This window comes from Spermophilus citellus (assembly GCF_964194105.1).
Source record: "Spermophilus citellus genome assembly, chromosome: 17".
NCBI classification, from domain to species: domain Eukaryota; kingdom Metazoa; phylum Chordata; class Mammalia; order Rodentia; family Sciuridae; genus Spermophilus; species Spermophilus citellus.
This window is the reverse complement of record NC_138199.1, coordinates 42,230,497-42,371,917: the sequence shown is the minus strand read 5'-3', so window position 1 is coordinate 42,371,917 and position 141,421 is coordinate 42,230,497. Positions and strand designations below refer to the sequence as shown.

The following is a 141,421-nucleotide window of genomic DNA, read 5'->3' as shown; positions in this document are numbered from 1 at the left end:
TCCATAGGTTCCTGACTTTGTTTTGGCTCATGTCAGGGAAGAAAATCCATGTCTACCCTTGATCAGGAGCCTGAAGAAGAAAGGGACCTCCAGGGGACAATATGGCAGTAGCTGTGGCTGACCCAATAGGAGCCATGAGTGAGAACAGAGGGAGCTGGGATATTGAGCATTGGCTCCTGCCACCTCCGGTGCTGCCCAGGGACTGGGAGCCCAAGATCACCACCCCTTGCTCACCACGGCTCCCAGAGAGACGCACAAGGCTGTGGCTGGAAAGTGAATCTTTATATTGTGTTTTGTCTTGTGGGATCGAACCCAGGCCTCAAACTCACGTTCCTCCTGCCTCAGTTTCTAGAGTGGTTGGGCCATCAGGCCAGCTTCTTTCTTGGCATTTTTGAGTCTTCCACATTTTAATGTCCCAGGCAAGAGATTGTTTCACTTAAGTGGGTGTCTGAATCCTGACAGCCTCCAGGCATCCATTCTTCCTGGGTGTATTGGGATTAGCCTACAAGACCAGGTCACTGCGGGCCCCTTCCCCCTTCTTTTCTTCTTCTTTTTCTCTTCTCTCTCTCTCTTTTTTTAATACTGCAGATTAAGCCTAGGGGCATTTTACATGAGATATATCTCCAGTCCTTATTTTTATTTTGAGGGTCCCTACTAAATTGCCCACATTGGCCTCAAACTTGCAATCCTCCTACCTTGGCCTCCCCAATCATTGGAATTATAGGCATGCAGTACCACACATGCCTCTGTGGGCTCTTTCTTGTAGAGAGACTGTGTTATGTTTTTATTTACAGCGTGAGGCCATGGGGGACTGAAGGAGGATGCTGCCCTCCTTCTCAGACTCCCACCAGCCCCTGCTTCAGAGTGGCTTCTATCCCCGGAGCTGGGGCAGTCAGCCCACAGGAGCCCTGCAGAGGGTTGGGGGTCAGCACAACGGGAACAGCACATGGCTTGCCAGACCCCCTCAAGCACAGGGGGCTCCAGGCCCCCACTCTACACGCTCTGCCTGCTCAGGCTCAGGCATCCTGCCCGCCACCGGAGGGGCTTCTTTCCATCAGGTCATATCTGTGCCCTTAGGAGCTTGGCTTGTAAGTCAGACCCCTACTGAGGGCCCTTTCCTGGGCACCATGATGCATTATTTTTTCTTTATTTCAACATTAAAAACGAAGTCCCAGGGCTGGGGTTGTGGCTCAGTGGTAGAGCGCTCGCCTAGCACTTGTGAGGCCCTGGGCCGACATACAGCAAGGACAAGAAATCACGCACATCTGCTGCAGCCATTCCTGCTGGATTCCAGCGCTGCCAGGGCTCCAATTACTACAAATGGCAGTGCCCTACGAGTCATATGGCCCTTTGAGCCTTCTCACTCATGACGTCATGAATCGACGCAGGATCTCTCTTGTCTGCAAGGCCACAATTCCCCTACTGTACCCCAGTCTCTGCTCCTGGGAATCCCCAGTCTGATGGAGGAGGTGGGGTAACAAGCTCTCACAGAAGGCCAAGGCAGGCAGGAGGAGAGAAGAGAGGGGCGCTTGCCTTGGCTGACTCCCCAGTCCAGACCTATGACCTCTCATGTTTTGACCCTTCTGCCTCCTGAACCTTCCTGCCCTTTGGCGAATTGATTAGCAGATCAGAGAGGTCAAGCTCTTTCTCAAGAGGCAGGATGGTGCTGGACCGCCAGGTAGCTCTCCAAAGCCTGTTTCCTCCAGGCTTGCTAAAGGCAGAGACTCAGAACTGCCTCCCTAAAGGGGTCAGTCCTCAGCTCTGGAACACAAATATATACAAATTCACATACATGTGCACAAACTCTTGGTCCATCCTAGACTCGGCCTAAAGTGGAGCCTTGGAAGTTTGAGCCAGGCCCTTTCCCGCTGTGCAGGTCAGTATTCTCCTCATTAGAATAAAGCCAAAGACCCCACCACCAGAACCCCTGAAAACGGGAGCAGAGGCAGGTCTACCAGGCCTCAAGCCCTGCTCAGACCCCGCTGTCTGGATGGGGCGGTTGGAGCAGAGCAGATAAAGAGATCAAATCAGGCCTGTGGCCAGAAGCTCCCCTGTGGCTTGTGGACGGTTCTTGTGAAAGTGATTGCAGAAACTTGAGGTTATCAGCTGGCCAGGGGAAGCTGGGCGGGAAGGTTCAAGTGTACTGAAGCGGAAAGGTGCCCTGGAGGGAGACCTCCTTCATGGTCCAAGGTCTGGATGTGATTCTAGCAGGGCCAGGCCTGCCACCAACTGCATCCCCTGACCCAAGGCTGGCATGGCCCAGAGAAAGCAATGCCCCTGGTCCTGGCAGATGTCCAGGCACAAATCCATCCCCCAACCTCAGAACCATGACAGGCAAGGTCACAGGACATCGTCCATTCCACAAATCAGCATCTGGCTCCTTGCCAGGCACTATGTTAAGTGTTGGGGCTACTGAGCCATAAAACAGGTGCACAGCTATTCTGTGTGGACACCCACAGACCTGCAGGGAGCTGGAGTTTAACCAAATCCAACCACAGAGACACGAGTATAATTACAATGATGTGAACTTTGAGGAAAGGAGTTGGAAGCCTAGGGAGAGGAAGACCCCACCAACTGCATCATGTCTGGGGAGTGGACCAGGAAAGGGTCCCTGTGAATGATACCTGGACACTCAGAAGGAGTCACCAGCAGAGGGGGAAGAGCCCTCGTGGTTGAGACCTGGAGGAGGAGGGGGTAGGCCTGTTCAGGAGCCGAAAGCCAGTGGGTGTAGGGGGAGATGGGATTCGGGGTGGGAGCCAGATTGTGACCCCCTTAGATTCCTTTCCTAGGAAAAGCTGTTCAGAGGGACAGGAGAAGCCAGCAGAGGGGACTGGATGCTTGTAGAGCCAAGTCCCTCAGAGCCTCACACTCCCACAACCCTGAAAGGAAGGGGGAACCGTCAAGGGGCTGTCTCTAGCCACAGCCTCTAGTCCCTGAGGACACCGCCCAGCTTCCTCTGGCCCTCTTATCCCCAGTCTCCAGGCAGACTCGCCACCTCCTGGCATCCCAAAAGTGGCCTTTTTCATGGGTCTGTGTAGGTGTCCTTGGCTTTTTACTTCACCCTTTTCCCTTTTGGAGGAAGAGCTCACCTCTGAGACTCCCCAACTTCTGAGGTTCCCATGGCCCAGCAGTGGGTTCTGGATACCACTTGCTGAGGGAAAAGCTCACACAGGCTCCCAAACACCAAACCCCGTGGGGTGCCCCACCCGCCCTGTCCGCAGCATGTGGCCTCCATGCTCAGTGGGTTCTTCATGCTCACAGCCCTTGAGCAGCACCCACTCCAATCACCCAGAGCTCGGGCTCCTGTCTCTTAACGTGCCCTGGGGGACCACCTAGTGCCCACCCTAAAGCCCTCCCATCTCTACATCACCTCCATTATGGCTCCCACCCCCTTCCTCACCCCATCCCCCTGGCCTATTGGGGTCAAGACCCTGGGCGTGGTCCCACTGTCCCCTGGAGGTTTGGGAAATCCCAGTGGCTGTATAAGGTGACTTTTCTTCCCTTCCAGGTGGAAAGCATATGTGAACTCCTGGAGTTAAGTACACTCTCCTGTTCATCCTACAACATTCCTGAGCACCGGCCCTGGGCCTAGCCTTGTGCTGGGTGCTAGATATACAACTGCCGGCAAGATCAGGCCTGAGGTCCCCAAGGTGCTTGGCACACGTCCAGGGATGGACCAGGTGACAGCGTTCCTTCCGTGCAGCACAATATGGGTTGAGGAGGCATCAGTGTGGGATGCCCTGCAGCTGAGACCGAATTTGGGGTCTGAATAGGAAAGGGCTAAGGAAGGCTTCCTGGAGGAGGTGACAACCCAACCCAGGCGAGAAGATGAGTAGAAGTTAGTCTGACAAGGGGACATGTACAAGGACCCAGAGGTGAGGGGAAGACAGTGTATCAGAAAACTTTAGGGAGATCAAGCTGGAGCGTGGAGGCTGGTAAGAAGTGGGTGGAGGCTGGAGAGGTCCTGCAGGCCTGGGAAACCATGGAAGGATCTGGGGATCCCTGGCAGCTGCTAAAGAGATATTGTGCGATCCCACAGAGTGACCCAGCCCGGCGGATTCCAGTACAGCATGAGCGGCCTGTTCTCCCTCCAGGTGCTCAGAGTCCAGTGCTCCCTTCCTCCCTCTCCCCAGGGACCCAAAGTGTGTGTGTGTGTGTGGGGGGGCTTGAGGGGATAGAAGGACTTAAAAGCCTCCTGACTTGTCATTTAGTGAAGGTAAAAGAAAGGGGCAAGGTCCGGTGTCGTGGCTCAGTGGTAGAGCACTTGCCTAGCATGCGTGAGGCACTGGGTTCAATCCCCAGCACCACATAAAGACAAACAAATAAAATAAATGTATTGTTTCCATCTACAACTTAAAGAATATTAAGCAATATTTTTTTAGAAAACAAGGTGTGTGTTGTCTGTAGGGAATTTTCTCACCACACAACACAGACGGAAGGACAGACTGCTTACTACGATCACCATGGGGTGGCAATTCTAAATAATTTTAGTAATAAAAATTCTCCTCCTCAACGAGAGCTTGGGTTGATCTATAGTCCCCCAAACTGCTGCAATTGGTAAACCACGCAAGCTTCAAGTTAGTGCATTTTTATTGCATATCCTTAATAAGCACTGCCCTCTATATAGAAGTTAATTCAGATGATTCCCAATAATTCAGTGGCTTCCACAGCTACGTGTATTTGCTTTGAGAATAACTGCTAATTGTCCAAAAACAGGCAGGCAGGCTTCAGCCACAGGTCCCAGGTCCCGCCAACAGCACTGTGTATTCTGTTTAAACAGCTGATTTGATATAAACAACGACGACACAGAGGGTGTAATGAACACTGTGGTTTTAAATTGTATTTAAAACAGTGAATGAGTGCAAACTGTGGAGTATTTTTAAGCGTCAATCTTATTTCACTCATGAAATGTTTACTGAGTTTTTTTTTATAACTCTTATTTATTTATTTTTTTATGTGGTGCTGAGGATCGAACCGAGGGCCTTGCACGTGCGAGAAAAACCATAACCCCAGACCCCTGAATTTTAATCATATCTCAAAGATTGAATTTATTCTCCTCTTTATAATTGTTCATTTAAAAACTAAAAAAAATCAAGAAAATAGAAACTGTAATTATAGACTTAAGTATTAAAACTACCACTATGTAGGTGTTTTTCTTTTATTTAAAACTATTTATATAATTAAAGTGTTACTTCAATATTTTTTAAAATATAGTTTTTAGATGTTGATGAACCTTTATTTTATTCATTTATTTATATATGGTGCTGAGAATTGAATCCGGTGCCTCATACATGCTAGGCAAGCACTCTACCACTGAGCCACAACCCCAGCCCTATTATTCTTTTTTTAATAGTGTAATATCTTTAGTTGTATTTTTTATTGGCATGATTATATAAACGAAGTCCAATAAAAGAAAATTCACACATTTATTTTCTGGCCATTATTATTACTTTTTAAAAAGTATGTTTTTTTTTTTTTAGTTGTAGATGGGCAACTATTGTTCTCAAGGAACAATACTTTTCTTTTATTTATTTATTTTTATGTGGTGCTGAGGATGGAACCCAGCACCTCGCACGTGCTAGGCAAGTGCTCTACCACTGAGTCACAACCCCAGCCCCAACTATAACTTATTTCATTTAATAAATATTACTAATAATGATTTTGGTATATAGAGGAGAGAGAGATCAAAAGATAATACACCTCCAGAGTCATACTCTTGGTTGCCACTGGGCAAAGCTAATCCTGGAGGGAAAACTTTCACTGAGGTCCCAGTTAGCATGAGAAAAAGCCCATGGGGAAGGGCAGAGGGACTATGGCCCCTCTTTTGGTCCCTGCATGTGACTGGCCCTGAAAAAGCACATGTCAAAGCAGACCACAGCGAAGACCTTGCTCCCTGGTGAAGGCCACACAGTGGGTGCCAAGGCTAGAGGGCGGCCTCCATCACTGTCCTTGTGCTCAATTTCCAGTGCCCTACTTCAGAGAGACAGGGACCAACAACCCTTGCTTTGGAGGCCTCCCTTCCAGGTGACCAGCCCTGAAGGGTCTGCAAAGCCCTAGCACTCACTGCACCTACCCACTTTCAAGCTGATGGCAATTCCTGCCCTTGAGCAACAACCTCAAATGAGCTCAATCAAGGAAACAACAAAGCTTATTCAGCAACCCTGTTGAGCACCTGCTTCAGACCAGGCACCACTGGTGTCAGCAATTCACACTGATTCTCCTAAGGACTCTACCAGGTAGACCACAGAAAGACCTCCATCTGGCAGTATGGAGGTGGCCTCAGGCTTGCTTCAGGTGTTGACAGCGTAGTCATCTCTCTATACTGACCTCATTAGGCTCCTGGGTGCTGAGTACTGCAGCTCAGGTATCTGGCCTAGTCAGTACCCTGCCCATATTAGAAATCAGAGAAATCTTATTAAAAGAAAACATGAGGGCTGGGGATATAGCTCACCTGGTAGAGTGTTTGCCTTGCATGCACAAGGCCCTGGGTTCAATCCCCAGCACCATTAAAAAAAAAAAAAAAGGAAATGTGAATTTAATTGCAGTTTGCCCAAAACTGGGAAAGCAGCTACCCTGCCTCTGCCTGTCCTACAGGAATGTTACAATTTATAGCCCAGAAATATACATATGCAGATTCAGCCAGGCTGTGTTAGATAGAGGTCTGTTACAATTCTGGTCTTTCTTTCTTTCTGTACTGAGAATTGAGCCCACTGATGCTTAACCACTGAAACACACCCCTAGCCCTTTTTTCTATTTTATTTAGAGACAGGGTCTCACTGAGTTGCTAAGTGCCTCACTAAGTTGCTGAAGCTGGCTTTGAACTCACAATCCTCCTGCCTCAGTTTCCCAAGCTGCTGGGATTATAGGCATGCACCACTGAGCCCAGGACAATTCTGGTTTTTCAAACTTTGCTGGTGTCTGCTCAGGCTTTGGGGCCAGTTCCTCAGTTTTCATGCTCAGCATGAGGAGACTGACTCATTTGCTGAAAAACAATTTTACAAGAAATTGGGGAGTTGAGGCTTTTAATTTCAAAGGGGGCTCTGTTACAAAAAAGGTGAATTTTGTAGATAGAAGGTCAAGATGGTCAGCACCTAGGATCAGGGTCCTGTGAGAGGGCAGCAGTTGGATGAAGGATCCTTCAATCAGGCCAGGAGGCCTGATTTTCCTTTAGCCTTGCTGTCTGCACCTTTGCCTGACAGTCCTGATGCGAGGGCCCAGCCCCAGCAGCACCCCAGAACCTGCCTCCATTGTCTGCCTGTGCAGGGCTCCTCAGTGGGCCCTTTCCTTCTGCTTGCCTCTCATCACCACCATAAGCAATCCACAGGTCAAAATTCCCAAGACATTGGCCAACATGGTAGGTAGGGCTGCGTCTAGGACCCAGGGTTCTGACTTGGGCTCATAGCTGTGGCCAAACCCTTGCACAACTCAATATTGCTGAATAAGTAGAAAATCAGAGCTCACTCTGAGTGCAGAGACCCTGGGAAGAGGGTGACCTGGGCCTCAGATACCCCACCTGGCTCCAACCCAAGGCATCTGGTCTCCTGAGGACAAGGGAGGTGACCCACAGTTGAGAACCATGCTACAATCTTAAAGAGCTCTCTCCTACATTAGGATCACTGTTCTGTCTCACAAATTTGGAAACTGAGGTCCAGTGTGTGTAAGGGGTGGTGATTTACCCAAAGTCACCCAGTGGGTCAGCAAGGAACCCACTGCACTTTCAGCACCTACACAATGACTTTCCATGCAGGCCCTTTGTCATAGGTCAGGGGCTTCTGCTGAAAGCAGGAGATAAGATCGGGGGGGGCCTGGGCCATCAACTGTGAAAGGAGTTGCCAAAGCAAGTGGCTGTGTCAAGAGCAACTGCTGAGGCTGGTGTCGTTGCTGTGGGAGGAGGGGGCAGGGAGGGCACTGGGCAGGCTGAGGTGGAACGGGGAGGGCGGGAGGAGACAAAGGATGATGGGAACCCTTGTGGGGTTCTGGAGCAAGTCCAAGGTCCACATTGAGTAAGGAATGGACATGTCCACCCAAAGAAGGGCCAAAGGCAAGGCAGGCAAAGACAGAGGTATGAGAGGAATGGGCCCTCAGGGACAGACTGCCTGGGGTACATGTACATTTAAGCTTTGGAAGTGGGGGGTTCCCCCAAAGCCACACTGCTAGTGATGGAGCCAGACTGAAACTCAGGACAGTCTGAGCCACAGCAACAAGCTACCTCTAGCAACAAGCTACCTCTAGTCCAGCCCAGAGGAAGCCAGAGTCTAACCTCCTTCTAAGAATAACCCAGAACTGCTGTGTGCAGAGGAAACACCTGGAGAAGCCTAAAGCCCTGCAGGTCCTCAGCTCCCTCACCCAGTATTTTACCTGTGACATTTTACTGGGACCCCAAATAGCCCCAAGAGGTATTTCAAGCTTTGCCTCAGCCATCACTGCCCCTCTCCCAGGCACCTTGGAAGGACCTGATAGGGCTGGAAAGGTGAGGGGAGGAGTCAAATCATTGGTCACACATCATTCATTCACTCAACAAACATTCACTTCTGAGCACCTACTGAATACCAGGACTTGTGCTGTGTTGGGAGGGGGATACAACAGTAAGGTAGACCCCAGGTGGGGAGGAGAGGAGCCCTTCCAACCATCTAGCCCAACTCCCATTTTAGGATGCAGAAATAGAGACCTGCAGAGTGAAAGTGACTCGCCCAAAGCCCCTCAGCTAGTGAGTGACGGGGCCAAGTCCAGTCCCCTTCTGAGGCACACTCCTCCTCAGTCATCCTGCAGATATGGATTGGCAAGACCTGTGTCCCAGGCACTGCTCCTGGCCCTGGGAGAAATGCATCCCTTGACTCTTTAGGAGAGGTGGAGGTGGAGCAAGTGGGTAGGAGGGAGGATGTCACCAAGCTGAAAAGGGTCAGGTGGGGTGGGGTGTTCCAATGACCCCCCCTGGAAACCAGAGGGCTCAGAGCTCCACCCAAGGGGCGGGGCTCCCGTGGCCCAGAGCTGTCCTCCCCACCCCAAGATGGAATATAAAAGCCCCTTCCCAGCTACTTCTGGAGAAGAGCAGGAGTCAGTGAGAGGTCACCTGGGGGTCCTCCGGGCAGGAAGGGATCAAGGGACACCACTCCCACCCTGTTGAGGCTGAGGGTGTCTCTCACCCAGCTGTGGCTGGAGGTCTCACCATGGAGATGCAGCTGCTCCTGGGCCTGGCTGGGGTCCTAGCCACACTCATCCTCCCTCACTCTGGTGACGGCACTGTCTCAGGTAACAGCCCCTTGGACAGCCAAGGAAGAGGGACAATCTGAGGGGAGGGGAATGGCAGAGAAGCATGTGGATCTGGGGGGTCTTCTGGCTCCTTAGACCTTCAGTCCCCATCCCTTTGAACAGCCACCCCCAGGGCGGTGGAGAACTCGCTCCTTCAGGACTGCATAGCAGAGGCCAAGTTGCTGGTGGATGCTGCCTACAATAGGACCCAGAAGAGGTGGACCTGGGTCTGGGGGCTGCCTGGGCCTGGGAGGTTCAGTGGGGCAGGGTCGTTCCAGCCATTCATCTCACCCAACACCCACCCCTGGGTGCCATGGGACTGCCACGGTTGGTAGAGAACCTCCCTCCCTTTGTCCTGGTCTGTCTGCTCTGTCCTGATGACTCACCCTCTGGGCTGGGGCTCTACTGGGTGGCTCTGCACCTTCTTCCAGCCCTCCCTCCTCATTTCCTGGGCAGCATCAAGCAGCGCCTTCGCAGCGGCTCTGCCAGCCCCATGGACCTCCTGTCCTACTTCAAGCAACCCATAGCAGCCACCAGGACAGTTGTTCGAGCAGCTGATTATATGCATGTGGCCTTAGGGCTACTGGAAGAGAAGTTACAACCCTGGACATCCAGACCCTTCAATGTCACTGGTACTCTGTTCCCCATTGAACCCCCAGGGCCTGCACTGGGCTGGAGGTGGAAGGAAGCCAGGATTAGAGGCGGGTGCACAGCCCTGGGGAGGAGGGATGGTAAAGGGATGGAGCAGGCCAGCTCAGAAAGGAGCTAGGACTCCAGACTCAAGACTCCTCCCACTTGTCCTCCAGATGTGCTAACGGAACATCAGCTGCACCTGCTGTCCCGGGCCACTGGCTGTGCTCCTCAGGACCAGGCTGAGAAGTGCAGCAATAAGTACCGCACCATCACTGGGAGATGTAACAACAAGTGGGTGCCAGGGGCCACCTTCCCCGCTGCCTTCCTCCATGTCCCTGAACCCCACTAATCCCACCCATTCACGGCTACAGGAAGAGACCCTGGCTGGGGGCCTCCAACCAGGCCCTGGCCCGCTGGCTGCCAGCTGAGTATGAGGACAGACTGTCACTCCCCTTTGGCTGGACCCCTGGCAAGAAGCGCAATGGTTTCCTCCTCCCTCTTGTGAGTCAGGGTGGAGGGTCTGGAGGTTGCTTCATCTCTTTTAAATACAGGGAGTAAAACAGCCCAGAGTGAGGCAGACAGGAATCAAACTCAGAGTTTCCTGCTCACCACATGGGGGGCTTTGGACAAAAAAGATCACTTCCTGTGTTTCAGTTTCCTCATCTATAATATGGCAGAAAATGCTGCCTCAGAGAGTTAGCACAAATATTAAATAAAGTCATATAAAGACATGTCTCTTAATCTTAGTCATAACAATATTAATTGTTTCTTTTCAGAGAGACTGAGTGGCAAAGTATCTTGCTAAGCATAAAGCACTATACACCTTAATCTGGTTGAATCTATAAGTTTCATGTTTATCAATTTTCCCTTCATATGTCAATATGACAGTCTGTCATCTACCCCCCTATCAATATCTTTGTAAATTTTTCTTCTATTGATCCTTACATCTATCTAGCCAGTTCTCTCTTTTTTATTTACCCCCTTAAAACAAGTCCACACATATGTGAGTCAGTTCTATCATCTACGGGTCTATACATCAATCTAACAATTTACTCTATTTACCACTGTGTAAGAGTTGGTGAATCTGAGTCACTGACCCGGCCCCTCTCCTTCTCTTTACTGCTGGGCTTCTCAGGATTTAGGCCAGAGACCAGAGTTCTAGGAATGATGGCCACAACAGGGAGGGCTACATCTCCTGGGACACAGGAGGACAGGAGAGTTCAGGGCAGAAGAGGAGGAAAGGCTGCATCAGCTCCAGCAGGGGGCGCTACTGCCCTCACCTGAGTCTTGGGTTGGCTCCAGCACCTTGTAGATCAGCTGTCCAAGCCCCTTGCTGACCTTATTTCCCCACAGGTCCGGGCTGTCTCCAACCAGATCGTCCGCTTCCCCAATGAGAGGCTGGCCTCTGACCGGGGCCGGGCCCTCATGTTCATGCAGTGGGGCCAGTTCATTGATCATGACCTGGACTTCTCTCCTGAGTCTCCAGCCAGAATATCCTTCACTGCAGGCGTTGACTGTGAGAAGACCTGTGCCCAGCTGCCCCCATGCTTTCCCATCAAGGTATCCAGGCCCCTGTGGAGGCCTCCAACTCAGGCAGTGGACTGCAGGTGGGGATCTGAGAGGCTGAAACCCCATCCTGAAGGAACTGGGGTGTAATCCAGACCCCAAGAAACACAGCTGGGCATAGACCAAGGTGGCAGTGGGCAATCTGCCAGAAGGTCAGAGCTCTATGGAGTGACTGATTGGAGATAGGCCTCAGCCATGGGGCTGATTCCAATAGCAGAAACCTCTACTTTTGGAAGCTCTTAGGGTCTCTTGGCTCCTGTCCTTCTCTCCTCTGGGTGGTCCAAGGGCCCTGCAGCCCTGGGCACCTCCTGAGTGGGCTGGGAGCAGGGTTCTACCCTTCAAGCCAGAAGGCAAGGAAGATGTGGGGCATAGGCACGAAAGAAAGAAAGAAAGAAAGAAAGAAAGAAAGAAAGAAAGAAAGAAAGAAAGAAGAAAAAAAAGAAAGAGAAGAATCTAGAATCCAGGGAGCAGACAGAGTCTCTGCTGGAGTGGAGGGGGACACAGTACTTCCTGCTGTCACCTCACTCCTTCCTTAAGCCCTGGTGCAGGTACCTCCTCTGCAGAGCTTTCTCAGGTCTATATCAAGCATAGCAAATGCCCCTCAGTTTGGTTACTTAGCTGTGCGTGTTTGCACTGCACTGTCAGTTTCCTGCCTCCCGCACTAGGATTTTTGTTTATTTTGGTACCAGAGTTTGAACCCAAAGGCACTTAACTATGGAGATGCATCCCAAGCCCCTTTTATTTTTATTTTTTTTATTTTGAGACAGGGTCTTGCTAAGTTGCTTAGGGCTTCACTAAATTGCTGCGGCTGGCCTTGAACTCGTGATCTTCCTGCCTCCGCCTCTCCAGTGGCTGGGATTACAGGCATGTGCCACTGTGCCAGGCCTGTACTGAGTTTTTAGACCTTCATCGTCTCCAAAGCACCTGAAAAGAAAGGAGCTTAGGAAGTGTCTGTCCAGCTGCTGGGTATTAAAGGAGCACAGGCTGAACTGTCAGAACTAAATTCTAATCCCATCTCTCCTGCCAAATGGTTGTCACATCCCCCCTCAGAGAAGCTCAGTTTCCCCACCTGCAAGAGGAGGCTCTAAATAATTTCAAAAGCCTCATGCATTCCTAATCTTTTGTGACTGTGATAAAAATTTTGCTAAGGACACTCCAACTGAAGCAGCGGGAGTCTGAGGGAGTCAGAGGGAGTCAAGAAGGGCTTCCTGGAGGGAGGAGTTTCGAGCAAGTTTCCAGGGAGGTGGTGACCAAGAGGAGCGAGCCGGTGTGACTGACTTCTCTTCCATCTCAGATCCCACCCAATGATCCCCGCATCAAGAACCAGCGTGACTGCATCCCCTTCTTCCGCTCGGCACCCTCATGCCCCCAAAACAGGAACAAAGTTCGCAACCAGATCAATGCGCTCACCTCCTTTGTGGACGCCAGCATGGTGTATGGCAGCGAGGTCTCCCTGGCCCTTCGGCTCCGCAACCGGACCAACTACTTAGGGCTGCTGGCGGTCAACCAGCGCTTCCAAGACAATGGCAGGGCCCTGCTGCCCTTCGACAACCTGCACGACGACCCCTGTCTCCTTACCAATCGCTCTGCACGCATCCCTTGCTTCCTGGCAGGTTGGACTTGGGGGAAGATGATGTCTTGGGAAGTCGTGGTGGGAAGTGGGTTAGGGGACTTGGATGGGGACCTCAGTGTTCACACCATAGGCATATATCTGAGCATGGTCATCAGTTAGTCAATCAGTTGGAAGGAGTCCCTTAGCCAATCCCTGTGTGTATCCAGAGCTCCCTGATCGACTTTCCAGAGATGAAGGACTCACTCTGTATACGCATCACAACCTATTCCCAGGCAGCTCCACTGGCTCTAAGAAGGGTTCCCCTTATTTTGATCCAATATCTAGACCTGTTGCTCTTTGTCTTGCTTCTGGAACCTCAGAGAAGAGCCCCTTTACTTACCTGAAAGGACGTGTTACTTACACATAGATACTTTTCTTTTCTAGGCTAAATTTTCTTAGTTCCCCACCCACCAACACACTTATTAGACACTGTGGCCTGGTCCTTCCTCTGGATGCATACTTTGAACTCTCCTCCAAGTCTTTGCCCCCATGTGTGTGGTTGTAATGATCATGGAATTGTTTCCAGTTATTCAAGATATTCCAGTGGGCCATCACTAAACCTCACAGCAGCTCTGAAACACAGAAATTATCACCCTCATATTACAGATGAGAAGCTGAGAGTTAGGGAGGAGAAGCAAAGAGTTTCCAATGGCAGCGCCCCCACGGGTAAAGCCAGTATAGTTCCCATGTCTCCGATGTCTCCTCTGGCCCACTGCTTGCCTCAAGGCCAGTGGCTCCAGCTCACCTTGTAAGAATTGTACATTTGTTTCCTCTGAGAAGCAGTGTGTACATTCATGAGAAGTCTTTGTTACTCTAACAAGACTTTTGCTACAAGGCTTTGTTTGAAGGTAGCAGATGACTGAATTTACTTGCTCTGGTCTGGGTAGGGCTCTGCTCAACTCTCCCTTTCTTTCTCTTTCCCTCTGACCTCCTGGGGAGAGCAACATGTAACCAAGTCCAAAGATGGGAAAAGATACAGCCCTTCGTAGAGCATATGCAGATATCTGCAGATAGACAGGCATGCAGTCCTAAAGTCAAGGTTCCCAGAGGCCTCCAGGTCTCCCACCATAGCTGTCCTGGGCTATGAATCTGGTCAGTTTGTACATAGAATCATTAGGCAAAGGTCTCTCCATTTGAGAATAAGTAGCTGCCTTGTGCTCCTCACCTGGCCCTAACCTCTCCAGCCACTTAGGGACCCAAGACCCCACTCTGCTCCCCCTCCTGGGCTGTAGTATTGGGAGGAGGGTGGTGGTCAGTGAGGAGCCTCATGGCAAATCAAGGAAGATGGAGTGAGGGCAGAGCTAGGCTCACTCCATCTCCCCAGACCCCAGACCTCCATCTACCCTTGCACAAAGACTCTCTCTGGGCAGGGCTTTGGCAACTCTGAACTTGGGTTTTTCAAGGTGATTCTCGATCAACTGAAACCCCCAAACTGGCGTCCATGCACACCCTCTTCGTGCGAGAGCACAACCGGCTGGCCACCGAACTGAGACGCCTCAATCCTCGCTGGAGTGGAGACAAGCTGTATAATGAGGCTCGGAAGATTGTGGGGGCCATGGTCCAGGTAGGGGACCCTGAGTCCCAGCATCCCCCAGAAAACAACCTGGCCTGAGGCGCAATCTGAGGGAGTGGCTTCCACCTTTCTCAGCACATGCTTGGGGATGTGCCTTGATGGGGGTAGGGGGTGGGGGTGGGGGGTGGGGAGGGTGGGTCTGAGTGACTGGGGTTGGGAGGTACCTCTACCATGGGTTCTGCTGCTAATTAGTTATGACCTTGTCCATGACACTCAACCTCTCTGACCTTCAGTATCTCACCTATCAATGGGAAATTAACATTGCCAAATTTGACATGATAATCATAATGACTTGCTATGTCTGAGCAACCCTTTGAAGGCATGAGTCCATCTGAAGGCCAGATGTAGACTGGGCAGCCACTCAGGACACATTCTTTGTATGTCTTCTCTGCCAGATCATCACCTACAGGGATTTTCTGCCCTTAGTTCTGGGAAAGGCCCGGGCCAGAAGAACCCTGGGGTCCTACAGAGGGTATTGCTCCAACGTGGACCCACGCGTGGCCAATGTCTTCACCTTGGCCTTCCGCTTTGGCCACACCATGCTGCAGCCCTTCATGTTCCGCTTGGACAGCCAATACCGGGCCTCAGCACCCAACTCCCGTGTTCCACTGAGCTCCGCATTCTTTGCCAGCTGGAGAATTGTGCACGAGGGTGAGGCTTTCCTAGGGCAAAGCAAGAGAGGGTGGGAAGCACTCCCTCCCCCAGGTGGGTCCAGCTGACTGCCAGGAGGCCAGGCTGCGTTGAAGGCTGCTGCTAGTGTCTCCCCAGGACTGTGGAGAAAAGGCAGGGCCAGCAAGACCCTCAAGCATGGACCTCCCAGGCCCTGAGGGATGAGGGGATTGAGACCTATGTTAGCCTGGCACGTTGTGGACCTGCAAGAAGCTCACCATCCCTCTTTTAAGAAGTGGGTTAATCCCTCCCAGCTCCAGCTCCCTCATGTCCACCCACAGAGGTTCTAACAAACATTAGAAAATATGCAACTGGCTTGTGCAGCTCTAGCTAGCTTGGCATCAGGGGCTTCTCAGAGGTTGGTCCAGTCAGTGCTGCTCTCACTCCCCGCCACCAGGTGGCATTGACCCCATTCTCCGAGGCCTCATGGCTACTCCAGCAAAGCTGAACCGTCAAGATTCTATGCTGGTGGATGAGCTCCGGGACCGACTGTTTAGGCAAGTGAGAAGGATTGGGCTGGACCTGGCGGCTCTCAACATGCAACGCAGCCGAGACCACGGCCTTCCAGGTAAGGGAATGCCTGTCTCTCCTCGCAGGCTTCACCCCGGTGTGGGCTGCTCAGGGGGTTCAGAGAAGACCTGGGAGCCTCTTTCTGACAGGAACTGTCTACAGGATGTGCAGGGGTGCAGAGCACCCAAGGCTGAGGCTGATGTACCAAAGCACCCCTGGGAGCCTTTGAAAGCCATCCTGCCAAGTCCTCCCCATATGCTGTAGGGCCTCCAGCTTTAGGTTCACCACAGGACAAGGATTTGAGTGCAGGAGCTGGAAAAAAGGAGATAAGGACTTTCCAAGTAGAGAAAAGTGGTAGATATAAAAGGCAGAGGACTGCTTCAATCGCCACCTCTCTGGAAAGTTCCAAGGAGAAAGGCTACAATTCTAAGGCTATGGAAACTGGCTCCTTGCTCCGGTGGGGTAAAAGTCAAAGAGCCTAGAGGCAAGGAACAAATGGAGTAAAATTAAAGCCACATTAGTTGTTTGATAAAAGACTATACCAGGAAAAAAGAAAGAATAAGCACTTTCTTATATAACTTATTTAGTCCCCCTAATGACCTTGACAAGCAGCTATAACTGCCACATTATAGAGGAGAAAATAAGCTCAGAGACAGCTAGGTATTTGTCCAAGGTAATACAAGTAAGAAGTAATAAAAATTTGAAATTAAATTTCAAATATCCCCCCTTCTTCCCACTGTCAACCCCATTCAACTCCTTTGGGGAGGCCTTCAGCCACTGCCTTGCCCCTCCCTCCTTCCCTGTCTCCTACCTCCTGTATAGATAGAACCTGAAGCCCCATCACCCCAGCAGATCTTTCATTATGCTAAAGGAGTCAGGGAACTTGCTACTGTCTACTGCACTCACCACAGCAGGCACTCAGTATTTCTTACCTCCTTAAACTTGGGTGTTCCTGACAACTAAGGAGCTGTGGGCGCCCCCTGCTGGAGGCCTGAGATTGCTAGCCACATAAATTGTCTCAGTGACTTTCTGTTCCCCTCTGATACTGGTTCCTTCCATGACATCTCAGAAATATTACCTAGATGGCAGCTCTTGCAGTCTCCTCCCAAGTCCAACACCAAATTTGGAATTGAATGATCTTGATAGTGAAGGGACTTTGGACAGGTCATGATTGCTTGATTTTAAATGACTGGATATAATTAACACACCATAAAAGCACCTCACAGTTTTGGGGGCTCCCAAGAAATATTCAAGCAACAGTGCTGAGTAATGATAAACACTGTACAGTTGTCCTTTGTTTGGCTGGGGAACAGTGTTTGTGAGTTGCAGTTCAACTGATGATATGGAGCTGGTGTTTCTTCAGGTCATGGCAAAGTTACCTCTCAACTTGATTGTCCACAACAATGGCTTGATCCTGGTGTAGGATCCTGATAGCTGAGAAATCATGTCACTAGTTTCTGGAAGGTTCTTACATAAAACCCTTTTTAAGAATCGATTGAGATATAATTAACACACCATAAAATTCACCCATATAAGGTACATAATTCAGTGATTTTTAGTATGTTGAGTTACCACCATGATCTAACATCATGACATTTTTATCACCCTCAAAACGCACTTTGTAATAATGGCTACTCAGTGTGAGGTCCTTTTCATTTGTTGGTTTGTTCACTCATTTATTTGCTCATTCATTCATTCATTCTACAAACATGAGTTTTTTTATGTTTTGGGTACTGTACCTAACTAATGTACATCCACCCAATAATATCATTAAATGTCAGATTTGCGGTTGTTTTTGATTACAACAGCTCTTTACATTTAGACACATCCCTCAGTCTGATGCTTACAAAGCCCTGCTGTCCACTTGCATTTTAAATTAAAGACAGTGATCTGGTGTTTGAACCACCATGGATCTTCTTGTTTGGCCCAATATTGACTGACCATAGCTGTCTCTGGAGAACTCGTGGGGGAAAAGGTTAATGGGGGAAAAAGGTTAAACACAGCTGAGGCCGATTCTCTCCTCTCCCACACAGGTTACAATGCTTGGAGGCGCTTCTGTGGGCTCTCCCAGCCCCGGAACGTGGCACAGTTAGGCCGGGTGCTGAAAAACCATGATTTGGCAAGGAAATTTCTAAATTTGTACGGGACGCCAGACAACATTGACATCTGGATCGGGGCCATTGCAGAGCCTCTTTTGCCGGGGGCCCGAGTGGGGCCTCTTCTGGCTTGTCTTTTTGAGAACCAATTCAGAAGAGCCCGAGATGGAGACAGGTAAGTGATGCACACTACAAGACATCAGCACCAGAGGCAGAGCAGAAAAACATTAGAATTCCATGACTAAACAACAGAGGAAAGGGGCTTCTTTTTAGCTGCATTTCACTCAAGTTCACGAGATCTAAGACTATGAGGCTCCTCCCTACAAAGCTGGGTCCAAGGAACAGAGACCCTGACCTAGCAAGGCTGACATTGCCTAAGTCTCTCCTTAATCCTAGGAGAGACTTGTCAGCCTCACTGTCCTGGGTAGCAGATCCCAGAGACTTAGTGGAAAGGAGCAAAATCTGGTTTCCTTGCAATAAGCTATGGCTTAATAGCCAACTCCATATTTGGATGTGGCATCTGCCCGGGTTCATATCCGGCCCTGGCCACATAAGTCACTGTGAACTTAATACTGGGTAATTTATTTAATCATTGAGTATGTTTCTTCATTTATAAAACTTGCAGAAAGTTGTGAGAAGTGCAGGAAATGCTGTATATAAAATACCCAGCACAGACAGGTGCTCATTCTCCCATATCTCTTGACCTCCTGGTAGGTTCTGGTGGCAGAAATGGGGTGTTTTCACCAAGAGACAGCGCAGGGCCCTGAGCCGGATTTCCTTATCTCGAATTATATGTGACAACACCGGTATCACCACCGTTTCGAGGGACATCTTCAGGGCCAACATCTACCCCAAGGGCTTTGTGAGCTGCAGACAAATCCCCAAGTTGAACCTCTCAGCCTGGCGAGGCAAATGAGGCTTCTGCAGGTAAGGGGAGGTCTGGGAAGGGTGAGGCCCTCATGTCCATCCCTGGATGGATAGCTGAGTTCTTTCAGGCCTTTAAGCAGAGATAACAAAACTTGTCATTGGGACAGGGGACTTTTTCCTAGTGGCTTCCCAATGTGCTAGTTTCTGCACTGATGGTCAATCTCAGAGCCTAGGACTTTGGGGGTTAATTATGAAGTGTCCTCAGCTTGGTCACTAATGCCCTAAAATAGCACATTCCTGGATGCCCAGAAAATTCCTCACTTATCCAATTCTGCTGTTTCCACAGGAGTTTATGACAAGCCCCCAAACCTCGGAGACAAGGGGAAGGGGACAATCATGATTCTTTCCACCCTGGAGCAACTATTTCCTGATGGTGCTTTTGATGGCTACAGCTCAGAGCTGGCTTCATTGGCTGGGAGTGAGTTGGTGTTCTTAGTGGTAATGCACCGACTCACCTTGGGAGCCTCTTAAGTATTATGAATCAGTGCCACAAGCTAGGACTTGTGGTTCAAGCCAGGAGGCCCTGAGGTCCTGGCAAGAGTCAGCTGGAGGGTTCCAGAGTTTTCTTCTGTTTTCCCCACCACTACCACCATGGCTTGGAGACCACACAGTCGCAGCATCTAGCCACCCCACAATCCCCTGTATGCTACAGGCTCTTCTCTGCTTCAACCAATAAAACTGCTGAGGGCAGGGGCTGCTGTCTCTGTGTTGGGCTGGGGAGGGTGAGGACTCAGTCCTAAGCTTTGCCCAGATGTTGAAGAGGAGCACTTCTAAGATGCAAGCTGGCACTCATCTTGAAGTCACTCCTAGAGGCTGAATTAAGAGAGCTGAAAGAAACACTATGGATCAGGGAAAGAAGGGAAAGGGGAAGGGTGGAGGCATTAGGGCCCCGACATTACAAATAGCTCAATCAGGCTGGCAACCTGAGCAGAGAAATAGCCACAGAACTTCAGTCAATATAAATAGTTTTTATGTGCAAAAACCATAATAATAGATACCACCCATCTAGTAGAAAGGATTAGGAACTGCCTTCAGCCTTCATTTATTCCATAAATAAGTCACATCCTAAACTCAGCAAGCCCCAAGCAGTAGAATGAAGCTGCCCTGAAACTCAGCAGCCAGGGATTTGAGATCTCTCTTACCTTCCTCCTTTATGGAAAGAAAGAAGCCTTCATTTTTAAAGGCTGTGAAACCAGAGATCTCTGCAACCCTCTGCTAGTAAGACTATGTGACAAGCCAGAAAAGAGGCTGTGTCAAGGACAGGTTATGGGGTCAGTCCAAACCAGTTTCTGACCAAAAAGCCTGCCTTGTGGTGATGTCCATTTATAGGAGCTAAAATATAAAGAGGGGGCCACATAGGGCTCCTGCTTTCTTTCCACATGGCAGGAAGAGGACCCTGCTGAAGACTAGGCAGAGGGGCCAGCCTGGGAATTTCCAGGCTCTTCCAGTTCTTGGCAGGCCAATGTGGTCTCTTTTAAGAAAGATGAAGAGACAGGAGAATGCCAGCCTCCGATATCCCTTGTCTTGTCCTCTTGCGCCAGAGGCCACAGCAGCAGTGAGCTAGGTGACCAAGGTTTCTGAAGGGCTCACAAGGTCCTGGGGGAGGCTTTCTCGGGCCTCCTGCATGCGGCGCCGGGCTCGATGGAAGGCCTCTGCAAGGAAAGGAGATGTTGCATATAGTGAGGTGTGGGAAGGAACAGGGCCCCGCTGACTCTAGGTGGCAGCTGGGGAGGGAGGAACCTACCCAACACATTGTGAATGGAACTTTGCTGGCTGAATCCTTCCAGACGGTCCAACACACTCCGCATTCTTTTCCTGAGGGAGCTCGACTCCATGAAGGCCCTGCAGGGAAGCCCATCATATGGCCACATTGCTCTCCAGCCTTCAGGGATGAGGTGCCCGAGGCAGAGGTCCAGGGTCACTTACCTGGACTGCTGCAGACAGTGCAAGCGGAAGGTAACAGTGCCTGTGGTCTCTGTGCGGAGTCCAAAGCGGCTCAGGCGCTCCCCCTTGGGCACACAGTGGAGACAGCATCAGTTTCAGTAGACTGTAGACCCTGAGAGCCTTGCTAACCTCACTGCCATTCTTATCCCCATTCTTGGGGAGAGCAGCTGTTGGGAAACCTCATTGCATCATTCAGACCCCCCTCCCATATTCACATACTGCAAGGCTAGCACCATGCTCCCAAAGGTAACTCAGGGAGTGTTACAACCTTGTTGAGAATAGCAGGTTACATGTCTCTTTTGACTCCTTATCACATCTGATCACTGAGTCCTTCAGTAATAGGAGGAAGAAGGGGCCAGGTCTTCCAACAGGGACCAGAGGAAATCTCTAAGTACACTATTTCTCAGAGACCTGCTAGGACAGCAGTGTACATATCTGTACTTCATTCAAAATGTGGCCATGATTTCCAGTTTAAGCCATGGGAAGAAGGGTCAAAATAATACTGAAGTGATGAACAACTAAGAGAGAGACCTTAATCCAGACCCCACCTTCTACAGAATAGAAATAGGAACAGAACTTCCCAACATAAAGTCTCCCTGAGGCAAGTCACCTTGAAGGTTCCTGGTATCCGCACATAGGACAGGTCTTCTAGCTCCAGAGAACCACCGATGAAGAATCTCCTCAGCTCAGCCACAGGGCCAAGGTCCATAGGCCTCCAAGTGGAGACTCTCAGGGTGTGAGAGCCTGGGCAAGGGAAGAGAATGGGGCCAGGTCTGTGAAGGGCATGTGGCCTTTCAATGGCTCCCCAGCAATGACATAGGCCTTGATGCTGCTCTCACACCTGGTCAATGACAACCTGACCTTCGATGTAGAATATCACAGTGGTTAACAGCATGTACTTAGAAACAAATCAGACAGAAATTCAAATCTCAGCTCTGTCGGTGCTCACCTGTGTGGCCCGGACAAGTTTTTTAACCTTCCTGAGCCTTTTCTCCTCTTTCAGTATAATGGAAATAATGTCAACACCTACACCTTACTGAGTGGTTGGGAGAATGAGAAGCATTTAGCATGATGTCTGGCACTCATTAACCATGGTTTTTATTTGAAAACAAATGCTGAGTCATTGGCTAAACAAACGCCAAGAGCCCACCTACCACACAGCTTCTCCCTAGAGGCTGTAAATCCAACCAGAGGAGCCCAGAGCACATAACAGAGTCCACCAGATTGCTTGGTCTCAGGAAAGCTAGTTCTAATTTCACTTAGCTGTCTCTAATGGAAGGGGAAGAAATTCCTCAAAGGAACAAGGACTCTTTCAGGTTAGATGCTTCTGATTCCTAATTATTCTTACTTCTCACCAGTAGCATTTAAACTGTTCGGGAATGTTAGACTTGTTCCCAGGACCTGGGGCATATGGGCCATCTGAAGGGCAGGGACAAGAGGTTACCTGGGGTGGCAGGCAGCATCGCAGCCCCATAGCCTTCCACACGATACCGCTGCCAGAAGTCCAGTGAGAGGACCTCACAGTAGAGCACAGGCCACTCTGGGAGTGCATCTGGGAACAAGCAAGGGAAGTGTCCAGGTCATAGGCCCTCACCAAGAGAGCACAGGCCTAGAGAACCAAGGCCCAGGACCAACTGCTGAGCTACTCACCAGCAGATTCATCCTCATGGAGGAAGAGGGCTTCAAATGTGAACGGGTAGGAGAAGTAAGCCACCTTGTCCTAAAAAAGAGTGTCATAGGGTATGAAGGCCTCACTTGGAATATGTTCTCCCTGTGGCTAATGACAAGGTTAATTTTGTATAGGAAAAAGAAAAATTATCACCCCAGTGGGAAATAAGAGGCTAAGAGGCAAAGGGATAGCCAAACAAAGCCTCTGCCATTTTTAAAAAGACCAAGAGAGGCCAGACAGCCCCTGCACAGCCCACATAGAAGGGCGAGGCCTAACTTCAGACTTCCCCTCAGTGTTGTTGGCTTGAAATAACTTCAAACGTCACCTCAGAAGCAAACTGTTTTTCCCTTCCATATACCCTCCTTCATCCTCCATACCAATCCCAGGGACTTGGTGGCACAGGTCTGTGTGACTCCTGAGAGCTGCTGGATTGCTGGGCTTGACCAGTCTGAAAGCCAAAGACCAGACACAGTAAGCTCACCTAGGAGGAGAGCAAGCCCTTCAGAAAAAAAGAAAGTAGCTGCTTTACTCATTCACTTATTCAATCACCCATTACTATTTGCTGAGTGCCTGCTATGTGCTAATGTATCCTGGGACTGACCTGCTGACCAGATAGAAAAGAGCCCTCTCTCTCATGAAGCAACACTCCAGTGTGCATGTGGGGGGAGAGCAGACCAGACATAACAGACTATCAGGTGGTGATGAGCACTACACTACAAATAAAAGGCACAGGGTGACTTGGAGGCCTATTTAGAGTGGGGGTGAGAAAAGGCCTCAGAAGAGACAGGATGAGACTTAAACTCTAGAGAAACCATCCAAGCGAAGACATGGCCCAAAGTTTCAAAGGAAATGGTCCTAAGAAGGCCTAAGGTGGAATGAGGTTGGCAATGTTTAAGAAAAAGAACAATAACTGGACTGTTATAGGGGAGAGATAAGCAGGAACCAGCTCTTTCAGGGTATGAGGACTGAGTTTATGCTGAGTGAGTGAGGAAGCTGCTTGGTTTTTCCCACTCAAATGAGACACAGGTTGTTTGCATTTTTAAAAGCTCAGTGTGGCCACGGTGTATGTGGCAAAGGAACTGCAAAGGGGAGCAAGAGAGGAAGCAAGAGTATAAGTCAGGAAGGATGCATTGACTAGGCGAGAGATGGCAGTGTGTGTGTGAAGAGTGTTACAGCCAGCCTCAGCAACTTAGGGAGGCCTTCAACAACATAGCAAGACTGTCTCAAAATAAAAAAGAGCCAAGGATGTAGCTTAATAGTAAAGCACTCCTGGGTGCAAACCCTAGTACCAAAGAAAGAAAAGTGAGTGTCAAATTCTTCAGGGAGGTTAAGTAAGGGGAAAGTCACCACTGGATTTGGCAATATAGAAGTGATCTATGAACTTGAATGAGGAGTGGAGAAAGAAGCCTGATCGAATGCCTCTAGAACTGTCAGACTGGGTACAGAAGGAGAACTTATGAACATCACTTACTAGTAGTTGGCAATTCCACAAAGAAGTGCACGTAGAGATTGTCATACTCGTAGCCTTGGGCAGAAACTAAGAGAGAAAAGAGGAAATTGTTTCAGCTTATTGTGCTACCACCCTCAGCCCTCAGCACTCAGAGGCCTGTAAGTTCTGAAAGCAGACCTTCAGAGGGCCAGGAACCCTCTTTATGTCCAGGAAAGACCCATCAAGTTTCCCAAGTACTGCAGACATCATAAGGTATGGGGTAGCCCAGGGTGGCACAGATAACCCACCCCTTCAATGGACTCTTGCCCAAGCATCAAAAGATCTCACTTACCCACCTCTCCATTTACAAAAAGCCGGAGGGCACCTGGGGCGGTCTAAGGTGGAGAAAAGAGGGAAAAGATCAGGAGGGGTGGAGGGAACTGGCACTTCTCCAGCCCTGTCCCCAAATCTGCAAAAAACCAGACACTAGATGTACTACTGCACTTTCTACTGCACTTTCTCCCTGACATTTCTCCACAGAAATGTTTTCTTCATTTCTAAAACTCATAGGAGAAAGGTACGTAATTTAAATGGCAGGGAGGGCAATGTAGTATGGGAAGTTACCAAGATAAGCAATAGTAGCAATAGGAAGCAGAAACCCTTTAGATGGCTGAGGTCAAGAAATTGAGTTTTCTTTTTCAATTAGTAGTGTATCTGTCTTGTTGAACTTTCTTTAACAGTACTCAAGGGTGCTCTACCATTGAGCTACAACCCAGCACTCCCTGTTTATTTGATGGTTATTTCTTTTCTTTTTTTTTCTTTCTTTCTTTTTCTTTTTCTTTTTTTTTTTTTTTTTTGAGCCAGGGTCTTGCTTAGTTGCCCAGGCTGGCCTCAAACTTGCCATGCTCCTGCCCTAAATCATTGGGATTATAGGCATGCACCACTACAATCAGCTCTGTCTTGCCTAACTCTTTAACAAGGATATCTGTTGCTTGCACAATATGAAATAATAAAAGTAACTTTTTATGGGGGTGGGGAGAGAACAGTGAATAGTTCTCCTTGTTTCCAAATCTAGTAGTAGAACCCCTGGGATGGAGCAACACTACAGTGTGCATGTGGGGGGACAGCAGTGTTGCTCCTGGGATGAGGAAGGCATACAAGGACTCTAGAATAACCTCTCCAAGCTGTTTTGCTTTTGTTTTTTAAGAGCCAAAATATTTGAAACCCCTTTTCTATGAGGAAGTTTGGAAAAATATCACATGAAGAGTGAAAAAGACATTTTTCATATTAATATTTATTTTTAAAATTAGCTATAAATAATACATGAATGTGTTACCACTGATAAAAACCCCGAACACCTGAATTTGTAGAATTAAAAAGCAACAATCCCTGACATATTCTTCTCACCACCCAATACCCATCTGCCACCTCCCAACCTCATCTCATCCCAGAGAAAGTCACCCTCAGCACATGTGCACCCCTTCAGACCTTATTAAAAAGGTATTAACGGTTCTGTGTCAATGTTTTCAAACACATAATAAGGACTACACCCACTCTGCTGCTCTTTTGGCCTTCTTTTATAATGCATAGCATATTTTTGAGACCTTCAAGAGAGGTACTATTACTATCCACAGTCAGACAGTCCTTACAAAATTGCAGGAAGCCATGCTACCCACCATCTCAAAGTCAGTGCCCACGAGGCTGCTGAGATATTCCTTGTGTCGGCCATAAAGCTGAGGAAAAAAACCAAACCACACACTTCAAGATGCAGCTCAAAGCAAACCAGGGTTCCCTTCTGAATGGAAGGGAGAAAAGAAACAATAATGGGCAAGGCAGCGAGAGTCGCAGGGCCAAGCATCCCAATCACTGACACTTTTTAAAGTGAAGCACAGAGGCTCTGGGGTCAGCCGGTCTGGGGCTGCATCCTGGCTCTCACACCTAAAAGCTCTAAGTCAACTTAGCTCTTCAACCTCAGCTTCCCCATTTCTAAAATGGTAATAATAAGGGGGCTGGGGATGTGGCTCAAGCGGTAGCGTGCTCGCCTGGCATGCGTGCGGCCCGGGTTCGATCCTCACCACCACATACCAACAAAGATGTTGTGTCCGCCGAGAACTAAAAAATAAATATTAAAAAAATTCTCTCTCTCTCTCTCTCTCTCTCTCTCTCTCTCTCTCCTCTATCACTCTCTCTTTAAAAAAAAAATAATAATAATAAAAGTATTCACCTGTTCATCTCAAAGGGCTGTGGTAAGGCCTAACTGATGCATGTGAAGTGCCTGGCACAGGGCATGATAAATACTCAAATAAATGGCCACTGTTATTCTTACTACATTATGATAAGATCAAAAGTTCTGTCTGATATGTCCGCTTCCAGGTCAGAAGAGGGCTGTGAAGGGCAAGGCTCTTCCCAAACAACTGCTGACATCCCCTCAGAGGCAACCTTATCTCCCAGACACAGGGGCTTGGAATGAACTGGCTCTTACGTCCTTGAACACGCGCTGTTCCCGCTCCTCCTCCTCCGGCTGTGCCAGGGAGGACACGTTGTGGATCGTATAGTTCCATAACTCCTGCTTCTCCCCATCTGTCTCGATTCTGTAAGGTCAAGGCCACAAAAGGACCCCCTCTGATGATAGAGATAAGGTGCCCTCCAGATCCAGCCCAGGGATGAGCTGTCACAGGCCATACACCTCATGTCAATTCATGATGATGAAAGTGGCCTTAGTGATGACCAGGAGAGGGGTACAAGGTGGCAGAGCAGAAAGGGCCTCACACTAGACTAGAGAGCTTCTGAGCCTATTTCCATCTCAAAGTCACAGTGAAATCCTAAAGCACAACATCATTGGCACCCAGTCCTCTCACTTAGAAAACAGACAGGTTGGCCCAGGTAGTTTATAACTTATGGTTCTGTTACATCAGCTAGAGATGAGCAAATTCAGCCCAGCCTGACTGAGTTTATGCCTCCATGTTCTGGTTGGTCTGTTTATATTCAGCAGTAGGGAGAATCATTTTCAGGTAACTGCATTAATGAAAAGATCCCTTTCAAGCTAGTTGCACATTTTCTACTATTTCTTAATGGCCTATTACCCACAATAAAATGTGAACCATTGGGAATTTGAAAGTTGGAACATATGTAGGACTTTTCTCCTCAACTCGGGGCAAGAAGGGAAGCCAGGGAAGGCATGTCAGACTTCACAACCCCTTCCTCCCTCCCCTCACCTGTAGGGTCCTTTGAGGCCAGTGAAGTCAGGTTTTACTGTGATCACACCATTGCTGTCCACTTTCAGGGTACAGAGCACATGCTCATAGGTCTTATAGCCAAGCCTAGAAACCAGGAAATCAACATCAAGGTTCAGGATCACAGGGCCACCTCCAGGGAAAGAAGAGAAGAAATGAGCCCTCTGCAGGGGAGAGGACAGAGGATATAATGAGGAGTAGTTATATACTCAGACTTTCTTCTGAGTACACACACATACAAAAAGATCCTCCCTCCCATATACACCAGGTGACCGTTACAGGAAAGGATGGTTAGTGATAGAAGAGGGCAGGGACCTGAGCTGGCAGTGAGAACTTGACTTACTTTCCATAGGGTCCCAGATCCGCCATGATGTACATTGTTTGAAGAGGGGTGTTAATGACATGGTTGTTCTTGATGAACTCTTCTGAGGGTTCCCAGGTGACCATGCGTGACTTGAGGATGCCACCTTCCCTGGGAGGGACCACAGAAAGGGTCACTTCCATGGCACCCCCCTGAAAAGCCTGAAGGGGAACCTAGGGGTGTATACCCCAGTTGGAGGTCCATAGCAGAATGGGAAGCTCGAGTGGATGGAAATACTGAGAACATTGGCACAGGAGGACAGCGAGGAGCCCTGCAGCCACCCCCCAACACACAAACTCGCACTCACATCCCTCGCCTGTCCTGCCGTCGCCGCCTGACATTTGCCATTCGCTCAACCAAAAATGATGGCACCTCGCTGGCTGCAGTGGTCATTTTCTGACAGTGCTAGGAAAAGAGAGTAGCCCTGTGAAAGCCATCTCATCAGGGCCACATGGGGCCAGGCACCTGAAGGGAAGTCTTTCTTCTAAAACCTCTTCCAGGACCTGAACTAACAGGCACAGCCACCTCAGTTATACACAATAATGAACGGGAGAGAGGCACGGACAATTCAAAGAAGACTCCTATCATGTCTTCGTTTGCCCTCGAATTTTACAAATGAGTTATTTATGCTAATATTAAAATTGGTCTGCATTCTCTGAGCACACACCAATAAAAAGTTGGATTAGTTTCTATGGTATACACTGAAGTTAACTAGGTGGCTGGGAAAATACCAAATGGGATACAAATGTTTTGTGGAAAATCCTCTCATGGGTAACTGAGTACCAATCATATTTTTATTCGCTTTTCCAAAACAGACAACCCAAATTTTATGTGCTCCCAACCCACAGAATTCCTGAAAAAAGCATGTCAATCTTTCAAAAACTTTATTTAACACCTACTCCTTATAGATAAAGGGTCATAGATTAAAAAAAGGAAAGAAATCAGAAAATAGAGGATCTAGTTTCAATGATTTTAAAATCTCCCTGAAAAGACAGAACAGAACATATACAATGAAGAAAATGTAAAACAGCTCTACAGGGTATGTTGGAACAGGCAAAATGATGACAAGCCATTCCCTATGGCATATTGAATTCCTCTTCAAATGCATACCCTCAGAGTTTGGGCTGAATTTCATCTAGACATTTCTAGACCTCACAGACTGTCTTATTAGTTTGCACACTGTCTGATTCCCCAGGCCCTGCAGCAGGTAGAGAGGGGAACAGCAGCCACATAGCAGCCTCATAACTTGCAGTCTGTGCTCATTCCAGTTCAGCCTGGCTTCCAGAAGCTCATAGAAGTTGCTAGACAGGCTACTGGATTTTCCCTTACTTACCAGGCTTCTGCTTTAATAAACAGAACTGGTCACGCAAGGAAGTTATGACACCTGAATAAAGAACAATACCTCCTCCAAGTTGGTGTATCTGTCAGAGTCAGTGTAGGTAAAAATTCGTTGGTTCTTCCTGCCACCAGAATTCTCCAGCTTCAGAATTTCTTGACGGTACTGATAATCCAAAGGACTCTGACAAGCTGCTTCATTTTGGTACAGATCCACTTCAAACTGAGGTCACCATAAGGAAACAGATCTGCTGAGAATACTTCAAACTTTTGTCCCTATAACTGTTTCATCAAATCATTATTACAGAGTTGATACTATTTGACATACCATAATCAACTCTTATTTATTTAAATGATGGAGGGCAGGGAATACAAGAATGTTAGAAGCTAGGAGCTATAGTGATGGTCTAATCCAACTCTGCTGTTAGAGATGGCATACAGCTCAGAGGTAAGAAGTGCCTTACCCAGGATCATAAATCTGAGTAGTGGTAGTCAGTACAGTCAGTCAACATAAACACAACAGGGGAAAGTATAAATCATTACAGTTTTTCTGGAAATCAGATGGCAATATGTGTCACCAGCCAGATAGATATAGAATGAGCAGATGAATGACACTAGCTCACCTGGCTGAAGAGCTTCTCCTGCCATCCAATCACAATCTCTTCTTCTTCATCTTCATCAGGGCGGTGTCCACCTCCAAAGACAACAGAGTTAAATGTTTGAGCCAAACCAGCACTGCTTGCTCTTGAAGTTGATTATAACCAAAGTCCCTATTCTTGTATTTGCTACAAAACCAGTTGGAGTTCAGTAATTTGTAAAGCATTTGATCTAAACAAAGGCTAGAGAGGCTGTGGATGGACTCCAAAGAGTATGAGTAGAAGCCAAGATTAGAATCTGAAGTCTTAATTACTCTAATCTGAATAAAAGGTCTTGTTTTATAGAAAATACTTTATCTAATTCAGTGTCAGGAAATGAAATTTAGATATATGCCGAAGAGCCAGTCCTTCCTTAGTCCTAACTGTGTGCATTTGCTAGATAAGAACCCTACCCTTTTCCTGAAGCCATATCTAGAATCACACTGTCATTTAGGAGACAAGCATCAGGAGAGGACAGGGAAGGCAAGCAAATGATTTTTTTAAAGAACCAAATCTAATACACTCCTGGATGAGTTTGCCTTTTTCAGAGACACATGTTTCACAACACATCAGTTTTTACTTCTTCTCAGGAACACTTCTAAATAGAAACAACAAAAGCAGAAAGACTAGTGACCTCATGTAAGCACTCTGCCCTCTCTTCCTCACTCTTTTGGCTTCCTGGGTAAGGAAAATCAAAAGAACATTTCAAACAGGTCACCACAAGGAAACAGATCTACTGAGAATATTTAATCTTTTGTTCCTGTAGCTGATAATCAAATCACTTCTATAGTGCTGATATTATTTGACATGTTTTCATAACCAAGTCTCAGGGAATCCAAGAATGCTAAAGCTAGAAGGAGCTGGACATTCAAATGCATGTTTTTCAAGTAGTCTTCAATTTTAAAATTGTTCTTAAAAGTGCTTATGTGTATATTTAGAATTTGAAGCACAGTTTCTCTTAGACAAAAAAAAAAAGTCACAATGGTATTCAGGTTGCCAGAGAAATTTACAACATATCCAAAGTATAGTGTTTGTGATTTCACTACATTTGACCACAATTTGGATCAGTATCTTGATGAGAGGAATCATATCTTATTCAATTTTCATACACAATACAACAAAGTCATTAAGATTGCCTGGGTTTGTTTTAAGAGGTAATTCTACTGCCCCAGACACTTTCACTGACCCCCAAAAGGTAGCATCACCACCATAACACCCACTGGCAGTTGGATGAGGCCTAAAAGTGCCTAAGTCTATGATGTCCTTCCCAGACTGGGTAGCAGGCTGGTAATGAAGAAAGTTGCTTGATGTGATTCTTTGCAGATGAACTCTGTCAAGGAAAAAGAAGCCCAATATTTGTATTACAAGACATTCAACCAGAAGATGAACACAGCGAGGATCAGGAAACAAAACTGAGGAGGTGGAGTTGCAAAGGCGTGCAGATTGCAGACAACTCAGAGGGTGGGGAGCGGGGCACTACCGGGAAGTTAGGATGAGAGGAGTTTGGGGACAGGAACCCTGAGGGCTTTGGGGACGACAAAGATTTGTAAGGACTTGTGAAGGCTGTGAGTGGAGAAGGGTCCGGGTAGTGCGAGTTGTGCAAAGATCGAGAAGCAACTGATTAGGACTGTAGGCAGAAGTGGGCCTCAGAACAAGGAAAAGTCTAGGCTCGAATTATTTGAAGGCCTAAAAGCATGCAACCCCGGGGCTAGGTTGTATCTACCGGAGGCGCAAGTTGCACACGGGGTCCCGGGAGCGGTACACTGCCTCCCCAGTGTCGGTATTCCAGACGGCCTCCGCCATGACCGCCGCAACGATGCCGGAAAGCGCGCCTGGTCCAGTTCTCCTAGCAACGGAGACGCTGGGTCGGAGGTGGAGGAGCTGCGCGCGCAACCCGCTGCTCCCGCCGCTGCACTGCTCCTGGCGCTGCAGCCCAGGCGGAGCGTTCTGCCGCGTTCTAGAGCGCTTATTCCCGGGGTTCTGCGGCCCAAGACAGGACTTGAGGCGCTGTTCAGATGAGGACATAGGCACCACCACCAGCCCGCTTCATATATATGGGGAAATGGTGATGGGGACCAGACCCGGGAGATCTTCGCGGTCCTCTTTTCCCACTATACCACACTGCCTTCCACTGAATGCATAAAAACTTTGGCCTGAAAATCGGTGGACGTGACTGAAAGAATGGACTTATTCTTCTTAAAGGAGTCAGAAGGTTAGGTCACTTACGTAGACACGAAAATATATTTTTTGGAAGAAAAAAATGTGTCAGATTTATTAGTCATTGTGTTGGTACTCACTGAACCAAGGAAGTTGATGGTAAAAAAAAAGAAAAAGAAAAAAAAAAAGAAAGAAAGAAAACCAGCAGTAATGAAGGAAAAGGTGTTTCTATGAACTGGTTCTTCTCCTGGGTGTATTTGTTCTGGGCTATTAAGCCAATTTAGATACTACACTGGCCCCCTGAAATACCAACAAAGTGCTATTTAGAAGTCATGGTTTGTTGGTGTATCAATCAAATACAACATAAGTCTGGCTCCCCAGCATTGTGGGGATGTCAACAGCTGTAAACCTTTGACATCTGTTACTCCCTAACAGAGTAAGCAATTGTCCCCTAAATTCAGGAATCTCATGCTGAAAGACTCCAGCCCCATAACCTGAGGCCTTGTTGCGAAAGTAAAAGTATGCAATAAACAGGCACAAGTACCGGATAACCGGTTGAGAAAGAGCACTGCACCCATATCTCAGGACATGCTTGAGCTAACAGGAACAGATAAGCAGGAACAGAAAGAATGGAATGTAACCCTGTAGGTTTTCCGAGAACTAGTGAAAAGCAAGTTTACCCTAATGCTGGATTCAAAAGAACCAATGAGATACCTGTTAGTGTGCTAGTCGGGAAACAGCTCCCCTCTCCCTATAAAAGAACTGTACCCCAAAGCCGGGTTTGCCAGTTCACCAAAGCTTCGGCTGAGGTTTTGCTGTGCACCCGCAGGCGCCTGTGTATTAATAAACTTGCCTCCTGCTTTTGCAGCCAGTGTGAGGCGTAGTTCTCTTTTGGACGGGGGATTTGAGGGTCTTTGAATGCCAGTTTGATTATATGGCTTTAGAAGCCCTGAGTGCCTCAATATTTTTATTTTAATTTATTTTAATTTTTATTTTTTTTTAATTATACATGGACACAATGTCTTTATTCTGTTTATTTATTTCTATGTGGTGCTGAGGATGGAACCTAGTGCCTCACACATTCAAGGCAAACACTCTGTCACTGAAACACAGCCACAGCCCCCTTGGGATTTTTATGCTTTCTCTTTGCTTACTGATTCTATAAATTGGGATTCTTAAAATTGAGGTCCATGAGTGGGATTTTTTCTAGCATTCTGTATGGGACATTTTCTGGAAAAAAGTTCATTGTTTTTATCAGATTCTAGAAAGAGTTTATACCCTGATATCAAGAATGGCCTGATTCTCCACTAGTCTCATTTCCAACATCTCATTGAAAGGCATAGTTTTAGATCACACAGCATAATGGCCAAACTTTCTGTGACATCAGTGGTAGCCCTTCTACCCCTCTTCCTAACCAGGATGGTTCAGAGTTGACATTTATTGTATTCTCTCTAAAATAACACATTATTTGGAGAAATTTTTTAGTTTAAGAAACACTTGCATAAACCACCCTAAAGGCTAAATATTATTATCTCCATTTCACATCTGTTGGGGTTTTGATATGAGGTATGTCTCAATCTCTCAAAAGCTCCAGTATTAATGCAATTGTGTTCAGATGTGAAATGATTAGATTATAAGATGATTAGATTGTGACCTAAGCAGTGGATTAATCCATTTCATAGAATAATAATTTGAAAGGACCACTGCACTGGGTTGTACCTGTAGGCAGGTGGAGCATGACTGGATGGAGGTCACTGGAGGCCTATCTTAGTGTTGATCTATCTTGTCTCTAGCTCCTCCTGCTGTCAGTCTGCTTCCCAGCTGCCATGAACTGAGTGGCTTTGCTCCCCTGTGCCCTTTCGCCATGATGTTCTGCCTCTTTTGGGGTCCAGAGCAATGGAATCAGCTCAACATGGACTGAACCCTCTGAAACTATAAGCCCCAAATAAACTTTTCCTCCTCTAAGTTGTTCTTGTTGGGTATTTTGATCACAATGCCAAAAAAAAAAAGAAAGAAAAGAAAACTGACTTGCACAACATATTTGTAAATCAAGACACCAATTGAATTGCTTATGGTCAAATGACTAGGAAGCATAGAGCCTGAATTTATATTCCAAATGTTTTGATAATAGAGTGCTCCTGAGGAATGGGCTAATTGTAAGAAAAGAACCAAATGAAGGAAACAGAGAGGAGCTTAATAGTAACACCGGTTTATTTGGTACAAACCTTCAGAGGGAGGCCTAGCAGAGACTGAGACCCCCCTTCCACTTACAGCTTGGGGAAGTCACAGGGGAGTGAAGGAGTGGGGGAAGTTTTGTGGTTAGGCCGTTGCTAGGAGGTTGTCAGGGAAGGGTTCGTGTGGTTGTCACCTCCATTCTTTGAGGTGGTCACTGATCCATGTCGAACCAGGTATTTTCAGGATTCCAGTCCCAGACAACAATTTCCTTTCTTTGTATGATGATGGAGTATTGTCTGGAGTTTAGGTCAGGCAGAGTCACAGTGACCATGAGGTGGCTCTTATTTTAAGATGGAGGATATGTTTCAAAAGGGCATTACCTGGATCAAGTTCTTTCTGACTGTAATGGTACACTTAACAACAAGAATTAATCTTAAAATAATTATGCTGAATGGAACAAGACAAATGGGTACATATATGATTTTATTGACCTGAAATTCTAGAAAACACAAGCAAAGCTATAGTGACAGAAAGCAGACTAGTGTTGTTGCCTGGGGTCCGGTAGGCGATGGAGGGTGGGAGTCAGCAGGAAGAAATTCCAAAGGAAAACAGGGGAACTTTATGGGATGATGGATTTGTTCATTTTCTTGACTGTGTGCAGTTTTCACCAAAGCATACCTGTGTCAAAACCTATCTGCACTATCCACACATACTTAGCCACGTGCAATGTCAATGACTCCTCGATAAGCTGTGTTTAAAGTTTAAAAAAACATGGTCTGACTCAAACATATGAATCCTTTAAACTGTGCTGCCTCCTTATCTCTGTGCCCATCCCCAGCTCCTCTGCCGATTTTTCTTTCCTAAATTGGGCCCATCTGAGCAACATCTGAACAGCCCTCCAGTCTCTCTTCTCCCTCCCTACTTGGTACCTGAAAAACAGACTAAATTTGGGGACTACCCACCCTCCCCCAAAAAAACAGGAACACATTTCTCTTGCTGAGAGAAGGCAGCTAAAGGGCTGCAATCCCCAACCCTGACAGGCACCAAAGAAGGTGGGAGGAGAGATTGCCCACTCAGGCTTATCTAACACAAGATAAATCTGCACATGGGTTCCCTACCCTTTGCCACTTTCTTGTCTTTTCCTTAAAAGTTCTGCTAATTTTCAGGGATTTCAGAGATGAAGCTTTTGAAACAATTAAATTTCTTCTATCTTCCTTCAAAAATGAAAAAAAACACCTATTTTCCTATCAAATTGAATTTTTATATTTCTAGAGCAGTGAGTACTCCGACCTAACCTCTTTTCTCTCCAGGTGGGCAGGATCTTATACTGCCTGATAACACCTGGGCTATGCTGATTATAAGAACTTATGAGAGCAGAAGATAAGACTCACTCTATTGGGTCCCAGAATGTCCATATTTTTGCCTAATCATGATCCCTGGTACTCACCTTGGCCTTAGGAACAGATGTTTTTAAATGAAACAATCTTACAAGGAATAACAGATCTGATTCATGCTTTTCTCTCTATCCCACTTTGAAGATGGAAGAAGGGGCTATATGAATTATAAACATTCCAATTATAAAGCAGAGATTATCAGACTGAATGAGAAAGTAAGACTCAACCATATGCTGTCTACTAGCATAAAGACCTCACTTTAAATATGAAGAAACAGATTGCTTGAAAGTTAAAGGATGGGAAAAGATATACCATACAAATACTAATCAAAAGAAGACTGAAATTGCAATATTAATAGCAGACAAAATAAATTTCAGAACACAGAGTACTGCAGGGCTAAAGAAGTATATTTTTAAATAATAAAAGCATCAATTCACCAAGAGGACATAAGAAACTTGAATGTTTATTTACTTACTAATAGAACTTCAAAATATGTGAAGCAAAAATTGATGGACATAAAGGAGAAGTAGACAAATCCACAATTATTGTTGAATATATCCATACTTTTCCCTCAAGTTAATGAAAAACATGTAGATATAAAATCAGTAAGTGTATGAAAGACTTGAACAACATCATCAACCAATCTGAATTCAACCATTCTGAATTAATTGACATTTGTAGAACGCACCGCCCGACAACAGAATGCACAGTCTTTTCAAGTGCATGTAGGACAATGACTGAACTAGACCACTTCTGGAATATGAAACAAGTTCTAATGATTAGCACCGGCAGAAGACAGAATCAGCACACTTTAAGATCAGTCAATTGAGACAATCTATTCTGAGGAACAGAGAAAAAAAAAGACTGAATAAAAAGGAACAGCACCTTATAAGCCTGTAGGACACCATCAAGCATACTAACATATGAATAATGAAAATTCAAGAAAGAAAGGGGCAGAAAGAATAGTGTAAGAAGGAGTCACAAAGCTGAATGGCTGAAAATTCTCCCAATCTGATTAAAAACATTTATCTCTATAGGCAAGAGTTCAACACATCATAAGTAGGGTTAAACTCAAAGAATACATATCGAGGCGCATTGTAATCGAAATGGCAAATGATAAGAGGAGAATCTGGAAAACAGCAAGAAAGAAGCAGTTCCTCGTGTTTAATGGATCTTTCATGAGATTGCTCATGTGATCTAGCACTCCCACTCATAAGGATTTACTCAAGAGAAATGACAGTGTAGGTGAGTGTGCTCAGCAACATTATTCATTATAGTAAAAATGGGAAAAGCTCTAATACCCATCAACATGTAAATGCTTAAACAGATTGTATTGTTCCTATATAATGGAATACTACTTCATAATTTAAAAAAACAAAGTACTGATACATAAAACCACATGAATGAATCTCAAAATCATAAGCTAAATGAAAGAAACCAGACACAAAAGACTTTCTACCGTGAAAATGCCAAGAAATGGAGGAGAATGGGAGGTGAATTTTAGAGTTCCTATAATTAAAAAAAAAATTGACACCTTAGGGTTGAGGATGCAACTCAGTGGTAAGGTGCTTACCTAGCATGTGTGAGTCTCTGGATTTGATCCCTATTACTACAAAAAAAAATTATACCTCTATTCAGAGTGGAGCGTACAGGAATCAATATCATTAAAGAGATCTACTATTTAGATCTACCTACTATTTAGAACACTCCTATTTAGATCTACCTACTATTTAGAACATTCCTATTAGAACACTCTTGACATGTCACTGGAGACTTGGGCTAACCTGTGGGGACACTCTATAGGGAAAAATGGGACTGCCCAAGATAAAAGTAATCAATTATCAGAAGTAAAAAACCATAAAGATGGAAAATAGATCAGTGTTGTCAGGGATTGGATTTGAGGATAGGGATTGACTATAAAGGGGTAGTGTGAAGGAATTTGGGGGATAATGGGACTGTTTTATATGGATCAATGGTGGTGGTACACAGATCATGGCATCTGTAAAAACCTATAGAAATATGTACCACGATGAGTGAATTTTACTGTATGTGAATTTTAAACTTTTTACCAGTGGAAAGAGGTACTTAAATGGAATGCAAACTATGACAAATGAATCTAATTGTGTCACAAATGAATCATAACCACACTGAAGGGGTGAGGAAGAAAGGAGCCAACCTAAGTAACTTTCGAAAACAGTGTTCTGACAGGAAACTGAAGACTAAAGACAGAGCAAATTGTCCAAACACTACTCCACTTAGTAAATTTCTTTCTCAGTGGGGCTGGGTTAACAATTCTGAAACTGTTATATATGTATATTGAATAAATAAGTAAATATATTGTAGATAATGAGAACCATTCCTCTAAGAAAGAAATTACAGAAAGCAAAGGCAAGAGTATACCTAGTGATGTTGGATCCAAGTTGGAGTTAGGAATAAAAACTCAGAGATGTTTTCTAAAACATGTACAAATGGTCAGAAAGAAGTATGGCTGTGTATATTTGTATGCATGAATGAGTAAATGTATGCATGAATGAGTATCCATACCTATAGTTCCTAGCTCTGTCCACTGCAGGGCATAGAAGCAGTCACACCTCAGTAGAAATGAGCACACCTAAAACCCAGACCTTAGTTTTTCTAGATACCATTCTCCATTATAAAAGAATCAGGGTTTCTTGGAGAAATGATTGATTGCCAGGGAAGAAGCAAAATGGAACCTCATAAGTACCTCTTGGCTCAGTGGTTCCCATCAACCAAGACAATCCTGATTATGGTGTGAACCATTAATAGTCAACATGCTCAGAGCTGGGAAAGGGGACCTGAGAGGGCACCAACAGTTTCTGCTACAAGTACTTTTGGAGGAGGTGATCCCAGGAAGCTGTATGAGAGTGGGGCTAAACCCAGGTCAACCTGCTAATGCACCAAGAGAGTGAGCACCCCACCTTTCCCAGTTTCCTTCCAGACAGTGTGCCTACAGGACAGATGAGACTACAGGGATATTAGCACTGACAGCATCAAAGTCTCTGGGTGAATAAAATAGCTCAGCAATACCCAGAAGCTCAGCCTCTGAAGCAGTTTGCTGTGAATTTTAAACTAGCCCTAGCCAGATCTCAAATGCCTTTTCCCAAGAAACATACTAAGCTTCTGATAATCGATTGCTTTTATCTTGGGCAGTCACATTTTTCCCTACAAAGTGTCCCCACAGATTAGCCCAGGTCTCCAGTGATATGTCAAGACTCGGAGAAATAGGAGTGTTCTAAATAGTAGGTAGACCTAAATAGTAGATATCTTTAATGATATTGGTTCCTGTACACTCCACTCTGAAAAGAGGTGGAATTTTTTTTTATAGTAATAGGGATCAAATCCAGAGACTCACGCATGCTAGGTAACCACCTTACCATTGAGTTGCATCCCCAACCCTAAAGTGTCAATTTTTTAAATTTAAATTTTTAATTTTTATTTAAATTTTATTTAAATTTTTAAAAATTCACCTCCCATTTTCCTCCATTTCTTGGTATTTTCCTGGAGATCACAAAGAAATTAATCTCTTCAACAAATTCTAGTAAGTCAGCTTTCTCCTTTTTTTTTTTATTTCCGGAATTTTCTGCCAAGTACAGGGTTCTTTTTTTTTTCAAGTTCAGTCTCATTATAACCCTCTGACTTTATGCAAAGCCTAAATTATCTTTTGAAACGTACCCTTCAGTGGATACATTTATATCCACACCATAATTTTGAGTCAAAGTGTCGTATTGCTGGCGCCTAAAACATTCAGGGTCACTCCAGGGAAACTGAGCTGCACAACATAATCATATAAGAGACAAAGATACCTTTTTCTTTGGGGGTCCTGTGACGGCTCCTCTGACCTTAAGGATCCACAGAAAAAGAGCGAGCGTGTGCTGACCCCTTTTATTGAGGAGAAGCCATTCAAATGAGGCAAGGGGGCAGGTTTCAGGGGGCTGAATCTATCTTCATGATGTCCACTGTCAGCAGGTTGACTGACAACTAGGAAGGCCACACCCAAGGGCAGAGTAAGAGAAGGGGACACACAAAGGGCATTTCCATGGAACATTTTATCCCAAACAGGGCAAGGGGTTAATATCACAAAGGAACAGGTGAGCTTAGCTCGACCCATGGGGCTGCAGGAAGGCATGCCTACGCATGAAGACACATTTGGTTGCATTATTTCTACCCTTAAGATCGAGGCTACCATCTTCAGCAACTTAAGAGTAGCCAGATCATCAGGGGGATGACGGACAGTGCCTCCACTGATCAGGAGAGGAAAAATGCTGGTCACATGACATGATGGCCTCCCACATACAAAGTTTTGCCTTTTGGGTCAAAAGAATATTTGGTTGCAACTATTAGAGTTGAAATTTGGTAGTGATGCAAATTGCTTTGACCGAGGATTCTCAGCAATCCTATCTGAGACTGTAAGATGTGGTGGTTAAGAGTTTGTCCCACAATTCATAAATTAGTTGATTCAACAACTACTTATTAATTGATGGTCTGGGGCTATGTAGTACACTAAACAATCTCTATCTCATGGAATTTACATTATGGCTGGAGTAGATAAACAAAGACGTAAAACAGTAAAATATATGGCAGTCAGTCCCATAAAGAAAAATAAAACAAGGAAAGATATTAAGAATTGCTGGAGAAGAGTTTGAAAGTTTTAAAAAGGGAAATCAGGAAACACTCATTAAGACTGTGCTCTTTAAGCAAATACCTAAAGATGGCAAGGGAGCCAGCCCTGTGTCCACCTGGAGGCCTCAAGTCTGTGACTGAGTGGGCTGCTCTCTGCTCACAGGTTTAACTTCTTCATGACCAACTTGCCCCCGACCCTGTGACCAGAGTCATTAGGGTCCAGTGTTAGATATACATGTGCCACTCTGGTCCTGCTCCATGAGCAGAAGCTGCCTGTTTCTTGGTTCTGATCTCCAGGGTAACCAGCAATCCTTGCCATCGCTGCAGGCATAGGAAATGCCCAGCTCTCCTCTCATTCTCCTCCTGCCTTCCTGCAGTGCCTCAGTAGAGCTCACTATTATTTGTTATTGCTGCTGGTGGTGGTGGTGGTGGTGGTTAATCAGTTGGTTAAGTTGTTTATTGTTCATTTGCCTGTTTTATTTTGTTTTGCTTTTTTCAAAACAGTGGTTTGTTATAATTTCCCAGGAGGCAAGGAAAAACTCAGCTTCACCCAGGACACAAAACTTAAATTGCTTTCTTGAGTGGGACTAGGGGGAAAAGCATTTCTATTTTTTCAACAGAAGAAGAAAATGGAGTTAAAAAATCTCAATCATGCTGGATGCAGTGGCGCATGCCTGTAAGCCCAGCAGCTTGGGAGGCTGAGGCGGAAGGATTGTGAGTTCAAAGCCAGCCTCAGCAAAAGCAAGGTGCCAGGCAACTCGGTGAGACCCTTTCTGTAAATAAAGAATAAAATAGGCTGGGGATGTGGCTTAGCCATCAAGTGCCCTGAGTTCAATTCCTGGTACAAAAAAAAAAAACAAAAAAAACAACACCTCGATTACATGAGCATCTCAGGGAGCCCTGCCAGCCCTCCATCTCCAAAACCACCAAACAATTTTTTTGTTCCAGGCTACATTAATTCTTGCCTAGATGCTGCAGCAGGTTTCTGACTGACCTCTCTTTTTGTAGTCTTATTTTCTCCAGCTCTTCCTGGGCCAAAGCCAAAGTGATCTATAATTTGATGGCCCTTAAAATCTCTTTGCCAATTAAGGAACAGGAACATGATCAAGTTCATACCAGTGAGATGTGAGAAAAAGCTTGCCAAGATCTTTGGAAAATCAATTCTTTCTTTTTGGGATTGGATTTCCCCTGGATGTAGTTGTCTGCCATCTTGGCCCCAAAGGAAGGATGGAGTTGACGCATGGAGGAGGAAAAGCCAGGAGAACTGTAGGGTATCAAGTTAACACTGAAGTCTTCCCTACTTGCAGATTCTTGTAAGAGTTGTTTTGTTTTGTTTTGTTTTGTTTCAGAGGAACTATGAAACATTGTTGTGGTTGCACAACAATGTGATATATTTAATATGAAACACACATTTTAAAATTGGTTAAGATGGTAAATTTTAGAGAAAGAAACCATTATAAGAACGACAAAAATATGGAACACCACATATGTATTCAACATTGAACTTGATTTTTTTTTCCTTATTAGATAAACCAATTTGAGCAGGTTTTTTTTTAAGTTGGACCCAGCTAATAAATGCTAAGTGTAATTAGTGTAAAATATGATTCCAGGAAGAAGGAACACCATAATTAACACATCTTAAATTGATGGACTTGGCTAAGCTAAGAAGATAGGGCTTGATCCTGAGCTACAAAATTAGCAATCATAATTGAATGATTGTGAAACAGGTAGTTTGTCTGCCTCTTGAAGTTAGTGTGTAAAAAAAAGAATCACCTGGGGATCTTGTTCAAATGCAGATTCTGATTCAGTAGGTCTAGGGTGGGACTGGAGATTCTGTATTTCTAACAAGCTCCCAGGTGATGCCAATGTTTCTGAACCATGGGCCACACTTTGGGTAGCAAGGGGTTAAACTGGCATACTGTGAAATTGGGATCATCGCATTAGGAGGATGGTAAGAGAAATTCAGGATGTTGGATTGTTAACAGCTTCAGTAAGGCACTAATAGAAAGAGACATGGTTATCTGTGTAAAAACAAAGAACAAAATGTATCTCTATAAAGAGAGGTATACTATTTCTAAAGAAAAGGGGGGCAGTAAAACATCATGTCCTTGAGTGCCCTCTTTCTGTTCCCAAAAACCCAGCCATGTTAAAAGAAAAAGGAGAGCAAGCCTGTGTTGGAACGTCCAGATACGTGTTATCTGGACACTGGCTTTCTTTTAAGTGCATTGAGAACTAGGGCAAGTTAGCGTTATCTGTAGCGAGTTGCTTTTTGCACACAGTCTAGGACAGTTGCTTCTTGGGTGGCTGGTCATGCAAGCAAACAAAGCTAACCAAGCAAGCTAATGTGGATGATGTCAACGCCTCTGCAGCCCAACATGTAAAACTCCTCTCTCAATGGTGACTGACACAGAACTGAGGCACTTTGGAAAGGATAGGAGCCATTTGTTCATCCAGTTGTCACTGGATAAAACACCACAAGGGAGAGGAAGTACTGCTTGGTGAAGCACAGTGAGGGACAGAGGTGCTGTCTTTTTAGCATCCCACCAATGAAGCGTTCCTGGAGCAGTCACTGACCTCTTGTACGCCTTCCCCAGTAAACCTTATGACTTGCATGCTGTTTCCAGGCTCTTTATTTGGCCTTTTAGCAACCTACCCCACTGCCCTGGTGCAACTGGGCTGTGGACATGACAGAGGTTCTCTCGGCCTGTGAACTGCAATTAAAAAAAATGGCTGAGGGGTTGGGGATATAGTCAGTTGATAGAGTGCTTGCCTCACATGCCAAGGCCCTGGGTTTGAGCCCCAGCAACACACACACACTCACACAGATACACACACACACACACACACACACACACACACACACACCCAAAGGCTGAATTGTGATAATGGGATTCTTCCCATCTTGGTCAACTTTCTAAAGTCTACCCATATTTGTAGAGTGAATGCATAAATGGGTGAGTGAGTAAATTATAAGAAAGAGCTTGAGCCGGGCATGGTGGCAAATGTCTGTAATCCCAATGACTCTGGAAGCTGAGGCAAGAGGATCAAAAGTTCAAAGCCACCCTCAGCAAAAGCAAGATGCTAAGCAACTCAGTGAGACCCTGCCTCTAAATAAAATACAAAATGGGGCTGGAGATGAGACTCAGTGGTTGAGTGCCCCTGACTTCAGTCCACAGTATCCCCTCCCCCAAAAAGAAAGAGCTCAATAATTAGAGCCACCCAGACATGAAGCAAGTTGTTACATAATGAACTTCCCAACCCAGGAATGTTCAAGCAGTGTCTCAGTGACCTTCTGATAAGTTAAATGTGAATAGATACTACCTGGGGATCTTATGAAGATGCAGATTCTTGATTCAGTAGGTCTAGGATGGGACTTGGGATTCTGAATTTCTACATAGCTTCCAGAAGATTCTTTTCCTGCAGGTCCTTGGACACACTTTGAATAGTAAGGATGTAATAGAAAATTCTCCAATAGGTCGAAAGTTCAGTTAGGTTCGTAATCTTCAAACCTGCCTGCATGTCAGACTCACCCGAGTATTTATTGAAAATCAAGGTTCTTTAGCTCCAATGCTAGAGATTTTAATTCCATAGATTAAGAGCAGGGTCTGAACACATATTTTAAACAAACTTTCTACAAATTCAGACATAGCATTTGAGAACCACTGAGCTCCAGGCTTCCTGAATTTATTATAAACTCTAGGCTTCCTTTTCTTAAGAATTTGACAAATATCAATCAGGACGGGGCAAAGTCAGGCTGACTAAATTTCTCCTGCTATATTACATGAATAGGATCATGGTCAAAACACGTCCCTATTATTTATGACTCCTAGACCCTTTAGAGAATCGGCATTTTCTATCCTTTTGAAGATCAGATTTACATTGTACTCTCAAAATAACCAAATTAATGATTTTTCAAGCTCTATCAGCCCTTGGTGATTCAATATAATTGTGTTTAAAAAAGGAACTTTCACACTGGGTTTCTTGAAGATTTTTTTTTTCACAGGAAAAAAATAGCAAGGAAATCTAGGGTTTTGTGACACATTGAAAACATCTTACAAACAGGAATCATCCAAAGTGAGCCTGTAGGAGTCATGGTCTCTAGCTCCTGTGCAGCTGTGAGCAGAGAATTCAGATCTGTAGAGTTTTAATGCGGCAGAATCACAGACAGGTTTGAGAAATTTCTTTTTTGTTTTGTTTCTTTATCTACTCATCATCATTGTTCTCTATAAAGTAGCCACACATGGAAGGGTTCATGGAGGCAAGCGGGGGCCAGATTCCAGAACTTGAAACTGGACTTCTGTTCTGCAGTGGGAGTTAGGAGAAGAGCCATTTGAATAAGTAAGATGTGAAATCCAGTGAGGACCATGTTGGAATTCAAGTGGTAGCCTGGAAAGAAGCAAACATACAGGAAAGCCCAGAAGATGTGCCCTGGGAGGTGTCCTGGCCCTTAGGCACAGGCTGAAGGGACGAAAGTAGGTGTGTAGGCAGACTACATCTGAGCCATCTGACCACACTCAAACCAGTCCAGGTAGGGGATCATCCAGGGGCCTCCCATCACTCAGGGCATTTCCATCACAGTGCAAGCACCCCGTGTCTCTCCTGCCTATTGTTCTTCCTTCCCTCTGACTCTCCCACTTAAGCCTACATTTCTTTCTTACCTCAAATGCCCCTTGTCCAGGGCCGTCTCCCCACCTCTGGCTGTTAGGCCCCTTGTTATATGTCCTCGGATTTTAGGTACCCTGATTTCCCAGCATACTTACAGTTTATAGTTACACAATGTACATATTTATTTTTAATTACTGTCAACTCTAAGCTCCATGAAGACAGAAATCCTGTCTATCTTCAGTCCTAAGTCATCCCCAGAACTTAAATTCCCAGCATGTGGAGGCATATGTCTAATAACTAAACAATTGTCTTTTTTGTCTTTCTGCTCCACTAACCAGTGAGCTTTCTAAGAGGAAGAACCAGGCTCAATCTATCTTTGTATCCTCAGGTTACCCAAACAATTACTCAATGCATAATTATTTGAATGGGTACTGAACTCAATTAAATTATCAGTAGCAGGAGTGCCCCAGGCTGGGACTCAGGAAAAAATTCCAAGGTTTAGACAGGAGAAGTTAATAGTGAGGGCTTTAACTCTGGGTCCTTAGATTAAGATAAATTCATAAAGTCTGCATCACAAAGAGAAAAAAAATGGGTCCCTATAAGCAGGGAGGGCTGGTGATCAGATGTAAGGCTGAGATGTCTAGGCTTTATTCGCAGGTCGGGTATCACCAATGATGCAGCAACCAGATCCACGGGGACTTCTGAGAAGTGCAAGCAACTAGCATGGGCTCCTGAGCTCAAGAGCAGAAATCCTGGCTGGGCCAGCTGCTGTGCTGAGACTGGCAATGGTGTACTTCACACCCACATGCCCAGAACAGAGGAAACCTAGATCTGGCTCCTCCGGGGCAGGGGGTGATCCTCATCAGCCAGCAAGCAGACCATAGGGAAGCCACAAGTCATCAGGACAGACAGGAAATCCAGCAGCAGAAGACAGAAAACAAACCTTTCATTTCTGACTCCCTGTCTGTGACATGCAACCTAGCAATGAGGATGTGAGGTTGCAGCCATTTCCTTTCTTAGTTTCAGCTTCCGGCCCTCATCAGGATGCTAAGTGGAGAGTCAGATGAGGCTGAGAGAGCAACAAGGTGACATCTCAAGGACCAGTTCACACTGAAGTAGCTGCTCACTTCCCAAGACTCAGAAATCATCTTGATAAAAATCTCTCACGTTTGAATCACACTTTACATGTCTGCATATGTATCTCAGCCTATCCTCACAGCACCCTGGGATGCAGGCTGCTGTTATTCCTGCTCACCAAGGAGGATGCCGAGGCTCAGAGATGGAGTGACTCTCCTGGGCTTCCATAGCATTGGAGCAGGGTTGACAGGGACCTGTGAGACCTTTTCCTGAACCCACTCTGAGCTCAGTGACTCCTGCTGTCCACACTGGTTAGAAACTCCCTCGGGGGACTGCAGCTGTGGCCCAGAGAACACAAAGCATGGGCTAAACACTTCATATTTCCCAAACATCTATTTTAGCTCTGTGTAAAGAAAATTTAAGGGCTGGGGATGTGGCTCGAGAGGTAGCGCACTCACCTGGCATGCGTGTAGCCTGGGTTCGATCCTCAGCACCACATACCAACAAAGATGTTGTGTCCCCTGAGAACTAAAAAATAATAAATATTAAAAGAATTTCAAAAAAAAAAGAAAATTTAAAAATTTTATATAAAACCAAACAGATAAGTTCTTGAGTGGAACACAATACATGAATTTTTTAAAGTTAAAATGTGAAATATTGGGCTGGGGTTGTGGCTCAGCGGCTAAGCACTGGGTTTGATCCTCAGGACCCCTTAAAAAATAAATAAGTGAAATAAAGTATTGTGTCCAACTACAACCAAAAAATAAAATATTTTAAATAATGTGAAATATTGACTTTTTGGTGAATAATGTAGCAATATTGGTTCATGAATTGTGACAGATATACCATATTAATGTATGATGTTAATGATAATGGAAACTGGATGTGGGGTATATGGGAACTATGTGCTTTTTAATAATATTGTAAATCTAAAACTGTACTAAAATAAATTCTTTTTTCTTTCAAAAATATGATATATTAAAGAAATGTAAAATGACAGCTTTCTCCAAAGGAACATGGTTACTGTCCTCTTTTGTTCATGGCGCAGCAGGGGCCATATTTGAAAATCACTGTCCCCACCTGGTTGCTTCCGAGTAGGAGGACCTTCCTCAGTGCATGCTTATAGTATTCATGAAGCAAAAGACAAAAGAGCAAGACAGTAAAGTTTCTACCCTTCCCTTCCCCTGGTTTCTGCCTACCTCTTAGCACTGTGAGAAAAATGACAGACAAATAATCCCTTACCCCTCCCCAGGTTCTCACAGAGTAGAAGGAATGCCACCACAGCATCTGTCCCAGCACTTGATCCTTTTTTAGCCTCCACCCCATTCTTCTACAGCATCTTTTACCCTGGTGCCCTCTACGTCACCCCATGAGCTCCAGGAAAGGAGAGAGAACTCAGCCTTTTATTGTACCTACAGTAAGGTGTGTGTAAGCACACACCCTAGTGTCACCATCGTGGGTTACTCAGCAGGGAAGAACGAAGCCTTCTTTGGAATGTCCATTCAGGACTCCAGCCTCCATCTGACACAGAGATCTAAGAACGCAACTGTACAAGACTGGGGGCACATGGGTTGTATTACTTCTGGAAGATTCTTTGGGCATCTGGGGAACAGGCATTAAAGATCCTCTTAAGGTTGAAAAAATGGGGCTTTAGATACAATTTTCTCTCAACTGTAAGAGAACCAATATTCAGATGTTCTTCGTGATCACTTGGCTTTCTCTGATTCTGACCAGTTTGATGGGCCAGGGGGACTCTAAGTCAGGGAAAAAGGAAGAGAGAAGAGAAATAAGTAGAGATTATACTTTCTAGCTATACTTCAAATAGCTGCAGTGTCTCAATCAAGCTAGAACATGGTTTCTGGGACAAACTTTAGAACTGACAGTCAAGGTTTGAAAAACTGGGTTACACCAGTGTTATCATCTTAATTATCAAAATAAGTATTATTGATGGCCCAACACAATTTAGAGCTCCTGGGGAGTTTCTGATCTAATTTGGGCAAGAGGAAAGACACGAGGAAATAAAGAAGAAAAGCAAAGGGGAGAGAAAGAGAAGCAATATATAAAACTATCTGGAGTTCGGCAAACAGGATTCATGGAAAAGAACACTTGAGCTAGATATTAGACTTGAACAAGAAGGAAGAGAACAATTCATGCATGGGGGCTGGCAGAGGGAAAGACACAGATGTAGGATAGCATGTGGCATGTCATGGCAAATGGACAGGCTGGTTTGGCTGAAATGAAGAAGAGTGACATGTGACCGGCTAGAGAGATAACAGCTTAGGCAGTGTAGAAGCCTCTGAGATTTGTTCTGTGGGTAGTAGAAGGCTGTATAGCAAAAACTTTAGTGTAACCGGTGGGGATGGGTGGAAATGAAGCCTGGCAGGGAGACCAGTGAGAAGGGGATGGGATTTGGAGTGAGATAGAGATGATTCTGGGCAGAACCCAAATGACAGGAAGGTAAAGCAACTGAGGCAAGAGATTTATGCAGGAAAAGCAGGCAGCACTCCGTGGCTGGGGAGATAAGAGAAAGAAGAAAGGGAAAAGAAGAGTGAATAGCCCAGGATCATTCCCAGGTTTCCAACTTCAGTCACTCAGAGGATGACCACACATGAATTTTTTCTTCCTCTTTCTCAACAAGATTTCTCCTGTTGTTCTGTTTCTGGCTGCCCTTGGAATTAAGGAGAATGGTCTTTGGGAAAATGGTCCTCTTACCACATCCTAGCCGATCCAAGCAGTAATAACAGGATTCTGATCCCTCTTGTATAAAGGCAACCTGAGGATGTGTGACATGTACAAGATGGTACAATGGAACAAAGGCAGACTGGAGCTAGGACCTCACAGATCTAGTTGATGGTTCATGAAAGAATTCTATCCACTAGGGCCCAAGAGAACCACCACTATTATTGAGTGGACCCACATCTCTTCATAGATAAGGAGATTGAGGCCTTTGAATGAAGGGTGACTTCCCACCAGTGATCAGCAAGCTAGGGTTAGAACCTGGCTCGTGGAGCTTTAATACTTCAGTGTTCCGTGCATTTCTACTAGTTGCTCATTGTCATATCTCAGGGAGGGGGTGTGCACACATGTGCTTGCTTGAGAAACCTGGCATTTTATTGAGGTGACATTTTCTCTATGATTTTACCATGAAGCCTGCTTCCTCAGACTCCTAGAGAATAGCAATAATAATTCGAGATTGGTTTTGGTTTAAAATCCTAAGTTTATTTGTGACTTATTTGATTAGTTCGTTTATCACCCCATCTCCAGCCCAGCCATTTCAGGATTTATTTTGGGCCGAGTTGTCTTGGATGAGCTCTGAGATCTGTCACTTTTCCCAGCCATATCTCTGTATTACCCTGCCAAGACAAGGAACAGATCTGACACCTTTTTCGTTTGAAGCAAACTTATTAAAATTCATAATTTTCAAGCTAATTGGGAAGAAAGAGGAATGAAAGTAAGAAAAAAATAAGAAGTACATAATATTGAGTGCTTAATGAATATTTAAGGGAAAGAGGAAAAGAGGAAGAAAGGAGAAACAGATCACTGATGGGAAGTGGGAGAATGGCCTTGACTAGAAAAAGACATTTTCCGTTAATGAAGAGCAGAGAGGAACAGCATTCTACCCACCCACCAGGGAGGTTCTTGGGAATTCGCCCTCCTCCCCACTAGGCTGGTTCCCAGGGAGTACCTATATGAGACAAGCTCTTCAGGCCCAATATGCTATGGCTAATTGAACACTAGGTTTGCCCTCAAAACCCTTATGCTATGCCAAGCTCAGAAGCCACTAGATACCAGATCAATCCTCCCAGTAAAAAAAAAAAAAAAAATACTTAGCAAAATAGCAGAGCCTCTTCCTGTGTCCCAAAGGAAACACCATCTACCCCAGGCATTAATTTTTCTTATCCATGAATCTTTTCTCACTCTGAAGGAGGCTGCCTGGAAGTGTCCCCAGCCCTCTCCAGAGCCTGTACTGCTCAGAGCTGTCATTCAGAGACACTTTGTCATCTGCATACCACTCCAGAGGCCAGGGATGGCATAAGCCATGACATCTGGGTTTCTCCACTCTCTGGGGTAGGTTGAACAAGTAGATGATTTCCAAAGAGGTTACATTGGCATATGGAGCAGTACTCAGGACAAGAAGTCTTTTTGTTGGGTATTCTTGGAAATCAATAAGAGGAAATGTATTTTAGCTCAGAAAGAAAAAATAACCTGCCCAGTGATGAATAACTGCCCAACAGGCAGCTAAGGAAGAGACTGGCTGGGCTTCCAGGGGAGATGGTACCTGTGGTGGTGGGGATGGCTGGGAGGCCATGAGCCTATGTGAATGCTACGATCACCTCAAGCAAAGAGACGGGTCACTCTATCACTGACCCTGAGTGTCCCTTGATCAGCCAGAGGTGTATGTACAGCATGCCACATTCTAATTCTGAAAGGCAACAGAGGTAAACCAACCATGTCGGAATTTCTGGAAAGTGTGTGTGTGTGTGTGTGTGTGTGTGTGTGTGTGTGCACAGTCTTGGATGTATGTTTTGTGTGTGCACATTACCTTCACTGGGCACTCTCCATTGACACCACTGCTGCTATTGCTAAAATATCTTGGAATCTCTGTGTTGCCTTATGAGAAGTTGCTGACTTTTTTAGTTTTGCTCCTGGATGTTCTGTCTCCCAATCTCCATTACCAGACTAATTTGACATTACCTACTGGGAGGACATCTAATAGCTGTGCTGAGCAGATTTAACTAGACTAAGAGAAGCCCACAAAAATATGTCATCCATGTTGTGTCAGCACATTTATGAAAATACAAATAAACTGTAAGATGGCAACATGTCCACTAGTATACTTCATGCCAAGATCATAGGATGAACCATACTAGGCTGCAGCTGACCTGCTCCTTCTCTAGCATTATGTAAAAGTCCAAGCTAGGACATACCACATGATGTCATAACATAACAAAGACCCAGAGACAGTAAGACCCTCATTTTGCTGATACCCTAACTCTGGTAGCTCATAGTATATTGCCCACAGGAAGTTGTATTATGGGATCTTCTAGAAGGAAGTTCCGTCTTGAAATAATCCAGACTCAATGAGATCAAAATCCCTCTATAGGGGCAGGGGATATAACTCAGTGGTAGAGCATTTGCCTAACATGTGTCAGGCTCTGGGTGAGATTCCAAGCACCACCAAAACCAAACAGCCAAACAAACAAACCTTAACATCTAAATCTAAAGATATTGATTCCTGGACCCTAAGTATGAAACCCAGAAGCAGATTCCAACATTCAGGGAATGATTAGATAAACAGTGCTTTCCCAAGGAACTGAAACATATTTCAAAGAAGAGCCTGAAGTCTCACTCACCTTCCCTGGATAGCTGCCTTCTGAGATGCCCACCTCATTTGCCTGGCTTCATAGCAAGAGAAACTGTCTTTAGATACAGCCCATCTACTGGAAAAGGGACATCAGTTTTTTTTTTTAAGGTAAGCCAAAGGGTCTGGGTTCAGCTAGACAAGTTTATGAATGTCTAAATGCCCAGAGTATTTCCAGTTCAAAGTATCATTTCAAAAAGAGGCTTATGTTTTAAAATGTGTGTATGTAAAATACACTTTCATGACTTTTTTTTTACTCTTCCTGTTTTCATTTGGTGTGGATCTAATGAATTTGAATTTTTAAAGCCATGGAGGTAGAAGACATATAACATTACTACCCAGGCATTAGATCGTTAATTTCTAGGATGCTGGTATTTTTTAATGGGGCAACCTGTAGAAGGCATAAAGTCATAGAATCATAATCATAATAAAAATCTAAACCATCCATTGATTTTACTACTAGAAAATTGAAGACATCAAAAGGTGAAGTGATTTGTTCAGAGGCACATGGTGACAGAGGCAGGGACTGAAACCCATCAGCCTGATGACAACCCTAGGGCTCTTCTTAACTTGACAGACAGTGGCTTCCTCTAAAATGTCACCTGTCTACCATTTTGACCAACAAAAGTTAATGTTTTTTAATCATTTTAAATCCCCAAAACTAAATCTATTGATTATACAATATATTGGATGAAAGGCAAAGGAGGAATCAAAAAGCAATTAAAAAATGAATGGGAAAAGAGTGCCATTTAATTATTTGCAATTTAAAGAATTATTCAGAACCTTAGGGGTTAAGAGACGAGCATGCTCCGTCTTGGAGTTTTGCCTTCCACGACTATACCAGGTATATTTAAACTGGAAAATAGGAAGAAGAGGAGTTGCTTCACTCAGAGTCAACAATATTGCACCAGCCAATCCTTACCATTTCTGCAGTTTCCTCGTGCACCTGCCTGGAGTCACAAGGGTGTTTCCTGTCCAACTTGAGCGTCTCCTTCAAGCCACTTCAGCCCCTCAAAATCTTTCCTTCTGGGCCTTTCCCAGAAATAAATTCCTGCAATAAAGTATAAAAGACCAGCTCCTCAGAGCACAGCAACTCTCCTGGCTGCCACAGGAGGCCAAGGCACTGGCAGGTAAGACCTGTTCACAATAATCTTTCCTGGTTTCTGCAAAGCTGCTGGTGAAATTTCCTAAAGACTTTTCAGAAAGCTTAGTGCAGAATGTAGATCTGTCTTCCTGGGGGTTTTGTGGGTGTGCGCCAGATTTGGCTATCGTCCCTGTTTGGTGTGAGAGAAAATGTGTCTAAATCTACTACAGAGCAAGGAAGTTTTTCGGCTCCTGAAAACTAAGTCATAGAATCATAAACTCTCAGGGCTAGAAGGTACCGTATACCTCCTAGAACCCATCCTGCTTAGGAACTGAGGCTTAAGACTGGTATGCAGGATCACCCAGAAAGTTGGGGGGATAGTAACAGAATGGTGGTCCGTGTGGTGTTCTTGAGATGAGTATAAAATAGTATGACCCTTCACTATAGTGGAAATTCCGCAATGTTTTAAGGGGCTCCCTTAACCAAGGCTTGCAGACCTTCATCTCATCTACAGCATCGCTTGCCTGCAATATGTAGCAGATCTGAACATCTAATTAGCCCTGAATAGTCCCTAGTGCCTTAAATGACCTTAAATGATCAGGTGCAGGACCTGTGACAGTGCTAGTTGGGATTCACTTTTGGAGACTGGATAATTAAGCCATATTGTTTCTTATGCAATCAGATGCATTCTGCATGTAACCAACACTTTCAGCAGAAGTAGAAGATTATTTCTGCTCTACAGGGCTTGATGAGAGCCATTGATCTATAGAAGGAAAACAAATTTAAACTCAAATTCAGTTTCTTTTACTATATTCTGACATGTTTCTGGCACCAGGTGTGTGTGAGTTTTCTCCACTGACCAAGCAGGCAGTGCTTTAGTAGTGGACATCAGCTGTATACCTTTTGATCCCATTCATATCTGACACTGTATACCTGGAGATAGCATCAGATCTCACAGGTTGAAAGCTCAGCCCCAGGACCGCACCCCTAGCTGCTCCATGTGCCAACCACAAGCCTATAAATCAGTTCCCACAGCACCTTCTCCAGGTTTGATTAATTTGCTAAAATTGTTCACAAAACTCAGGGAAACAATCATTTATGTTTAACCAATTTATAATAAAAGATATTGGACAGGATACAGATGAAGAGGTGCAATAGGGCAAGATATAAGGAAAGAAACACGGAATTTCCATGCCCTCTCAGGGCAAACCACCTTCCAGAAACCTCCATAGGTTCAACTACTAGAAACTTTCTGAGTTCTGTCCTTTTGGTTTTTTTTTTTATGGATATTTATTAGATAAGCATAACAGAAGCCCAGACAACCATATAGATCTAATGCTGATAGGCTGAGTGGGTAAACCCAGCAAGCCTGTCCAGATTCTTCTTGACCTCTCTGGGCAGCATTCCACCCTCCCAAACATGGGGCAGGACCCCTTCTGACATGGGACTGTTATCTGTCAGACAAAGCAGGTTGGAGAATTTTATTATCACTAGCTCTAAGACAAAAAAGGCAGGGGATCAGAGCTTCTGTGACTTGTCTTGGGGGAAAAAAAAAGTTCTAGTATGTTCTCATATGTTCTAATAAGTTCTAGTATGGCCTAACCTAGGGAGGGCATTTTGAGCCAGGTACTATGGATGAAAACCAAAAAGCATGCATCATATCACAGCTATCTCCTCTTCAGCCTCCTCTTGATTCTGGAGCTGCTCAAAAGATCAAATAGAGTGTTTTGCGGGGAAAGGGCACATTGATATTTTTTGGCTTTCCTATTGCTCATTTACCACCTTCAACAGAGTTCTTACCATTCATGAAAAAGAATCCCACCAGTTCCTTCCCTTCTCAGGCCTTCCTCCAGTCTCTTTGGTGAGTGCTCAGTAGTGTGGGAGCCAAACTCTCAAAAGGCATGATTCTCAGAGGAGGTTCTACAGACCAGCAGCTTCCCCTGGGAGCTTGCAGACGTGCATTTACCAAGATCCCCAGGTGATTCTGAGGTACACTAGGGTGTGATAAGCCTGCTAAGAGAACACACCACTGTCTCCCTTGGTAATGTCCAGATGGAAGACTTCTCTGCTCTGTCATTCATTCAGCACCAATCTGGCCCCTATTATGTACCCACACTATGCTTAGGCACTGGCAAAGGAAACACACATGATATTGCCCTAAGGAGCTATGGGCTGATAGGGACACAGCCACGAAAACAGTAGTGTAAGAGAAAGTACCAGGAGGTGCGGAAACAAGTATGACCTAACTTTGGAGAATCTGGTAAACTTCACAGAGGCATTTGGTGTGGGTTTTAAAGAATTACCAGAGTTTATGAGGCATGGAGGACATTGCATAAGTAAAGTTATGGGATTGTGGACCAACTTGGTGTTTGAGGGGCAGAGACTGGGGCACTGGAAAGGCTGCAGGCTTTGGCAAAAACCCAGGGACTTGAGAAAAGCTTTTTGCCTTGATCGTGAGGATAAGAATGTGGGTAAACATCCAAACATCACAGACGCCTCTTGTTGGCCTTGTATACTCTGAAACCCGTGGCCCCTGCCCTTTGCCCTGCTTGGTTTTGGCTGCTGACAGTGTCTTTCCATAATTTTTCTGCATACCCATCTTTCAGTGGCACAATCCCAAGTTGCCTGGTTCTGCTTTCTGTTCCACACCCTTCCTTCATACCAATCAGGAACATGGCCAAAACACAGAAAATTATTCAGCTTTGACCTTGAATTCCTCCCTCCCTAATTTTCCAGTGAGGAAAGCATGAAAAATGTCTCAAAGAAAAGGAGTGGAGAAACAAGTATCTCAATTTTGTTTCCTGCTCAGATTTCTCAAATTTCATCTTTCAGTTGTGATATTTTTTTCCTTCCTCAGTCTCTGATGAGGCCATTTTTCATAGTTTGATCTTTTAATCATAATTCGTGTCCTTTAGTCACTCAAAGAGTAATATAACGAATGCTCACGTGACCATCAGTCCTTGTTCAGGGATATGGTGGTTGCCAGAGACTGGAGTGGGGACAGAATGGGTAGTTTCAATGAGTAGAGTTTCAGTTTTGCAGAATGAAAAAGTTCTAGCCATGTGCAAGGATGCACACCTGTAATCCCAGCTACTCTGGATGCTGAGACAGGAGGATTGCAAGTTCAAGGTTAGCCAGGACAACTTAGCAAAACTGTCTCAAATTAAAATTAGGCTGGGATGAAGCTCAGTGGTAGAACACTTACCTAGCAAGCATGAGGCATCGGGTTCAATCCAATACCACAATAAGTAAGTAAGTAAGTAAATAAATAAATAAATAAATAAATATTCTAGAGCTCTGAACTGTCCTGAGTGGGTAAGATAGTAAATTTTATGCTATGTGCTTCTTTTTAAATAATTTAAAGTCGGAGATTTTTTTTTAATTTAGTTGTAGGACTGGAGTTGTGGCTCAGTGGTAGAACATTTGCCTTCCATGTGTGGGGCACTGGGTTCGATCCTCAGCACCACATAAATGAATAAAATAAAGATATTGTGAACATCTAAAAATTTAGTTGTGGATGGACACAATACCCTTTGTTTTATTTATTTATTTTTATGTGGTGCTGAGGATGGAACCCAGTGTCTCACATGTGCTAGGCAAGCGCTCTGCCACTGAGCTACAACCACAGTCCTGCTGTGTGGTGTGTGTGTGTGTGTGTGTGTGTGTGTGTGTGTGTGTGTTTTAATCGTACCTTTTATCTTCTGAAAGCCAACCAAACCTTTTACTTCCAAACCACCATCTTTGTTTGCCTGAAAGGGCAGATTTCTGTTGACTCAGAGAACCCTCAAGTGGTCCTCGCACCCACAAAGAAAGGGAAACAGGGAGAGAAGGTCACAGAGTCAGCTTTTCCAACTCAGGACCATACATGTCTAAAAACAAGAGCCCACTGAGGGGTTGAACTGTTGGAGAATTCTCCCTGGGGTGGGGGGGCAGGGGGAAGTTCTTGGCCAGAGAGATATTTTCTCCTGTCTTGCCTTCTTTCTAAAGTTTGTTTACAAAAAATATTTTCAACAAATAAAGATCACTCAGGGGTTGGGGAGACAAGGGCAGAGGGGAAGACTGAGGTATGTGAAGGAGGCCAAAATTACATGGTCCAGGGACATGGTTCTCTTTCTCTGGTCCGGGCTGGCCCATGGGCAGGCGCTTTGGGAAGTGTCTGGGAGGTGGGCTGGGCTGCTCTGAGGCAAAGCTTCAGAACTGCAGGGAGCTTTGTGCAGATACAGAGGGGGTGGTCCATCTGAGGTTGTTCTCCTGGACAGTTTCTGGAGTCCAACCAGGGAACACCATGATGAAGAGAAAATCCAGACTCTCTTGTGAAGGCTGAGGATCCTGTCAAGAGCCTGGTATAACGACACCATATCCCATCTGCACACCATGGCACCCCCTGCCCCAGAGTGCAGCCAGAATCTCCTCAAAAGATCTTTTAAGTCAACTTCACTCAGCCCAATGAAAACCCTCATCAGAAGACAAGGCTGCCCAGGGCCAGGGATACAGCTGGGGATGTAGCTCAGTGACAGAGTGATTGCCTAGCTTATAGCCCTGGCTTCGATCCCCAGCACTGAAAAAAAAAAAAAAAAAAAAAAAAGACAAAGTTTGTCAATTTTTTACTCTGGTGCTTTAGGTTCAGAGTTAAATGTCATGTTAGTTCAGGAATTAGAATCTCTCCAAGAAGCCCGGGACACAGCTGTGGGCTCAGGGGACCCTTCTCACCAAATTGACTCTCTGCAGGAGGGGAAAGCCCCTGTGGGGTTTCTGAAGAGGGGAATGGAGTGTTTGTCTCTTGGGCACACCTCTCTAGTGCTGTACCAGGGGAGACTAACTGGAAGGAAAGAAAATGTCCTGGAGGGAAGGAGAGAGCTGTCCAATTCTCATATTGGATCAGGCACAAAACAGGTATAGGATCTCAGATCACAGGATGTCAGGGCAGAATCAGACATCCTGGATCACTCGGTCTCACCCTTTACTGGGCAGCCCAGGGGCCCAGAGATGTTTAAGTAACTGGGCAAGATCACAGATCAAGACTACAGCAAATGAAGGACTACAACTCAGGGCCTCAGAGTCTGAATCCCACCATTGTCTCTCATCTCTCTCAGTACCTAGAATGAGCCTATGTATACAGTAGATGCTTAATGAGTTTGTGTGGTTCTCTCTTTCCTGTTCCCATGTTAAGGTGTCTGGTGTTCCCAAGGGCTTTCTCTCCTTTCTGCAGTTCGATCCCCACCCACTAGAGCTCCAGAGAGACTCACCGTATTCCTGAATCTCTTTTAGTGATGAGGGTCCTTCTCTGGCTCCCAGCCTTCCTGACTTTCCTGATCTCACTCCAGGCTGCAGCATCTAACACAAGTGGTAAGTGCCACATTGTATTTGCTTCCTGGGGCTGCTGTAACAAAGCAGCATACATGGGTGACTGAGGACAACAGAAATTTATACTCTAATAATCCAGGAGGCTGGAAATTCAAAATCAAGGTGATGGCAAGGTCGTGCTCCCTCTGAAGGGACTAGAGGAGGATCCTAACTTGCCTCTTGCAGCTTCCAGTGGCTCTAGGCATCCTTAAATTGCTGAGGCTAGCTTTGAAATTGCAATGCTCCTGCCTCCACCTCTCAAGTCCCTGGGATTACAGTGTGTGCTGAGAAACTAATGTGACTCCATTTTTGAAAATAAATAAATAACAGCAGCTTGTACCTCAAGGCCTGTCCTAAGGAAGAGGGCGTGCCCCTTGTTCTGGGAAAAACCCACAGAGCACTCCTAGGCACATACCCACCCTGCTGAGTTGTTTGTCTGTAAATAACAGGAGAGGTCTGTGGCGCCAGGTATCCCTGACTCAGTAAAGCTAGGTGAGGACCCATAGCAACCCCCTAGTAACCTCCAATCAGCATGAGACGGGGAAAATACCTGGGATGCCAGATGACCCCCAAGTAGTTTATGGTGGTTGATAACATGTTGGGAAACCATGTAGTTTAGTACGTACACCCCTCGTGGCCTAAACCAATCAGTTCAAAGGAATCCCCTTCTTCTACTAACCAATCACCCCTACCCAACTTGTTCCCGCCATTGAATGTACTAATCAATGTTAAGAGCTGTTGTTTGACTTTCCCGCGGTATGGAATGATTTGCTGTGTGATGTTGTGATGCATAGAGTATCCCCGCAAAACCTATAAAATCTCACTGAACAAAGGACCGGGACTCACTCCTTAGGACCGCTGTGTTGGGAACGGTTGTGAGTCCAGGCTCGAGCTTGCAATAAAGACTCTTGTGTGATTGCATCGGATTCAGCTCCTGGAGGTCTATTGGGTCCCACGAATCTGGCATTACAGTGCCACTATGTCAGCATGACAGACTTGTTTAATGGTCCATGGGACCATCATCCCCAGGAGCCAGAAAAAAATCCCCTGAGCCTGGTAGCCCAAGACAACTTGGGTGGTTACACCAGATACTCAATAATCTCATCACTGGGTGTTCAAGAGGAATTTGGAAGAGTAATTTTGACATCTTGTTAAAGATTAGAGAGTACTTGTCACATTCTGTGCTTCCATCCCTTAAAGGGTCTTCTCAAAGTTTCTTAGTCTTGGTCTTCTGACTGTTCAGATTTGATTGGTGGAGATAATGACTGAGAAAGAGGGAGACAGAAGCGAGAGGTACTCCAGTGAGTGGTGTCTGATGCTCTGCTTCTTCCTTCCTCCCCACCCGCAAGCTCAGTTCAACAGCACTGCTTCCATCTCTGATGCTGTGAGTCAGGTCAAAGTCCAAGTCAACAAGGCCTTCCTGGATTCCCGAACCAGGTATGTATATGAGATGCATATGCATACTTCCCCTCACAGGATTCCTGGTAACAACCAGCGTATCTAGGTCAGCTCTGACAAGCCAGTGAGCCAAAGCAATTATAAAGCTTGTTCTTCCGCCTGCCCCTCACCCCCAAGTATGTGGCAGGGAGGAACAATATCTCCCATCTCCTAAAATCCTCAGCCTCTAAGGTATCGTGAAGGGACATCTCATCTAGTCCTATAGAGACTTCCTTCTGTGTGGCCTAATGTTTCCTTGGGTCTTGTGTGCTCATCTCAAAAAGACTCCAAGTAGAAGGTCTTTTTGTTGCTTTGTTTTATTTGCAGTACTGAAGATAGAATCCAGGAGCAGTCTACCTCTGAGCTACATCCCCAATGCTTTTCATTTTACTTTGAGACAGGGTCTTGCTAAATTGCCCAGGTGGGCCTCTAACTTGCAATCCTCCTGCCTCAGTCTCCTGAGTAGCTGGGATTATAAGCATGTGCCACCATGCCTGGCTAGAGCCACTGGGCCTAGCCAGAAGATCTTCATTCATTTAATGAATATGGACTATTTTGGGTCAGGTTCCCCAGGAGCAGAACCAAGGCCTGGATTTGCTTGCAGGTAATTCTGAAGGGGAGGTCTCTCAGGGAGGCTGTAATGAAAAGAGAAGGGAAGAGAAGTAAAAGGAGGAAGTTAAGTGAGGATGTGGGTTCAGGTCTAACTTCAGCCTGATGCACAGGGAGACCTGGAGTTTAAGGTGTACCCCAAAGCCTGTCCCAGCTTGGAGAAAAGGAGCAAGGCTTTTGCCTACCCACATCATGCAGATGTGGCTGCAGGCTAGGGGCTACAGGGAGGTACTGGAGCATACTCATGTTACTCCTGGGGACCTCAAGCCAGGGAGCTCCAGTGGCTCAGAAAAAAGCCCAGCGAGGTCACAGGATCAGCTATTAGTGGCTGCACAGACAATAACTAGGGAAAGAACACACTGGGATCCCCCAGGGCACCAGCACAATCAGCCACCCTCCACCCATGAAGGGACTGAGACTCATGACATATACAAAGCAGACTGGATTCCTGCACTCAGGACACCCACATTCCATTGAGAGCTGACAAGAGACAAGAGGGACCATGCACCCAGCAGAAATACCCTTATTCTTTCCTCTTATTCTGTCCCTAATACTCTACCTAGGGCTTCTCTCCTCCTTGCCCTTGAATGAACTCTGAAGCAGTCCCATAACTCTTTGGGTGACTTTTAGATGATGAAATGTTTTCTAGTCACTTCTGGTCCCGAGAGCAGTACCATTTCAGGAATTAAAAGGTCAGCATGAGACAAAGCCCCAGGCTGCTCACTTCCCTCAGCTCAGAATGGCTTGGGGAGGGAGCCCAGTGACCTTCTCCCTCTTTCCTGGACTTCTTCTCTTCCTCCTCCTTGGCGGCTGAGCTGGGGGAAGGGAGGGATAAGAAAGGGCAAGTTCACAATCTGGAAAGCAGTGTGAAGATTCCTTAGAAAACTTGGAATGGAACCACCATTTGACCCAGCTATCCCATTCCTCGGTCTATACCCAAAAGACTTAAAATCAGCATACTGTAGTAACACAGCCACATCAATGTTTATAGCAGCTCAATGCACAATAGCTAAACTGTGGAACCAACCTAGGTGCCCTTCAATAGATGAATGGATAAAGAAACTGTGGTATAAATATACGATGGAATATTACCCAGTATTAAAAAGAATAAAATTACGGCATTTGCAGATAAATGGATGGAGTTGGAGAATATCATGCTAAGCGAAGTTAGCCAATCCCAAAAAACAAAGGCTGAATGTCCTCTATGATAAGTGGATGCTGATCCATAATGGGAGAGGGGCGCATAGAAAAAAATGGAGGAACTTTGATTGGGCAAAGGGGAGGGAAGGTTGGGACAGGGGCATGGGGGCAGGAAAGATGGTGGAATGAGATGGACATCATTACCCAAGGTACATGTATGACTGCACATATGGATCAACGCTACATTGTGTACAACCAGAAAAATGAAAAGTTGTGCTGCAACTGTTTACAATGAATCAAAATGCATTCTGCTGTCATATACCTAATTTAAAACAAGGGGTTCCTCAAGTCTATGTCATAGGTCCTAGGTAGTTTTCAGGACAGCCCAGTGCTACCCTCTGGGACTGCTCTCATCCATTTCCCCACCTTCCCTCAGAGCTTGACACATACCTAACGACCACTGTAGCTTCCTCCTCCCTGAAAAAGTTTTTCAGAGGTGTTAGAAGAAAAATGAAGAAAAGATCCTAAGTGCTGCCCACACCCCAGGGGCTCCTCCCTGTGCACACACCATCTCCATGCTCCTCCAATGGGCCACCAACTCCCTTCTACATGATCCCCTGTTGCTCTCCATTGTAGGCTGAAGTCCTCCCTGAGCTCTGAGACTCCCACCACCCGACATCTCTCACAGTACCTCAAGCAAGCCAAAGGCCGAACCCGAGTAGCTATCCGCAATGGGCAGGTGTGGGAGGAGTCCTTAAAGAGACTGAGGCAGGAGTCGTCCTTGACCAACGTCACAGGTACAGAAAACTCACTAGCCCTCTGGGGTCAGGAGGAATCATCTCCCCACAGAAAAGAGCAGAGGCTGCCAAGAGCTGCACTGCCTGCTAGAAGCTAGCATTCCTTTCTCCCTGAGAGCTATAGGCCAAACTGGCAGAGCGAGGAGGTGCTTAGAGGACAGCTAGACCACTGCTGTTTTTGCAGATGAATGAACTCAGACCTACCAAGGTCACATTGCCAGCTCCTAATGAGGGGGTGTGGGCGTTCTTTGTATAATACCATCTGTGAGGCCTCTACTTGGAGAAAGTGCTAAGGTCAATAAACACAGGCTCCCTGTTCCAAACCCGGTGTCACCACTTCTGTTAGTGGAGGCAACATTTAAGCCTCCTGTGTCAGGTGGATTTACTGGTATTATCTAGCAAGTGATGAGATTTCTATCTTGTTCTGGGTAACAGGGAGCTGACACCCTGTTTCCTGCCTCAGAATGGAAAAAGAACCCGGTCCCTTTGGTGTCCCTTCTGTTTTAGGCTCCAGCCTGAACTTGACTTTGCTCTCTTGGGAGGTGGGCTGTGAAGCCCCTGCTCCTGTAGCGAAATGCGACATGGGCAGTCCTTACCGCACCATCACGGGAGACTGTAACAACAGGTGACTGGGCCGGGGTGGGTGTGGGGGACAGAGCCTTCCATCCACCACGCCCATCCCACCTGCCCAGCCCCCGCCAAGCCAGGCAGAACTCCCACGCCTTGTCCTTCTGGATCCTTCTAAAGATTGCATGTCTCCAGTGAGCCACAGTATCCCTCGGGAAGTGTCCCCTTTCACCAGGTCATAGGAAGCCCGCACCTTGGGGGTGGGGATCAGGACCCCACATTTAAGAGGCACCTCCTCTGCGTCCCCCTTTTGGGTCAGAGCTCCCTGCTTCGTCCCCATCGGGGTCGTGTGTCCTGGAACCCCAGGCCTCAGGGACTCAGTGCTACAGAACCGACGGCCAGGGCTGAGACCGTCTTGCTGGGTTCCAGGAGGAAGCCGGCGCTGGGCGCCGCCAACAGGGCCCTGGCTCGCTGGCTGCCCGCCGAGTACCAGGACGGGCTTTCCCTGCCCTACGGGTGGACGCCGGGGAGGACGCGGAACGGCTTCCCGCTCCCGCTGGTGAGCGCCGACGGGCAGGGTGGGGCGCGCCCTCGAGGATGCGGGTGAAGGATGGGAGTCGAGGGGGACCGATGCACCCCGCCCCCCAAACACTCAAGGGAAACGAAAAGAAATAGGTGGGAGGCTAGAGGGATGCGCGGCGGAGTCACCAGTAGAGATGATTTGGTTGTTCCCCAAAATATCACTAGAGGGCAGCAGAGCCTGGGGTCCAGCCACGTGATGGTCACGTCCCAGCTGCCACAGGCCAGATACCCTGGGGTCTCCAGGCAGATGGCTTCCCTGCCCCATCCTGCTCCTGCCTACCCTGCCCCAGCCCCTGGGGTGCATCAGCTGTCATTTGCCTGGGGGGTCCTATCTCTTGGCCTCAACTGAGTTGGCAGCACCTCCCCAGAGCCCCTGTCCTACGCCCAGACACCTGGCCCCTCTGTGGCACTTACTTCAGGGGCAGCCGGCTTTTGTTTCCCCTCTCAGTAGTGGAGAAAGCACTGACCTTGGGCATGGTCAAGGGATACAGACCTGGATTCGGTACCATGCCTGCCAGGACCTGAGAGCATTGACTTCACCTCTCTAGGATTCACTCTCCTTATTTACAAAGTGGACTAATGCTACCCACCTCACAAGCTCACTGTGCTCAATAAATTGACTCTGAATCCTCAAAGCACTTTTTCCTTCAATCTGCCCTCCTTTTCTCTCTGCCTCTGTAGGCCCGGGAGGTATCCAATCAGATTGCTGGTTATTTGAACGAGGATGGTGTTCTGGATCAAAACAGGTCCCTGCTCTTCATGCAGTGGGGTCAAGTTGTGGACCACGATCTGGACTTTGCCCCCGATACAGAGATGGGGAGTAGCGAGTACTCCAAAACCCAGTGTGAAGAGTACTGTATCCAGGGAGACAACTGCTTCCCCATCATGGTAGGCCCCAGCAGGTGGATGTCCTTGACAAGCTCTGTACCGACCCCATGTAACAGACATTCCCAGCCTAAAGGCCAGGGTCTCATGATGGATCTTGGATGCTGATTTTATAGCTTTCCAAGCCTCACTCATGCATTCATTTATTCAGTAATTAGACATTAACCATCTACGCTGTGCCAGACAATGCACCAAGCACTGGGATTTGAAGGTGAGTAAGACACTGTTCCTGCTCTCAAGGACAAAGGCTCAGTGTGGGAAATGGACAAGTAAACTACTAATTGCAAAATTGGGAAGCTGGGTAGAGGGTTATATCCCCTACCCAACAGCATCAGTATCACCTGAGGGTTTATTAGAAATGCAAAATCTCAAGGCTCCTCCAAACACTGGAAAATAGATTCTACATTTTCCCAACATCCCAGGAGGTTCATCCTGTATTTAAAGTTGGTGGAATCCTGAAGGATGATTTTGTCTCCCAGAAGGAACTGAAACTTGATGTATGAGTCAGTGAGCAGCAAGGATTGGTGACAATGTCCAGCAGACAGGGAGACGAGCTTGTAATGGTGTACCTTTCTTCTTATTTGTGGGCTTTGCAGTTAGAGTGTTATTTATTCACTCAAATAACAATTCAAGGCTCCATGCTGTGGTATAAAGGACAGGAGATGTGGAATGAGGTCAATCTGGATCTGAATTTCACATCTTTCCCTTCCAGTTTGTAAGTGCCTAGGCAAGTTACTTAACCTTTCTGAGTCTCAGTTTTCTTATGCATAAAAGGGGTCTGAATGGTCTACTTTACATGGTTTTGAGAACTGAAGTAAGATAAAGTATGCCTAATGCCTGGCATCTGGTGGGTCCAGAATAAACAAAGGGTTACTTTTATTGGTAGTAATTGTTAACAAAACCCTTTCTCATCTCATGTGCTACTTCCCTGTCCAGGGATCCTAGGACATCCTTCCCACCAGAAATTCAGAGCCTTTGCTGTGAAATAATGAATTATTACTCTCAGCTCTTTACACAACAGGATGTAATGAACTTCATGACATGTTGGGCCAGGGAAGTGAAATGTCCCTGAGGAGTTATCTGGGGTCAGTGTCTGGCACCAGGGTTCCAGGAGGGTACCATCACATCTTTGCATCCAGTCTGACCAAGGGGAGAGGCTGTCAGTCTAGTGTGCTGTTCCTGCCCAGTCACCCACTCCCAATGTCTCTGCAGTTCCCACCCAATGACCCCAAGTTGGAGACTCAAGGGAAGTGCATGCCTTTCTTCCGAGCTGGGTTCGTCTGCCCCACTCCACCCTACCAGTCACTAGCCCGAGAGCAAATCAATGCTCTAACCTCATTCCTGGATGCCAGCTTCGTGTATGGCTCTGAGCCAAGCCTGGCCAGTAATCTGCGCAACCTCAGTAGCCCCCTGGGCCTCATGGCTGTCAACGAGGAGTTCTCAGACCACGGGCTGCCCTACCTGCCCTTTGTCACCAAGAAGCCTAGCCCCTGCGAGTTTATCAACAAGACAGCTGGCGTGCCCTGCTTCCTGGCAGGTGAGTCTAGGCTGGGAAGAGAATGATGGGCCTGTGGACAAGGGATTATCCAGGGAAGCTTTACCACTGCTCCCTTCTCAACATCCTTTTGGGAAAATGCACAAGAAGGCACCAATGTCTGTGGCACTGATTCAGGACTGGCAGAGCGGCCCAGATGGAAAAAAAAAATCTAGGAACATGTGTTCACTGTATAACAAGTACAAAAGTCCAGAAAAGCATAAACAAAATCCATATAATTTCACCACCCACCAACAATCATTAATATTTTAATGCCAATCTTTCCAGTTTTTTCTCTCACATAGTTCTTCATCGTTTTATGTGTCACACTATAAATTATGCTCTATAATCTGATGTCTTCACCTAACATATCCCACATCATTATCTGTTCTTCTACAACAAGATTTTTAATGGCTGCCTGGTATTCTGTGGTATATCTTAACCAAAATTTATTTTTTTTTTGATCCTCTTTGGAGGCGATTCTAGTTTCTCTTTGTTTTCTTAGTGTTTAGGTAGTGAACATTCTTGTTGATGAATCTTTGGTCTCATTTTTAATACATTTATTAAGGCATTTTCCTCAACGAGAAAGTTCTAGATTAAGAAGAACCTTAGCCCAAACCTACCACTCCATACAATCTGTGCACAACCAGAGTCCTCCTGATTCTGTTCGTTCCAGGGGTTCATGCTCTCCTGGTCCTCTGTGTCTCTGGCTTCTGGAAACATACCCTCCAGAATTTACTCTCCCAAGACAAATCTCTGGCCACCCTAACAAAGCAGAAGGCCAGACCATAGGCCAAGGACTTTTGGTAGATCTTTTGAATTGTGTGCCCACATAGACCCCACACCAATCCAAACATGGAACCAAGTGCTTTCCTGTTTTTCATAAAAATAGCTACTAACACCAAGCATTAGCAAATTTAACAGTCCTTTCTTTTTTTAATATTTATTTTTTGGCATAAACACAATGCCTTTATTTTTACGTGGTTCTGAGGATCGAACCTGGGTCCCGCCCGTGCTAGGCGAGCACTCTACTGATGAGCCACAATCCCAGCCCCTTAACAGGCCTTTCTTAAGCCTAAAGAACACAGGGAGAAATCCCCTGGTGAGACACCCGATCTTCACCATTTTGACTGCCTCCCCCTCCTTGCTTCTCTCCTTCTCCCCGACAGGCCCCATCTCCAGATTCTTCTCCCTCTATTACCCAGAGGAATTCAGCCTTACCCAGGCTCCTGCCCTCAAACCTGCTTTCATAAAATTTTCAAAGATACTCTGCAAAGTAAAAAGCCCCTAGGTTTGTTTATTTGAACTGCCCTTCTTGGAAAGTTGGGTACTAATTCATAAAAAATTTCCCACCTAAGTTATGAGACTGAGGCTCAGAAATGTCAAATAAACTGCCCAAGATCACCCAGCTAAAGAATACATGTATAGAATTCAGATGCAAAGCTATGATTCCACCCTCTCCTATCCCTCTCCACCTGGCTCCCCTTGGATGGAGGGCCCCCAGGAGAGCACCTTGGGGCACTATCATGTCTTTGTGCTGGTCACCGAGTTCTGCTCAGGGAGAACCTATCTTCCTGTCTTCTGGGCTTTCAGGAGATGCCCGAGCCTCAGAGCAGATCCTGCTGGCCACTTCCCACACCCTGTTTCTTCGAGAGCACAACCGGCTGGCCAGGGAACTGAAGACACTCAACCCTCAATGGGATGGAGAGAAGCTGTACCAGGAAGCCCGGAAAATCCTGGGAGCCTTCATGCAGGTACGGAGGTGCAGGAACCACTGCCAGGCACCGGGTTCCTGCTCCAGGCTCTGTCCTTGGCTCGCTGTAGTACCCCAAGCCACCTCTGCTGTTCTGCACACCTCCCTGCCCCTTCCTCTCCTGACTGCTTCTCTTCCATTGTCTTGCTCTTTAAAATCATCCCCCTTTTGTTTCTTCAGCTTCTCTGTCCCAAAATGAAACCCTGGGTTCAGAGTGTCAGAGAGTTGTTCATACCTTGGTGCCTCAGCATGCCTGCCCTGGTGCCAGCATTGGGACTGTAGGCGCCATCCCTCCTAGGACAGTTATAGAGCAGTGATCTGGACTCTTTTGATTTGATTCTCTTCCTTTTTAATTGTCTACACCTAACCCACGTGTCATGGGCACACTCAGCTGATATTGCAGATTTGATCATCTAACTAGAAAGACTTGGAATGATGGGTTGATATTTACCCTATATATATACTTTTTAAACATTTTACTTTCAAATAATTATAGCTTCTTGAGAAGCTGCAAAGCAAGCCAACAAACCAACAAAAAATGTACAGAGAGGTCCATGGGCTCTTAACCCAGCCTCTCCCAGTGCTGACATCTTGCATAGCCATGGTACAGTAGCAAAACCTGGAAGTTAACATTGATGCAAACCATACAGCTTGTTTAGGTTTTACCAGTCATAAATGGAATCGTGTGTGTGTGTGTGTGTGTGTGTGTGTGTGTGTGTGAAGCTCCATGCAATTTTAGCACAAGTATAGCTTTATGTGACTACTGCCACAATAAAGATACTGCACCATCTCATGCTACTCCTTTAGAACTATCTTCGCCCTCACCCCTATGTCCCTAACCCCTGCAAAATTCTAATCTATCCTCCATCTCAATAATTATGCTATTTCACAAATTTTATATAAATGGAATGATGCAGTATATATCCTTTTGAGATAGGCTTTTTTATTTAGCATAATTTCTGTGAAGTTCATTCTAATGGTTGTGCATATCAATAGTTCTTCCTTCTGCATGGTGTGTATTACCACCATTTTTTAATATTTATTTTTTAGGTTTAATTGGACACAATATCTTTATTTTACATTTATGTGGTGCTGAGGATCGAACCCAGTGCCTCATGCCTGCTAGGCGAGCGCTATACCACTGAGCCACAACCCCAGCCCCACCACCATTTTTTTTTAACCATTCAGCTATTGAAGGATATCTAGATAGCTTCCAGTTTAAGGTTACTATGAATGAAGCTGCTATGAACATTCATGTGTAAGTTTCTGTGTGAAACTAAGTTTTTTTTTAATTTTGAGGGAATATATGCCTGAGAGTACCATTACTGGGTCATATGGTAAGTCCATTTTTGCCTTTAAAAGGAACTGCCAAACTATTTTCCAGACTGGCTGTACCATTTTACATTCCCACAAGCAATGTATGCATGACCCAGTTTCTCTGCATCCTGCTCAACATTTGATATCCTTATTATCTTTTATCCTACCCTTACTGATAGGTCTGTAGTGATATCTCATTGTGGTTTTAATTTGCATTTCCTTAGTGGCTAGTGGTGTTAAACATATTTTCATGTGCTTGTTTGCCATCTGTATAGCCTCTTCAATGTTCTGTTCATGTATTCTTGGGCTGTTGTCTTTTAATGTTGAGTTTTGAGAGTTTTCTCTATATATTCTAGACACAGGTCCTTTGTCAGACATATGACTTGCAAGTATTTTTTCTTCCACCTGCGCGGTAATTTGTTTGGTTTGGTTTTGGTTTTATTGAGAGGGGTTTCATCCTCTTAACATGTCTTTTGCAGACCAAGAACTTTTAATTTTAAATTGAATGAGGCTCATTTTTGTCAGTTTTTCCTCTTATGGATTGTGCTTATGGTAGCAAATGTCAGAATGCTTTCCTTTTACTTGACCCACTTTTTAAGTTTAATTCTTCTTATTTTCTCTATATACATTTAGCACCACCTCATATAGAGCTTCAGTCATAAAATATTATTAAAGAAACCTATAGGATAGAAAATAATTGATTATGCTTACTTTTTTTGCCATTATGTATTGTGTGATTGTGAAGTCTAAACTCAGGGCCTTGTGCATGCTAGACAAGTGCTCTACCACTGAGCTACATCCCCAGCCCTTGTTATTTTTTATTTGAGATGGGGTCTCACTAAGTTGCTTATATCCTGGCTAAGATGCTGAGGCTGGCTTCGAACCTGTGATCCTCCTGCCTCAGGCTCCCAAGCCACTTGGATTACAGACATGCACCACCACACCCAGCTTTGTAGCCATTCTTTAAGGGTAAATGGACTAGCAGTAAATTCTCTTAGCTTTCCTTTATTTGAGAATGTCTTTATTTTCCTCTTGTTCCAGAGGAACAGTTTCACCAGATGTTAGATTTGGGGTTGACAATTCTTTTCTTTCCGCACATAAAAAATGTTCCACTTCATTCTGACCTCTGTGGTTTCAAATGAGAATTTTGCTATTATATGAATTGATATTTCTTTTTAGGTAATGTATCACTTCTCTTTGACAGTTTTTAAAACTTTTTCTGTGTGTTTAGTTTTCATAAATCTAATTGTCATGTGTCTTGGAGTGAACTTCTTTTTGGTTTATTTTGTTTGGGGTTCGTTCCTCTTCTTGTATGTGCAAATTTATGTCCTTCACCAATTTGGAGAAAATTTCAGGCATTTTTTCTTAAATCCTTTTTCAGTTTAATTCCCTTTCTCCTCTGCTTCTGGGACTCCACTGATATGAAGGTTAGATAGTTTGTTATTGTCCTACAGAACCAGTGACTCTGTCTTGCTGGAGGTTTATTTATTTTTTTCCTTTTTTTAATCAGTGTATTTTCTCTCTGATGTGCAGATTGAGTAAATTCTACTAATCTGTCTTCATTTCTATCCTTGGTTATGTCCACTCTACTGTTATTGAGTCTATTCAAGTATTTTTTTTCAGGTATTATGTTTTCAATCCCATAATTTCATTCTATTTCATCTTCTGCTTTTTACTGAGATATTCTGTCCTTCATTTCTTTTCTTGAGGAGAATCGATAATTAGTTATTGAGACATTTTTAAAGTGGCTGCTTTAAAAATCTTTATCAGATAATTCCAACATTCATGTCACTAGAGGCATCAGTTGATTGTCTTTGCTCACCAGTGTAGCTTTCCTGGTTCTTGGTATTATGAATGACTTTCAGTTGTATCTTAAGACATTTTGGCTATTCTATTAGGAGACGCTTGATCCTGTTTAAAATCTGTTTTAGGGGCTGGGGTTGTGGCTCAGCAGTAGAGTGCTTGGTTAGCACGAGTGAGGCCCTGGGTTCAATCCTCAGCACCACATAAAAATAAATAATATAAAGGTATTGTGTCCACCTACAACTTAAAAATATATATATATTTTAAAAAATCTGTTTTAGCATGCAGGTACCTTGTTTAGGTTTAGCACGAAGGTTCTGGTTCTTTTTAGTTCCAGTGACAGCTTAGTTTCTTGAGCCCTTCCTATGCTGATCTGGTCTGCTTCATTCTTCTGGTGCTTCTGAGCTCCCCATTTAGCCCAGCTGGTCCTGTCTACAGTGCAAGAAGTTTCTTTCCTGGCTGTCAGCCGTTGCTAAGCAACCTTCTGGGGAAGCAGAAGCCACATACTTGGGTATCCCTGGTGAAAATCAAAGGTAAAGAGCAAAGGGACACAGTGTTCACTGCTGCCACCGCTGCAGGCTGATCAGACCACCCGCCAGCCTGGACTGTGGATGGAAGGCTGGGATGGCAGGGCTTCCCCAGGACTCAGGGTGTGAAGCGGGGACTGGGGCTTTCCTCTGAGTCTGTGCTGGCTCTCCCTCGTCCTAGCGCTTTAAAAGGAGACAGGAGGCTTTTCTTGGCTTCTCTTTACCTCTTCCTATTCTCCAATAGCCTCTTCTGCTCCCAGTCTGTGGGTATGACATTCCTCAAGTTGACATTCCTCAAGTCCTGAGGTTCCCCAACCAGTCTATCTTCTTTTTTGTCAGCTTTTAGAGTCCTCTTATTATTGCCTGATGAATAATTTCCAGGGTTTTTAATTATATTCAATGGAGTAGAGCAAGGTAAAATGAGTCTACTCCACTCTAAAACCAGACGTCTCATGTACCTATTTTTTGTTATCAAAGAGATCTATTCTCATATTAAAAAAAAAAAAAGCAGGAACCAAAATCATGCTGCTGGAGATGTTTGTAGGAAATCATCCAACAGAATAAAAAAAAAGTCTGCATAAGGATTGCATGAGTTAAATATTGTATTAGTTTGCTAGGGTTGCCTTAACAAAATACTAGAGTGTCAATATTTAGGGTGGCTTATACAACAGAATTTTCTCACAGTTCTGGAGGCCAAGTTCAAGATCAAGGTGTTGGCAGGTTTGGTTTCTCCTCAGGTCTTTCTCCTTAGCTTATAGTCATCTTTCCCCCATGTCCTCTCTTGGTCTTTTCTCTGTTCATTCTCATTCCTGTCCTGCCTCTCTGTCTCCCTCTCTCCCTCTTTATAGGGATACCAGCCCTACTGGATTAGGGTGCCATCCTTATGACCTCAGTTTCCTCCTTAAAGACTCCACCTTCAAATATGCACACATTGGAAGTTTTGACATATGGATGAGCAGGGGACACAAGTTCAACCATAACAAGGCTTTGAGGCCTACAAGAAAACAACTCAGTCTAGTTCAGATGTTCAGTTAGGTTCAACCCCATCGAAGTGTCAAATGGAAGATGAGAAAGGTTTCTCCTGGGACCCCCATAGTCAGCAGAGTGGTTAAAGCCTCATCCAGGGTTGAATCAGACAATGGAAATCATCTGGAAGTAGGACAACTACTCTTGCTAGCTCCCTCCTCCCTGCTCCTCTCTCTACTTCTCCACTCTCAATGCAGATGGGTTTTCTCTGCTTTCCAGCAGATGGTAAAAAAATAACCACCCATGTGATCTCATCTGTCCTCTCAAATTAAGCACCATCTGAAATAGCTACATCCAGAATCTAAATTCCTGAGACAGAATACCAGCTTGTTCTGGAGCCACAGATGGGCCAGTCACTGTGGCCAGAGGCAGGGCTCTGTCTCCTGCATCCTCCACAGTCTGGGGAGCAGAGTGCCTGCTGGATGGATGATATCCCCACAGGCTATGCCACGGACAGACTGGAAGCCAACCTGAGGGTAAATCTCAATAAATGCATTAGAATATTGCACACATTTAAAATAATTGTGAAAGCTAGGTCGAAATGTGGAAAATGTTAATTGACAGAGAGGAAATGCTCTCTAGGATTAAAACTGTGTCAAAATAGGCATCATATAGACAAAGAAAGAAAGGATAAATATTGATATTTTTTTTTCTTTTTGTAGTAATTCATTGTATTTGAGTAAAACCAAACCAGGAATCAGCCTCTCTATGGTGCAGCACTTCTTTCAAAACTGGGGATGGAATGAAGTTCCCTTGGTGGTCCCTGACTCATTTCTGTGGTTCATCATCCCTCTTGCCCTGGCCTGTGAGGAAAAGTTTAATAATATGACATTGTTACATTTAAATGACATATGAGCACTGCCACTTTCACACCAAGGTCATAAACTTAGAGCAAAAAGCATGAAGAGTATATATCAAATGCCAAATTCAAATAACTGATTTGCCTTTGTGGAAACAAATCATGTGAGATCACAGAAAGAATGTCATGTTTGATTAACAATGTCTGCCACGGTCATAGGAATTAAAACAAGGTACAAAGGCTGTTTGCCACCCTTGACTGCTCATGCCCCTTGGTGGCAGCTCCTCTTCAGCCTCCCTCTGTAGAGGCTTAAGCCTTCTCACATTCTTTCTTCCTAATTTGCCTCTCCCTCTAGATTATCACCTTTAGGGACTACCTACCCATCGTGTTAGGTGCTGAGATGCAGAAGTGGATCCCCCCGTACCAAGGCTACAATGAATCCGTAGATCCCCGAATTTCCAACGTCTTTACATTTGCGTTCCGCTTTGGTCACTTGGAGATCCCCCCTACTGTGTCCCGCCTGGATGAGAATTATCAGCCATGGGGTCCAGAACCGGAACTCCCCCTGCACACGCTCTTCTTCAACACCTGGAGGATGGTCAAAGATGGTATGTCCAATCAGGAAAGGGCCCTCCCTCTCCTGATTCCCCCTCGCTGCAACTTGCTATTAGGGACACCTGGCCTGGAAGTCAGACTGCAAGCACTTCCTGTGGGGCCTTGGGCAAGTGAATTCATCTTAACTGAGCCTCATTTTCTTTGTAGGGACAATAATAGTACTCATCTCGTCAGGATATCCAAAAGTTAAAGGAAATAGATGTGTAGAGAACCCTAAAATGATTCCTAACACACAAAAGGTTATCAGTTATTCCTTTCCTCCTTCTAACTTGTAAGCTGCCTGGGATTTCCTTACCTCTTCTCTATGACCTAGGGCTTCTCTGCCCTCTGAAGACAGAGTTCATGGTCTTCTCAAATAGCTCTTCTCTGCTCTCTTCTAGAACCTTCCACCCCATGAGGTGCCAGAGGTTAGATGCAACTGCCCTTTACCCCTGTCTGTTCTGTGCTGAAACTAGCTTAGTAAGGGCCTAGCAAGCCAGGGCCATTTCTTAAAGATGTGCACCCCCCATCCTCCCCATCCCCCACCCCTCCCCCACCCCATCTTTCCGTGCTGCAGTGTTCTTCAGGGCAATATATGGAAAGAGAAGGAGCTGACTCAATGAACTACAACTTGAAAACAGTCTTGATATTTATATTCATGCCACAGTCCCATGAATGGCCCTTCCTACCACCCCAGGAGTGGGCAATCTGGACTCCCCTTTCCCTGAGCTCACCTGTGTTATCTTCTTCTCTTGCTGTTTCCAGCCAGGGATGTTTAGTTGGCCCTATTTTAGACAGGTAATTTGTCTGGTGGAGGGAGGGGCTGGCTATGGGAGACGTCCTCTTCCTCTTCCATCCTAAGGATGACCTCTGGGTCTCCCGTTGCAGGTGGAATTGATCCTCTGGTTCGGGGCCTGCTGGCCAAGAAGGCCAAGTTGATGAATCAGAATAAAATGATGACAGGAGAAGTACGCAACAAGCTCTTCCAGCCGACGCACACCATCCATGGCTTCGACCTGGCTGCCATCAACATCCAGCGCTGCCGGGATACCGGGCAGCCTGGTAAGTGGGCCTAGAGTCTGGCCCAGCCTGGAGCACTTGTAGCTACTTTATAGGGTCCCTGGAGATTCTCCTCTGTAACCCTGAGCATCTGATCAATTCTGAAACAGAAGGCAGGCCAGTTTTTTAAAACCCATGTTGCTCATCCCTGAAATGGAATCTTTCATTTTCCCTAATGCAGAGACAGGAGCACATATCTGGTACCATCTTGGAGTTCCTCTGCTGTAAAGGAGATCAACAACTACCTTGTAAATGAGCTTAGAATCCCAGAAAACATTAAGAAAACAATAGAGAGAAGCCAATGACCATTGGAACTTTTTTGATACCCATAATGGCAATTTAATGTAGTTAAGAATCAAACTGCCCAAGTTCAAATCCCAGCTGTGCCATTTACTAGTTCTGGGCCATTTCTCTCCTTCAGTTTACACATTTGTACAGTGCTTAGCTTAGGGCCTGGACCCGTAGCAATCACCAGGGAAGCTGCTAGTTATTCCCCAACTGCAGTGCCACACATAGAAAACCACGGCTCACTACTTCCCCGTCCCAAAGACTGTGAGTCTAGACTTTGGGGGCTTATGGAGCTGGAGTGGGTCTGTCCCCAAGGGGAACCATGAGCAGGAAGTCCCTGGGATGAAACAGCCTCAGCCTCTCCACCCCAGGGTACAACTCCTGGAGAGGTTATTGTCACCTCTCACAGCCACAGACGCTAGAGGAGCTGAGTGCTGTGCTGAGGAACGAGAGGCTGGCCAGAAGCTTACTGGATCTCTACAAGACCCCTGACAACATCGACATCTGGATAGGGGCCATTGCTGAGCCCCTGGTAGAAGGAGGCCGAGTGGGACCTCTCCTGGCCTGCCTCCTGGGCCAGCAGTTCCAGCGGATCCGCAACGGAGACAGGCAAGTGACATCTCCACCCAGGAGGCCTGGACGGAGCCCTTCTCTGAGGTGACTGGGCCACTGTCCTGTGCCAGGACTAACTCCAGCTCCAGCACAAGTGGAGCTTTTCATGTGCTTTTCATGTGCCCAGTGACCTCCTTTGGCAGAGTGGGGAGAGGCCAGCAGCTGGACGTGACCCTGGAGTGACCCTGCTTCTGTCTCTGCAGGTTCTGGTGGGAAAACCCTGGGGTCTTCACAGAGAAGCAGCAAGACTCTCTGCGAAAAATGTCCTTCTCACGCCTTGTCTGTGACAACACTCACATCACCACAGTCCCACCGAACCCATTCCAGGCCAACAGCTACCCCCAAGACTTTGTAAACTGCTCAGCCATTGATACGCTGGACCTCTCACCCTGGGCCTCAGTGGAGAATTAGGTGCTCTGGGGCCATGGCCTCCCGCATTGCACAGTAACTCCCCCGTTGGCCCATGTTGCCATTTCAATGTCCTGGTCCCTTAGAACTCCACACCCCAGTCCCTGCCCTTTCCTTTAGCCAGGCCTCTCTTGCAGATGAACAGCTCACTAAAGCCCCGAGGGCGCCATTTCAGCCTCCAGAACTCATCCGCTTGGCTCCCACCACTTCCACGCTTGGCTCCCACCACTTCCACGCCCATTCCCTCAGCCCTAGGAAATTGTCTTTCTGTCAAGACTCAGACCTCCAGGATGGCCTGCCAGTCCAGCTTGCCTGATGTCACCCATCCTCTGCCCTGAACAATCATTGCTGGGGCTGGGGCTGGGGCCTTGGACTCTGATCCTTCCTCCTTCCTCCCAGACGAGATTGTGAACTTCCCAAGCCAGGGACTTCCTCCTGCTTCTACGTAGAGCCCAAGGCACTCAGCATGGTGTTCAGCTCACTTATGTGCTCAATAAACAGCTGATAGTGGATGAAAGGTGCTAGCAAGGGTACTGCTCCTTTCTGAAGGCAGGCCTTGGAACACTGCCAGATAAGTAACTAGATGCTTACAGTCCAGAGTGGCTGGCCCTACACTGTCTTGTGCATGGGTGTGGGGGGTGAGAGGAGTGATTGGGTGGGATTTCCAAGAACTCTCAAAGAAGGGAGGCCGCAGGGGGCTCCTGGGGACATGAAGCAATGGCCACGGAGTAGCAGAAGAAGGCCTCAGGAGGGGGATGTGGTGGGGGAGGGGTTACAGGGACAAAACAGGAAGGGAAACCAAGCCTGGGTTTCCCTGCAGCTAGAATTCATTTCTCATTACCCTCTGGGAAATACCGTCTTCTTCCTGTGCAGTCCTTAGAGCCTGTCAAGACTCTGAACGGGCAATTCCAGAACATTCCTTGAGCTGCTACCCAGTGCATATTCATACATCCTTTTAAAAAAAAAAATGGCCCTCCAAAGGAAGGTCAGCCCAGGTGACTGACAGGTAGGAGTAGGAGACACTCATCTGTCCTGTGGGAAGAGCCCAGGGCAGAAGACCTGGGCTGAGGGCCTGACTGATGTCCACTTCCCCTCTCCACACAGCCCTCTCTTCATCAGTGACATGGAGGTGACTGGTATTCATCCTGCCACTCACCACAGTGAGGGCCTGGCTTCACTTGGGGGGGGGGGGGCCCACAAGTACACTAAGCCCCATCATCCCATATACCTTTGGCTTCCAGTAGCAGGTACCCCTCCCTATATGTGGAAAGACAGAAGGGCAGGAGAGGGGCTCCACCAATCGGATACGGGGGTCCAGATCCTGGGGTGGGGGATGCCTCCTCTCCCCCAGCACTGGCCCTGTCCTCCAGACCCAGCCATCTGCTGTCCTTGCTCTAGGGGCCTGGTGATTGGAAATCTCGATGGCCTCTGAATCACTGTCCCAGGTTGTAGGATGCAGGACCCAGAGGTGCCCTGTCATCTGGGGAGGGTCTTCCTGCCAGCCCTCTGTTCCTTCTCCCCAACAGGACAGGGCTGTATCCCCTCTGTTTCCCAGCACCTGACACAGTTGGAGCATGTAGTAAACATTTGCCAGAATAATGAATGAACATCAGGGCTTGGGGACTGTGTTCCTGTTCCACAGGTGGCAGAGGTGGAAGGTGAGGGACCAGGACCTGCTCAGCCTGGCCTGGCCCCAAGACTTCTAAGAACTGACTGCCCTCCAGGTATGGATTGGCCAGAGGACTCCCTGGTGCCCTCCCAGCTGATCAGAAAACCAGACCCGAGGCACCGACCACACTGGCTCCAATTTAGGGCCAAGAATGGGCCTCCTGCTGGGGCTCCAGATCCTTCCCAGACACAGACAGAGGGGAGATCACCAGCAGTGACAGTTTATTATTATAAACATCAGGTACAAACAAATGGTACAGAAAGGTCAACAGCCCCTCCTTCCTCTCCAGGAAGGCTCCTGTGAATAAGCAAGAGAACAGAGTAAGATAGGAAAAGGAAAGCTATGGACCGAACCTAGCTGCCCTGAGCCATCACTCAACTGCACAGCCCACTGCTAAAGGCTCGGTCCTCCAGAGGAGGCTGGTTCACCTCTGCTATGGAGGACAAAACTTCTTGAGGGAAAAAATGGTATCTGCCTTTCTTGTCTCTGTTTCGCATGCCTAGTACAGTGCTTGGCATATAGCAGGTGCTCAATGAATGAAGAATTAGAGCATTTGTGGTAAATGGATAGAGTTGGAGAATATCATGCTAAATGAAGCAAGCCAATCCCCCCAAACCAAGGCTGAATGTTTTCTCTGATAAGTAGATACTAATAATCCATAATGGGTGGGGGGCTTGGGACGAGTAGAGGAATTTCAGATTGGGCAAAGGGGAGGAAGAGGTGGGTAGGAAGTATGGGGGTAGGAAAAATGATGGAATGAGACGGACATCATTACCCCAGAACGGGGTTGGGCTCACCTAGGGAAGGGAGCTCTCTGGCATTCCAATCAGCCAGCCCAGGCTTACCCCTCATTGGAGTAGGCTCTTACCCAGCTCTAGGCCTCCCTCCAGGAAGTCAGGTCCAACGCAGGGAGAGAACTGCAGTTGACAAAGTCGCGGGGGAATGAGTTGGACATGAAGATGTTGTTCCTGGACACGGTAGTGATGCCTGTGTTGTCACAGATGATTCGGGGCAAGGAGATCTTGGCCAGGGCCTGCCGTTGCCTCTTGCTGAACACATTCTTGTTCTCCCACCAAAACCTACACGGGGGCATCCATAGACATTGTGCCTGAGGCTGGCATATTCTGGGCTGGAGGGTGTCGCCTAGTTTGAAGTGCTCCCTGGATGAAAGACTCGACCCTGAGGCTCAGGAGAGCTCCAGACCCTTGAGAAACGGGATTTTCAGTACAGGGAGGACTAGGGGTCTCCCACTCACAAAACGGAGTGAAGCCCAGCTGCCTGTTGCCTGCTCTGGCCCCAGCCCAGCAGCCTCCAGGACACCATTCATGCTAGAAGGGGGGGAGCAGAGCCCACCCTCCTTCATGAAGTCCTGTGCCCAGGGCTGCATCCACAGGAGTGATGGGGGAATGGGGACACTTTCTAACATTCCCAAAGGTGCAATATGGACCAGGTAAGAACTGGACATGAAGGTGTCAGGACCACGATGAAATGACACAAAGGGAAGCCATGGGAAAGCTATGCTGGGACTATTTGATGGTGATTGACATCTCCATAGTTGCACAGAGAAATCCAAAGAAGTAGTAAGAATGGCATTTTTTTTCTGTCTTCCTTCTTTTGAAATCAGGACTCCAGTTTCCTCCCTGCTGCACCCCTACAGGCTCAGGACACATTAAAGATGACCTGGAGGCTCCCTGAGACACAGAGGGAAATCAGTGACTCTTTGCAGCCCTTAACTTGACAGGAGGAAATTGGGGCCCCTGACAGGTTCAAAGATAGGCTCGTGGCCACCCACCCAGCCAGCCTTAGCTGCTGCAACACCTCCTCACCGATCTCCATCCCGGAGCTTCCTGAACTGGGTGCCAATGAGGCAGGCGAGGAGCTGGCCCACACGGCCGTTGGGCTCCAGGGGCTCAGCCACGCCACCCATCCAGATGTCAATGTTATTGGGCGTGCCATACTGTGCCATTAGCTTCCTTGCCAGGTCTAGGTTCTTCATCACCGTGCCCAGCTCACCCACTGTGCTGGGCTGCGGGAGCCCACAGAAGCGCCTCCAGGCATTGTACCCTGTATGGGAGAGGGGGCAGTGGGCTCTGGATGGTCCACCTGCTACAAGGTGGGGAGGACACTGGGACAGCAGGGAGGATTCAGATGTATGCCATTAACCCAGAAAACCCAACTTCTCCACATCCCAAGGCCATAGAGGGAGCCCTGACCCCTTGACTCAGGACAAGGGGGACAGCTAGGCCTCCCCAGACCCTCATTGTCTCACCTTTGCTCTCCCACCCTAAGGCAAACACCAAACTGCCATAACTCCTGCCAGGTCCAAGAACAGGGCATCTCACTGTCCCCTGGAGCAACCCATTGTGTCTATCTCTGACCCATGATGGGTAAAGGGCGTCTCAAAGGCTCAGCCACACAGGCCACCCATAACCCATGCACAGACTTTGGGGTCAGGCTGATCTGGGTCCAAGTTCGTGATCTGTCACTGATTTGGCTAGAGAACCTAGCCAGATTTTGACTGTCTCTATGCCTCAGTTTCCTCATCAGTCATGCAGAAGTACCAATCTCTTCCCCTCCAAGTTCATGAACAACAGGTCAAAATGAAATGATGGTGGAGACAGATTTTCACACTGTGAGTTACTGTTGCAGCCGCTGCTCCTGCAGGTTGGAACGTGCAAAGGAGCCTGGGAGAAGCTAGAGTTTGATCAGAGGGGTCCAGGGAGAGGGAGGTGCCTGACCTCAGATGACTTCCTGAGGACAAAGTGTAGGGTGAGGGAAGCTTTGGTCAGCTCAGGGCATGGAAAGGGCAGGGCCCCGAGTGGGAAGGGGAGTTGTAGCCTCCCTGGGTGGTAGGATGAGGGCTGCAGGTGGCCAGGGAGACTCCTGCAGCCCCTCACCTGGGAGGCCGTGGTCCCTACTGCGCTGCATGTTCAGAGCGGGCAGGTCCAGCCCGATCCTCATGACCTGCTCAAACAATCGTTCCCGAATTTCATCCACCACAATTTGGTTCTGGCGATTCAGCTTGGCAGGGGTGGCCATGAGGCCCCGGAGGATGGGGTCAATGCCCCCTGAAGGCAAGAGGAGCAAGGTTGAGAGAAAGGGTTAGCTCAGTATCAAAGATCAGACTGCAGCCAGAGCAAGGCCAGGTGGGGTCAGGGGATTGGAGAAGAGGGACAGGCATAGGCAACACTTGGTGCCAAGGTGGCCCCACTGGGCAGGTTCTCACTGGGCACTACATGACCCCAGGGACATATAGGGCTCAGGGGATGATGTCATTCAGGTTTACAAGGTTGGGATGTATCCCTTCCCTGGCCTCCTGACTCACAGAGTCCCAACACATAGGAAAGAGCCAACTGTCTGAGAACTATCTCCACCCTCACTCTTTATTCTTGGATCTGGAGGTAGAGTCAGGTGCACTGAGAATGGAAGATCAGACTAGATCCCCCAAAAAGGAAAGAAAGAGCTCCCCTTGCCCTAGCTCCCTGCACCCCAGCCCACCTCTCCCACCCGCAGCTGCCAGCACCCTCTCTGCTGGTCCAAGTCCCACTCACCTTCCAGCACCACCCTCCAACTGGCAAAAAAGACCCTGCTGAGTGGAACTCGGGGATTGGGCTCCATGGGCCGATACCGACTGTCCAGGCGGAACATGAAGGGTTGGATGAGGGTGTGGCCATAGCGGAAGGCATTGGTGAAGACGTTGGAGATGCGCGGGTCCACCGACTCGTTGTAGCAGCGATACCTGGGTAGGTACTTCCTCATGGCCGCTGGCCCCAGCACCAGGGGCAGGTAATCTCGGTAAGTGATGATCTAAAAAAAAAAGTCACTTGGAACAGTCTCTCCACTCACTGGTCACTGCAGTGTCCACCTGCTTCAGGCTTGGGTGATCGCTCCTATCCATCTAGGTCAGTGCAATGAATCCCACAGTACTGATTCAGTCCAGGTGGGGACAGGGGGTTAGAGAAGAAGGCTGCACACATCCAACACCTCAGAGTGGCACTAAGGAGCATAAGCAGAGCTCTGCTGTTTGCTGGCTCTATGACCTTGGGCCATTTACTTACTTCTTTGAGCCTCAATTGTAAATTAGAGATAATTATATAGGATAATTTTATATATGTGTGTGTGTGTGTGTGTGTGTGTGTGTGTGTGTGTTTTAGAAGGTTAAATAACAAGGAGCTTTGTTAGACCTTGCATTAACTCCCTTGCCCTGAGTTAGTAATGTCTCATTTCTCCCGTTATCTCATGATAATTCCTTGAAAGACAGAGAAATTAAAATTACTTACACTGACAGCAAATGCTTGGCCCACGGTAGGGTTCAGTAGATAGGTTTGTGGAAAAAAGAGAGGCAGAAAGAAATGAAGGCTTCTCTAGAATTTCCCCCAGTGAAAAGAAAAATGCAAAATGTGGAATAATCTCACTTTAGACTCTAGACTCTAGAATTTCCCCCAAAGCTGACACGAATCCCACGTGTGTTCTTAGTACAAATTGAATATTCACCCTCAGCATCTGCAATGCTCTCCCTATCCAGAATCCAGAAGTGTGTGTGAGTGTGTGTGTGTACATGCGTGTGCTCTCTCACGAGCATGCACATGCTTCTTGGGAAGAAAAGGGATGGGCATTGGAGCATCAAAAGTTGGAGAGAGAAGCAGGAACACTGCCCCAGGGTTAAATGAGGCCAAGGAGTTTGGTTGGGTAACAATGGCCAAAAAGAAGAGGAGAGTAGATAAAGGAGCCAAGAGTGACAATGAAACAGAGGAAGAGAGAAATGTCCACTGAACTGCTGCTGGGCATCAGAGACCTCCCCTGTGGATTCTCCCAACACCATTCCCAGGCCCACAGCAAAGAGGGAAGCAAGGCAGGAAGTGGGGGAAGGGAAGTAGCCTTTGCCAAGCATTTCACATCTGCCAGGTGTTTGCAGTAGGTCCTTTAATCCAAATGGCATCATGGATGAAGAATCCAAAGCTTAGGAGAGTTAGCAAATTGCCCAAGATCACACAGCTAGGCTGTCACAGAGGTAAACCTGGATCCCAAGTCAATGTGACACTCAGGACAGCCTACCTGGACCATGGCCCCCACGATTTTCCGGGCTTCCTGGTAGAGCTTCTCTCCACTCCACCTGGGATTGAGGCTCTTGAGCCGTGTGGCCAGCCGGTTATGCTCTCGAACAAAGAGGGTGTGCATGGAGGTGAGTTCAGGCATCTCACTGGAGCGGGTGTCCCCTTAAGGAGGCAAAAGCCACTGTCATTCCTGAGACCTTCATCCCAGAAAAGATTTGCTCCACTGAAACTCCCTGTCTCCTACTTACCCTCCTCTCCACCCATCTCTTCCCCCCAGGGCTGAGTTTATACTTCTATATGGGTCCTCCTCTGATGCCCTTGTCCACCATAATAGCTTTTTCTCCTGTTAGGGACACGGCTAGCCAGAGATGCTTAGTAAGACCTCGGATCCAACACATGACTACCCTAGCTGAAACTGGGAGCTCTTCCAAGACTGGGCCCAAGGCTTGTGCCTTTTTGCATCTCATCCTCCCTCCCATCGACCCCTGGCATAAGAGGTATTCTGGGGTGTAGCACCGTGCCTGGTACCAAGTGTAAGATCCATGATGCTACCTAGTTAGCTGGTTCTCCTGATTCAAGGAAAGTCAAAAAGTAACGTGCATGTTGGCACAAACTGTTTCCATGCTTGTGTCAGACACCACTAACGATCACAGCACTCTTGCTAACATTGAATGCAAGCAACCTCAGAAGCCTCCTGAACACAGAACCCTAGAGGAACACTACCATTGGAACAGAGTTGACAGCATCACCCTGTGACATGCCAATTTTGCAGCCTGCTTCAGGGTGGGCTAGGGCATGGGATGGGTGGAGTGTAGACTGGTGTAGCCTGGAATTCTGTTCAAGAAAACTAAGCAAGACCCCCTGGTTCCACTAGTCTGCCCCAAAACTTTCTCTGGAAGGGCTAAGGTCAGGGCCATTTCAGCAGGACACAGGCTTCTGCTCTTGCCAACTCTAGAAAGGAAATTCTAGGAGGAAAGGATACTCTCTGAGAGCGATTTCTCCATCCGGTGAGCAGTGAGAGGTCATGGTGATCCAGGACTGGGACATACATCTTGTCATCCCTGAGGACCATTGCTCTTGCTTCACTAGCAAGAAGGGTGGCCCCTTCCTCAGGAGAAAGATCACTTGGGCACTGACCTTGATTCTTCTCCCAGGAGCCCAGGAAGAGATCACCAGAAGCCACCAGGAGAAGGGGGAAGCAACAGGAGGAAAGAGCCCTCAACCCACCATTGGATTTTCATTAGAACACACTGGATGGGGCTGGGGTTGTGGCTCAGTGGTAGAGTGCTCACTAGCATGTGCAAGGTGCTGGGTTCCATCCTCAACACCACATAAAAATAAACAAATAAATAAAGGTATTGTATCCAACTCCAACGAATATATATTTTTTAAAAAATACACTGGAAAATTTCTGGGCATGACCACCATCACTGTCCCAACCCTACCTGCAAACCCTCAGGTGTTTAAAATTGAAATCCCACCCTCTATAATTATGGGTAATCAATGTAGGCAGTAGCACTCTCAACTAGAACTTTCTGAGATGTGAAAACCATCTACCTCTGTGCTGCCCAGTTAGGGGAGCCACTAGCCCATGAGGCTACTGAGCACTTGATATGTGGCTAGTGTAGCCGAAAAGCTTTTTTTTTTTTTAATTTCATTGAATTTAAAATAATTAAAATTAAAATAGCCACCTATGGCTATCGGCTTCATATTGGACAGGGTATGGACACACCACTGTGCTCTCTGTCCTTAAGGGAATCAACTCTCCTCTCTTCCAGAGTCCAGAGGTGAAAAGAGAAACAGAAAAAGTGAGAGAGGCTCCTTGGACATCCCTGTGTCTCCATCCAACTTGTGACCAAGGCAGCTAGACTGATGACCCTGAAGTTGGTGAAGACAGTGTCTCCCACTACAGACCCACCCGCTGCTCACAAACAGGCTGACTATAGCTCCTGCAGGGAACACCTCTTATGCCACCCGAGAGCTGACCTGCCAGGAAGCAAGGGATTTGCACAGAGCGGTTGGTGAGGAGACAGGGATCATCATGCAAGTTGTCGAAGGGCAGCAAGGCCCTGCCATTATCTTGGAAGCGGGTGTTGACAGCCAGCAGCCCCAGCTGGTTGGTCAGGTTGCGCAGCTTCATGGCCAAGGGGTCCTCGCTGCCGTACACCATGCTGGCGTCCACAAAGGAGGTGAGCGCATTGATCTGGTTGCGGATGGTGATGTTGCTCCCAGGACAAGCCGGGCAGGAGCGGAAGAAAGGGATGCAGTCACGTTGGTTCTTGATGCGGGGGTCATTAGGTGGAATCTGCAGCACAGAGAGGCTAGGTGGGTTCTTGAGGGACCGTGCAAGAGAATCTAACCTTTGGACCTCTGGCCCCCTGAATCTTCAGGTGGTCTCTCAAGGCCCCAGCGGGATCAGTCTGAAGTTCCACCAGCAGAGTGCCTCTGAGATTCAGGAGTGGCCCGGAACACTGAACTGGGAATGTGGGACACCCCCCAGGGGTAGGCAGTGCCAGTTCTCTGACCCCTTCTCACTAAATCTCCCCTCTCTCTCCTCTCTCCCCTCTTCTCTGGACATGGTCCCTACGCTCTTATTCTGTCTCATGTTTCTTTCCTTTCTCCTTTTCCTTGTCCCTTTCCTGTCGCTCTGGCCCCGTTCCTCTTCCTCCCTCTCAGACTCTCTTCTTTCTCTCCTCTTCCCTCCCTATTCAGCCTGTGACTCCATAGGACTTCTCTGGGAGCTCCACCCCACCCCCCAAACTCTCTGCTCTCTGTGATGTGGGGATGGGGAAAGGCCAGGGGGGAGGGGGAAAAAACAAGACTGTGCACAGGGCATCTATGCTGGGAGGTCTGAGAGACACCAGAGGTCCTCATCCCAGAACTCTTTTGCAGCCTCACGAATGGGCAGTAATTCCACCAACAGGAGTCCTGTTAGCCAGGGCAGAACCACTGCTCTCTCCCTTGGCCTGGGGGACTCAGTAAACAGAGGAGATGCCCTGGCTGACAGTTGGTCCTGAGGAGGGGACTGGGCAGAGCCAGGACAGGCACAGGGTCTGGATGACACAAGGAAGCAGCCCTTGCCTCCTCAGGGGCTGAGAAAAGAAAGCTGGAAGGTGGCCGCTTCCGGGAGCAATGTCCCCTCTCCACCCACAGCCAACAGTGGGTGGGAGGAAGGCAGCACCTTGAGCGGGAAGCAGGGTGGCTGCTGCAGGCAGCTGGTCTCACAGTTGAGGCCACTAATGAAGGAGGCCCGAGCTGCAGGCTCTGGGGTGAAGTCAAGGTCGTGGTCCAGAAACTGGCCCCACTGCATGAACAAGAGCGACCGCTGCTGGTCCCTGGTCAGCTGCTCCGTGGGGAAGCGCACGATGGCGTTGGAGACCGCGCGAGCCTGCGGGACACCCGGGCGTTAGGGGGCGCCGCACCAGACTGGGCCTCCCCTTCTGCCCACCAGGCGCTCACCAGGCACTCACCAAGGGCACGGGGAAGCCACCGCGCTTGACCCCTGGAGTCCAGCCGAAAGGCAGCGAGAAGCCGTCCTCGTACTCCGCTGGCAGCCAGCGTGCAAAGGCGCGGTTGGAGGCCCCAAGCGTGGGGCTGCGTCTGCAGAAAAGCGCAGGGTCGCTAAAGCCAAGTGGCTGGCTCCTCTGGCCTGACCCAACCCTCCCAGAGTCCCGCCCTGGGGCTGCACCTGTTGTTGCACTGCCCGGTGATGGTGCGATATGTGTCCTGTTTAGGGCATGTCACCCTCACGTCCTGGTAAGCACAGCCGCTTGACTTGGACAGCAGATTCAGTTGAGCAGGTGTCAGCACATCTGCAAGGGAGAAGCAGGATGTGGGAACCAAGCCCCCATTTCCTCTTCTGAGGCGGAGGAGCCCTGAATACCCTAGTGGGGCACAGGCTGAGAAGTGAAGGGGATGCTCAGACGCCTCTGAGACTCCTTAGAGGGAGGACTTGTGGGGATCACAGGACCTGGCGAGGGTTACTAGGAGAGATCCTAGTGGAGGTGGGAGAGGGGGCAGTACCTGTGACATTGAAAGGCCCTGGACACAGGGGCTGAAGCTTCCTCTTCAACAGGTCTAGAGCCACATGCAGATAGTCTGCAGCCCTCACAGCCGTCCTGGTGCCTGCTACTGGCTGCTTGAAGTAGGATAAGAGTTCCATGGGACTGGCAGAGCCACTGCGAAGCCTCTGCTTGATGCTGCATGGAAAAGGGGGGACCGAAGAAGGGGTACAGAGACACTCAGCAGAGCCCTTTCCCAGGGGTGGATAGGCAGGACAATGTAGATAGACTTGCAGGCAGGAAGAGGTTTCTTTTGATAAAAATGATATGGATGTGGGTGTCCAGACGGTAACAAGTCCATGGCAAGGGTGGCTTTCAAGATGTTCTTGCACCCAGAAACCCAAGGACAGACAGCCCAGCTCCCCCCCACCATACTCCTCACCTCCCTGCACAAACTCCCTGCTGCCCACTCTTTCCCTGAAAGGCCTGGGACAGCTTTGCTCAGAGCTGAGCAGTGCTCCACACCCCACCTTTCCCGCCGCTCCTTGTAGGCTTTGTCCACAAGTCGCTTGGCCTCCTCCATGCAGGTCAGCACCACTGAGGTCTCCACCTCTCCCAGGAGGACTGACCAGAGCAAGGATCACAAAGTCAGGAATGGACCAACGGCCCCATCAGGCCTCAGAACCTAGGAGGCATGTGCTGAGAACAAGGAGTCCCTGGGACTCACCCCTGGAACACCTTACCCTTCTTTTTGAACTGTTACCTGAAGTGGCATTGTCAGAGGCTTGGGACATGGGCAGAATGGCCAGGAGCCCTGCTAGAGTCAGGAGCAGCTTCATCTCTGCAATGAGACCCCCAACCAATAAGAGCCCCACCTCCACTCCCAGGCCTCTCATCCCCTCACCCTCCAGCCCCATCTCAAAGGGCCTGGTATGGGCAAAGCCAGGCCTCCTTGAGAGAGGGTCCACAGCACCTTCACCCCCTTGCCAGCTGTAGTCACCAGCCCCCAAGGACCTCAACTCCACAGCTGATCTGACATTGGTAACTCCTCTCTCTGAATCTTGGCCTTTATGTTCTCTAAGGTGGAGGCGGGGCAGGGCAGAGGGAGGTCTATCCCAAGAGACTGAACTCTCTCCTCCCCCATTGGGGTTGGTGCACAGAGGCCCTTGAAATGGGGGAGAAGGACAAAAGAAGGGACCAGAGTTGCCCCCAGATTTTTTTTCCCCTATAGTGTTGGGAGTGAGAGCCTCGTACATGTTAGGTAAGCACTCTATCACTGAGCTATACCCCCAGCCCACTTTTATTTTATTTTTTATTTTAAGATAGACTCTTGGGCTGGGGTTGTGGCTCAGTGGTAGAGTGCTTGCTAGCACATGTGAATTTGATTCTCAGCACCGCATATAAATAAATAAATTAAGGGCTGGTGTGTGGCTCAGTGGCAGAGTGCTTACCTAGCACATGTGAGGCACTGGGTTTGCACCTCAGCACCCCATATAAATAATAAATAAAAAATAAAGGTACATCAACAACTAAAAATTATTTTGAAAAAATAATTAATTAATTAATTAAAGATCGATCAACAACTAAATAAATATATGTGTGTGTGTTTGTGTGTGTGTAACTAAATATATATATATATTTTTTTTTTTTTTAAATAATAGTTTTTTAAAAGATAGGCTCTTGCTAAGTTTCCCAGGCTGGCTTTGAACTTGTGATTCTTCAGCCTAGCAGCTGGGACTACAGGTGTAGGCCATGTCGTTGGACTGTCCCAGTTCTTGAACTTACCTAACCCTCATCCCAGGGTTTCTCAGCTCCCTAACTGTATGCCTATACCACAGCTGTCCCAGAGGGAAACTAACAGCTAAACCCTCCAAAATTCTGGCTAAGCAGTATCCAGGATTCCTTTGAAAGAAACAAAAGTCAGGAACAACAGCCTAAGGGATTATAGAGGATGCAGTGACCCCCAAGGGAGGGTGAAGGGGAAACCTGGAGTGATGCTGACCAAGCCAGCCTCCGGGGGCCACTCCCATCCCAACAGTCACCTGGCCTTGTGGGCAGCCTACGAGGCAGCCCCCAGTTCTTGGTGGGGCCAAAGGGACAGGAAGTCTGGCTAGAGACCGTTGGGTTTCACCAGAAGGACTCTGGGAGCTACAGGCTCAGAACCAAGTTAACTTCCTCTATCCCTCTTCCCTCCGCTTTCTTCTTGGCTTATGGTGAGGGGCTGTCTCCAACACCCCAGCCATCTGCTCCTGCATTTCAAGAACCAGGAAAGAACAAGCTAATTGTGGTTAGTGGGTCAGTTGGATGACACGGCCAGACCCTCTCTGGGACAAGAGCAGTGTAGTTGGGAGGAACTGGGTTAATGATTCAAGATCCTTCTGAAATAGAAGAGGGGGGAGTTTCTCCCTTGAGAAAAACTGGCAGAGGGGCTGCCATTCTCAGGATAAGAGCCACCTGTAACTTCTATCTGTGTTTGTCCACCCCCTGGGCCTTCCTCAGGCTGAGCTCCTGCCAACAACCATGGCCCCCCCAGGTCCTGTTTTGGTCTGTCCATGCTTCCTACTTTCAGCCACCTTCTTGCTCCATATTCTTCTAGGACTGGGCAACATCTTGAGCAAAGAACAAAGGACAACAACAAACCCAGAACATCTTCCCAAAGTGCCCAGAGATTTGGTCACCTGCCCAGAAACTGAGCCCAAGGCTTATGAGAGAGGAGACCAATTTTCCAGTCTTTGCCAGTGATTTTTTTTTTTTTTTTTGTATGTAACTTGGTCAAGTGGCTCTGTGTGAATCAGATTCTAGAATTCTAATAGACTTTGGAAATACTTTTTCTTTGCCTACAAGTAATATGTTTTCTTTTTGAAAAAGGATTAAATCCAGGGACGCTTACTCACTGAACCATATCTTCAGCCCTTTATCACATTTTATTTAAAGACAGGGTCTCACTAAATTGCTGAGTTGCTTAGGGCCTCAATAAATTGCTGAGGCTGGCTTGCTAAATTGCTGAACTCAAGATCCTCCCGTCTCAGCCTCCAGAGCTGCTGAAATTATAGGTGTGGGGCACCATGCCTGACTAGAAGTAATATATTTTCATGGATGAGAAGTTAGAGAACACAAATTAATAAAAAGTAAAAGTAAATTAAGTTTATAACCACCCACGTTAGAGTGTGGGCTATTTTCTTTCAAAGTTTGTTGTTGTTTTTCATATAAATAAACCATAGAAATTTCCCATAATCCCACCAGTCACCAATACTAGTAATTCAATATATCATGTATAGATGTATTTTTAAACAGTGCTAAGAACAACTTTAACTATTATTTTGCAACCTACTTTTAGTACTTAACAGTTTTAGCCTGAACACCTACATCAATAAACACAGGTTTATAGGTGGGTGTGGTGGCCCACACCTGTAATCCCATTGACTGGGGAGACTGAGGCAAGAGGGTCACAAGTTCGAGGCCAGCCTGAACAACTTACTGAGACTCTGTAAAACATAAAAAGGTCTACTCAGTGGTAAAACACCCCTCAGTTCAATCCCTAGTACTTATTAAAATGTTGCAAGTTTACTTCATTTTTATGTCTGCATATATTTGTGGGAGGAACTTTTTCCTTATATTTTTATTAGTGCCTTATAATTACAATAATGATGGGATTCATGATTATATATTCATACATGCACACAACAAAATAATAGAATTTGGTCAATATCATTCCCAGGGTTTACATATTTTATATGATTTTATATGCTTTATTGGTTAAACCTACCTTGCATGAGCCAAGTACTGTGTTGGGCAGTGGGCATATTCTACCGAGCAAAGCGTGAGCCTGTCCTCAAGGAACTCACAGTGGAAAAGAAATGGCACAGCATGAGCTTGTGCACGGTCCTTAGGAAATGTCAAGGCACCTAGATCAGCCAGCATGGTGGCCTGTAATCCTAACTACTCAGGAGGCTAAAACAGGAGGATCATAAGCTCAAGGCCAGCCTGGGTAACTTAGTGAGACCCTGGCTCAAAATTAAATATATGTATATATACATACAAGCACTCACGCACATACTCAGGGCTGGGGATGTAGCTCAGTGTTAGAGCACCCCTGGATTCAATTCCCAACACCACAACAAACAAAAAACAACAACAAAATTCACTTTGATCAACTCTTCCTCGAAGAGTTGCTTCTTAAGTCTGTTTCCAAGTTGACCAAGTAGACCCAGGTTGAAAGGGCATTCTGGGTCCAGAGAATGATACAGCAAAGGCCTTGACACAATAAAGCTTCATTCATACTGTTCTACTGCAAGTTCAAAGAACAGGCAGGAGGGGGCTGGGGAGGCAGACAGGAGCCTGGGACCCAACACACTTGACAACCTGCTGAGAAGTTCATGTCCTGCAGGAGCCACAAAGGCAGGGGCTGGAGATGCTCTGAGATTTAAAAATGTTTCCAAACAGTTAAAAATAACCCAACTGTGGTCCCTGCAAGGCCAGCATCTTCCCTTGCCGGTACCTCTGTTGATCCCTCACCAGGGGCCTATTTGGCCCAAGTGTGTTTGAGACTCAAAGATTTCTCAGCATGAAGAGTAACCAGGAGAGTCTGGGGTTGTGGCTCAGTGGTAGAGCACTTGCCTAGCATGTATGAGGCACTGGGTTCAAGCCTCAGCACCACATAAAAAATAAAAAAAGGGGCTGGGGATATAGCTCAGTTGGCAAAGTGTTTGCCTTGCATACACAAGGCCCTGGGTTCAATCCCCAGCACCACAGTCAGTCAATAAAATAAAATAAAGGTATGATGTCCATCTACAACTAAAAAAAAAAAAAGTTTTTTTTTTTTTTTTTTTTTTTTTTTTTTAAAGAGTAACCAAGAAATATTGCTCCCTGGGAAATGGTCTCAAGCAAGCCTTGTGCCATCAGTCACACTCCAGCTCTCCACCTTGAGGGGTGGCCTCTGGAGGGCACTGCTGGAACCGGCACATTTTATGACTTGAGTCATTGGAGGGAGTACACTCTGTCTTCCCTGCTCCCCACGCAGCTTCCCAAACACCCCCATCCCCCCACCCAGGGGTTAGCCCAACTGCCAGTGGGATAACAGCCCTCAAGGCTACTGCTTGCAAAAACAGCTTGTTCTTTCTTAATGCTGTTTAGGGAAAAAGTCAGTTGAGATTATGCCAGATTTCCTGTGTGTATGTGTGTGTGTTAGAGAGAGAGGGAGGAGGGAGAGGGAGAGAGAGAGACATGCATGTGGTTGGAGAGAAGGAGGTATCTCCAGAAGGCTGTGGAAGCTGAGGATGAGACAGAAGAGTGGCTATTTAGACACCCCAATTGCTGGTCTCTCTTTAAAATCTTTTTAAAATTAATTTTGAGTTCTACACATGATGAATATTGAACAAAATGTAAAATTAAAGATCCGACTAAAGCTCCCTTTAAATTAGGTTATTACATCATCCCCAATTCCACTCCCCTCCTCCCCTCTGTAGACATAAACACTATTGTCATTTTGGGGTTTGTCCTTCCAAACTTTTTGCTTTCTATTCATTAATGTGTCTGGACATGTGGGAAATATTCTGCTGCCTTTAGTTTTTCATAAATAGTATCACCTTCTATGTATTGTTCTGCTACGTGCTTCTTTCACTCAACAATACATATTGCAGGGGCTGGGGATGTGGCTCAGAGGTAGAGCGCTTGCCTAGCATGCGTGAGGCACTGGGTTTGGTCCTCAGCACTACTTAGAAATAAAACAAAAATATGGTGTCCACCTAAAATTCAAAAATAATTTAAAAAATGGGCTGGGGATGTGGCTCAAGTGGTATCGCGCTTACCTGGCATGCACGGGGCACTGGGTTCGATCCTCAGCACCACATAAAAATAAAATAAAGATGTTGTGTCCACGGAAAACTAAAAAATAAATATTAAAAAGTTTTCTCTCTCTCTCTTAAAAAAATAATTAATTAATTTAAAAAAACAGTACATCTTGCAGATGTTTGGTGAACTACTTAAAAAACAATCTCACCTTTTAACAGTTATATAATGTTCTTTAGTTGGACTCTCCCTCCATTATGTCATCATTCCTCTCTTAATGAAAGTTGACATTTTTCTATTTTTTTTTTTTATTACTAAAAGCAATGCAGCAGGAAGCCTTCTTGCACATGCACACACACGAATGCTCTCCAGGGTAAAAACTGGAAAGTAGGCCACAGGTTTTGTGCATTTAAAATTTGAGCAGCTAGATATTGTCAAACTGCTCTCCAAACTTTGTCAAAGTCCCATGGGCAAGAAAGATACCAGCCAGGCTCGGTGGCCCATGCCTGTAATCCCAGCGGCTTGGGAGGCTGAAGCAGGTGGAGTTCAAAGCCAGTCTCAGCAATGGCAAGGTGCTAAGCAACTCAATGAGATCCTGTCTCTACATAAAATACAAAATAGGGCTGGGGATGTGGCTCAGTGGTCAAGTGCCCCTGAGTTCAATTCTCAGTAACAAAAAAAAAAAAAAAAAGAAAAAGAAAAAAAGAAAGGAAGGAAGGAAGGAAGGAAGGAAGGAAGGAAGGAGGAGGAGGAGGAGGAGGAGGAGAAGAAGAAGAAGAAGAAGAAGAATAGCAGTATCACAGAGTTTGCTCAATTCTCAATTTTTATTTCTTTGATGAAAAATGAGGTTGTATCTGATTTTTGTTATGTTTTTTTGAGGATTTTTTTTTGGGGGGGGTGTTGTTTTGGTAGCAGGGCTACTGCTTAACCTCTGAGACACATCCCTAACTCTTTTATTATTTTTCATTTTTGAGACAAGACCTTGCTAGGTTGCCCAAGCTGGCCTTGAACTTGTGATCCTCCTGTCTCAGCCTTCCAAGTTGCTGAAATTATAGGCATGCACCATTGTGCCTGGTTTGGATGTTATTTTATTTTATTACAACTTATGGAATTTCCTGTGTTTTGTCCATTTTTCTATTGTATTGTCATTCTTTTATAGATTTATAAAAGTTATCTTATATTCTGAATAAACACTAATACTTTAGTTGTGTATGTTGCAAATATTTTCTTTATCACTTTCTATTTTTTTACAGTGTGGGGTTTTTTTGTTTGTTTGTTTTTTGTTTTTGTACCAGGGATTGAACTCAGGGGTTCAATCACTGAGTTCACATCCCTAACCCTTTTTTGTATCTTTTTTAGAGACAGGGTTTCACTGAGTTGCTTAGGGCCTTGCTAAATTGCTGAGGTTGGTTTTGAACTCACGACCCTCCTGCCTCAGCCTCCTGAGCCACTGGGATTACAGGCATGCACCACTGTGCCTGGCTTACAGTGTGTTAATTTTGAGGTAGTTGGGGCTGGCGATGTGGCTCAAGCGGTAGCGCGCTCGCCTAGCGTGCGTGCTGCCCAGGTTGGATCCTCAGCACCACATACAAACGAAGATGTTGTGTCCGCTGAGAACTAAGAAAAAACAAATAAATGTTAAAATTCTCTCTCTCTCTCTGTCCCCCTCTCTCTCACTCTCTCTTTAAAAAAAAAAAATTTGAGGTAGTCAAACATCAATGTTTTTCTTCGTGGATTTTGCCTTTTTCACTTCTTTAAGGAGATCTTCCCTTCTTCAAAATCATGAAACTTCTCCTGCACATTCTTACAAGACCTTAATAGTTTATTTTTTATATGCAATTTGCTAATCCATTTAGAATTTCTTTTGTGTATGAATAATATGAGATAGGGAGCTACCTTAATTTTTATCCCCCAACAGAAAATCAATTGTCCCAATGCTTCTAAATGAATAATTCATCATCTTCCCACAGACTTGAGACACCACTTTTGTCACCTACCTTAAACTGCTATTTCTAGATTATTCTAGTCTACCAATCTACTAATTTATTTACTTATTTCTGCATCAATACCTCATTCGTGTAATTTCTATAATCTTCTAATATGTTTTGATTTCTGGTAAGCTAAATTCTCCTTTCTCATTCTTCTTTTTCAAAAGAATCTTCAACATTCAAACATTCTTTCTTAAGGATTGTTTAATGTTTGTCTAGTTCCATGAGAAATTTTGTTGAGATTTTATTGATATTGCATTCAATTTATACATGAATTTGGTAACAGTTGACATCTGTATGATATTGCCTTCCCATCCATGCATATTCATTCATTCAATATATATTTACTGAGCACCTACTATTTGCCAGCACTGTTCTGGGCACTGGGGATACAATAAATAAATAAAACTTGCTTTCATAGAGTTTATATATTTGAGTAATATGCTGTATATTTCAATTTATTGTTCTTCTTTTATATTCTTCATTAGAATGTTATTATTTTATTCATTAAGAGCTTGTGCTTATTAGCCGGGCATGGTGGTGCACACCTGTAATCCAGTAGCTTAGGAGGCTGAGGTAGGAGTATTGTGAGTTCAAAGCCAGCCTCAGCAAAAGTGAAGCACTAAGCCACTCAGTAAGACCCTGTCTTTAAAAATAAAAATTCAAAATAGAGCTAGGGATTTGGCTCAGTGGTCAAGTCCCCTGGGTTCAATCCCCAGTACCAAAAAATAAATAAATAAATAAAAAAGAGCTGATTTCTTGTTAGGTTTGTTCCTAAGTACTTCCTTTAAAAAATGCATATAAATTTAGTTATTAAGTTTCTCCACAAAATTTGTAAAATCTTATAAGTATACTTTTTTCTTTAAAAGTATTCAAGTTAAGGGCTGGTGTTGTGGTTCAGTGTAAGAGTGCCTGACTAGCATGTGTGAGCCTTGGATTCAATTCTCAGCACCACACATAAATAAATAAAATAAAGGTCCATCAACAACTAAAAATATATTTTTTAAAAAAGTATTAGTTGAGTATTTTAAGGAAAAAAATCAATATGCTTCTTTTCTTTAGTACCCTTTAGATAGTAGACTCATTGATTTGAAAAGCATTGGACATTTCTAACTACCATTCTAAACAGGTTACACTATCTATTTAATGAAGGCATACCTTTTTAAAAGAGTGAATACTCAAAACTTTGTTGGTTTCAAACAATTGCTTGTCTAGGGTAGTATTGTAAAAGTTAAGTTAAATTCCATGATTATATAAATGCTTAGTTTATTCAGTCAGTCCTCTTTATGCTCGTGGTTACTGGGCATGGATGGCGAATGGCAAGCTTCCAAGAGCCAAAATTACACAAGAGGCACTCTATATTAGAAACATTAGGGCTGGGGTTGTGGCTCCGTGGGAGAGCGCTTGCCTAATGCATGTGAGGCTCTGGGTTTGATCCTCAGCACCCCATAAAATAAATAAATAAAATAAAGGTATGGGAAACATTAAACTCAAGTTAAAACTAGTTGGAGGTGTTGCTCAGTGGTTAGAGCAGTTGCCTAGCATGCACAAGGCCCTGGGTTCAATCCCCAGCACTGAAAAAAAAATTTTTTTTAACAGTTTCTTTACCAACCAAATGAGTTAAAATAAAAAGACTGATAAATTCAGTGCTGGTCAGAGTGTTCGAGGCAGGGAGTGGGGGATGTAAATTGACCCTATACCATGAGGTGACAATTTGGCAATGTCCTTCAAACTCCAAAATGCTCTGGCTCATCAATTCTACTTCCAGGTAGTAATTTATCTTTTGTATGTATTCTTAGGAACGCATAAACCAGAAGACTGGGAACACACCAAATGCCCACCAAAACTGTTTTGCTACATAGTGGTGTTTAAGGCAGTCTTTAAAAATAATGAGGGAAATATATCTGTAATAAAATGGAAAAAAATGTTGTCAAGAGAAAATACCTACTTACATTCTGTACAGCATGTTGCAAAATACAAACACACGTGTCTGTGCATACACACAGTACTTCGATATGCATAGAAAATTCCAGAAGAAGACACAAAGGCCTACTAAAATCCAGTACCTGTGGGGAAAGAAATAAAAAGGCTAGGAGGAAAGGCTTTTGCTTTCTATCCAGTGCCCTTTTGTTCGAAACTTTTACAAGCAAAATGTAAAAATTGAAACATGAAACAATTGATAATCTTTCTCTCTCCACCCCAGCTCCCCGAAGTAGTAAACTTTGATTTATTTTAATCAATAGTTTTGAATTACTCTTATATTGTTTTATTTTCCCCTGCTGCTGGCAATCAAATTTGGGACCTCACCCACACAAGTCTGTACAGCTGAGCCACACCCCCAGCCCACATTGGTTTCTTAACATGAAGCCAATCATCAACCAAGAATGAAATGGTGGCAGTGACCTAAATGGCATTTGGGAGCAAGCACATCCCCTATGGGAGGTGTGGGTTGTGTGACTAATCATTTGGCTAAATATAAAATTAAAGTTCTAGTTTCTTTCTATTTGGTATTAGGGTGATATTGTGGTAGGGACAGACGAGGCAAGGCACCAAAGATAGCAGGAAACAGTTTTATTTGGCTGCAGCCAGGTTCAGAGGGCACAGCTTTTACTGTAATCAATCAATCCCCTGAACCCCAAGTTCAGGTAGTTTCAGAATTTTATACCCAGCATGTAAGGGGAGGGGCTCAGGAGTTCACACATCTGTAGAAGTTCACATAAAAGCAGCTTTTTCTTTCACTGTTCTGGGCAAGTTAACCCTTGTAGGACAACACCTGAGAAGGGAGAGCTTCTTCTTCCCTTTCTTTCCTCCCCTGCCAGCTGTTACCATGGAGCCCAACTGGTAACTTCTCTGATCTTAGCAATGTAGACATCTCTGTGAAGCCCAGCTCAAGGCCAGAGGCCTTGTTTACACATTTCTACAAACTACTGGATACATGTTTGTGAAAAACTAGTAAGGGGGCATCCAGCACATGGAGTGCTGATTTCTTCCAGGCCAGTGGCCAAGTAAAACAGGGTAACACAAAAATAGGAAGTTTATCTACATTGAACTCTTTTGTAGAGACTCTTTTGCTGACAGTCCTAAAATCAGCCATGGTGAAGATTTCTGGAGAAGCCCAGTTAACACTTTTCTGTGGAGAAACAGGGTGCCACTACAATATTACTCAGTTGTCTTTATGCACCAAGTATTGCTGGTAAATTCAGTAGACTTCTAGCTCCTGAATATTCACCTTTATTTCAAGCAGAGAAGAATTAACATGGGTTGCAGGATCCATCAGCCCAATCTGGCCACAGGAATACCACAGAAGTGAAGTGAGAGTGAAATGGAGAACAACAACAACAACAAAAAAAAAAAAAAAAAAAAAAAACAAGAGCTGTGGGAAATTCCTAGGGAGACAGAGGATCACAAGTTCAAAGCCAGTGTAGGCAACTTAGCAAGACTGTGTCTCAAAATAAAAAGGGAGGGAATCAGTAGAACACCCCTGGGTTGAATCCCCAGTACCAAAAAAAAAAAAAAAAAAAAAAAACCCTGATAAACTGATATCTACCTGCCAATATATACATATAATATATACATATTTATATATAAATCAAATGTACTCAATAATAAAGGACTGAATGCTTCTTTCCCTAAAATCAAAAACAAGGCAAGGACATCTGTTCTAGAGGATTTAGGCAATGCATTGAGACAAGGAAAAGAAATTGTAGGCATCAGAATTTGAAAGGAAGAAGTAAAATTGTCTTTGCTTATAGATAATCTGATCACATATGTAGAAAATTCTAAAGACTCTATTTTTAAAAGCTACTAAAACTAATAAGTGAGTTTAGCAAGATCAAAATATACAAGGCCAAAAGAGCAATTGTGTTTCTATATAACAGAACAATCAGAAATTAAAAATAACAATAACACTTACAATAGCATCAAAACTACAAAATACTTGGAGATAAATCAGACAAAAGATGTGTACTAGGGGCTGGGGATGTGGCTCAAGCGGTAGCGCGCTCGCCTGGCATGCGTGCGGCCCGGGTTCGACCCTCAGCACCACATACCAACAAAGATGTGTCCGCCGAGAACTAAAAAATAAATATTAAAAATTCTCTCTCTCTCTCTCTCTCTCTCTCTCTCTCTCTCTCTCTCTCTCTCTCTCTCCCCTCTCTCACTCTCTCTTTAAAAAAAAAAAAAAAGATGTGTACTATCTGTGTTGAGAACTGCAACATATTGCTAAGAGAAATTAAGGACCTTCACTAAATTGAAGGATGCACTTTGTTTATAGATCAGAAGACTCAACATGGCAAAATTGTCAGTTCTTCCCAGGTTGACATACAGATTCAATGCAATCTCAGTCAAAAATCCTAGGAAAAAGAAGTTCCAGCCAGGTGCAGTGGCACGTGCCCATAATCCCAGTGATTTGGGAGGCTGAGGCAGAAAGATCATAACTTTGAGGCCAGCCTCAACAATGTAGAGAGACCCTGTCTAGAAATTAAAAAAAAGAAAAGAAAAAAGGCTGGAGATAATGACTCAGTGGGAGAGTGTCCCTGGGTTCAATTCCCAGTACAGAAAAAAAACAAAAGTTTCATTTCTAGTTAAGACAGAATGTGCCTAAGCACACTCTCTCAGTGAGTGCAGCCATAAACCCTGCCCAGAGAGCATGGAGGAACAAAGATTCTGGAGTCTCCTAAGGTTCAGAGAGTACCCCATTTCTCTCACTCCCTCTACCCTCTCTTTTTTCCCTTCTCCCCCGCTTCCCTTTCTTATTTCTTTTCTGCATTATCTTGCACCCCAGCTTCCAAGCAATCATATGGTAGCAGTGAAGTCAGCAGCAAAGGGTGCCAGAGGGAGCCTCAAACTCTGAGGGGAAACTTCCTCTCCAATCAGAGTGCTGGGGGCTCCCAGGAAAATGGGGCAAACCTCTGGTGCTTTTTTTTCCTTTCTTTATCTTCCACTGCCTGGTCCCAATAACAGGCATGGTCACAGGAAGTGCATCACAGAACTCCATAAATAAATCCCAGCTTTTTGGCAGGAGGACCAAGAATGTCAGGGAATCCAAATGCACCAGAAAGATATCAGAGAGGGAGGAGTCAGGAAAGCAGTCCCTTAAAGAGCCTGTGGGATGATCCTCAAACGTCTAACATTTGTGTCATCAAGTTCTAGAAAGAGAGGAGCGAGGTATAGAAAAATATTTGAAGAAATAATGGCTGAAAATTCCCTGATTTTGTCAAAGACATACACCTGTGGAATCAAAAAAGCTCAGCAAACTCCAAATACGATAAAGAAATCTAGGCTCAGCACATAATCAAACTGCTGAAAATGAAAGACAAAGAAAAAAAAATTTGGAAGTATCCAAAGAAAAGTGATAGATTACTGTAGAGGAACACTCTGCATCACTGCAGCCCTGTCATCCGAAATTATGAGAACAACAACAAAAAAAAGTGAAACAATATTTTTCAAGTGCTGAAATAAAGAACTGCCAGTCCATAATTCTCTGCCAAGTAAAAATATCCTGCAGGGATGAAGGTGAAATAAAAATATTCTCAGGTGCAAAAATACTGAGAACTCCTCACCAACAGATCATCTCTGAAATGACACCAGAAGAAAACGTGGGTGGGAATGAAGGGACAGTGACAGAAATGGTTCCTCTCCAGGTTCAATATAATAGACTATTCTTCTCCTCCTTTGGGTTCTTTAAATTTTGTTTGCTGGTTGAAAGCAAATACTACAATTATTGTCTGATCAAACCCACATAAATACAGTTACCTTATACTAGACAAAGGCACCATAAACATACATTGGAGAAGAAGACTCCTCACCAAATGGTGCTGGGAAAACTGGAAATGCATATGTAGCAGAAGGAAATTTAACCCTTCTATCTTTCATCCTGCAAAAAAACTCAACTCAAAGTGGATCAAGGACCTAGGCATTAGACCAGAGATCCTGCACTTACTAGAAGAAAATGTAGGCCCAATTCTCTATCATGTCAGCTTAGGAACTGAATTCCTCAACAAGACTCCTAAAACACAAGAAGTAATATCAAGCATCAACAAATGGGATGGTATCAAACTAAAATCTTCTTCACAGCAAAGAAAACAATCAAGAACATGAAGAGAGATCCTACAGAATGGGAGAAAATCTTTGCTATCTGCAACTCAGAACATTATTCATCTCCAGGATATACAAAGAGCTCAAAAAATAAGCACAAATAATCCAATCAAAAAATGGGTAAAGGAACTAAATAGGCACTTTAGAGAAGAAGAAATATGAATAGTCAAAAATATATGAAAATGTGTTCAACATCTCTAGCAATTAAATAAATGCAAATTAAAACTACAATGAATTCTATCTCACTCCAATCAGAAGAGCAATTATCAAGAATACAATTAACAATAAATATTAGCAAGGATATGGAGGAAAATGTTCATTCACACATTGCTGGTGTAACCACTCTGGAAAGCAGTATGGAGATTCCTCAGAAAACTTGGAATGGAAGCACTATTTGACCCAGCTATCCCACACCTCGGTCTATACCCAAAGGACTTAAAATCAACATACTACAGTGACGCAGTCACATCAATGGTTATAGCAGCTCAATTCATAATAGCTAAGCTATGGAACTAGGTGTCCTTCAATAGATGGATGGATATAGAAAATGTGGTATGTATACCCAATGTAATATTACTCAGCCATAAAAAAGAATGACTTAAGTCAGCAGTAGTAAATGGATGGATCTGGAGAAATAAGCCAACCCCCACCTCACCCCCTAAAAAACTCAGAGGTCAAATGTTCTCTCTGATATGAAGATGCTAACACACAACAAGGATGGGGGAGGGGAGAATAGAAGTTCAGTGGATTAGACTAAGGAGAGTGAACAGAAAGGAGGGGGATGGGCATAGGAAAGACAGTAGAATGAATCAGACATAACTTTCTTATGTTCGTATATGAATACCACCAGTATAACTCCACCTCATGTACAATCACAAGAATGGGGTCCTAATTAGAATAAGTTATACTCCATGAATGTAGAATATATCAAAATACACTCTACTGTCATGTATATCTAGAAAGAACAAATAAAAAATTATTGTCTGTTGTAATTTTCCAAATATATAAATGTAACACACAAGACAACCAGAGAGGAGGATTAACAGAAATACATGGTGGTAAGTATCTAAATCTCTAAATCCCACCAGAAGTGCTAAAATACTGATCTCAGTAATGAAAAGTTAAATATGTATGTTCAACCCTGAAGCAAGTACTACAATGTATGTATGTGTGTGTATACATATATAATAAATATAAAGATTTTACACACATATATATATATAGAGAGAGTGTGTGTGTGTGTGTATATACATATGTTTTCTATTTTTTGTTTGTTTGCTTTTTGGTACTGGCGATTGAACCCAGGAATTCTACCACTGAACTACATCCCTGCTCTTTTAAATTTTTTTGATACAGGGTCTTGCTAACTTGCCCAGGCCAGCCTCAAACTTGAGAACTTCCTGCCTCAGCCTCCAGAGCAACTAGGTTTCCAGGCATGTGACACCACATGTGGCTCCAGCTTATTTATTCATTTATTTAGTTAGTTAGTTAGTTTTGATTTTTAGTACTGAGGATTGGGGCTGGGGTTGTGGCTCAGTGGTAGAGCACTTGCCTCGCACTTGTGAGGTCTTGGGTTCAATTCTCAGCATCACATATAAATAAATAAAATGAATGTCCATTGACAACTAAAAAGCTATTTTTTTTAAAAAAAAAAGAAGAGTACTGAGAATTGAATCCAGGACCTCAAACATGCTAAGCATGTACTCTACCACTGAACTACACTCTCAGCTTCCATATCTACTTTAAAATACACTGGAACTTCTCTACCTGATAAAGAGCACTTACCAAAGCAAAATCCAACAGAAAAGCCTTAGCCAAAATCGTGTATTATAGCCATTATTTCTTCTATCACCCATGCTATTTTCTTCCATTGGGTAAAAATTCTTAAAGACACATGTTGAAACCTTTGACTTCATCTTCCACATGCAATCTTTCTTCCATTTTGTTCATCTCTTTATCTCTTTCCATAAAACTCCAAGATTTTTTTTTTAAATCAGGAACTGAACCCAGGGGCATTAACCACTGAGACCACTGAGCCACATCTCCAGACCCCTGCCCCCACCCCCATTTTTAAATTTTGAAACAGAGTCTCATTAGGTCCACTTACAGCCTCGTTAAGTTGCTGACGCTGACTTCAAAGCTGCAATCCTCCTGCCTCTGCCTCCTGAGCCACTGGGATTATAGGCATGAGCCACCATGGTGGGCCCTGAGAGAATTCTTTACTTCAAACTTAAAGCTTATTAATTTTCTTCAACTATGAACTACATACTCTTTGTCCTTATTTTTTTTTTTTAACGAGAACATACATTTTTAAAATTTTCAAAATCTCTACTGGGATCTTTTTCATTACTATTTTTTTTTTCTTCACTTATGTAATTCCTTCCTTTCTCTCTCAACAAAAATAAATTTAGTCTCCTAAACATCTCTCTTAATGCTTTATTGCCTTGTGTATTTTTGCATTCTGATTTATTTTCTCTTTGTTTCTTTTCTGCTGGGCAAGCACTCTACCACTGAGTCACACCCCTATCCCAAAATAATTGTGCTTAGATAAGTAGAGTTTAGCTCCCCCACACTTTTGGTGATGCTGAGGATTAATTGAACCCAGGGCCCTGTCCATGCTAGGCAGGCGCGCTCTATCTCTTAGCAAGTTGATATGGAATCTTAATTGTGTTCTGACCTTTGTGTTTGAGAGTCCCTGCAAACAGCTGGGTTGGGGACACAGGGAAAAAGACACAATGTGCTACAGTTTGGTTGTTCTTCAACCAGGCAGCGATGTTTCTTGTCTCTACTGGGTGTCGTCAGCCATCAAAGATGCCTGGCATTTGGTCCCAGATGTCACCACCACTGTTCTCTAAAGGCTGACACCTGCCTTTGCCCCTGAGCCCATGGGAAGAAGAGAATGTGTCAGGATCAACCCACCAGTATTCCTTACTGCTCATGCTGCCACAGTCCCTGGGCCTGGGGTCTCTTCTGTCCCATGGACACAACCTCTAGGAATGCAGCAGTGTGCAGAACTCTCTCCCGCGTATATCCTGCTCTGAGGCTGAGTATGATCTTCATGTGGTTTTTGCCTATTCCAGAAGCCTGTGGTTTCTAACCTACTGAGAGTCCTCTCTCTTGTTTTTAATTGGAACTTTGTATAGTGCTTGTTTGCTCTTTTTTTTTTTTTTTTTTTTTTTTTTTTTTTTTGGAGGAGGGATACTGGGTGGAGCCCAGAGGTGCTTCACCACTGAGCCACATCCCCGGCCCTTTTCACATTGAAACAAGTTTTCACTAAATTGCTGCAGCTGGCCTCAAACTCATAATCCTCCTGCTTCAGCCTCCTGAGTCATTGGGATTACAGGCATGTGACACAGCACCCGGCTCATTTATTCTGTTTTTCTCATGTCTATTATTTCTTTTTTTTTATTATTGATTTTTAAAAAATGACAGTGGAATGCATTACAATTCTTATTACACATATACAGCACAATTTTTCATATATCTGGTTGTATATAAAGTATGTTGACACCAATTCATGTCTTCATACATATCCTATCTAGAATTCATTTATTCCTCCTATTCTCATGTCTATTATCTCTAAGGATTTGGGATAAGGGAAGAAAGATGGCAGTATGTGTTCAGTCTGTCATCTTGAAACTAAAGGTCCCTCTCTTTGTATTTCTTCTGTCCTTTATCCCAGATTTTTCCCCTCCCCCAGCTCACCACAACTCTAAATACCTGGCTCAAGGTCTCAGGAAACTGCCAAAACTTCTTAGGGAAAAGGAACTCAAGAGCTGCTTGGTGTTGATTGGTTTCTGCCTCTCTCACCCTTGGAGTATCACTTCTGGGTTCTAAAGCCATGAATCCAGAGCCCAGCATCACCCACCCCTCCAAGGAGTCCTTTGCCCAAGTAGAGTCCAGCATGAATTTTGTAAAAATAGACTTTATTATAATAAAATGTCTTTTTTAAACAAATCCCCCACCATCCACACTCCTGGAGACCAAGGTGGGGGTGGGGGTTCAGTCAAACAATCTCCCACCACAGTGAAGGAAACATGCAGAGACACCCAGCCAGAGGGTGAAGGATGGGATGGTTAGGCTAAAGGGAGGACCCCGACCCACTCTCAACAGGGAATGTATGAAAATAGCTGCATAAATCTGTCCTTTCCTCAGCCCCTGGACTCCCACAGGGGCCAGAAGAAAACAATGCAAAAGAGAAGTTGAATCCAATGAGCAAAATAAGGCAAACCCAACTCCTGCTTTCTGTCCCCTGGTCCCCGAGGTTTTTAGGGGTGGGATGACACTGGGGCCAGGAGGCCTGGGCAGGGAGGGGTGGAGCACTGTGGGGCGGGGTTAGGCCCGCTTTGGCATGGCCTTTCTCCTTCCCGGACCTGTGTGCAGTGGAAGCGAGATGGAGGAGCTGGACTGAGGCACTGAGTATGTACATATATACATGGCTCCGCCCACCACTGGGGAGACTCCAGTGCCAACTTTCCTTCAGGGGAGGGAAGACATGATCAGGAGGAACAGGCAAGCCCCTCTCTCCACCCCCCAGGGTCCCATCCTGGGAGTAGGGAGGGCCAAAGGAGAAATCAGCAGAGTGCACTGGGAAACGAGGAGTCAACTAGGTGGTGGACTGGAGTCAACAGTCTGGGGTCCAGTCCTGCTCTGAGTGGGTGCTCAGTGATACTGGCCACTGTAGGGCTCAGTTTACCCTCCTGGAAGAGGAAGGAGCCCATCTGGAGGACTCCCCCCGTGAGGACCCGTCTAGCTCCCACCTTTGCCCAGTCTCTCTGATTCCCATCCAGTGTTCACTCGGGGAACGGGAGTGCTGGGGCCTCCCTGCCCAGCCAGGACAGGTTCCTGGGAATCTCTGGGGTCTGCTTCTGCCTGTAGGATGGGCCACATCTTCACTCCTTCTTCCCAGAGCCCAGTTTCCTGAGGAGCTTCTTCCCTTTGGAGAGGAGACCCCATACCTTCTCAATTGTGCCCTGTGGCTCCCCCAGTTCAGACCTGGAGGGGCTTCCAGGGCTAGGGGCACGATGCCAGCCTGGGGGCACTGGAGGCCCTTGTGTCATGCTGACCCAGTCCTGGAATGTGAGAAAGGGAAAGGTCAGGGCTGGTCCCTGCCCCACCCTGACCCCTTTCTTTGCAGCCTCAGGTGTCCAAGCCTCGAATGTCACCAACTCATGGGCAAGAACCAGAGCCTCACCATCCCGCCACTGTCCTGGACACACAGAGCACAGAGGTGAAGGGGCGGGGGGGATGATGTCAACGGAGCATTGTGCTAGGAGCCCCATGGGACATGATCTCAGTTGAGCTTTGCTAACTTGTGATCCTGGGTAAAAGCCCTTTTCCTTCCCTGGGTCTTACTACAGGGTAACAGGCTGACAAAGCTCAAAAATTCTCAGAAATGACACTTGAGATAGGTGCCCTCAACTTCCTCTATGCCATCTCCACTCCCAAGAAAAGGAGAGCAAAGACAAGAATAGCTTAGCAGCTGCTGTGCCCTCAGAGAAGGCAGTGCCTACAGCACCTCATAGACACAAGAGCATCCACACCAATCCAGTAGATGAAGAGTCCCCAGGCTCTTCAGGAAGTGAAGCCAGTGCCTACACCACATGGACAGAGATGGGGATGGACTCTCCCTTGAATAGCCTCTGGGAGGACTCCAGGAAAGCCAGGTCCAGATGGGACTGTGGGGGTGGGGATGGGGACATCACGCAGCCCTCATCACAAACTCTGGAGGCCGCCCCCTTTTTTAGGTTTTTTTCTCTTGTTGAATCTGCTCCTAGTTCTACTCATGACCCTGAGCTGCACCCTCTGCTTCAGCCACCCCCACCCATATTCCCACATCCCCACCTGGCTGTTCCACACCTGGAACAGCCCTTGTCACCTCTTGTCAGGTTGCACGTCCTCCTGTCCTGCCTCCCATCTTCATACCCCCATCCCTGCCCAGAGCCTGGCAAGTTCCCAGTCAGAAGCAACCATGGAGCTCAGGCAAGACGAGAGGGAGCTGGGGGCACAGCCATAGGCCCCCTCCCTCAAGGCTGTGGGTGAGCTGCAGGGCCTGCCAGAGGTCTGCTCAGACCTGGGGGTTGAAGCGTCGACCACCAAGGCCAACAGCCTGCTGGGAAGCCCCAGACCTTTCCCACTCCCTCCTGGCTCCCTCCACAACCCCCCAGGTGGGAAGGGATACTGGGGAACAAAAGGAGGGGGGTTCTGAGCCCCAGAGAAGAATAATTTGAAGTTACCTGTGAATTTCAACTAAAAGCATGTGTCTCATCTCCCTAACAGGTCTTAATGCAGAGGACAAGGGTGGGGAGACTATTATTACTGGTGACATTAGGATGCCATCTTTCCATCACCAATAATAATCACAATATTATAATACCATAGTCATATAGTATCATAATACCACTGATGAGTCATAATACAGGTGTCAGGTAATGTTCTATAAGCTGCGTATGTTACAGAAAACGAGTCAGCTAACATACGACATCATTTGCTAAGATGACATGTACTCCTATGACAGCTCCCAGGGAAAAGGCAAGACAAGGGATCAGAGACGGGGAGGATGATCCCACACCCACATCTAGTCCACGGCAAGATCTCCCTCCCCCACTCCCTGGAAGACAATGGAAAAGCCAGGTCAGCTCCATTGGCAACAAAGGGTACTGTCTGGTTGGGGCGAACTGGGGAGCAGGGTCACATGGCACATAGGGGGCCAGTCCCCCCACTTACATGTTGCTCTCTCTACATATATCTATTTCCATCTAGCACTGGACTCTTCTCCTCCTCATTCTCTGAGAACAAGGAACAAAGAGAGGAGAGGGGTTATTGACAGGCCTGCATGCTCTCTGCCCAGTCACCAGGTGGCCCAGGTATGGGGTGGCTCCCACTTTGCATCTGCTTATGAAGCCCTGGGTTTTCTGGCTGGGGCTCGGCCTCCTCACCCTCTCCCTGCTCTCTGAACCTGGAAGCTTCCTTATATTCCACCCACCTCAAGGAGAGGCAAGCTGTGAGAGTGAGAACCCAGGAAGCTGGGCCACTAGCTTCAAAAAGCAGTGGAAAGCCCAACAGGGTGAAAGCACCCGAAACCAGGGCTGTGACTGGCCAGAGGTGGAGGGTGGAGGGGTCCTTTTCCACAGGGCCCCTTCCCCTGCCATCAGCCCCAGAGTCTTGGCAGCTGGGGTCGGATGGCCTGGGGGACCAGGGTCATAGCATCCCTTCTCTGCAAACAGGGGTACATGCTGGGGGCAGGCTGCAGGGTCCCCCTCTGGTAGCAACTCAGCAGCTCTGCCATGATCACAGAGCTCAGCTCTTTTATCACCCTGGCTGTGCCTCTCCCACCACTGTCCTGTTCCCATCACACCAGCAGGGTAGAGACCAAATGCTGAGTTGGGAACCCAGCTCCTCACTGACCTGACTCTCGGCCTGGGGAATCCCAGGCTCCTTATCTGGACTGCCTGCTTCAGGCCCAGGTCCCTCCAGGAAATTGGATGGAACTAGGCCCCTTTGTCCGTTCAGTTCCCCCTGGGGAGGAGAAGCTGGTGAGACTGAGACCGGAAAGACCAGCCTTGCCTCCTTGATCCTGAGGCCCCTGGAGAACAGCCTGGAGCCAACATCACTATCAAGAGAGGCACCTGGTCCATTTCTCCAGGACCCCTGCCCATCTCCCTGCCCCAGAGTTGGGGCTTGGTGTGCCCTCCCCCATAATGTTCTCACATAGTAGAAGCCATCATCATCCATGCTCCCAAACACGGTGATGACGTCCCCGGCCCTGAAGGGCAGCTCTGCCTGTGGAGAGGGCAAGAAGTAGGCGTCAGGCCCAGGAGGCCCTGCCACCACCACCACCACCACCAGGCAGTATCTGAGGGTCCTCACCTCCACGTCCATGTTGGGGGAGTTCTCCCGGGGGTCGTAGTCAAATGCAGCCACCATGGGGCGGGGAGCTTTCAGGTCCGCAGAGGGAATCAGCTTGGAGGGGCCTACAGAGGGAAGGGAGAAGACTCAGGACTCGGGACTCAGGAGCCCCCATTCCATACTATCCTCTACACTGGAGGCCTGAGGACCCTCTGTTCACCACCACCCTACCAGTTGTAGCCCTTGGGAGGAGGCCAGAGAAACTGCCCCACCCTACCTCTTTCCCCTAACACCCCCGCCCGGGGATGGCCCCTCACCTGGACAGGACTGGACAGGGCCTTCTGACTCCGCTGTGGAGAGAATGTGCCTCTGAGCCTCGTCCTGCCCTTGGTCTTCATCCCAGACTGGGAGTAGTACAGGGCAGCGAGGAGGCTCACCCTCACATGAAGAATGCAGGAGGGGAAGGAGGCTCAGAGAACACATCAGCCCAACACATTTGTTGAACTAAGGCCCAGAAAGGGCAAGTGGCATGCTCCACACTGCACAGAATTTACAGTCAGGTGCTTTGGGAACCCAAGTCCTGGTAAACCAGCCTCAATCCCCACTAGAACAAAGGCCCCTACTGGAGGGGATGGATGTGACTGGAGGTCTGCTCAGAACTCCACACATCTCCCCAGAGACCCAAGCCATGCCACCCCACTCCCAATCTGCACATACCATCATGGGAACCCAAGGGAGAATGTGGTCTTACCTTTCTTGGAGCGGCGGGGCTTGGGAGGAGGCCCAGGTGTGCGGGCTGTAGAGTACACAAAGGGACCATTCCCTGATCCAAGTGGATATAAGAGAGAAACTGAGGCAGGGGAAGTGGGAAGAACAGGACAGATTCTGGAATCTCCTTTCAGGGCTTTCTGAGCATGTTTTTTAAGGCCCTCATCTCAGGTCCCTAATAAAAGCTCCACCCGTCACCTAGGACCCGAAATACATGGCTGGTATCATGGCATCCTGCTAAACAGGCCATTCCTGGGGCTCCTAAACAGATTCCATTCCATGTGGTGAGACCAAGGGGGTGGCCACATTTGCCTTGGTCTCTCTGAGGCTCCAGTGGCTATACTAGACTCTGGGTAAGTAGGCATCCAGCCATCCCAGACAGGCAAATTACTCAGAATGAGTCAGTTTGGAAATGGGGTGGTAAGAAGTGGATGAGGGACATACCTGAGCCCTCAAGGACAACATCTGGAGATAAATAACCCCGCTGGAGTAGCTGCTGTCTCCCTGCAGGACTGTCCACAGCCACCTCAGCCACCATGTTGCAGGGGATGTAGCCCATCCGGCCCCCACATTCACCCTGGTAGAAGCCATCGGCATCCTTGTCCCCAAACACCTGGAGGCAAAATCTAGTTGTCTCAGGAGGCCAGTTCAGCTCACTCCCTGCACCCCCAGGCCCTGAACCCAGCAAGCATCCCCCTTGGAACCACAGAAGAATGTTTTCTCTTCTGAAGGCCATGGGACAGAAAGGACAGGGGAGCAGCAATGAATCAGAATCAGAAGGAGAAAAAAAAGCCCTTTTGCATCATCATTCATCACTGTCAGAGACTTTCCCTCCATGCACCCGGATGGGATCTCCCCAACTTCAGAGAGTCAGCAAAAAGCTTCAGTCAATACTTGGAGGAACAATAAAAATGGTAATGTTAACAACAAATCGTCACATGCCATGTGCATCAACTCATTTACTCCACAGACAACCCTAGGAGGCACACACTGTGTCGTTCTCACTCTACCAATGAGGAGGCTGAGCGCCAGAGGGGTTAGGTACTCTACTCAAGGCTAGCTCCACAGATCCACAGACATGGCAGGTCTAAACCCCAAATCTGGCTTCAGGGGCCATGTTCTCCCCACCCCATCCCCAAGCTCTGTGATGTCACCAGTGGAGAGAGGAGGGCAGAAGCAGGACGTTGGCTAAAATCTGGAGCTCTGGGCCCAAGGGGTGTGTCAATCACCTTCAGGATCTGGCCCTCCCGGAAAGGGAGCTCCTCTTCGCCAGCGTCAGGGTTGGGTGACATTGACACGGGGTCATAGTCAAACAGAGCCACAAAGAGCCTGACAGGTAGGTCCAGTGCTTCTGGCGGGCCCCTTGGTGGAGCTGTGGAGAGGATTGGACAAAGGGCAGTGACTCAATGAGCTCCATGGAAGAGATTAGGAAAGGCTCCCTCAGGCCTAGCCCAGCCCCCAGTAGAAGCTCACCCAGGTCAGTGGCACCTGGCCTGGGCACCCGGGCCCCTCTCTTCTGGGGTCCCCTCCGCCCAGAGCAATCCTGCCCTCTGGGCTCGCCAGCCTCCGTTGTCTGCAAAGACAGGGCAACAGATGGCAGAAGTGACACACCATCCCCCTGTGGGCCCACACTCCCCCGGTTCTGCCCCAGCAGCAGCGTAAGCAGCACAGCAGAACAGGAGCACAGCATTCCTCTCAGGAGCCTCGGCCCAGCCTCATGGAGACATCAGACACCCCTACAGAGGCAGGAAGGGCAGGAGGGGAGGCCCCAGCCCCGGCCCCCCTAGTGGATGAGTGCAGTGGAGGGGACTGAGGTGGCCGAGGAGCATATGAGAAGACAGTCTCTGTCAGCATCGGGGCTGGTGACTCTAGACATGGCATCACAGTCACTGTCCTGAAGACATAGCTAGCTATGCAGAGAAAAGGGCCACGCTGCCTGAAGGTAGCAACTGGCGACCAGTGACAACAGAATATTGTGCATCCCGGTTCCAATCAGCAGAAGCAGCAAAGCAGTGGAATGCGAGTGGCAGGAGGCAGGTGAGGCAGCCCGGAGGCCCTGCCCCACCTCTGCTGATGAAGGTGGCAGCGTGGAATGGGAGTGGCTAGTGGGCAGCAAGCAGGGCCACCAGGCGGCAGCAGGAGGGGGCTGCCCAGGTTGGGGAGAGGGCACAGACCCGGGAGGATGGCTCCTTGGCTCTGCCAGTCGCACTGCGCCCTCTCCGCTCTGGCTCCCCTTTCTCCCAGGCTAGGAGGCATGGGGAGGGATGGGGGCCTGAATTGACCTTCAGAGGCCCTCTGGGCCTTGCTATAGGTGCTGTGCCCCAGGCCTCCCCATCTGCCGGGTAACAGGAGCTGGTGATGCTGATGCCCCCGCTGCCTGCTTCCTGCTCGTCCTCAGAATCGTATTCGATGCTGATTTCCAAGCACTTCGGGGAGAGGCAGCTGGTCAGTCCAGATTCTGGGGCCCGGCCACGGTGGCACTTCCGGGAAGGGCCCGGTCGCCCTCGCCCACCAGCCTCTACACCACTCCTGGTGCCCTCAATCACAGGGAGGACACTCCTGTCCCGAGGGAGGCCTGGACGTGCCGAGGCCTGGGGCCCCCCGCCATTGCTGAGAAGTCGACTGCAGTGTTCTCGGGGGTCTGGAGGTCGCCGGCGGTTTAGGGGCTTCTCAGGGGAGCCACCTCCTCTCCTCCGGCAGCTTCCACTGACTAGTCCGGATTGATCCTCCAGGTAGTCCCTGGCCCTGGAGGGCTCAGGAGACAGGGGACACAGGCCAGGTCCTTGGGGCTGACCCCTGTCACAGCCCAGCCCCAGCAATGCAGGTTCAGGTGGGCCAGGGTCTTGGGAAGGACAGCCTGCCCCTGGCTTCCCTTCGTCGTCCTCGTCCTCCTCTTCCTCCTCTTCGGGGATGCTAAAGAGCTTCTTGCTGCAGAACTTCTGGAGGGGCAGCTCCAGGATCTGCTCCAAGATTTCCTCATCGCTGTCAGTCTCACAAAAGAGGTCAGGCTGGGACTGAGGATGGGGAGAAGAGAGCAGCAGGGAAGAGAGGTCCGTGGGGAAGAGGAGAGAGCTGTGCTCTTTGCCCTTAAATGGGGGCAAGAGTTAGGGCAACCCTAATGGCCTCCCTCAACTTCCTCCAAGAGGAAGCAACCAGAGGGACAGTGGCGGGCCCAAAGTCAAACACATGTTTAGGCAGAACCAGAGGAAGATTCAGGGAATACACCCAAGGATCTGGCTCCAGCCCCTGAGAGGCAGAGCATGAGAGAGCAAGCCATTTGTGCCTGTCATAGTGGGAGGGCCTCCCCATCCCTCCCAGAGGCTCTCAGATGGCACCAGCTTCCCCTGGTTGGGGTGCTACATCAGGCGAGCTAGAACGAAGTGCAGATACAAGCTCTCCTCCTCCCCTTTCTTCCTAGTAGGGCCAAGGCCCATCCTGGGCCTCTTCATGTCTGTTGCTTAGGACAAGGGCCCAGACCACACACCTAAGATGTTGCTGGCACTCAGTGGTGACTGGAGCAATTGCAGACACATGGGGTAGCCTTGGAGCCTGAGGTCTGGGGCCCACCAGCCCCTCCCCACCTCGTTACCTTGGCCCCATTCTCCCTGATGTTGTTGCCAGCAACCTGCTTCTGGAAAGAGCAGGTCCTAGAACCCAGCTCCAAATCCTCCTCCTCCTCTTCCTCCTCCTCCTGGATGTCTGACAGGTCTGAGTTACGGCCATGATCCACAAGGGAGTTCACTAGGCGAACCCCAAGCTCTGCCATGTCCTCTTTCTGCAAGGAGAGAGACAAGGAAGATAAGGAGGTACGGGGGGACCCAAGACAGGGTCAGCCCCTAGCCAGAGTAAGAAAGGGTTCCTTGGCAGAGGGAAGAGGCATGCTCAGAGTTGGGGGGGGGGGGCGGTGCAGTGGGGTGGGGATGGAAGCCAAACAGGAGAGAGAATCTGGGAAGAGAAACATAACAAAAAAATAGAAACACTTGACACAAAGGTGCTAGAGCCAGAGCAGAGAAGAAGACAAGTAAAGAGGGCAACCAAATTTGGGAGGGAAGGGCTGGGGCTGTGGCTCAGTGGTAGAGTACTTGCCTAGCATGTGTGAGGCACTGGGTTTGATCCTCAGCACCACATAAAAATAAATAAATAAAATCCAGGCATCGTGTCTATCTACAACTAATATATATATATATATATATATATACACACACACACACACACACACACACACACACACATATATATATATATATATATTTTTTTTTTTTTTTAATTGGGAAGGAGGCAAAGGGAAGGGTCAAGCCCTGATTCTATGAGGTGGCACAGTGTGTCTCCAAACCCTACCTCAGCCCTGGGTCTCAGTCCTGGCCCGGGATCTCCTCCACAGCAGGTCTCAGTATTTGGCATCCTCTCCGCCGGTGTTGCCTGAGTGGAGCAGGCTGTGTGGCTGGCCTCTCCTGCCGTCCACTCGGCCTCCTGCTCAGCCAGGGAGAAAGCTACGGGACCAGGGCCTCCTTCCCCCAGGGTTGGCTCGCTGGCCCTCTTCTCCTCTGAGGCACACAGGACAGCTGCCCCAGCCTCCTCCTGGAAAAAGCAGAGCACTGAGAAAGGGCCCAAACCTGGGGCCCTTCTCCCAACCTGCACCTGCTTCCCCTCTGCCCAGACAGGGTACCTGGGAGCAAGGGGCTGGTGGTTCCTCCTGCGGTCCTTTTGGCATCTCTCTGGAAGGGCTTGCTGGGGGGCCTCCTGGGGGATCTTGAGTTCCATGGGGGGCAGGACACCAGAGGGGAGAGCTGGGGTCCCCAGGCCCTGGGGAGGCTGGAGCAAGGGGTGTTCTGGCCTCTGGGCTTGGTCGTGGTGAGGGACAGGAGACCCTGGCTGGCAAGCAGGCTGGAGTCAGGGCTGGAGCAATAGGGGCCGGAATGGAGTCGGCCGACTCTCCGTGGGGCGACATGGTCCGCACAACCACGTTGTGGCACACCTGGAGCAGCTGCAGCTGGGACAACTCCACCAGCACGCTGCCGGCTGTGGGTGACGCCACCTCCATGATCTGCAGGGGAAGGTGCACAGGAGGAGAAGATGAGGCCGAAACAGCCAATGTGATGACAATGACAACAGTGGCACCCGCATCCTGAGGGGCACTGGGCCAAGCCCTTCTCATGCCTTACCTCACCCAGGCCTCCTGGCCATGTGGCTCCAGTGGGGGAGCAGTTTTCAAATCCTTCATATGCTACTCTTAAACCCATGCTCTTAACCAATCTTCCACTTAGTGCCCAAATGCCAAGCACTGGGCACCTGTGCGAGGCCAGGGAGACTAGACCTTGAGCATGGGACCCACATCCTGTCCCCAGGGTACAGGCAGGTGGGGTCCCCAGGTCATACCTTCTGTCCATCAGCATAGATGGCATAGCCTGTGACTCGGACGCCATTGGAGGTGCCAGCAGCATCGATGGTGACTGGGAGCCAACTAATAATCAAGATTCCAGGGGAGGGCCCTGGCTCAATCTGTACATCCAGCGGGGCATCAGGAGGGCCTGAGGGAAGTGGGGCACAAGATCCAGAAATAAAGGATACTTCCTGCCATAGATATCAGCCCAATCTGCCACTCCCCTGAAAACACAAATAAGGCCAGTCTCCTCTGCTGCCATCACACCTCCTAGGTGTTACAGACAGGGGTGCCCGCACCTACATACCTGCTGGGAGCGTGGTGAACTTCAGGGTGGCAGCCCGCTGGTCTGGCTTCTCCCAGCCTGGTTCCCAGGACCCTCGGGATGGGAGCTGAGCCTCCACTCGGGCCTGATACAGTGTGCCAGGCCGCAGGTGGCAGAAGGTAGCCCAGTAGGTGCTGGGGCGGGCAGATGGGCACTCTTCCCCATTGAGGTAGATGGCATGGGCCAAGTTGCTATTGCCGGGCACCCAGGTGATCTCAGCGGACGTGGCTGTCAACCGATGGACCCGCAGCTGGCTAGGTACCACCCCAGCCCGAGCACCCAGGGCCAAGCAACAGCGCAGAGGGTCGGAACTGCCCCTGCTGGTCAGGGCTTGGACAGAAACATGGAGGGGCCCGGCCTGCAAGTCCAAGTTCTCAAGCACAGCCTTGGGAGGTGCCCCAGGCCCCAGAGCCTGACGCAGCTCCCCGTTCACGCTGATATGGAAGCCACGTAGTTCCACGCGTTCAGGAGGCAGCTCCCAGGCCAGCACCACACTGTGGGCCAGCTGCTTGAGGACCACCAGATGGCGGGGATAAGGCACAGCTGGAGGCTCGCCCAGGCCCTCCGGTGGGGGGCTCAGACTGAGCTCATCCCCGGCATCCTCCTCAGGTCTGGGCTGGCTACGTCCCCCGCTGCTCTGGCCCCCGCTACTGCTGCCACCCCCACCTCCGCTCAGGAAACTGAGTTCAGGGCCTGAGCTGTGGGACAAATCGGCCAGCTCCGGAGGGAGAGCGGTCAGGAGGTCGTCATCAGACACACGCTCTACAAAATTGGAAGGGACCAGGCCCCTGCGGCCATCCATGAGCTCCCCTGGCAGAGGGAGGGCAGGAAAAGGTAGGGAAGGGGAAGACAGACAGAGAGGAGGTAAAGAAAAACCAGTCCAATAAATGCATTTTAGCAACGGCCAGTGGGTGATCTTAAGTATTTAATCCAATCAACATTTACCTGTCAGTGCTTTTAAAAGACAGAAATAGGCAAAGTCCAGATTAGAGAATTATTGTTGGTTTGCATATTTGAAACAATAGTATTTTGGTTATACAGGACAGCACTTCTTAAATTTTAACATGTATATGCATCAATAGCAGATTTGTTGAAATGCAGATTCTAAGTCAGTTAGGTCTGGGTGGGGCCAAGATTCTGCATTTCTGGCAAGATCTCAGGAGATGCTGGTGCTGTAAGGACATAGGAGAATGTCCTTGTGCTAAAGCAGTGCATGTTCAAGTATTTCTAGGTAAGATGTTAGGATGTCTACAACTTGCTTTAAAATCATTTTTTGACCTACATATGGACAAAGCAAATGCGGTAAAGTATAAACAATTGTAAAATCTATAGGTGTTCGTGTACTATTCTTTGATTTTTCTACCCATTTGAAAACTTTCATATTAAAAAGGTTTTTAAAAAAAAACTTTGGATTGTGCAGAGGGGAGTGAGGGGAGGGAAGATGTATGGGATGGTAAGGACGGTGGAATGAGACAGACATTATTATACCCTATATACATGTATGATTATACTACGGTTGTGACTCTGCATCATGTTCAGCCAGAGGAAGGAGAAGTTGTGCTCCACTTGTGTACAATGTGTCAGAATGCATTCTACTGCCATGTAGAACTAATTAGAACAAATTAAAAATTTCTTAAAAGCCAAGCATGATGGTGGACACCTACAATCCCAACCACTGTGGAGGCTGAGGCAGGAGGAACGCAAGTTTGAGGCCAGCCTGGGCAACTTAGTGAGATGCTCTCTCAAATTCTTTTTAAATTTTTTTAAATGCATTGAGTTCATAGAAAATAAGAAAATAAAAAAGTACTCAAGCAGTGAAAAAAAAATTTTTTTAATGGCTGGAGGTGTTGTTCGGTGCTAAGCATGTATAAAGCTCTGGTTTCAATCCTCAGAACCAAAAAAAAATAATAATAAGAAGAAGAAGAAAATGAAATTCTGCTGATTGGAATTTTGCAGTGAGTTTTAAACAAAGGGAAAATGAATGAATTTTTAGAAACAACAAGATAAGTGCCAGAGAAGAGTCACTGTGGGTTCTAGAAGGGACCAGGACCCACAGAAGTCTACGTCTAGGAGCATGGCCAGCAGTCAATTCAGGCAGTGATCAGCAGTGAGTTTTTGACCTGTGTCAGTTCTCCTTTAAAAACTCAATGAGAGTTTTTAAAACATTTGTTTGAGGGATGTTAATGGAGAAGGAAGCTGGACCCACACACACCATGTCCTAGCCAATTTAAAGAAGGAAATAACTTTTCAGGGAATAGACAGCTGATGGCTGTAGGGCCTTACTGGGAAGAAGCAGAAGCCTGAGCCAGGGCTCCAGGCAGAGGACCGATATCATCAGGGCTGAGTTACAGAGCATCTGGGAGTTTTCCCCACAGTCATTTGTGCCCCTCTCTCTCTCTCTCTCTCTCTCTCTCCTTTATACTTTGAGAAAAATAAAGGGAATCTGAAGAAATAATAGGGATTCTCAATAAGTTAGATAATATAATAAGCCCTGTAATAGGTTGAATAGTGGCCACTCAAAAATATGTCCCTGGAACCTAAGAATATGACCCTAATAGCAAAAAAACATCTTTGCAAATGTAATTAAGAACCTTCATATGAAATCATCCTGTATTATCTGGGTGGGTCCTAAATTTCATAATTGTCCTCATAACACACCAGAGGAGAGACACTCAGAGAAGAGGAGAAGGCAATGTGACCACAATTGCAGAGATTGGAGTGATGTGGCCACAAGTCAAGGAACACCTAGAATCACCAGAAGCAGAAAGAGACAAGGAATGGATCTCCCCAAGAGCCTTCAAGGAAGTACAGCCCTGCTGACACCTTGGTTTCAGATTATGGCTTCCAGAAGTCTGTTGTTTAAAGCCCTAGGTAGGTGGAGATTTGCATGGCAGCCGTAGACAATTAATATAGCACGGCATTAAGGAGTGTGGGATTAAAGCACCCGCACACTACATGAATCCACAGCTTGCAAGACCAAAGCTGAAGTCTGGGTCAGAGTTGGGCATGTGGGCTGTGAAGCTCATGCCACGGAGAACAGTACAGCTGGGACCAGACAAAGCAGTCCCTTACTAAAGCTGGACAAGGAATGTGGTGTCCTGCACCCAGTTGTCCACATGGGTCTATCCCAGTCTCCCCTAGGCTGCAATAGTTCGAATTCCAGTAATTTGGGATGAGGTGATACTTATGCTTTTGCTGTTGCCCACCCCCACCTCTGAAATTTTTTTTTCTTTTCATAAAAAAGTACTCTTGTGGGGCTGGGGCAGGGGCTCAGGAGTAGAGCACTCACCAAGCACATGCAAAGCCCTGGATTCAATCCTTAGCACCACATAAAAATAAATAAAATAAAGGTATTGTGTCCAGCTACAACTAAAAAATAAATACTAAAAAAAAAAAATTACTGTTGTCCTGGAAGCTATTTAATTCTGCTCTTGGAATCTACTCCTATGGAGAGTTTAGCTGTTTGGGCCATGAAGTCAGATACCATTATTCCCAGTTGCTACTCATATAAAGGGCCCAGGGAAAGGTCTGAGCAGGTTCCAAAGCTTTCCGTGTTCCACACTCAGATCTGACCCCCTTCCTAAATCTTCACACACAGGAGACCCCTGACTCCATTGCCCTACCTACATGTCATTCCAGTCTCTACCCTCCCTACTGCTAAAGGACACAGTCTGGTACCTGGGCCAGGACCACCGTGGAGGAAGCTCCCAAGGTCATCCCCTTCTGCAGGCTCTGCCATGTGGCCTAGTCTCAGTGGAGCATCTGCCTCAGTTGTCTGATGAGCTCTGAGGCTCATGCCCTGTCTGGGTTCTGACACAAGATTACCATGTGCTAACACTTTCTCCTGGGATCTGCACCCTGGTCCCTCCTCTTCATACTTAACTGGAGTCCAGCATCAAATCTATGCTACATGCCTGGCCTCAAGTATCACTACTATTAAATAGTGCCATACTCTTTCTACTGGCACTAAAATTACTCTAACACAAATCTCCTGTGACACTCTGTTCATTCTCTGGACAGAGTAGTATGCCCTGACCTGTCCTGCAGAAAACCAGACCCCTTTTTTTCCTCTTTTCTCACTGGCTGTCAGATCTCTGTATGCCTCTTAACTGAGTCTGAAGAGTTATGGTGGACTGAGCATGTTGGGGAGTGGAGATGGATGGATAGAGGTCTTAGGAACCGGGGCTTAAAGGCAGGGAAATGGACTGAATGAGCCCTAATACTGTCCTACCTTCAAAAAAGCCATCCTCATCCATGTTGCCATAGATGTAAATGTACTCTCCAGCTGTCAGGGGAAGTTCTGCCTCTGGATTCTCGTTGGGACCCTCAAAGGGATTGTAGCTGTTGGGGAGGTGGCAAGGAAGAAGAGGACAGAAGAAACCTATTGTATCTCCATGCCTGTCATCTCTCCCCATGCACTGAACCTTTATGAAGACATGCTTTCCACCTTAAGACAAGTAGAACATTCACTGCACCCACCTTGGCTCAACTAGGTTTTGAAAATATGTCCAACTAGGGTCCTTCCCACTCCCACCATTTCTAAAGGTCTGTCTCCACCCAACTCACTCCTCCCACACACTCCAAATGCTGGTAGGGGAGAAGCAAGGGTGAGGGGCTCACCTATAGCGAGCTAGGAAGACCTGGATCCTGGCTGTTCCTGGGTTGCCCTCCGGGGCTGCTGGGAGCTGGGACACACTGTCCACCTCTAGCTCCTCTACCTCACTTGCTGTGTCCACCTGGGGGTAGACAGAAAGGGCTAGTTTCTCTCCAGGACCCAGAGCCAAAGACAAAGCAGGCATGTTCCAGACTGGACCAGAGGAAGACCCACTGCTTTGATAAGGGAGAGTGGGCGCACACATGCTGGCAAGACCAGAAATAACAAGAACCCAATGTTTTCTAAAGGTGCATCCAGTTGCCCTAAGCAGGGGGAGTGGGGACAATCTGGACCCCTCCCTGAGTCCTGGCCTCTGATGAACCAGCCCAGTAAATAAGGGTGCTCCCTGCACCTCAGAGGGGGCCAGGCCACACTGGTGTAGAGAGTGGACATCAATGGCAGTTTGGCTCCTTAAGATTAATAACACAGCAAAGCGTCTTGACTGTAAAGAGCTGAAAGCAAGGAGGCAGAAGGGGCTGGAGAAGTCCCTGACTCTAGCCAGGGAACAGTGTTCAGTCCTGGAACTCAGAACTTCCTGTCCACTGGGTCTCCCAGTGGACAGTCCCTCCACCACCAAATCCCAAACCAGAACCACCATTCTATCCCACAAGGGGGCAGCAGAGGCCCGGGGCTGGGTTTTACCCCTCTTGAAACCTGGTTAGCAAGGCTGCTCCTGACCTGCTCCCCTTCACTTTGGGGAATTTGTGGGTAGGAAAAAGGGATGGCGTGATTAGAAGAACTGTGAGTGATGCCCAACAACCTGGTAATGGTAACAGTTTGCCTCATATTAAGCATCTACTAGGTGCCCGGCACGGAGGTACTTTTCCTTATATTTTTTTCACGTAATCCTTTCAACTTTAGAAAGCAGATTTTGTTATCCTCAATAGTCAGATAAGGAAGCCAAAGCCCAGAAGGGGTGAGTGACTTGTCTTAGACAACGATGGGATTTAAATCCCAGAAGCTGTACTCTTTCTTATACAACCATCTGCCTCTCTGCAGATGCTCTTATGAACAGTTTCATGTGGATCCTGGTGCCAAAGTGTCTCCTCCAACCAGCCCAGGACCCTAGGGCCTCCCTGGAACCCTAGGGGGTGGAGCTGTTGGGCCAGCCCTAGAGAGGAGGCATGGGCTCCTCCTGAGATTCCCCACCCATGGAAGGGATCCATAGCCCATGTACCTCCCAACTTGGGCCCAGAGGCCACCCAACTCCTAAGGTCCCCAGAAGAAGTCAGGGCCAATCTTCACTGGTCCATGCCAATGCCAGAACCCCAGGGCCCTCTCCCCAGCACTGACCTCTGGTGTAGGGCATGACTTGGGGCTGTTGTGGATGGACTCGGAGCGAGAGGAGTTAGAGAGAGACTCTGCCTTCTTGGCTGTCCTTCGAGGGACCCCGGTAAGGGTGGCAGGGGCAGGCTCGGAAGACTTTTGGGTGCAGCGCCCTGGTGAGCCCGGCGGGAGGTCAAGGTCTAAAGAGAAGATGGCACGTGGGCTTGGGATCTGTGGCCTGAGGAGGGACCAGGAAGATAGGGTGGAGCCTCCTGGGTATGGGGGTCAGGCCCTCCATAGCCGGATTTCCTGACTTCTTTAAGAAGGGAAATATTTGCTGGGAAACTTATTAAGCAGAGGTGTATGTTTTCACAGGGTCCTCAGATCAGCTTGCATTTAATTATTCCTTGCATTTAATTATTGCTTAGGCCTTAGCAAACTATGGCCCAGAGAGGTTAAGGAATATGCTCAAAATCTCACTAGATGTTGAGTGGTGCTGGGATCAGCAGCTGTGACTGATCAGCCCCTTCCCACCAAGCCTGGATTCTTCCCAGGGCCTGCTACTGAATCCTACTGCCTAGCAACCAACTCCCAGCTACGTCCAGAGACATCCAGGCAGAGGAAAAGGAACAGTGGCCTGAGATGCCTGGGCCACACTTCAGGATAGGAACTCTTATGGGCTTTGTTTTTCCCGTCAGAGCTTGGCTCTAGCCAGGTCCTGGTAACTTTGGGGGAGTTACTGGCCCTCTCTGATCCTGAACTTCCTGCTCTATACAAAAGCCCCAGGCCTGGGGATTCCAGGCCACAAAGTTGCTGGGTCCCTTACCTTTGGGGCCAGACCCCCGGCAGGGCTGGGGGGTAGAGCAGCAGCAGGGGGGTGGTGGGTGGTCCCCCAGGGCACTGCAGCCCAGGGCAGAAGTGAGCAGATCCAAGGGGCCTGGGTGCAGACGAAAAGCCTGGAGCTCCTGAGCCAGGAGGCTGAAACGCTCCGTCTGGCTGCGGCACTGCTCCTCAAGCTCTCGAACCCGGGCCTGAGCCAAGACCCACCATGAGACACCAGCCGGGCAGAGCTGCCCAGCGTCAGCCTGTGCCAGCTCCACACAGCCTCACACTGGGCTTCAAACCACATCTACCCAGCTTCCCATCCTGAACACCTTACCAACCCTCATGCCCTGGATGGTGGCACTCCTGCTTCTGAACAATTTGCAGGCCAAAAGGGACCCCTCCCTCCTCATCACCACCACCAGTATCACCACAGGAGTTTTCTCAGCTCTCTCCCTTGTCACCCTCCCACAGTGACTCAAATCCCTGCCCTCAGAAGGGTACGTGAGAGATTCCACTCCACAGAAAGTTAGGGACAGCTTTGTGACAGGAATGGGCCAGTTCTCAGGAACTTTCCTCAGGTAACAGGAGAGTCCCAAGATCAGGGACTCTCACCTGGCCACTATCACAAGGAATATGCGTCAATTGGTGACGAACTTCCTCATGGCCTGAGAGCCTCTACAGGAAGGAAGGGTCTGGGATGAGGGAATAGCCCACTTGTCCTGTAGGAACCCCAGCCCAACTTCAGAGTTTGAGGTCTACTATGGGACACATCCCCTCTGCTGGACAGGAGAGTTGGTACCACTTGGGCCCCACTTGGACAGGGATTTGGGAGAGACATAGGGAGGGGATATCCAAAGGAGAGAGAGGCATAAGGAGGTTGTACCTGCATGGAATCCAAGGTGGACTGTGGCAGAGAAGGGAAGTGCAGAGGAGAAGTTAGAACACTGAGCCGGAGGGAGGGAGAGAGAGAGAGAGAACGGGGCCTAAAGGGACACCATCCAGTCAGCTCCTAGGCTAAATAAAAGGGCAGTTCACAGTGAAGGCAGCCTCTGGAGTGGATGGCAATGGGAGATGGCTGCCACCAGACTCAGGAGCTCCTGTCCCTTTAAGCCCCTGCTTGAGAAATAGTCCAAAAATGGAGAGGATTCCCCCAGACCCTCCTACAACCCCATCCTACCCCCCACTTCCTTACACTTCTTCTATCTGAAGTCCCCTGCCTTCCCCCAAGGTAGTGGAGCTGGTGGCCACCTCCAGGGACCCTACCTCCAGCAGCTGGACGGCCCCTTCATGTTCCCTCTTGGCTTCTGCCTGGGCCTACCAATGGAAAGAGGCGAAATACTGGTAGGGAAGGCTGGGGCCTAGGGGTGGGGTCAAGGGAGCATGAAGGAGGGAAGGAGGGAAGGAGGGAGGGAGGGAGGGAGGGAACAAACGAAAGGGGTCTGGGAAGGAGGAGGCTGAGGCTTTCTCCCTCCTGCACTCCCAGCCTGAGCCCCACCTTAGCAAAGGGAGAAGGGTGGGGAGAGGTTTCTCTTTCTGGAACATCCACTTCCTGGTTTCCCTCCTACCTCTCTCATGCTCCTTCTGAGTTTTAGTTTTTGCCTGCCTCTTGTCTTCTTGTTTTTGTTTTTGTTTTTGCCTGCCTCTTGTCTTCTACCCCTTGGGATTTTGGAATGTTAGGGTTCCTCTGGACACAGTGCTGGACCACTTTATACTCCCTGTTCTCTCCTCAAGGGTCTAGTCACACAACGGAACACATGATGGCTCCAAACATCTCCGAGGCCAACTTCCCCAGAACTCCAGACTCAAGCATCCAACTGCCTACAGACACCCCCACTTGAACATTTAGCGCATGACCCGGACTTGACAAAACAGAACTCAGAATTCTCTGCCCTTCAAAGCTGGTGCCCCGTCATCCTTCACCCCATGGGGAGTGAAAAGCCCTACCTTCCCCAGGGTCAACTGAGTTGGGACTCAACTGGAACCCCACAGTGAGTCTTGTCAATTCTGTCTCCAAACTATATTTCCAATGTATCCACTTGTTTCCACCTCCCTTGTCACCTGCACCCTGTTCCAGATGATCATCACTTCCCTCCTGGACCACAGCCATAGCCACTAACATCTGATCACCTGCTCTATGCTGCTCCCACTGTCCGTTCTGCCAATTATGAATCAGACCATGTCACTTCCCTGCTTAGAATTCAACAGATTCTAACCATTCATAGAACAAAATAGCCAAATTTCCCCCAGTGTCTAAGGCCCAACTCCTGCTACTCTGTCAGTCCCCTGTATACTCTAGTCGCCCTAGCTGGGCCCTCCCCCCAGCTCCTCCCTACCAGAGCGTTTGTACAACTATCCCCCCTACCTGGCCTGCTCTGCCCTGGCTCTCCTGACTGACACCTTCTCACGTCTGGGTTCTTAGCTCAATTGTCACCTCCTCAGGAAGGCCTTCCCTGATGACCTGTCTAAAGTGGCTCCTCATCCCATCCCAGCCCCTTCTTGTCACATCACCATTGTGCGCGTTAGTGTCTGAAATCATCTCATTCATGGGTCTGCTTATTTGCTGATTGGTCAGGAACCAACCAGGTCTCTGTTTGCTATTGTCCCCCCCCCCCCAGTGCCTAGCACAGTGTCTAGTACACAGTGGGTGCTCAGTATGTGCTTGTTGAGTGAGTGGCTGGCAAACCTGGGCCCCAGCAGCCTACCACCTTCCTCACTCCTGCTCCCACCTGCTGCAGCCTTCGAACCTCCTCTTGCTTCTCCCGTAGGCTGAGCCGAGCCTGCTCATGCTCCACCTCCAGCTGCTGCCGCCGCTGGGCCACCTCCCGCATATGCTGAAAACAAGACTCTAGGTCAAGGCCACAGCCCCCCACTCTGCCACACTTCCACAGAAAATCTAAGGTGAAGGAGCCTCAGATACTATCTGCTCCAGATACCCTCTATAAAACAGGAAACTGAGGGGCTGGGGTTGTGGCTCAGCGGTAGCGCACTTGCCTGGCATGTGTGAGGCACTGGGTTCGATTCTCAGCACCGCATATAAATAAATAAAATGAAAGTCTATCAACAACTATATATATATATATTTAAAAAAATAAAAAAGGAAACTGAGGCCAAAGAAGGCAAGAGGTTGGCTGCACGGGGACAGGACCTCAGTCCCCAATACCCCACATAGGGCATATTCTACCATCTTGCTTTCTCCCTGTACCAAGGCTCAATAGCCTCCCCCACCTACAAAGCCTCCTCACCTTCAGCACCTGCTCCAGGCTCTCCAGCTTGCTTTGCAGGCCCTGGCTCTTTTGAAGGGCTGAGTCCCTCTCCTGCGTCACCCCCAGGAGCTGGCCCCTCAACTCCACATTCTCCCACTCAACCTGGCAAGAGGACATTGGCAGGGAGTTGGATGTGTGCACTTTGTCCCACCTGCTCCCTCACAGAGGAGAATACCCCAGAAGTACGTCCCCCAGGCCAGGAACAAGACCTCGCAGAGCAGAAGAGGTACCTGCTCCTTCTCTGAGGCTCTCCCACTGAGCCGAGAGTTCTCCTCCGCCAGGCGGGCATTCTCATTCTGGGCTTCTCTTAGCTGCAGTTCCTGAGGGGAACAGTGGACCTCTGGAAGAGGGGCCCAGGACCCACATTCCTCTTTCTTCACACAGAGAATCCTACCCTCCCAAGCAAGGCCTCCCTCCCCTGCTGGGAACCCACTTCAGCCAGGAAAGAAAAGCACCCCTGGAACCCCTGAACAAGAGGAAAAGTGTGTTCTTAAGGGTAGGTGGGATGGGAGCAAAGCGGAGGGAGCCCAATACGCCCCTTGGCCTGGGGGAAGGGAGGAGCTTGACCTGGGCAGCATCGTGAGCTCACCAGCTCCTCACATCGCCTTTGCTTTTTCCGGGCTTCCTGCTCCAGACTTTCGCATTTCTTCCGTTTCTTGCTGAGCTCAGACTCCTGTGGGGTCAGAACCAAGGCCTGCACATGGTAGAAGGCAGTTCTGCTCACAGCAGGTTGCCTCCAGCCCTTGACCTAGGACTTACCAGCTGCTGCACCCTTGGCTGTTTCTCAGGCTCCCCTAGGACCACGGGTGGGCTCTCCACATCCTCCTGAGGTGTGGCCTGGAAATGCCCAAGGACAGGGGACTGGCACCTGAGAACAGGGCCCTAGGGAAGCCTGTCCCCAGCCCAGCCTACCTATGGGAGGTTCCCACCTCATGGCATGGTCAGCAATGAGAAACCTGCCAGGGAAGGGGAGGGAAAGGGTGCTGTCTGCTTACCCTCTCCCAACATCAGCTGATGAAGAAGTCTGAGGCAGTACCCGGTATACCCCAGCCATAAGTGCTTTGAGATCGTGGGACCCACGTGTGCCCTGGGAGATGGGTCCTTTATCCAGGCCAAAGCTTTCCCTTTTTAGCTTCCAGCAGCTGCCCTGCTCTGCACTCAATAACTGTCCTGAGTGTCCTTCAGCGACTGGCAGAGAATTAGGAGGCTGTGTGGGCCCCCAGGGATGTGGTGTTCCCAGAGCTAGGGGTTCTGGATCATCCAAATCTGGGCTTGGCCTGCAGCATTGGAAGCCTAGCCAGTCCCTCCTTCTGTCTTTCCCCAAGCCCACCCTATCGCACCCGAAGTGCAAACTTTTGGGGAGGATAAGTCTTGATGGGAGGGGCTCCCTCCGTGGGCCAGACAGAGGGACAAAATCTGAGCAAGCAGCATCCCCCACCCAGAGGATTTCGTCACTACTGAGTCCCTCCTCCCACCCCTCTCCCCAGAAAGAGGCGGACCTAGATGCTGCCCACCTAGGATGAAGAGCCAGATCTCTAGGTTCTGGGGTCTGGAGTTGGTCCCTGGCCCTCGGGGTAGGGGCTGCCTAAGCCCCGTGCTCAGTGAAGGTCACCCGTACCTGGAACCCGGTTGGATGCACTGACACCCCCAGCTAGCCGGGGCCAGGCCTGGCCAGGCAGGCGCTGAAGGGGGCGTCCCCACTCTACTGCCGCTGCAGGAGGAGGCGGCGCGGGCTGGGCCCCGGGCGGCTGCCAGGGCAACCAGGGATTTGCGGCTGGGATGTACCACTGGCGGCGCGGCAGGGGCGGCCGGGCTGTCCCCGCGGGGAGCAGGCCTGCGGAGGGCGGAACCCCTGGGGGATTGGGGGGAGCCGCGCAGGTACGAGCTCAGGAGGCTCAGAAGAGACACTGCCCATGGTCGGGAGGGCTCCCTAGACCCTAGGAATGCGCACGTCACCCTGGGAATGCGAGTATGGCTTTGATGGGGAAGTAGCGAGGAGATCCCCGGGTCGCCCCCACCCCTCGTCTGCGCACACCCACACACCTGCCCTTGCGCCGGCTCTCACCTCTCCCGGAGCCCCCGGGGCTGGCGCCCCTGCTCTAGCCGGGGCAGTGGAGCCCGGGGGCCGGGGTGGCGGGGGCGGCTCCTGCTGGTTGCGCAGGGCGATCTGTCTCTGCAGCCGCAGCACCTCCCGCTGGGACTCGCGCAGCAACCGGTCGAAGTCCCGCACGTGGAGCCACTGGGGACCCTCCTGGAGTGGAGGACCAGGAGGGGAGTCAAACCTAATTAACCCCTACCTGCCCCCACACCATTCCGGGCAGAACCAGAGACCTCCACCTTGATAGAGGGGCTCAGATGTACTGCAACCTGCGCACCCTCCTGTGCATGCATGCCCCGTCATATGTGCTTGCGTACACAGCCACATGTTTCCACCAGCCGTTGTACAGACATTCCCAGCAACTCATTTACTGGGTGCGCGCAGTGTGCCCTCCACTAAATGTGCTAAATGCCTGGTGAACATTCCTTCACAAGTTTGTGGGTATTCATACCTCCAGACCCTACAGACCCACTGGCACACAGCCTTAAACCTGAAGCACGGAGGGGTCCTGGTCTGGGACTCTCGGCTCCACCCCCTTCAATTCAGGCTCCTTCTCCCCTCTCCCACCTGGGCCGTTGCCAGGGGAACCTACTCCCCAGCAGCCTCCACCTTCCCGTTTCATTTGCATCTCATTAACATCTTGTCCACATCCCACAACCAGGCAGACTGCCCTGCTGAGTAGGGCTGAGGAAAGGGGGACACGGGCCTCCTCGCACCTTTCCCACCAGAGTGAGCCTGGCCTGCAGCTCCCTGCACTCCCGCTGCAAGGCAGCAATCTGCTTGTCCTTGGCCAGCAGTGCACTGGCTGTGTCACTGAGATCCCGGGCTCGCTGGCGGGCTAGGGCCTTCCGGCAAAACTCCAAGCTGGCCCCTGGTCCAGGCACCGGAGCACTTACCTAGCCAGAGGAGGGGTAAGGCCAGTGGTCACCTGAGGGCTAAGGCACTTCTCCCATTCCTCAGCTTCTCCCAAAGGAGAATTTAAATGAAACCTGGCTTCCGGCTTCCACCCAGTCTGGGGTAGCAGAAATCAGGCAGCCTCACTCCACCCCATCCCAACAGTCCCCAACCAGGACTAAAAGAGTTTAACTTCACATCTTAGTTTAGACCCAAAGGAGGCTGTTAATTTGGCTATCACTATGATGGATCTTGTCCCTGCCCCCACTCCAGCTCTATACCTCCTGTGATTAGCTCAGCAGCCAGCACAGGCAGAGGGTAATCCAGAATTCTTCTCCCTGTCTGCTCAGGAACCTCCCACTCAGCCCTTCTCTCCCTCCTGTAGCCCCCTCACCAGGCCAACATTTGTCCTTCCTACCCTTAGCCCTTGGATTCATGCTTTTCTAGGTGCTAAGAGTTTATGACTCCCAAGTCCCAGCCCTTGAGGTCCAGCCCCTGCTTCCGCTCTTCCCTGGTCACCCAGCCTCAGCCCAGAAGTCTCCTGTCCTCACCACCCTCAGGTTTGTTTCCTGGAGCTTCCGGGCCCTCTCCTCCAGGCGCTTGGCAATGACCGCCAGTTCTGCGTTCTTCCGCTTCAGCCTCCGCACCTTCTCCTCTGTCTCGGGGAAGCTGCTCTTTCTCTGACAAGGGGTCAGTCAGAATTGTAGCATGTAGGGAGCACCCCACAGACCCATTCCTACTCTCAGGCTTGGACTAGAACCCAGGACTACAGTTGGATCCCTAGCAACTCTGGGCAAGGGTTCACCCTCTCCGGGTCTTGGGACTGTGACATCTCTTGGAGAGATGTTCAAGGGGTAAGGGAAGACACTGAGCAGAGGGCCTGGCTCTAGCCAGGAATCAAGACCCCATTCACCGAGTCTCACCAGCATCTGGTTTTCCTCCTTAAGGATGGCACAGCGCTGCTGCAGCTCACCCAGGGCCCTCAGGAGCTCCAGATTGGGTCTTTCACCAAAGCCCATGTTCACCTTGGCCTGGCATGGGAAAGGACCAGGTACAGAGCCTCAGAGACCCATCCCATCCAATAAGCGCTCTCTATGTGAAAGCATCTCCCCTCCACAGTCTAAGGAGACATGAAGATGAGAAGGGTCTCTCCTATGTCCCAGGCCTTCAGAGAGGGGCACAGGGGTCTAGGAGAAGGGACCATCCCATCCTCTCTGCTCCTGGTGGCACACAACTGTCCCCTGACCCCCCGGGCCAGTGCCAGCTCAAGCTTCCACCCCCATTTCTCCAGACTGCTCTTGGTTGGTGAGTCCCCTGTCCTCTCCCAAAGTCCTGATCCCTCCATCTTCTACAGGAGCCTGCTCGCATTCACCCAGACCTTGTCCTCTGTGGCTCGGCCCCACACTGAGCCTTCTCCCTGAATCTTTCCTTGTACTCTGATTCTACCATACACGTTCACACCCCCAAAATCCCCCAGCCCCCTGAGGACAGAGACTCATGGAGGAGGAGGCACAGACAGACAGACTGTCAGACAGAGACACAGAGGGGCAGGGCCAGATATAGACAGACAGGTAGAGAGGACAAATAGTTAAAAAAAAAAATGGAGCCACTGAGATTCATATCTAATGAAGAGAGGACAGATAGTCACAGAGACAGAACCTCCGACAAACAGACGGAGAAAAGAGGTGGGCAGCAGGGTTGCATATTTTGCTTTGCCTCCTGGCCGGCATGGGGGGGGCACAGCTTGCAGACCCCCCAGCCCTCCCCAACCCTCTTACCTTAGTCAAAGCCTCCACATCCTCATCCTTCAGCCTCAGACAACCACGACCAGAGATCACTGCTTGCTGCCCCAGGCTGGGCAGCCCAGCCTCTGCTCCTTCAGGGTCAATGCCCCCCATGGGCCTGGGGCTCTGGGCTCCCTCAGGCTCACAGCTCTCCTCGGGCCTCAGTTCTCCAACCTGCAAAGCTGTCGGAGTGTCAGCAATGCTTGGGGCTCTGTCTCCAGGCTCACCCCCCTGGCCCGGAGTCCAGCTCTGCCAGGCGGGCAGTGCCCAGGGTTCCATGGCTCCTGGGTCCCCAGGCTGACGCAGGGTTGTCAGTTGCTCCATGGTACTGCCAAGGAACCCCAGAACCTAGGCCACGGAACATCACCCAGCCAGGTGAGGGGACTTTCAATGGTCATGCCAAGCTAGACCCTTCCCCTCTGAGCTCTTGGCTTCATCGAAGCTCCATCCAAGGTTGGCTGAGCCCTTCCCCACCCGCGAAGGAGGCTGCAGAAGGCGTCAGGGCTGCCAGAGCTGGAGCTGGGGGTATGTTGGCTGGTGGTTGTGTGTGAGTGCTCGGGTATATGGGGAGGTGAGGGTGTCCCTGTGGGGGTGGGGAGGATGTGCCGAGGCCACCACCAGCAGTGCCTGGGTGAGGGTATGCGTGTGTGTCTCCAGGTCTGTCCCCTGCAGGTCAATGCTATCTTGTGTGTGTTTGGAGGATGGGTGCCCCCACTTGTGTGTGTTGAAGAGTGTGGTGCTGTATGTCACTGTCTGTGCCTGTTACAGAGTTGCCAGTTGTTTCTGCGTGTGGGGGTGTCTGTATTGCAGGGCTGTGGCAATGTGTGATGCTGTCACTGGTTGTATCTGAGTGTGTCAGTTTTGTGCAGCTGCGTGCATCGGTATTGGTGTGTGGCTGTCAGCATCTGTGAGTCTGGTCATCCATCATGACCCCTCAGCCTGGCTAGGGTCCTCAGGAGCTGTTGGGGGTGATCCCCAGTGGTTCCTTGTGGTCTTTTATCTCCGCTCCTCGCTCCTCTCTCGGCTGCTGCTCACTCGCTTGCTGGGTGGCCGGGCTGGTCCTAAGGAGGCCTGGGTCGATGGGCTGCTTGCCTCATAGTCTCTGTCCCTGCTAGCCTCAGCTCGGGGGACTGCAGGGGTCCCTTACAGTCCCGGAGCCCGGAGATGGTGGGCGCGGAGGAAGGCTGAGCCTCAGAATGAGGGGCGGGGGGGGGGAGCCTGCCCACCCCTCCCCCTCCTCCTCCCCTCCCGCCCACCAATAGGAAGTCAGCTGCTGGTTTCCATGGCGATGGCGCTGGACTGGTGGGCTGGACCGGCTGGCAGGGTCCGGATAGAGGGAAGAGCAGGTTCCTCACGTGATGTCAGCTCAGCGCCCTCCACTTGTGGCCTCCCCACCCCTTGTCCCCATGTGCCCTCACACCTTCCTGGGTCCAAGCAGGCTGGAGACGTACAGACTGCTGAGACCGGTGGAGACGGAGACAGGAAGGATGTAACAGATCCAACCATGGAGAAGAGCAGGACCAGGAAACCCGGGATTTGAAGAAAACAAAGAGAAATAAAAGGATAAAAACGGGAAGATAGAAGCAGAGAGGTAGAAATTAGCTGAGAAAATTGCTTCAGCTTCCTTCTGGAAGACCACATTTGGAAACCAACCTGCCTGTCCCAGGCCAGCAGGGGGAGACCTCATGACCTGTTGGGCTGCTTTTGCCCTGAATTGTCAGGAAGTTCTTCTTTTTTTTCCCCCTAGTCTTAGACTCTTTTGCTATAAGAAAATGACTTTTGAGAACAAGGATCTGGGAAACCCCCTGACCCAGGATTCAGCCCATGGGATATGGGACTAGATAGAGTTCCTAGAAACAAAGATACTTGAAGAGGCCTTGGAGAGGCAGCCCCTCTCTCCTCTGAACCTGGGTCTTAGCAGACAAGCTAGTCTCAACCAAGGTTGGGGGCCCTCGTGTGGCACCCCTGTGGAATAGCAGCAGTAGCACTAAACCACAGAGCCCCTGACAGTGGGCTCCACCCAGTCCAGAGCTAATGGAACTAAGGGGAGGGAGTACATGGAGAGGAGGTGACATCTTTACTTCCCTAAAGCAGTGTGTAGAGCAGTATGCATGCCACTACAAGATGAGTGTTGCTGCTGTTTAGGACAGTGAATGTACACATGCACATAGTGATTATGTCCATGCACATATAACATAAACATACATTTATTTATCTGCACTTGGGGGACATTGTACCATTGTCTATGAATCTCATTGGTGTTACTTATGTCTATTTGCGTCTACCTATTTGCCAGTGTCTGTGCATATCCTATTATGTGTGTGTGAGGGCATTCTCGTGTGAGTTTATAAATTGCAACATCTGAATCAGGATATATGTATATGGATGTCATTATATGGCATTAACAATATATAATGACACACATATAGACATGTAAATATGCATATGACATACAATGACATGTGTATTTGATGATATGGTTACACATATAATCATCCCTCTGTATCTAATGGGGATTGGTTCCAAGACCCACCTCCCAGGATACCAAAATTCACTCAAGTCTCTTGTATAAAATGGTGTACATGTCTCTTCTATAAAATGGTGTAGTGCTTGTACATAAACTACACTCATATTACCATATACTTTTTTTTTCCTTTTTGTTTTGTTTTGTGGCATTGGGAATCTAACTCAGGACCTTGTGCATGCTAGGAAATTACCACTAAGCTACATTCCTAGCCCCTCCTGTAAACTTTAAATCATCTCCAGGTTACTAATAATACATAATATAATGTAAATGTGAGGTAAATAGCTGTTATACTATATTACTAAGAGAATACTGACAAGAAAAAGTCATGGTCATTACAGACACAATGTTTTAAAAAATATTTTCAATCCAATACTGATTGAATCCTTGGATATGAAACCCACACAGGGCCAATTGCATATATGTATATAACTGTAATATACATATATACATGTGTAATATATGTATACATATACACATACTTACAGTTGGAGGTCTATAAGAAGCTGCACGTGTGTTTTGTTGGCATATATGCATGGGACCTCTATGTAATTGCAAGTGCACATGTGTATGTATGCTTTGTGTATTAGTATCTGCGCCCTTGTCTATCTATAAGATGCTGCGTGCACAATGTGCCATAGTATATCTATATATTTCTATATATCACCATGTATGAAAAATGTCATTATATGTATGTGAATGTTACTATACGTGTATTTTCATGTTTTATTTGTGTTACTGAATATGTGTGTGTCCTGGCTGAATGTATATCTATGTGTCATTGTGTGATATGCCAGCTATGTCACATGTGTCCATATATAACTGCATATGTTTTGTTGGCATATACGCATGGCCCTCTATGTCAATGCACCTGCATGTGTATGTATGCTTTGCATATTAGTCTCTGTGCCCTTGTCTATCTATTGGATGCTCTGTACACATCATCTTATAGATGTGTGCCATAGTGTTTTTGTCCATCTCTTATAGTACCAAGGACCCCTAGATTTGGATTAAAACCAGAAGCAAGCAGCCTTCTGTTTGGGGTATAGTGAGCAAGGTGGGGGCAGGGCTAGAGCTAGGATCAAAGATGGAAGAACCCCTCATAGCTCTGCCCCTCCATGTGGTGCCCATCTTCAGATTGTCAGGATGTCCTTGCTCAGTGGCCCAGGCCTCCCCAACCCACCCCCACTGTAGCCTGGCCAGGCCTGGAATCCTCTCCTGATCTTGTGGTCAGGGACAAACCTTCTTTCTCTCAGGCAAGTGAGAGGGACTCCCTTCCCAGCCTTCTGTGCACCCACATTGTCCATGTGCCTGCTACTCCACTCAGCACCCCACCACCCCTTTGCCCAGCAACAGAGTCTCAGACAAAAGAAAAGTAGAGTCCATTCTTTATTAGCATCAGGGCCCCTGGCACCCCACACATTTCCCTCCATCTTGTGGCTGCTGCACCAGGGCCCACATGTCCAGCCTTCCCCACACCCTCCAGGACTTCAGCACAGCAGAGGACCTGATGTATTATGTTTCCAGTTGTCCAGGACCAGGAAGGGCAGCACTTGTGGGGGCGAAGTGGAGGCCTTCCAGAAGTCTGGGCAGGGTGGGGGAGATAGTGAGGTGCTCACCTGTCTCAGGGTCCTGAAGTAGAGGAAGACGGTGGCGGGTGGCGGCTGCGTGGCGTGTGGTCTCCGAAGCCCACAGTACACTCATCCATAAAGTAGGAAACACTACACCCTCCAGTGCTGTTAGTAGTGCTTTCTACTTTATGGGTGACTGCACTGTCTGTCTGTTCGTCTGCGTGTGATCTTCAGGCCACCCGCTTCTCCTTCTGATTCCTGCTTCAAGATCCCCCAGCCCTCCCAGGAGCTTCCTAAGACCCCTCCACCCGCCCATGGCCCCCAAAGGGCCCGCCCAGGGCCTTGTGGGCCGTGACTCAGCATGGCGCCATACTTGCCTCCTCTACCTCCCTCCCCCCACTTCCTCTTTGGTTCCCTCTTCCCTTCTCCCTAGGGCTCCACCCCACCACCACCCCCACTCTCAGGGGCATTCAGGTAGAGAGACCCTGGCTACTTCAGGGGTCTCACACTCATCTCCAATTATGCAACCCCCTGGCTGGCCCCTCCCAGCCACACTACCCACTGTCCAGAGTTCAACTGAGGCACCCCCAGCCTCCTCCCCTCCAAGGCCTCTGGCCCCAGCCTCCCCACTAGCCCAAGGCCCTGACTCCCTCACTGCCGGCTGCTCCCCAGGCAGGAGCCTAAGAGTATATCAACAGAAATGGTGGCCAAGTCGGGTGGAGGAAGGGGCTTAGTGCCTGTTGCTGACACTGGTCCTGCTTTTCGGCCTTTGCCCACACTCTGCCATCCCCACCCTACTCTTCAGCCCTCTTTCCTCAGAGCCTTGGGTACCTCTTTCACCTGGGGAAAAGAGGAGCCATTTTACATTTTTCCCCCCTAGTACCAGGGATTGAATCCACGAGCCCTTAACCACTGAGCCACATCCCCAGCCCTTTTTATTTTTTATTGTGAGGCAGGATTTTGTTAAATTGCTTAAGGCCTCGATAAAATTCTGAGGCTGGCTTTGAACTAGCGATCCTCCTGTCTCAGCCTCCTGAGCCTCTGGGATTACAGGCATGCGTCATCGCACCCACCCCATTTTACCCTTTAATCCTACTTCTAGTAGAGGTTTAAAAGGATCTTAAGGAACTGTCCCCTCATGAAGCCAGGTGAGTTGGACAGTTATTGCACCTCTTTGCCTAGAGCTTTGCCAGGAAGCCTTGGCACTCAAGTTCCTGACCTCCCCACCCCGAGCATCTCTACCCAGAGCTTGCAACCCAAGCCCTCCCAGGCCCCCTGAGGCCCAGAGTGAAGGAGCCCTGCTTGAGGCTAAAGTGAAGGTTCAAGTCCTTACCTGGTGCTGCAGTGCTGAGGGGAGCAAGCCCTGTGCTCCAGGCTCCGAAGTGGGGTTCCCTTCAGGGCGGGCAGGGCTTATAAACGCAAGGCCACGTGGGTCAGATCTCAGGGCGGCCAACGGTCTTGGAGCCCGCCCCCACACCGCAGTGGAGATTAGCCACCCCTCCCCTCCCTGGGGAGGACAGACTGACAGGAAACCAGAGACAAAGCTGGGTATTGGCGGGAGGGGGCCTGAAGCGACCATCTTACATGCCCTGGGCAGGTGGCTTCTGGGATCCCAGGCCTGCCCTTCCCCCATGGCACCAGCTCCAAGGGATGTTCAAGAGTCTAGGACTGACTCAGGGCATAGGAGGTGACCCTAGAAGACAAGTTTTCCCTGACAGAGCCTTCCGTGAGTGCCCCAAACAAGTACTGAATTCCAGCACAAGAAAAGGACATTCTGTCTGAGCCCCACCCCCACTGACTTCAGTCCAGAAAACTCTCTTCTCTGTCAGAATTCAGACCACGCCATGGCTCCTCTCTGTGTGCTCCCCAGTGAGGCTATGGAGTTGCCGATGCATGTCACAGAGCTAGAGGCCCAGGCCAGAACACCCCAAAACCCTCCTTGGAGTCAATTGTCCTCGGCATCCTCCAGAACTATACCCGTTCCCTAGTTCCTGTCTGCAGACTAGGCCTGTCCCCTCAGCACAACATGGGGGTCACATTCAGGTCCGATGGGCCTGTTGGCACTAGGCTGTGTGTTCTTATGTCCCTCAGGGCAGGGCAGAACATTGGTGAGGACCAGGGCCCTTGGGTAGGGCATAGGGGCCGTAGGGACAGGAGAAAAGGGGGGATTGGAGGAAAGGAGAGAAAAAAGGCTCCAAGGAGAGGTTTTGGAGGCCACCGGATGTGGGCATGGTGGCCCGCCCACCTGCATGTCACCCCCTCTTTCCCCATGGGGAAGACAGGAAGCTGCCCAGCCCAGGGCCCCTGGCTGGGGGAAGGTAGCAGGGTGTGAGTTTGGGGGGAGGAAAACTGGGGTAGTTGAGTTGGGGCCATATGTTCTCCCCAGAGTTGTCAAAACCCCTCAGTGGGCTTGGTTCTGGAATCAAGAGGAATGCATATGAAGGAAAGTAGAAAAGATAGGAGTGTGTACGAACCATCACTGACTCCTTCCCAGAAGGCCATGGGCCTCTTCTCTAGCTCCACCATCCAGGAACAGGCCCACATAGACTTCAGGGCCCAGAATAGTGTTGGTCTAGGGCTTCAGGGAGAGGGAGATTGCCCCATATCCTTCCCTGCAGTATGGGGGACCTTTGAACTGGAAAATTGCTATCCATTTCCAGCCTCCCAAACTGGAACAGAGAAAGGTGAAACAGGGCCTTTCTGCAAGGGTCTAAAGAAAAAGAGACAAGGAGGCCTTGTGGGGTCACTGGTCAGAAACAGACACTGCTCCTTTAAGAGACCACCGTTGCCTCAGACCTGGGTGGAGGGGAAGTGACTGCCCCAGGCGATAAGAGGATAAGAATATCAAAGTCCTGCAGCAACCTGGGTTCTTGGACCTCAATTCTTCAAGCCCTCCTCCTGAAGCATCTTGTTCCCACCCCTGCTTAAAGCACCCCCATAGCCATAACTTCAAAGGCAAAAGGGAGCTATATAGAATGGGAGGCTTGTCTTCTGGGCCCAGCTATGTCCCGGACCCCCTCAGTGTTCCAAGGGACACACTCATTACTCTAACAGTATCCAAACCAGCTCCTCCCCTGCCCTGAGCAGGGTGTGGGTGTCCCTGATGGCTGCTCCCTTGTAACAAGAAGCTACTTTTCCTTGGTATTTTGTATTTGTTTTAAGGGGAGAGGCCAGAGCCCAGCCTCTCTGTCCACAGAGCTTCTGGGGTCAGGAGGTTTCTGAAGAGGCTGGGGTTTGCCCTGGTTCCTATCCTGAGTTGAGGCTGATGAAGGATGAAATTGAGGAGGGGCTCAGGCTTCCTGCACCCTGGTTTTCTCCATCCTGAAGTGACTGCTAGATCTGCTGGGCCTCAAACCAGAAGAAATGGGACAGGACCAGAATCAAAATCAAGGACAGGGGAAGGGGCAGAGTCTGAGATAAGGACACAGAGACACTAAGAAGTGTTGGAAGAGTGAGTGTACAATGTGTGAAGTGGTCCAGGATACTGGCCTGGAAGCTCTACTCTCAGCTGACCCAACCCAGCCCCAACATGTGTAGCCTGTGTGACTGACTAGCAAGTGCCTGTGTGGTCACACACACACACCCACATACACACTGCCTGAAAAGCCCCAAAGATTCAGTCTTCTTTTCAGAGACACAGCAGGCCCAGAGCCACTGAAACCCTGTCGACACGGCCAGCTCAGGCCTACAGACACACCTAGAGAAAGGCCAACTGCACACTCCTGAACACACTTGCCTCTTCCCAGAAAGACACAAGAAACCTTTCTTGGGACTCCGGGTCCAGTGTTTGGGAGGGTGACTGGAAAGAGTTGGGGTGGGTTGAGAAGACAGGTCCTCTGTGGGAGAGGCCTAACTCCCCTTTCCCACCCCCTAAAGACACCTATTGCCTGAGTCACATAGGATGAGAGAAACTAAACCCTTGATGGTGGCCTGTGGCTGAAAGAGGAGGTCTTGATGTCTGACTTGGTAGAGGGGAGAGTTCAAGTTGATACTCCAAACTCCACCCCCTTGGCAGTAGGTCTGGGCTGGGCCACACATTTACTGGGCAATTTCCACTCCCTTGGATTCTGATATAAAAATGTCCTCCAGAGTTTTTTCTGATTCTGACATTCTTATACCAGGGATCAGATTCCTGCTTAGAGGAATTAGGATTGGGGGAACAGCCCTTTCTCAGCTGAGAGGGGTGAGGCCACTGGAGTATGATTTTGGGGTCCTGAAGGGCTGTGAGGTCATAATCCTTCATTCCCATCCCCTCCACACTGACTTTAGGGGCAACCATCTTTGTGTGCCAAGCTGAGACTATGGCAGGTAAAGCTGAGTCTGAGGAGAAAAAGTCACAGGACCTGTCATCAGTGCTCCCAGTTTGATAGACCACGTAGGGGAGTGTTGAGTGTTGGTGTGAACAGTTTGTGGCCAGAGTAGGGACTGAGCATTGGGTCTGACTGAGACACCTGGCTCCTAAATGTAGTGAACACTGAATCTTAGGTGGTGAAGTAGAACACACATACATACCTCTATACACACCTACTTCTTTTTTGAAATTTTTTTTAATTTTATTATTTTATATATGACAATAGAGTGTATTTTGACATATACTCATGGAATAGAACATTCTAATTTGAATCCATTCTTGTGGCTGTACATGATGTGGAGTTTCACAGGTTGTTTATTCGTATATGAACATTACACACACCTACTTTTTACATTATAGCAAGTACAGTAGTCCAGCATGGGGTTCACAGGGCCCAGGGAGTTGGGCCGTTTGAATATTGCAGTGGCAAACTCAGAGTCACAGGGGGCCCATCAAAAAAGGAACTGAGTATAGGTGGAAGAGGGTTTACAAGCAGAGACTGGGCAAAGAGGAAACATGGAGAAAAATGGTCTTTTAAAAGAATAATCCTATAATAAGAGCAGGCCCAGAAAGAGAAATAAGAAGAAAGCCAAGACTTCCTCTCCAGCTGCATGGGCCTGGGGCCCTCACTTAGCAGGCAGGAGATGGCAGCCCAGATAACCTGACTTGTGAAGAGACAACAAGAGAGAAGCCACAGGACCTAACCACTCACAAACAGGAAGTCAAGAAGCAGAGAGGCCCGCCCTTCAGTCAGCTAAGGTTGGAGGCAGGCCTGGTTTCAAAGAAGGGAAACTGAGCCCCCAGTATTGCAAAATGGAGCTGGAACTAATTGCAGTCAAAAGTCCTAAATGTTGGGACCCTTCCCCACCTCCCTGGAGGGGCAGCCAAAGGGTAACAGGTATCAAATGAGAGGGAAGTACCTCAAGAACCTAAGAAAGGCATGTCCCTAGCAGAGGACATCTCAGCACTTAGGAAGATCCCCTGTTTCATCTCAGAGCCTTGGGAACACACAGAGTGCTGAGAAGCCTCCAGGCAAGGGCAGTGAGCAGCTGTTTCCCCGTGGGCCCTGCCTACTCTGCCCAGGGGTCCTCTAGGGTTAACTTCATGCTCGCCTGCTCTATTTCATCTGACAAGGGACAGCTCCAGTGCACAGCAGCCCTCCCCAGGCAACAACTTTGCTCTGGGACCAGGTTCTGGCTCAGTTCTCTTCATATCATAAGATCCAAGACTTTTAAGTAGCAAACTCAGGCAACTGGCCCTGAGTCAGGGAACCATGCTGCAAGCCCAGAGAGAGACAGAAAGCAGCCTGAGGTCACAAAGCCAGTTAGAACCAAGTTCAGGGTTCTTTCCACAGCATCTGGGAAAAGGCAAAGGGGCAGGGTAGAAAGGGAGGTGTGAGTGGGAGGACGAAGGCCACCCTGACCACTGCCATGGGCGTGGTCATAAAACCAGAAGTATTCTGTGGGATCTCCTAGGGACGCAAGCAGGGAAATGAAAGCTCCCTCTTTTCAGGGGTGCCTAGCTTATCTTGCATAGCTGCATCTGCCCTAGTTTTAACTGTTTTGAATAAACACTGGTGTGTGTGCATGAGAGAGAGAGAGAGAGAGAGAGAGAGAAGAGAGAGAATTGGTTCTCCTTGCCTGAAACCCACTATGATGTCTCATCAGCCCAACTCCCTACCTCAATATCAGGGCCACTAAGAGGACAAAATTGGAAGACAACAGACTGGGGCCTGGTCTCTAGCTTGTGGCTATTTACAGTATAACTTTGGGCCTTAATCAGCCCCTCAACTCCCTCCCCCAGCCTGTCTCTTCATCTATAAAATTGCAAGGGCAGGGTGGGGGGAATTAAGCAAAGGAGTCAAGAACAATGGGGCTGGGACCTTGGAGGAGGAAGAAGTGGCAGCATCTGTGTTCTAAAACCCTATTCATAGGGCAGCCATGGATCTTCCCAGCTGCCTCAAGGGCTACAGGCCTCCTGAAGACCAGCCAAGGCAGGCTGGCTAGCAAGGACTCTTTAACAGAATTGTCCCCTTATCTGGTGGAAAACAAGGGGCAAAGGGTTACCTATTCCTTCCTGACAACCTACTGTCCCCTACAGGATTCCTTGCATCCCAGGCACATCTGGGGAGAAGTAGGAAGAAGAGACTGAGCTATGCTGAAGCTCTTGGATCAGGACGCTCATGTCCTTAGACGCGGAGCTGGGGAAAGGCAGAGGACTCCTAAACACATTCAGTCTGAATCTCATTTGATCATCATGCTGAGGTAAATGATAGTATCCCCAATTCAGAAATGAGGAACCGGAAGCTCAGCAAGCTTGTTTCACCTTCCTGAAAATGGGCCAACAGCCTGCAGCCCATGTTTCTGTTCTCCCAAGGGAGCACATTGAAAGTGCCCCCCAAAAGAACAAGTCTTTTGAGAGAACTGTCTCTGCTCACAAATTCAACCTGAGAAGAGAGCTGGGAAAGGACTCCCCAGGAGAGGGGTCTAGGTGGGCAACCAAGTGGTCTGCAGAATCTCTCCAAAGTCCAGTTGTCCCCCAGCCCCTTCCTCTACAACCTCTTAAGCACAGAGGAGGATAGGTTGGCCACCAAGGCTGGGGGGCCCCCCGTAGCAGCAGCAACAGCAGCAGCAGCAGTTCACAGCACTGGAGCCGTTAAAAAGTGACTCAACCAGAAAGTGCGTTTGAAGAGGCGCCCGCTGGGCCCCAAAGCCAAACCTCAAAAAGATGAAGTGAGAGAGACAGGCCAGGCCTGCGGGGGCTGGGCTGGGGGTGGAGGCCCTGCTTAGGCCTAGAGCAGGCCTGGCCAAATAAGGGCAAATGCTCTTAGGCGGGCCAATGGGGTGCCAGTGGCTTCGTCATGGAGCTGTGGCTCAGTGAAGAGGAGGGGAGAGTCTGAGGCCTAATGGGGGCAGGAGAGGGACAGGCAGAACTCTCCTCAACACTGCTGCCCCTCTTCAAGGGGGAGGCATTGAGTCCCTCACTCCTAAATAGACCTTGGTGCTGAGGTCGGTGGACCTGCACCCCCAGGATCCCCACATATAGACTGGAGCTCAAGGAGGCAAAAGGAAAAGAAGGACCCCCAAACCTTTGCTCTAGTTATGGGACCTCAATCCCCATCTGCCATGGCGGAACTGAGGAGAAGCCTTAAGGACAGCAGTGCTATGCAAGGAGGAAAGGGCTGGGCTGAAACACCAGTGCTGCCTGGTAGGGCCTGGCCCCCAACCTCACCTCAGGCAAATGATCTAACAGAAACTCAGTCTTCTCATCTGTGAAAGGGGAATAATAATGCCTCACAGGATGTCACTGAGGATCAAATGCAATAATGGAGGTGGCCAAACCTGGAAATTGCCAACTGATGTACGTTATTGTACAAATACAAGCCCATGGTCTGCTTCCCCTTCATATTCTTACTTCCAATTCTATAAGAGATCCCTTTGCAAGACACCATGTGGTTCAATTCTGGCTCTAAGAGTGGAGGAGGTACAGGGGGCCGGAGGGGGTCCTCCAAATCAAAGCTTAGTCCAGTCTGCTATAGACACAGAGTAGACACCTTCTCTCCCTGCAACCCATTCCCCAGAGCCATGTCTACCTCCATTGCCTCCTCTTCCCTGGCCTGGCTCTGAAAGACTTCAGACCATGCCCCACCTCTCTGCCTGAGACCCCGCCCTCCATCTCCTCTGCTTCTGCAGGGTGCAGGGCTGAGGAAGTGAGTCTTCTCAGCTGCTCAGAGAAAGTGCTGCCTCTCCCTGCATAGGGTAGGGCAGCTGCTAACTTGTTCCAGGGCTTTTGATCACTCCCTTCTATAGGCCTCCCCAGTCCTAGCTGGGACCACAAGGCCCTGAAGGAATGGGGGTGGGGGGAGGCTGCTACCCTCTTCCTCTCAAAGTTCTCCCTCCCAAGTATGGATTTGCATTTTCCCCTCTGTCTTCTGCTACCCAAGCCCCAAGGGAAGAGGTGACAGTTAAACCCCCACTTCCGGCTAGTGGCCCCAGAGCGCTCACTTCCTTCCAGGTATTTTCCGGGATGGGGGAGGAGTTGGAAGGGTGGCAGGTGCTGGGTTTGGGGAACTAGGTAAAAGAATGCCTTTTGGAAGCTGGGGTCTTCCACCCTGGTGTCCTAAGCTGCTCCTTACTTTCCCTCAAGCTCTCCAAGTAGTACAAAGGCTCAGGCAGGAAGCAGCTTGTAGAGCTCTTAAATGGGTCTGCCAACACCCCCCCACACCCTGTCATAGAGGCCCAGGTCTCTATCTGCCTTGG

General features: G+C 47.9%; 5 protein-coding genes across 7 annotated transcripts; 2 read left to right on the top strand and 3 right to left on the bottom strand.

The window, feature by feature from the left end:
- The first annotated feature begins 9,152 nt into the window (after positions 1-9,152).
- EPX (eosinophil peroxidase) lies at positions 9,153-19,162 on the top strand. The gene is made up of 12 exons (XM_081271731.1): positions 9,153-9,249; positions 9,373-9,466; positions 9,706-9,881; positions 10,056-10,173; positions 10,254-10,383; positions 11,236-11,442; positions 12,743-13,061; positions 14,464-14,624; positions 15,029-15,284; positions 15,700-15,870; positions 17,846-18,083; positions 18,623-19,162. The coding sequence occupies exons 1-12, from the start codon at positions 9,168-9,170 to the stop codon at positions 18,822-18,824; spliced, it is 2,154 nt and encodes a 717-aa protein (XP_081127857.1). The 5' UTR covers positions 9,153-9,167; the 3' UTR covers positions 18,825-19,162.
- Positions 19,163-19,789: 627 nt separating this feature from the next.
- On the bottom strand, positions 19,790-31,292 carry MKS1 (MKS transition zone complex subunit 1). 2 transcript variants are annotated; one of them, XM_081271177.1, is made up of 18 exons: positions 31,165-31,292; positions 30,662-30,771; positions 29,430-29,500; positions 28,874-29,029; positions 27,779-27,876; positions 27,454-27,582; positions 27,093-27,197; positions 26,360-26,468; positions 25,554-25,610; positions 24,230-24,272; positions 23,920-23,985; positions 22,826-22,896; positions 22,430-22,499; positions 22,224-22,331; positions 21,390-21,523; positions 20,762-20,844; positions 20,580-20,677; positions 20,262-20,487 (listed from the first exon to the last, which is right to left on the bottom strand). In XM_081271177.1, exons 1-18 carry the CDS (start codon positions 31,242-31,244, stop codon positions 20,396-20,398), a joined length of 1,680 nt encoding a protein of 559 aa, XP_081127303.1. In that variant the 5' UTR covers positions 31,245-31,292; the 3' UTR covers positions 20,262-20,395. The 2 variants fall into 2 exon arrangements, with proteins under 2 accessions (XP_081127304.1, XP_081127303.1); XM_081271178.1 differs by lacking the exon at positions 20,762-20,844 and having other exon boundaries at positions 19,790-20,487.
- A 25,914-nt stretch (positions 31,293-57,206) lies between these two features.
- LPO (lactoperoxidase) lies at positions 57,207-75,019 on the top strand (the record flags this gene model as incomplete). Of its 2 annotated transcripts, XM_081272821.1 has the most annotated exons (12): positions 57,207-57,282; positions 58,629-58,716; positions 61,102-61,262; positions 61,770-61,887; positions 62,259-62,388; positions 63,093-63,299; positions 64,509-64,833; positions 66,424-66,584; positions 72,411-72,663; positions 73,538-73,711; positions 74,368-74,605; positions 74,812-75,019. In XM_081272821.1, 12 exons carry the CDS (start codon positions 57,207-57,209, stop codon positions 75,017-75,019), a joined length of 2,139 nt encoding a protein of 712 aa, XP_081128947.1. The 2 variants fall into 2 exon arrangements, with proteins under 2 accessions (XP_081128947.1, XP_081128948.1); XM_081272822.1 differs by lacking the exons at positions 58,629-58,716; positions 61,102-61,262.
- A 1,870-nt stretch (positions 75,020-76,889) lies between these two features.
- Positions 76,890-86,591, bottom strand: MPO (myeloperoxidase). The gene is made up of 13 exons (XM_081272778.1): positions 86,504-86,591; positions 86,271-86,364; positions 85,763-85,938; positions 85,428-85,551; positions 85,210-85,339; positions 84,921-85,127; positions 83,726-84,044; positions 81,741-81,901; positions 80,237-80,492; positions 79,583-79,753; positions 78,512-78,749; positions 77,554-77,764; positions 76,890-76,982 (listed from the first exon to the last, which is right to left on the bottom strand). The coding sequence occupies exons 1-12, from the start codon at positions 86,577-86,579 to the stop codon at positions 77,560-77,562; spliced, it is 2,157 nt and encodes a 718-aa protein (XP_081128904.1). The 5' UTR covers positions 86,580-86,591; the 3' UTR covers positions 76,890-76,982; positions 77,554-77,559.
- Positions 86,592-104,546: 17,955 nt separating this feature from the next.
- On the bottom strand, positions 104,547-129,040 carry TSPOAP1 (TSPO associated protein 1; the record flags this gene model as incomplete). The annotated part of the gene is made up of 32 exons (XM_081271748.1): positions 104,547-104,683; positions 106,338-106,399; positions 107,019-107,129; positions 107,322-107,393; positions 107,481-107,584; positions 107,777-107,809; positions 108,211-108,255; positions 108,672-108,840; positions 109,457-109,599; positions 109,701-109,800; positions 110,402-111,241; positions 111,817-112,002; positions 112,566-112,805; positions 112,894-113,271; positions 113,604-113,755; positions 113,915-114,742; positions 118,164-118,273; positions 118,553-118,668; positions 119,880-120,052; positions 120,679-120,883; positions 121,561-121,581; positions 121,941-121,991; positions 123,404-123,508; positions 123,920-124,042; positions 124,171-124,260; positions 124,530-124,613; positions 124,700-124,777; positions 126,006-126,191; positions 126,755-126,934; positions 127,484-127,612; positions 127,856-127,963; positions 128,711-129,040. The coding sequence occupies 31 exons, from the start codon at positions 129,038-129,040 to the stop codon at positions 106,370-106,372; spliced, it is 5,520 nt and encodes a 1,839-aa protein (XP_081127874.1). The 3' UTR covers positions 104,547-104,683; positions 106,338-106,369.
- Positions 129,041-141,421: the final 12,381 nt, after the last annotated feature.

What these genes read in the sequence shown, in the direction of transcription:
- MPO (XM_081272778.1), bottom strand. Translation starts at nt 86,579, where the DNA reads ATGAAGCTGCTCCTGACTCTAGCAGGGCTCCTGGCCATTCTGCCCATG. An exon ending in AGGGCCTTTCAATGTCACAG is followed by an intron (nt 85,552 to 85,762) that starts GTACTGCCCCCT and finishes TCTCCCTTGCAG; the next exon opens with ATGTGCTGACACCTGCTCAA. An exon ending in AATCCCTTGCTTCCTGGCAG is followed by an intron (nt 81,902 to 83,725) that starts GTCAGCTCTCGG and finishes TGCCTCCTTAAG; the next exon opens with GGGACACCCGCTCCAGTGAG.
- EPX (XM_081271731.1), top strand. Translation starts at nt 9,168, where the DNA reads ATGGAGATGCAGCTGCTCCTGGGCCTGGCTGGGGTCCTAGCCACACTC. An exon ending in CAGACCCTTCAATGTCACTG is followed by an intron (nt 9,882 to 10,055) that starts GTACTCTGTTCC and finishes CTTGTCCTCCAG; the next exon opens with ATGTGCTAACGGAACATCAG. An exon ending in CCCCATGCTTTCCCATCAAG is followed by an intron (nt 11,443 to 12,742) that starts GTATCCAGGCCC and finishes CTTCCATCTCAG; the next exon opens with ATCCCACCCAATGATCCCCG.
- MKS1 (XM_081271178.1), bottom strand. Translation starts at nt 31,244, where the DNA reads ATGGCGGAGGCCGTCTGGAATACCGACACTGGGGAGGCAGTGTACCGC. An exon ending in AGGAGAAGCTCTTCAGCCAG is followed by an intron (nt 29,030 to 29,429) that starts GTGAGCTAGTGT and finishes TGGTGACCTCAG; the next exon opens with TTTGAAGTGGATCTGTACCA. An exon ending in GGCCTCAAAGGACCCTACAG is followed by an intron (nt 26,469 to 27,092) that starts GTGAGGGGAGGG and finishes TTGACCTTACAG; the next exon opens with AATCGAGACAGATGGGGAGA.